This window comes from Xiphophorus maculatus, chromosome 15, assembly GCF_002775205.1.
Source record: "Xiphophorus maculatus strain JP 163 A chromosome 15, X_maculatus-5.0-male, whole genome shotgun sequence".
In the NCBI taxonomy this organism is placed as follows: domain Eukaryota; kingdom Metazoa; phylum Chordata; class Actinopteri; order Cyprinodontiformes; family Poeciliidae; genus Xiphophorus; species Xiphophorus maculatus.
This window is the reverse complement of record NC_036457.1, coordinates 21,581,445-21,706,568: the sequence shown is the minus strand read 5'-3', so window position 1 is coordinate 21,706,568 and position 125,124 is coordinate 21,581,445. Positions and strand designations below refer to the sequence as shown.

Sequence of the window (125,124 nt, the reverse complement as noted above, 5' to 3'; positions counted from 1 at the left end):
CCACCAGGCTTTGTGTGCAGAGATGAGAGGCGCTTCATTACTCTGATCACTGTGAGTTTACAATATTTGCCTAAGCGCAGAGTTACAACCTTTGCACCTAAGTAGCTCTTTCGGTTTTGTTACTTGTAGGCCTTTGACTACACCACAAGACTTGATCAGAGTTTTAAATCACACATATCTCAACCAGGATCACTTTAAGAAACTTCTGTTGCTTTTGACAACATTCTGATTAAAAAGTGGGAGAGACTGGTAATGTGTTAGACTGGATCGGGTCTTGCTTAGTCGACCAGGATGTCATTTAGGAATTAGAAATATTACCACACCTGTCTTTTATAAAAGGTCATGCTAGGAAGTTACATTTCTTTTAAGTCATTTGATGTGTTTTTTTATAACCACGGAAGATAACATAGTTACTTGATTGTGCTATAAAATAAAACAAAGTGCCTGGATAATACATGACACCGCCCCTTTAAGGAGGATTAAACAGGGCTAATGGGCCTATGAAGCTGCTTTAGGATCATTGAGGATAAAAACAAAAGAATGAGTACGTTTCCACCAAAAAAAACTCAGACATTTTCTGAGTTTGAAAAGTCAAAATTGACTAGAAAAACAAAACGAACAAAAAAATGAGAAATGTTTAGCTCAATCTCAGACATTTTAGAGAAAAATCTGGACATTTTCTGAATTTGACAAGTCAAAAAAACTTTAGACTTTTGAAATTCAGAAATTTCCATGTTTTTCGTAGAAAATGTCTAGGCTTGATTACATTTTTTTTTTCTAACAAAATTGTAACTTTTCAAACTCAAATATTTGCTTGCTGTTTCCAGGGAATTTCTTAGAGAGATCTTGACATTTCCGAGGTTTTTCTAGCAAACCTTCAACTTTTCCAACTCAGACATGTCCTTGTTTTTTCTAGAAAGTTTCTAGTTTCTTTATTGTCAGAGATTTACTCTTCCTCTATACCTGTACCTACCATGCCCCTAGTACTCCAGCGTGTAGACGCCCTTTAAATTGCATCAACAAAGTCATATACAGTATGTAAGTAAAATCCATATCAGCCGGTGCAGTGGCAGAGGAACTGGCTGTGCAGCAAAGAATGAGTTGAATGGCTGAGCTGCGGGTGGAAGCGCTGACGGAGGCCTGCAGCGGTGAGCGTCGGCTCAGAGATTCCATCAGAGGGAGGTTTAGCACCGTCCTGCTGATCTGGCACAGCTACAGTCAGTCTCTGTTGCCTGTGTTTGTTTTCACATCATGCCCTGCATGCCTTCAGGTTAAAGCAACTCTTCAAGTCAGAGTCTGTTAGGAAATCACACTGCTGTCAGGAAGGAAGCGTGAGCTAAAAGTCTGCAAATACGAGCCAGATCCTCTGGACTAGATGGTTGTTATCAATGTGTGTGTTTAGTTTTCAAGGTGAAGTTTTGCCACCATTGATTTCAGTTCAGTTCAGTTTTATTTCTGTAGTTTGCTTGCGTTGTATCATTGACTTTACAGCTGCTCCTCATATTGAACATGCATGTAGCAACAGTAGAGAGGAAAACAATCCTCTTTAACAGGAAGAAAAAATAACTGAAAGAAAGCATAATGTTAAAATGATAGCAAATAATGGAAACTGGAGAGTAGGAGACGAAAGTGACCAAACGTGGTCAGTTATTTGTGACCAAAGGGGGCAGCACTGAGACAGACTCAGGCGAAAATAAAGTGGAACTAAACAAACAAACACAAAAATGTCCAAATTTGAATAGAAATATAAAGACAGAACCCTAAATAACTTATTTAGAGTTTATGAAGAAAACAAAACAAAACAACAACAACCAAAGAAAACAACAAAAAAACAAGTTGATTTGGGGATTAGTTACACTTTACACATGCAGCCAGAGCTACATGGTGTCTGTGTCTGGAGTCTAGACCTTAATCCAAGCTACATGTGTCAAGATTTCATATCTGCTGGTTACAAAATCTATCCAAATGATTTCACTTATTAAAAGGGGGGCAAAAATGTCACGTTTAGATCAACAAAGCTGGCGGTTTTACAATGAGCTCCTTAGCAGTGGGAATACACACGCTGGGTTGCATTTGGTCGGTTCATCTGATAAATTCCCAATAAAATATAAGTGAGACAAAATGTAAGTAAAGCTTCAGGGAGAATGAAAACTTTTGCTGAGCTGTTTTAGTATTCTGAGTCTCCTGGAAGCCAATAGGTGCAGGCAGCAGTCAGCAACGTTGTGTATCCTGCACCCCCCCCCCCCCACACACACACACACACACGCACACACACACACACACACACACACACACACACACACACACACACACACACACACACACACACACACACACACACACACACAGTTCGCTACAGCAAACAAGCTCCACAAACACACAGTGTCCCTTCCGTGGCTGCAGCAGCAGCAAACAGCTCACTGACAGATGATTCAGAGAACTCTCCCGATGAGAACAATGCTCCGGTGCCATCCTCACACCACCAGTCTTTCCCACAGTTGCCATGGGAACCCTTGCTCGTGTCATCTTCCAGCAGAAGTGTTTGTGTTGTCTTGCTTCCTACCAAGCTGGGAGTCACGTGTTCGGCTGACAATGCCAGCAGGAAAATCCCTGCTTCAAGGACGGCCGACAGGGAGCACCGCAAAAAAGAAAAAGAAAAAAGAAAAACATATGCAGTGGTGAATTTAACATGCTCTGTCTTAAAAAAGCTTCCTTTTTTTTGGTGGATATTCAGCATCAGTCGGTTCGCTCTTCCCATCGTCACAGAGCAGTTTATATCAGAAATAAAAACCGAAACATGCATCCAGTGACTCCTACCTTTTTGCGCCTGCAGCCGGTTGTTCTCCTGAAGCCGCTGGATGCTGACGGAGGAAACTCATAAGAGGCAATAAACAGAGTAACTCGATCAGAGGGAAGCTGCGGATTTGTTGAATCCAATTTGTGGTGACCGTTTTTTTTTTTTTTTTTTTTTTTAAAGCTGAGCAGCAACCAGAGGGGACCCGGCGCACAGCGTCACCGCTCTGCTTTATGGATAACACTGAGGGAAATGATGGCGAGTGTAAACCAATTCGCAATTAATCATTTCAATCTCACCGCGTCTTCGGCTGACGTCAACTTTAGTTTTGGTCATTGTGATGCAAAAAACCAAAGAAATCCATTTCCTGGTGCAACTTTGCCGATAGGCTGCAGAGGTCAGCAGATCCCTGCATTCGCTCACCTGAAACGTCTTGAAGTTCAACTCTGTCGCAGATGCAATAGAAGCAACGTAAAAATGAATACCGTTAAAAAAAAAGGAAAGAAAAAGAAAAACAAAGCACTTTGTCTCACCTGCAGCCTTCAAAGATCAGTTGTTCTGCACCAACTGAAAACCTGCTCATGCATCGTAAAGCAGTTTGAAAATTAAAATAAAACGATGCTGAGATGAATATTTCACATTCCTTACTGACAAGGTCTCGTTCAGATTAGGATGATCTGAAAACAAGACGACTAACACTTTGTTTCTCAGAAATTCTCAGTTTGCAGGCATCATGTCGTTATGCTGCCTCTTCTTTTTCAGCATTTAGACACTGTAAAAACGAGTGTTGCTAATTGCTCAGTTCTCAGTTGTTGCTAAATGCCATTATTAATGTGGATAATTGGCAATACGACTTTAGTAGAAACAGAGGCTGCGAGAGATGAGAATATCCTCATGGAAGAGCAAAAGGGAGAAAGGTAACATGATAAACATCTTCATAATACAATTTATTCTTGTATGTCTGATATCGTCACTCAGTTGTCAGAGATGCACAAACAGCAATTCTTAAAAGTCCAGCAAGTTTCGCTTCAAAGATCAGGTCAGGTGTGTGTGTGTGTGTGTGTGTGTCTCTGTAGGAGGTTTTTCCTCCAAACACACCCTTATCTCTGCATCCATGGTTGCTATTGCGGCGGATGTGACAAAGTTGACTTGCAGCTCTATGAATGCTGGTAGATGGAGTCTGATTGGTCTGTTGGAGTAAAATGGAAACATTACAGCCACTTGTTGCTTTTTTAATAAAAGAACAGCTAGAAAGACCTAAACGCTGCCAAAACACAACATGTTGAGAGGAAAATGAACAAGAGTTATTATATGATGTTAGCGTTAGCCTCTTATATTAGTGATATTAAAACAGTCCTGTTCCTTTATTTAAAGAGGCAGTATTATGTGTTTTCCAGGCACATAGTGTCATTTTATAGTAGAGTCAAGATGCTATGTTAACTACAGCTGTTAAAAAAAAGCTATATATAATAAATATGACTTAAAAGAATAGGAGTTCCTAATTCAACACCTTTCAAATTGGGCCTCTGTCTCTTTAAAAATGCTCTTTCTGAAACTCTGCCTTCAGGAAGTCATCACAACATGGCTCCTCTATTAACCCTTTGACAAACTTATCAGAGTTTCACTGAGAAGCAGCTCAGCAAACATTCACTTCCACCAGGTGTTTGCTAATTGCTGCTGGATAGTTTGAAGGAGTTGGGTGGAACTGGAGCTAGGCTGTTTTTCACCACTGAAGTGTTACCATGGAGATTAAAGGTGTCATAAAACAGTGTGAGGTGGTGAAGACAGCAGGCGGGAGACACAGGATGTGAAGAAATAAATGTTTTTAATGAAGAATGTCCAAAAGTGACCCAGTCCACCAAATCCAAAAGCCGGGCACCGCCTGGGCTCGACGCCGGTAGCAACCGGTACATGAAGGATGAGACGAGAGACTGGGCACACGGACGACAGGGAACAGGACGCCAAGTGAGACGAGGACCCAACAGCGACACAGAGACACAGGAGACACTAAATACACAGAAGGTAATCGGGGAATGAGACACACATGGGAAACAATCAAGAGGAGGACAGGAGAGCACAGAGACTCAAAGAAAATACACAAAGAACTCAAAATGAACACAGAAAAAACACAGATCATGACAAAAGGATTTCTCAAACATGCATGAAAGAATCAAGGCAAAATTCCAGGTGTGTTTTTGATGAAACAATCACTTTACAAAGCTAAAAAAGGATCAATTTTACATAATACTGCCCCTTTAATTGATTCATTTTCTAAAAAGTCATCACAGTAGTTTCTAACCATCTCTTTATCATTATCATTATTATTATTATTATTGTTATTATTGTTATTATTCTGTTTAACACAGACCACATGATCTTTTGAGAGATGATTTTGAATTTTTGACTGAGCCTTGTGACCCTGTGATCATGTTCCTGAATACTCTGATCTGCATCAACACTGAGAACATTTCCCTTCAGGAGTCGACTTTAATGACTGGAACATTCCAAAAAAAGAAAGAAAGAAAGAAAGAAAGAACGGCAGAGAGAAATGAATGATCTCTAATGAGAATGAAAGCTTCCTGTAGAGACGCATCCTGGCAGAAACAGCAAAGCAACACGCTGTTATTTTCCTCCCCACTCCCTGACAGCACATGTTTTATGGAGCTGATAGAATCTCCCTGACTCTTCAGGGCAGCTCACACTCCTGCCGGCTCCACTGCTTATCTCTGGACTGATCCGCCGCGTCTCGGCACAGAGCTGCTCATCCAGCAGGTCAAAGACTCTCCAGACGAGCTGCAGAGAATACTCCAGGCAGTGAGGCCACAGTACAAGCACAACGCAGTGGTTTTATTGCTTCAAATGTTACATTTATCTGCTCTAGTTTGAGTAAACAGCTATGTGAGCTGCTTTTGTTGACTTTTGTTGAAACAGTTTCATTGTCACAAACCCACAATACAGTTTATGTTTTGTTGTATCTTTGAGCATCTTTACAGTTTTCTCTTGCTATTTTCTTCTAAACTTATAGATCTGTCGTATTCTGCTGACCAGGTTATAAACATACAATATCTTACCTTATAGTTTGCATGTTCTCCCTGTGAATTTCATGGATTCTTTCTGGGTACTCCAGCTTCATTCCCACAGCCCAAAAACATGACTTATATAACTGACTGCATATGTTACATATATAGCTCTGGAAAAAATTAAGAGACCACTGCAAAAATGATCAGTTTCTCTTTACTCTTTACAGGAATATGTTTGAGTAAAATGAACATTGTTCTTTTATTCTATGAACTACTGACAACATGTCTCTGAAATTCCAAGCAAACATTTTTTATTTATATGCAGAAAATGAGAAATGGTCAAAATAATAAAAAGCTGCAGTGCTTTCATACCTCAAATAATGCAAATAAAGTTGATATTCAACAACAACACTAATGTTTGAACTCAGGAAGAGTTCAGAAATCAATATTTGGTGGAGGAACCAGGAGGTTTTCAGTGTAGTGGGCTCTTCATTTTTTCCAGAGCTGTATTTATATTTAAATTTATTTTTTAATTAAAAGTCATTGTTTAAGGTCCAAAGGGACATTTTAGTCCAATCAAAAGTGACTGGTCTAAAACTCTTTAGGGAACAGAATGTGAGACAAGTAAAAACCAAAACAAAAAAGCAAATATCAGAAAAGCTTAGACTGAAATTTAAAGACAACCTCCTATTGATATCAATGTACAACAAAAAAATCTGTTCAATTTGTCACTTGTTCAAGACCAATATATATATATATATATATAAAAAAAGGGAATATATGGTTGTTGTACTGGCGATGAAAAAAGGGACAATTTAATCAAAAGCATAAAAATTTTAAGTTGTATAAAGTATGTAGGCAGAAGCTGCTAGTTTAGTTAGAGTTTTATCGCTTTCATAACTTGTTTGTTGTTGGAGTTTCTCACTAGAACTCCCAGATTCCCAAACAGTGGCAGCATGTCTGCCACTGAGTGACACGGTGGTGACACAATATCTCTGTGGCAGATGAAAAACGTGGTTTTATTGTGGATAATTTGTGTTTGTAAAGAAAAAAAACGGAACTAAAGAGTGTAAGTTTGTTGACCACGTGTTAGTAACAGAGGTCCCACATTTGAGCTCAGCTCCTTCCGGGCTTTTCCTAGCTAATCTAGTTTAAGTTTATGTTTAAACTTTTAATATGTCTTATTTTTTTAATATGTCAAAAATACATAAAAACATATGAAAAAAACAGTCATGACTTTTAAGTGATACCAGTTTTCGCCTCGTGGTCTGAGCCGAACTTAGACGTTGATCAGACATATTTCTAACAGAAACATGCCTACTGGTCTGAGTGGAGCCAGTTCCGCAAAGAATTTCAATCTTTTTTTTTTTAATCAATTTGTTTCTCACAAATTCCATCAGACACTTTTCAAAAGACATTTTAGAAACCCCTGAACAACAAGCACAACTGCGTTAGAAAAAGCAGAAGATCGGAACAAAGCGACGTTCCTGTGGACACCAGACCTTTGTGTTGGTTTGGCTTCGAGATAAATAATTGACTATCTCTGCCCACACGCAGAGGCCTTAAATAATAAATGTGCAGAAAGAAGCTGTTAAATGCAACTTTGTTTTTGTGCATGGGATATGAGAGGCTGCTCCAGTAAGAACGCGCCGCCGCTTCCCAGTGTGAAAAGAATCAGCATGAAAATGAAAGATGACAAGCTGCAGCTGTACTCTGGGGATGCTGGTACGAAGCTGCTTGACATTCTCTGGATGTGGTTCCAGTTCGGAGATTGTTAATGGTTCTGGAGCTCCATAACGCTCTTTAAGTCAATTGGATTTTCTCTAATGAGTTGCATTTTTATTTCCAGCTGAGAAAAGATGTCTTTTTTATTTGAGCATAGTTCCTAATGAAAATGGGAACAAATTCTTACTAGGCGGTCTGTCATGGTAACAAATGTTTGCTGGGCGATAAATTGTCCCAGAATTTATTGCGATAAATGATAATATTGTCCTGAGAGCATCTTCGCTCGGACACATTCAAGACCAATAGACTTCAGATTCTAATGAACATCTAACACTGGAACTGGAAGACATTTTAAATGTCCAAAATATAAATGAACAAAACAACAGAAAGAGCAACTAAAATGAATCATGACGTCTCTGTGTACAGAATTGTCCTTCAATAAAAGGGCTGATTGAGACCAAAGCACCAGACTGAAGACTTTTATCATCCAGTTTTTGGTAGAAAGAGAGAAAAGAAATTGATTGTTTTATTTTAGAATTCTAATTCTTACTTGATTACTACAAAATGCACTCAAGCCATGATGACAAATTAAGACGTTTTGACACTTATAATGATTTGAGTCCAAGTAGGACAATTTCCTCATGTTTTCTACTCATATTCTAAAAATGTAGCAACTTTCACGCTAAGATCCTCCTCCTGGCTCTGATTGGTTGTTTGTGACAAAGCGGCGTATTTCTGCAGTTGATTCTGGGAGACTTCTGTTTTTTTCACAGGCGATGTCCCGTGTTATACAGTCACAACATGCTGACAGTATTAACAAGTATGTAAAAAACTAAAAGACAAAACAGAAACTATAGAGATGAAACCAATTCCAACAACTCAGAGCGATAAGAGGTTTTCATAGAGATTTTGAACTTAAAACACATCGCTTCCTGTTAGTGATCGTTTAAATGTTTTTGTGATAAACCCAGAACAGAATCCGCCTGAAACCTGTTCTTTACTCCTCAGCATGTTGTCTGTTTATCTGAGAAATACAAAAAGAGGAGATAAAAACCCCAACCCTTCTGCATATATTTATATACAAAACACCCCAAACTTGAAACAAACCAAGTAATGAGGTTCCCATGGAAACGTTTGCACATAATAAGTGACCTCTCTGTTCTGTTGTCTGACCACGACGCTGAAGTCGCTGGGCTGTGTGTGTCGCTGGGCTGCAGAGCTGGACGGAGCCAAAACAATGCAGCTCACTGGGTTTGGCCTGGAGAGGTGACGCTGTGCCAGCCTCACAAACAAGACTGTGAGCACAGATAATGAGCCTCTGCAGGCACCAGTGAGGTCTGCTAATGAGAGGACAAAATGAGAGCGAGGTGGATGGCGAGTTAAAGGAGGAGAGTGTTCTGTCTTTAAAGACAGCAGCATCACTCCAGGCTTCAAACGGAGAGCGGAGGCTCTTAGAAAAAGCTTCAGCAAATATAATCCCAGCCTGGATCACCACCTCAAACTACACTGCTGCACCGTATGGTGCTACACACACACACACACACACACACACACACACACACACACACACACACACACACACACACACACACACACACACACACACACCTGCACGCACATGCACGCCTACATACACAGACACACACACACACACACACACACACACACACACACACACACACACACACACACACACACACACACACTATGCCGAGCATCGACTGTCAATTGATAACTTAAAGGAATAGAGATTTTTGAAGTGAGTTTCTGTGAGCAGATTCCAAGCAGATACTATTTTACATACAGCAGATTAACCAACTGAAGGTAACATAGTTACTTGATTGTGCTATGAAATTGTTATGGAAAATACATAATATTTCCCTTTTAAAGGAAATTTGACTTTACAATATAACATCTTGAAATTGCGCCTCTGTCCCTTTAAGAAGCTCCTGCTCGTTCTGACACTTCGACTTCACCAAGCCAACAAAACAATGTTCTTCTATTATCCCAGTGAACTGTTCTCAGGATTGTTTCACTGAGAGGTAGCTCCTACAATGAGCTCAGCTCCACCAGGTATTTTCTAATTGCTCCTGCCGCTAGTCTGTAGGAGCTTAGTGGATAAAGGGTGCTCTGTGAGGCAGAAACTTGGCTGGAGACTGCAGATCCCAGGAGTTGCTTTTCAGATGATAAGTACGTTATACGCCCCCCAAGCCCCCCACCCCACCAAGCCCCACACTTCTAAACCTCTGAACCTGTAGCAGCTTTTGATTCTAACTGAACAGTTTTAGGCGATTTGTTTCACATATTTCACACTAGAACTGTAACCAATCACTAACCAATAGACTCAGTGGACCCCTGGTTCATGAACAGCCTATGCAGTGACCTGATGCTAAGATTCACTGAGGTTAAGTGCGAGGGTGCAGACTCCAAAGAGGCACACACACACGCACACACACTTCTGAGTGAGTGGGCGGGCCTCCTGTTATGAGACTGCAGGATGAATCACGTGTTTTTCTGCAGTCGCTTCGCAGCATCCAACCAGACGTATCTTGAAAAGCGACTGATGTGGATCGAGTCTGTTATGAGCGATTAGATCCAGTTAAATATTCTCGGCTGGGATTCGAGTGGATTCCTGGTGATGGAACGAAGCAGCAGGACTCTGTTTTCAGAGCAACGCTGATAATTATTAGCAGTAATTAGCAAAATGCCTGGAGTGTGGCTGAGTTACTAACTGCTGGTGGCTGTTTAAGTCAGCGTTACATCAGCACCAGCTGCTTCCTGGTCACACACAAACACACGCACATGATCTGTTTTTCTACGCTCACAAGGACTTCCAGTCGTTTCTACAGCAGAACCCCGACACTAACAGGTTTGTCCGGACCCAAACACAGCTCTTCCTCTGATGAGGCCCGGGCCGTGGCTCCCATAAAAAGCGGTGGTCCTCATACTGTTGTATTTGTTGGGGGGAAAAAATGGGCCTTACAAGGTAAGAAATGCTAAACACACACACATTGTATCTTTTCTGCTTGCTCATCTGTTATTAACTAATATTTAATTTAGGAAATGCTCTCATGAAACTGGGACTTTCAGACGAGGGAACTGGAGAAGAATCATAATGAGGCAGGGAGGATTTTGGTCTCAGAGCTAACTATTAACTGGATCGGCCTGCGTCAGCGCTTTGTAGCCTTCATCTTGGACAAAGTTTTCTGGAGCAACGTTGCGGTAATTAAAGACGCCGCAGGTTATCCACACAGGAGCGAAGAACAAAAAGGGAGAAGGAATCATAAGGCGAGGTCACTGCTGTTAGGATACGCTGCTTTAAGATTCAACTGAAGTGCAAATATAAGCAAATGTACCATTTGAGAGCTAACTGAGAGGGTCCACCACCTGACCCCTACAGCTCACCAACAAACACACACACACCGGAAACTACTGGGAATACATTATGTTTATGGTGGAGGTCACTGAACAGCCCGGAGTTCCAATATGGCAGCCATGTTTAAAACACATTTGATGTCTTATATCAAACTAAATCATTGGCACGAAGTGTAAATTAAATCTACTGTTATTTCAGTTTCTTTGAACACATGAAACAGAGAAAAATGTATTTTATATCAGCTTGTCTTGCTAATGGAAGCTAGCGCCAAAACAAACAGCAAACCCCACTTCCTGCTTTCTCCCAGAATGAGGTGTGTGACATCACACCTGACCTGTCACCAAACTCTGAGTTCAGTAACCCTAACCCTGACCCAACCTTCTGTCTGCATGTATTTGCAATTATATAAAACCTAAATTGTTGTTTTGCTTCAAAACAGACACATTTAGCCATGATGCAAATTAGCTACATCAGGCGTAACAGAACACGATTTTCAGTTTTGGTTATGTAGATTTTTCTAGTGATGCTAAACTATGGAACTGAAGAACTACCAAAGTTTCACTACATTACTCTTTGGCTAAGTAAAACACTAAATACTGTGAAGTTAACCAGATTTTGTTCACACTCTCACTGGTAGATGTGTTTCTTAGACAACACTTAAAAAGTTCGACAGTGAATTCACACCTGTAAACTGCAGTTCATTTGTCTAGAAAGCCTGGTTTGTTTGGAGAAGTGTGATTGTGTAATCGAACTCTGAAAAGAAGAGTCAACTCTGGTCCGCTTACTAACCTCGGTCTCGGTTCGGTTGTAGTGGACTCCTGTTCGGTCCGAATGCACATGTCAGGGGTGCTAAGTCCAGTCCTCGAGAGCTACCGTCTTGCAACCTTTAGAAGCATCCGGGCATTCTGGGTAAATACAAAACAAAACAAATGCACGAGTCTAGGACTAGCTGGAAAAATGGCTCATGAAATCCTACAACTAAAATCTGAAACCACTCCATTTTTATTTAGATATTGTGAAGAAGGAAGTCAAACCCAGAGTCTTATTCAGAGGTTTTTGTGCTGTTTCCTTAAGTGGTTTTTGGTGCAGCGCCACCACAGGCGAGGAGGGGAACAGGTTTTTTAATTAGTTTAGATTGACACATTGCAGTGTGAAATCGAACTGCAGCAGCTGAAAATATAGCAAATTTACAATTTTAGTCCCCAATCAAGTTTACCGGACTATCAGTTGTGATAGGACTCTTTCATGTTAGAAGTCATACAATGATGCATGTTTTGGTTTGAGAGTATACCTGCAGGAAACCTATAAACACTTCTGCAACTCCGCTGAGAGGAATTTGTCCGTAACACTGGACAGCTTTCCCAAATTGGATAAACAGATAAGATATAAAATTTAATGTTTTCCAGCTATCCAAATTAAAAGCTTTTGCTGTAAAGAAACATGCTACACATTTCACAATTTCTCACAATGCCTTCCCGTTTTACTTTCACCGCCACAAAGACGCAACTCAACCTCGTGGGTTCAGCCAACTTGATAGTACCCCGATATCTGACAGCAATGCAAATTGAGGAGTGTGTGTACACACACAGAGTGAGTAATGATGATTTTAAACAGGTGTGAAGGACAGCAGAACAGTGGAGCAATCAGCAGGACATGGAACAGGTGTCAGCTTCTGATTTTCCAGTCTCTCTGAAGCTTTGCATCAGCCAGTTAGAAGGACAAGAGCAAAACAAAACTGACAGCAGGTCCAGTCATTTTAGCTTCTCTAGAAAAACAAACTGTTATTTTCCAGTTATATGTTTGCTTGCGATGCTGATGGTGTAGTGATTAATTAGACAGAGTAAATTATTACAAATTTTTATTTTTGCGATTTTAATGATTATGACAGAGAGTTAAAGGAAACCCAAAAGACCAAGTTGCCTCAAAAAGTTGCAGGAAAGCAGCTTTAAAAACAACAACAACGTTTGGAGCTAGGATGATAAAACTGCAATAGAAACACTTTTTTTGCATCACGAGTCACATGATAGACAACCAGATGTTGCCCCTGGTGCAAACTACGAAGAAGACAAAAGGAAGTAGTTGGAGGTTTATGCACAGTGTGTTTTTTATTAAACAAAAAACACATTTAAAATTACACTTGTTTACGCAATGAGTTAATGGAAACAAAACATATGCAAAATTGTGGGTTTTTTTTGGAATTAGCAGAACATTGACAAAGTTCTGTGCTCATTTGTAACGAAAACTCAGCTACTGTCTGACATAAGACAACCTGATCTGCATGGGAGGGCAATCATGATATGAAGGGTGTTACGAAGGAGAACTTATCATGATCATATAAAGAAAATCCATATCATTTCAGATAAGCTGGATTGTGTGAAGACACCTTTTCTTTCTCCAGTCATTGTCATATGGTTGATTTTTGAAAACTCTGCATATGCGGTTAAGTAATTAAGATGTGAACTAATTCTTCTTCTCTGTAGGTAGTTTATTGAAACAATGGAAACTCTGCCAAACCGAGTCACTCGATGACATCAGAGAAAAGGCGATCACTTCACAGAGAGAACTTGTTTCCTTCACCTATTGATCCATGAGGAACATTCAGAGCCTGAGCCCACAGTCTGCAGTGAGTGATTTAAGAAAGGGTTGGTTTGTGGTCAGAACATTGCTGTTATTTCTTTTTGTCTTCCTCTCCTGTCCTGCCTGAATTTATAGAAATCTGCACAGTCTACCAATGTCAAGAAGAGGCTGGGTCAGATATTTTGTAAATCTACCAACTTTGACTTTTTACTAAGACTTGTAGAAGTCCAAAATATTCCCTAGATATTTACCAGGAAGCTGACTAGTTACAATAATTTTGTCCAAAATCTGAACAAATTGTGCCAACAGGGGACCAATATTTTTAGCTGAGAGCTGTGACTGACTGGCTAGAGGAGCTGTTCACTGGTCATTTCAGAAACATGCTAATCAAAATGTTTGCAAAGCAAAGAGAAGTGCTTCTCTGCTGCAACAGGAAGGATAGAGAAACAAAGCAGAAAGCGGAGAAAGTAAAAGAGTATTGATGGGGAAAAATGAGCGGCAAACCGAGGTTAGAGGACCAGGTGGTTTGACACTCATCAACCAGAACCAGAGCAGGAGAGGAGAAATGAGAACAGGTAATTATGTTGGAGATTTTCTCTGCATTTACTGTAACAAAACCAGTGGGAGGTCATTAAAAAAATAAAGTATAGATATTCCTGAAAACCTCCAGAGAAACTGGCAAAAAAAGGCTTTTTTTTACTATCTGCTGCATCAACAAGCTCCCAATATCGCATTTCACTATGAGAGTAGAGAGGCTGCCAGTAATCACTCCAGTAACTAGCAGAATGTATGGAGACTGTCCACATGCACATTCAGGCAGAAGATACAGAGCAACCACAACAAGAACCAACCGTCTCAGAGACAGTTTCTACCCGATAGCAATAACAAAACTAAATGCAATCAAAAACAACCATTAATCATCATAAATGATGTATGTGAGAATGTGGCTGTTATTTATTAGTTGTTTTTTTATCAGTCATTTATTTATTTCTTACATTGTGTGTGAATTGTGAGACAGTTATTTTTTGTTTTTAAGCATATGCACTGACTGATGGCACTTTTTAAATTTCGTTGTTCTTGTGACAATGACAATAAAGACCTATCTATCTATCTATCTATCTATCTATCTATCTATCTATCTATCTATCTATCTATCTATCTATCTATCTATCTATCTATCTATCTATCTATCTATCTATCTATCTATCTATCTATCTATCTATCTATCTATCTATCTATCTATCTATCTATCTATCTATCTATCTATCTATCTATCTATCTATCCTGGTGTAAGAAGAACTTCATCTGTCAAAGTCTTAGGCACCAGACTCCTCACATCCATCCACATTTTTGTTCTCCTCGTTAATACAGTGGTGAGTCTCCTGCCTGTCACGCGGGGAGTGAAGTTTGTTTCAGGTCCCTCTTGAAAATGAGATCTAGATCTCAACGGGGTTTACCTGATTAAATAAAGGAATATCCTGCAGGACTTCCAGGTCCAGACTAAGGATGGCGAACACTTTCATTACATATTATAAGTAATGACAGGTTTAGGTCTGCGTATGAAAATATATGACTTGAGCATCATCAGTGTTCAGCTTAGCAAAGCTGCCGCTTAGTTTCTGAGATTCTGGTCATAAACAACCAATCAGAGCCAGGAGGAAGTTCTCAGCACTGCCAATTATGCTTGTGTACACACTGCTAAATGTGCTAGTGAGTGGCGGAGAAAACTGTCATCGGTGGCAAAGCTAACTAGGATGATCCTTCACAATACACTCTACCATTGGGAAGTAGCTGTACAGCATGATTGACAGTGCTAAGAACTTCATCCTGGCTCTGATTGGTTGTTTCTGACTGAGCGGTCTCATGACCAGTCAAACTGCTTCTTAAGCCACTCCTTATGGGCAAGGACACTAGGTTAAGGTTACATTCATATATATTTGATAAATTAATATTTAATTTCAAGGCAATAAGAAGCTTCTGATCAAACAAGCAATTAATTTTTCTAAGTATAATTTCAAGGACATAAAATCTAAGGGCGGCTGGTGTAGATCTGCCTCTTCATAGCAAAAATGCTATTCAGAGGCAGCATAGCTTTTCTCTACCTACTGAGCCTAAAGGTTTAGCTCTGAAAAAGTTACGTGCAACCTTGGAAAATAATCCAGCAGGTAAACATAAATAATTTAGATGGTGAGAATCTGGGGTGTAAAAGACCTTGAAGCGGGCTGAGAACTCATTCTGCTTCTACTGCTGCGTTTCCTCAGGCCTGGCGCCCAGGATGAGACGAAACTCCGTCTTAACTGTTTAATATTATGATAAATGGAGAGAAGATGTGATACCAGTGTGACTGGAGCAGGGAGTGAGGACGTGGAATGTGAAATTAGATGGTGAATGTGTCGCTGGTGACAAACTCAAAGTGAGATGGAAAATGCATAATGGGATGAGTGATATTCCTCCTGGGGGAGTTTTGCTGATGGATATTACACCACTGCATTTAGCAGATTGTTTCCTGCATAACTTTACTCATGGAAGTGAGTCCCTTCATAGACATGTTACATGTTATAGGCCTGTTTGTTAAAGTAGATTAATGTGTTTGGTTCCAAATAGTCCATGGATTCTATCAGTAAATAGGAGACTTTATTTGTTTTTGCTGATATCATGAGGTAAAACAGCTGATCCTTCTACTAGAGATGGTTCTTTGTATCTGTTCTTTTCAATGAACTGTTAGAAACCCTAGCTCATCTTTAACTTTATTTAGATTGAATCATTTCAAAAACCTCAGTCTGGGTTACAGTTGAATCATTTCAGGGCTGAAACGATTCCTCGAATGATTCAAATACCTCGATTATTAAAATTCCTCGGGAAAAATGTATCTGCCTCGAAGCTTCGTTGAGTTATGTGGCATTATTTAGCTCGCCATGTTCCGGCCGGGTCACGAGTTATTGATGAAAGCTAAGTGCTAGCAGCATAACATCCAATTTTCAACTTCGGTCAGGGAGAATTTTATTGATTGATGTTAATATCCAGGTTTTTATTGTTTTTCGGGGGACCAATAATCATCCTTACATTGACTGGCGGGACGCCTGGAGTACGGCAGCTTTTCTCTTCCCGGAGTTGCTGCCTGGTGGTGCTCTAATATGAAGAATTGAATTGATGTTGCTATCCGATAGAAGCACTGCAGTTATGTTAGATTTACCAATATTTAGTTTTATCAATTTTTTTTAACCCAATTACTCGATTAATCGCAAGAATAACTGATAGAACACTCAATTACTAAAATATTCGTTTACAGCACCCCTAAATAATTTTATTCAGGTAACACTAACTCGGAGGAATGATGCTCACCATACGGATGTTTGGCACAAATCATTTAAATAACTGTGGTTCAGTTGGTTTTTGCTTGTGAAATTTGAAGGTTATTAAAGTATCATTTCTGGAACCTCTTCAATGCAGCCGCTTTCAGAACGACTCGGAACAACTGATGAATCAGCTTGTTGCCGAGTGGCATCGCACTGGAAGGATTTTTGTCAAACTACGGGTGTCATGCGGCTTTGTGCTCAGATGAATGTGTGGGACGGGTTTCATTTGTGTCGTCGCCGGTGAAGCGGAATTTGTCATTCTCGTGATTGGGAGAGGAAAGGATTATGTGGGATTTCCTAAACATCAGATGCTCTATTTTAGTTTTCGGGGAAGTCATTGAGACTTTAGCGCAGAGTTGGCATCAAGAGATGGAAGTGAAGGGATAAAAAAAAAATAGAACAAGAAGATGCATTGAACATTATCGTGACAGCTCCTCTCCACATGATTCACAAGACAATAACATGCCGTAGTTTCACTGCAGTCCCTGGATCACAGTACAAGACAAACAAAAAGACGCAGCAGCTACAGGCGGAGAGCAGAGACAGAGGAACGGAAGATGTGAGGAAAACATGCAAAGACAAAACAAAAGATCAGTTTGATTTCTGTTTGCTGACGGTAGCTTCTTCACATTTTGGTATCAGTGTCATGATGACCAGAGTCCTGACAATCAGTAGCTCTATTGAATTTCTTACTAATTGAAAGATTAACATTTACTGACCTCTGAAAGATTGTAATATGAAAAATACATGAAGTTTGGTTATTAGCAGCTAATTGGCCTTTTTTTAAGTGGTTGGAACTCAAATCTGGGAATTAGCTATTACTGTGCAGGTCAGAAAACAAGTAAGATTTGCTAGCTTTTATTATAACTCTAGAAAGTTATTACATTTATTTTTACACCGGAGTCATTGTAACATGAAGGAAGGCAGAGAAAGTCTATTTGTACGACACATTTTAGCAACAAGGCATTCCGAAATGCTTTACAATACAAAAGCATGAAATTATAAATAACCAAATACTCTGCAATTAAACAACCTGTTCCCCTTCTTAGCTTGTGGGGGCGCTGCACCAAGAACTGCTGAAGGAAACAACATGAAAACCTCAGAAGAAGACACCGAGCACAACTTCCTTCTTCATAAAATAGAGTGGCATCAGATTGTAGAGGTTGTAGGATTTCTCTTTTATCTTTGGAAAATGTGCAGAATAAAAACTCTTCACTCCACTTCTGACTACGAACCATTCATTTCTCCTGCTTCCACTGGATCCTCCCGTTTTATTACTTTTTTTTGAGAAGGACCCAGAATGCCCTGCGCCACAGTCCACTTCCTGCTTTTTGAGCAATCTCCAGAATTGTAAGTGATTTTTAAATTAGATGCCAAAAGTGCCCATATCATATTCAAAAGAGAATAAACCAAAATACAAAGAAGACAAGAAAAAAAGAATGTTTAAGCAGGAAACTAAACTCAGGGGAATTATAATATATGGCAATACGTTACTGGCAACTATTCCGAGACATTTTAAACCCAAATAAATAAGGAAATTTTTTGAACACAAATGAAATTTAAAACCCAACATTCATCCCCGATGAATTCATCCGCAGTCTTAGGAAGTCAGACATTTTTAAATGGATGAAAAGACGAACAAACAAAGATCCTCCACAAATATCGAAACTAAACCAGAGCCAATTACTGTCCCTCAATCAATATGCTGATACATGTTTTGCTGGAGGAACCTCTTTGTCATTAAATCTTTTTCCTTCATTTTTGAGTTATTTTTTAAAATTCCTCACAATTTTATTTATCTATTTTTAACTGACAGAAAAAAAGTAAAGTAAAAAAAAAAGCATAATCAGATCATGTTTTTGATCAATAATATTCATTCTATTTATCTTGCAAATGGATCCTGGCAACATGCCAGTCATTTTCCTGGCTTAATTAAACTACAGGAGCTGATGACGGCCCAGATTGTGAAGTAATTAGTCTTCAACCTCAGAAAACACCAACTCATTCAAATGTTCTGGTTTTCTTCAGGTAGCCTTGAGATACTGTATGTTTTACCCTGATATAGTTACACTGTTCAAACAACATTTAAGACTTAAAAAAATCATTTCGTCTGACTGCCTGGACTTTTTACTTTACTTTCTGATGATTTAATGTTTTAGATGTTGGTATTTGCTACAATGTCTAAGAAAATGATCACATTGAGGGCTGTATGCGACATTAAAGCAATAAAAAGTCTTGTCCTAGACTAGATCATTTTGGCCTCAACCTTTGGTTCCGAACACCATCACACATTGAAGCATATGCAAAGTGCTCCATTTCTCATTTTTTAACAGGAATGGCAGCACACATATGACAGCACTACATTTTTTCCTCCTTTCCCCAAATGGGTGTTTATGATCTAGTAGCAAATCGCAAACAATTGTATCCCGTAAACTGAACACTCATCAGTACTCGCATGCTAACGTCAAAGCGATCTTTCTACCCACTGTCTGCATGATGTTGAATGCAACATGGATGAAATGAATCATCCAATATTCCACAAAGGAGATCTTCTGCTGGAGAAACGAGAGCCTGGAAAAAACCCAAAATCTACTACAACTGGTCTACTTTCTAGTGCAAACATCTTAGTTCACTTGAAATAAGACAAAACTAATTTAGAAGTAACTTTCAGCACCACATAGAAACTTGTTTAAAGTTCGCAACCCCTTAATATTGATGAAAAAGTGATAGTTTCACTTTTAGATTATGTCACTTATAACACGACATTTAGTAAGTGAAATAATCTGCAGGAAGATTTTTCATCAGTATTAACTAGTTATTGTTTATAAACAAGTTTCTATATTTTGCTGAAGAGTTTCTTGTAAGTTAGTCTTGTCTTATTTCAAGTGAACTGAGATATTAGAAGCCAGACCAACAATGCTTGATGAGGTTTTGTGTTTTTTGCAGTGAAAGAAAGATGAATGTATTATTGTGTGTTTGAGTGGATTCTGAATGTGCTGCAGAGACTCAAAGGTGATTCTTGTTCTCTTTAGTAAGTTGACCTCCTGCTGAGCAAAGCAGGACGAACATGGAACTTCAGTCGTCGCTGTTTTTAATTGACGTCGGCTTCTTTGTCTTTGGGTCACTGGCTGTTTGTGTCTACTTCCAGAAACCTGCCTTTCAGTTCTATTTAAGCCATTTCCTGGCAGCATACGTTTTCATTCCCTCTCACTTTCCAACTCTCAGATCCACCCACTCATACCAATTCCTCAACATTTTCTTATTCACACATTTACTCCCACATCTTCTGGTCCAGACACTGCGGGGACTTTTGGAGCAGGAAACACTTGGCGCTGGGCAGATATCCCCTTCAACAAGCCGCCGCGTTTTGCGGCTCAGTTTTGGCTTGTGAAGCATTTTAGACGCTAGAGCTGATAATCACATCTCTCCCAGTAAACATATGCAAACATCTTAATTAAAAATCCTCACAGTTTTTAATGTAACTCTCACAATCAAGTCAGGTAACAAATCCCTTTGGTGAGTAACAGATACTTCAGCTTTGATGGTGTTAACCGACAATTTGGCTTGTTTAATCGTACACACCCTTCTGACTTTCCTCTATGTTTTAGAGGAAAATACTTTTCCTCTTTATGCAATTAATTTAAAGGAATTAATTAAACAGTTTGTCATGAATTGTGTTAATGAGATCAAGTTTTGCCAAAGGTCTTTTATTCAGAACAGGTTACTCTTCCAGTGTCATGTTCCGTGTTTTTCTGTGTGTTTATTTCGAGTTTCTGTGTTTCTGAGTTTCCATGTTGTCCTGTCTTCCCCTTGATTGTCCCCAGGTGTTTCTCATTCCCTGATTAACCTCCCGTGTATTTAGTGTCACCTGTGTGTCTGTGTCTTTGTCGGGTCCTTGTCTAATGTGCGTTCAGTCCATTCGAATGTGTCCATTCGTAAAACCTGTTGCTACCGGCGTTGAGTCTTGGCTTCCGCTCAGTGGTGCTGCCTGTGTTTTTGGACTGTTTTGAACTGTGTTGACTTTATTTTTCATTAAAACCATCATTTCTGATGGCATCCTGGGTCTGCTGCGTCTGCCTCACCACCTCTCACACCGTTACATGACATCCAGGTGAAATCACCTGATCTCATAAAAAAAGAGAGAACATTATGTTATGTTTGGCTTACACGTGAGAGATGATACCCATAAAATCACAAAAAGAGATTTATTATTTTGATGCTTGAGCCTCTAAACTTTGATTTCATTTGTTTTAACTAACACAACATTTTCTGTTCTGACTCATTTCATCTGACACCTTAAAGCAGAGAGCATCTAAAGCTTGAGATGAACCAATGAAATGTGATGACGACTAAAAATGTCTGATTTTCATTTTGCCCTTTAATCTGCTTGTGGGAACATTCTATCCAGTGGAGCCGATGGGTTGCATCAACCAGATATGAAAGCTGCAACAGAAGGAAGAAGACTCAAAGGAAGCCATGTTTTGTTACAGTGAGGTGCTTAAAATGAAGCAGAGGAGAATCTCCTGAATAAGAGACACAACAGCAAAACCCAGGAGGGCTGAATGTGTTTGGTTCTCCTGAGGCGTTCACTTCCATTAGCTCTGAACATTCAACATTTGGAAACGTTGGCAGCCCTGTGTAAATGTGACAAACAAGACTGATGATTTTAGTAATATGCACAAAGAATGCTGCTTACAGGTAGTAAGGCTGACCACATTTATTGTGGTAATTAATTATAGGAAAATGTTATAAAATGTTTATAATGTCAGCTTTGCAGTCCTTGCAGTTTTGAAACGTGTCGTGGTTTTGATGTGTGCATGTGGGACTAAAGATGGGACAAGCAGTCTGAGTTACACTATTTTTAACGCAACATCAGCAGTTCAGTTTATTTTTTAACCTTTAGACTTAGTGTCATATTTAAAGAGTAACTGACATCTATATATATATATATATATATATGTATATATACAGCTCAGAAAAATATAAAGAAACCACTTAAAATGACCAGTTTCTCTGATTTAGCTTTTTATTGGTATATGTTTGAGTAAAATGAACATTGTTCTTTTATTCTCTGAGCAACAACATGTCTCTGAAATTCCAAGCAAAAATATAGTATTTATTTATTTGCAGAAAATGTGAAATGGTCAAAATAACAAAAAGGCTGCTGTGCTTTCAGACCTCAGATAATGCAAAACAAGTTGAAAACAAGTTGATATTCATTTAGAAACAACAACACTAATGTTTGAACTCAGGAAAAGTTCAGAAATCAATATTTGGTGGAAGAACCAGGAGGTTTTCAGTGCAGCAGGCTCTTCATTTTTTCCAGAGCTTTATAAATATCAGAGTAGGAGCTTCTTAAAGAGACAGAAAACAATTTCAAACAATTGAAATCGCAAAGTCAAAGTTTGATATATATATATAGCATTTTTTATAACAACTGGAGGTAAAATAATAAATTGATTGTGCTGTAAAACGGCGCTTTGTGCCTGGAATATATATGAAACTGCCTCTTTAATGATGTGAACATTATGACTATAAATGGTCGCATTATTTGCTTTGCATTGCAATGGTTCAGGCTACATATTAAATTATATGTGAATAAAAATTTAACAGCTGTGTGCACACTTGAACGCCACTCTAAGCCGCACTGTGATCTGTAACGTTACACTGCAAAACGAATTATATTCAGATTAAACGGCACAGCCACTATTTATTGATCGTATCATTTGAAGTGCCACTCTGACCTTTCCTTTATCTGCTGAAGGTCAGAGACAGTGTGGCACCAGAGCGGCTGCTGCCTGCCCATCCCTCTGCCCCACAAACGCCTTCCGCTCCGACTCGTTCGTAAACGACAGTTTTAATCCAGGAAATAAAAATAAAGCCTTCCATATTAAGGGTGGCAGGAGTTCAGTAATGGGCCTGACACAGTGTGGGTTTAGATAAAGCCTGGTGCTTTTCAGGCAGATTTGTTTCACGGAGTCCATGAGCGAACAAGCCTCATTAGATTTGTTCATTAGCCTCTAACTGCGCTTGTCACCATCAAATAGCTGGAGCAGAGATCAGACGCATCCACAGTCATTTGGGAATAGCTCTAAACTCCCCTAGTGTGTTTTCTGAGATAAGCATCCTAGTTCTGTGTGTGATCGGGTTTTTTAAAATTTATTTCTAAATAAATAAGTACTTCTTATCTCTTATTAGAAATTATTTACAACAGCATAAAGTTACGGCACAGACTGATTTGATACATAAACTTTTATTGTTGATTTTAGTCCATTTTGATTCGACCAAATGAAAAGATGTAGCCAGCCTGGGCATGCTGGGTTCTGTCCGGGTTCCTCTCACATTCCAAAAACATGACTGTCAGGTTAATTGGTCTCTCTAAATTCTCCCTAGGTGTGAGTGTGTGTGTGTGTGTGGTTGTTTTGTCCTGTCTGTCTCTGTGTTGCCCTGCGACAGACTGGCGACCTGTCCAGGGTGACTCCGCCTCTTGCCCGGAAAGTTAGCTGGAGATAGACACCAGCACCTTCTGACCCCTCTAACGGACAAGAGTGTTAGAAAATGGATGGAGGGATGGATGTTCCTCAGTTTGCCAGCAGGTGGCAATGTTCCCTCAGAGGGACTCTCCATATGAACTGTGAATCATTCACAATTACAGCTCTGAACAAGCTGACAAAAAGGTGAATTTAATCAAAATATCAACTGTTCCACATTGACGTGCTCAGACATGACTCATTATAAAATATACTCACATTATGTGGCTGATTAGAGCCTCTAAGGCATCACTCCATTTGACAAGACTTACATTAGGAACACCAGGACAGTTACTGATATCAGAAGAGGGATTTTAGATTTATTTTCATTCTTCCACGGGTTACAAATACAATCAATCCCAAGACTTTGAAGTCATGTTCTAAGAATAAAGTATGGAGGCTCAGAATGTCAGTTACCTGAGCGCTGTGGTCAGAGGGTCAATCTAAACGCAGTGTGCTCTGTCAGGTCAAATGGGTCACATTGATCTTCTTCAGAGATTTAAAGGCAAAAACATTAGAGTTGCTTCAGAGATCAGAGGCTTCTGCAAATTCAGCTGAACTAATCTGGATCAATAAGACTATAATTAACTCCATTATTGATGTATAGTTTTGTCCTGTTACACACAACCCAATGTGGTCATTCTGTTGGTCTAGTTCTGCACAAAACACTAGAAAATGGTCAGATTTTTATTTTTCCCATCAATTGTTTTTGTTTCATTTCTGTCTTGGATTCACAAAGCAAATGGCCCTGAATTCTTTACCTTCTTTAGCTGGGAGCAATCAGCTTTTTGCAATAATACAAGAAAACGATCGCAACAAGATTATGAAGGTTGATGCTGTATGTTAGCGGTTCAGCTTTTTGGGACACTGTTCTTCTGGACTATGTGTTGCTCACTCTGTATTTTACGCAGCTGTGTTCATGAAAGTCATTAGAACACTTGAGGTTAATGGTTAGGAGGGGTGAGATATTACTTCTCAGTAATATAGTGCATTAAAATTAATTTAATGAACTGAGACTTTTAGAAACAAACAGAAAAATCTTTTAGAAATAAATACTTTTCTCACCACTGTATCTGCTTTATCTTGCATTAACTTCACATTAAAACATAAAAAAAGAATATTACCAATCCCTGCAGTTAATCTATAGTACGTTTTCTATCTGACAGCTTGTGGATGAATACTGCTGGCCCTTTATACTGATAGTTTTTTCTATACCACCATTTCTGTTTTGTGTTTTTTTTGTCCATCATAGTGCTAGCGTTCATCAGCCAATCAGAGGAGACGTTGTTCAGGGGTTGGAGCTCCTAGCCCCGCCTACTTGGGAGCGGCTCCGTATGCGGTGTTTTGGGGGAATTGTAGTCGGCCATTTTACAGAAGAGTTATGGATTCAATGTGTTCAAATGACACACAACTTTGTATGAACAGCTACAAATTGTCAGAATAAAAACAAACTATCGTCCTTCTGCTACTTCCTAGTTCATGGAAGTAGCAGTCATGGGATCAACAGTCAACAGCCATGATCAACAGTCATGGGATCCAGCTGTTGATCCCATGACTCGTGTGATGGGCAAAGAAAGTGTTTCCATTTCATTTTTGTGAAATACATCTATTTCCATACCGCTGAAAAACCACCTCATCCTGGCACAAAAACCTTTTATCAAAAAATCTGTGTTTTTTTTTGACAATGAACGTGTTTCGATTAAGGTCATTAATTTTCATAATTTCAATTTGTGCAATTTCTGTCATGAAATGGTGGTGTTGGTGGTGAGGCAGACGCTTGTAGACCCAGGTAATGATGAAGTGATGGTAGTTTAATGATGAAAATGCCAAAATCCAAAACACCAGACAGCACGACTGAGCGGAAGCCAGGACTCAACGCCGGTAGCAACTGGTTATACCAATGGACAAAAACGAGACACATACGACAAGGACCCAACGATGAACAAAGGACACAGGTGGGGTTAAGTACACAGAGGGTAATCACGGAAACGAGACACACCTGGGAACAATCAAGGGGAAGACAGGACAACACGGAGACTTGGAAGACACAGGAACTCAAACTAAACACACAGAGAACTCAAATCCTTACAGTTTCATGGTTAATGTAATTGCAGCTACTGGCTACTGACTGGTGAAGTAACTAGGACAGAGCAGCAACGTGCCAGTATCAACTTTCCAGTCCAGGTCAGGTCCATTCTAAGGTCAAGCAGGTCAAATTTTCAAAAAAATCAAATCAAATCCCAAGACGACAGGAGATGCTCCAGTCTGTTTTGGCTGAATAATCTTCTGTGGCAAATTATGTTTCTTGGAAACATATTTTTCTGATTTTGGAGCATCAGACACAGTGGTGGTTCTTGTAGGAATGGCCCCACCTCCTGCCAGGCCCCCAATCAATTAAACTGCAAGCCGTTGTCAGAGGATTTGGTTTTTTTATTTAGGTTTTTTTTTTCCAGGTAAAATAGGATAGGCAACTTCAGAACCAAACAAGAAAAAACCTCATTTCTCCCCATGCATACAAGTATAAACAAACGTGTTCATCCTCTGTCTGATGCCACCCTGGGCGTCTGCCACACATCTCATATCAAACTGATTACAGATAAAGCCTGAACAGTACAGTTGATCTGTTTGGTGGGTGATATGGATCCAAGTAATTCAACTATTTAAAGAAAGCCTGAAGTTCCCCAGCAGAGCGTGACATCCTGAGAAGATCCCAGTAATCATTTCATCTGTCTGTGGTTTTCCTGCTGCAGCTCATCAGGCCTCCATTTGCAGGGACATTTCTACCACTTCTTTTCCACATGGTTCCCTCTCATCCGGCTCTTTGTTTCGCTCCCAGATGGCTGCTGACTCACGTCTATCAAACACTGCTGGGCTCTTGCTGCCCACAAAACTTCTTGTGTGGACTGAAGAATGCCCCCTGCTGACTCTTTCTGCACAAAATCCGTTATCTCCAAAACGCAGACTTGCACTGGAGAGGTTTTTTTTTTCTTCTTCTTCCCCTTTCTCCCCCACATAATCAGTATAAAGCCAAACTGCTTGTTGAACTCTGGCGAGCTAAAATGAAAAACCCCTTCAACTAAAACTTGTGAAGTTTGAAACAGACGTCTGGCTCTCGCAGCTGCTTGAATCGCGCCCCTGGATGCCCTATCAGCTCGGCTAGGCCCGGAAAATTAGGAAGGAAAAAAAAAAAGGCAAAAAGAGAAGAAAAAAAAGAAGCACATTAAGCTCCCGCTCTGCTGCCAGAGGAAATGATAGAATAATTTCGTATGGAAATGAGAAAGCTGTTTTACAAGGAGGAAAATTTGAAAACAGCACCGAGGGGCCTGCAGTAATTGAATGTCACTCACAGGAGGCGGGGTGGTTGTCTACTGTTTGACGCAAGCTGTAATTGCATCATGGAGTACTCACTTCTCCCAGGGAGAAAGGTGAGAGAGCGAGAATCTGGTAACTTTGTGCAGAGTCACGTCCGGTCAGGATGTCGCTGCTCCTGGCTCGTCGCTTAGTCACCACTTGTTGCACGGCGCTGACTGACATGACAGGGAGGGCTTCACACGCTCTGTGTCAGCGTTCCGGCTTATGAGTTACTGCAGGTGCAAAGGCAATCTGTGGATAAATGGAATCAAAAATACTGTCAAAGAGTTGAAACTGGCATGTTTGGCAGCAAGTTTAGAGGTTCTACATAGTATGGAATTTAAAGGGGCAGTTTTATGTGTTTTCCAGGCACAAAGGGCCATTTTATATAACAATATAAAATGTTACCTTTATTTGTTATAAAAACGCTGTATATATCAAATATGACTTAAAAGATATTTAAGACTTTCAAGTCATATTTAAGGGAATTTTTTCATCTAATGCCTTGAAATTGGGCCTTTGTCTCTTTAAGAAGCCCCTGCTCCTACAGAAAGTCCGCCTTCAGGAAGTCATCACAACACAGCTAATCTATTAATGAACCCTTCTAGACTGAACATGTTTGTGGCAACACAGCCACATTTGCAGTTCTGTAATTCTGCAACACTTTGCACTATCTGAAAAGTTCCAACAGCTTCTGAAAAGGGAGACGTTGAGCTTTCCGGACAATATCAGGTTATTACGGTAACTTCGGACATGTATCCGAAGTAATCTTAGTAGATGATAAATTGTGGAAATGACTCCCTAGATATTGAAAGTAACGATTGTTGTGGTTAAATGGGCAAATATATTGACTCACAGGACATTTAAAGAAATCTGTACAATTAAAATAAGCAAAAAAATATCCAGGCAAAGATTTGAAACATAGGGCTCACAGATAAAGACTGGATACTGGAAATCAGTCAAAGTTGAGCCTTTAACAACATTTTTACCAGGTGTTTGCTAATTGATGCTGGCTAGTCTGAAGGAGCTGAGAGATTCAAGTATTTTTGTAAACATGCATGAAGGAGTTAAGGCAACGCTGCAAGTAGATGTTCGAGGGTAAGTGTTTCAACTCAACTAGAGTTTGTCAGCTAAAACTTTAGATTTCGTTAGAATATAGTTTAATGAACTACAGTCAGCCACCTGTGCTGAGACTGTTAGTGATTAAATGTGTTTTTAGTCACTCAGGAGAGGCGTGACTGAAGACGAGACAATGATAAATCTCTCAGCAGACCTCTGAAAGATTCATCCTCCTCACTCCTGAGACGGTGGTTACGCCTCCGTCTGGAGAACACAAATTCTAATGAAATCACTTCAAATGCCTTTCAACCATACATTATAGAGAGCACCTCTGGCCGCAGTGGCCCAAGCACCACCCTCAAACTACAAAACTCATTACCATGACGATAATACCTCCAGATACCACGCTGTGGTTTTGCCTTCATCCGGCCTGATGGTATAGATGTTGGACATGCTATAGTAGTGTAAGCAGGATGTTAACATTGGTCATATAATCACTCAGATGACCTCTACATACATTCTGCGGGGGCTAGCTCTTGGCACAGAGCTGAACTGAAAGAACCAAGATTATTCTACTTCAGTTAGTTCTTTGTCATGTTGTATTAAGTGTGAAAATGTGCTCAATGTGCTCCAATTGAAGTCAAACTAGTCCTAAGCTACATTACAAAAGGTGCTTCGGGGGGAAGAAATGGCTTTCTGTAGTCTGTGGATTAAGGTGTTTATTTCTCATGTCCAAATGGCTGCTTGGTTACACAAACGACAGTCGTAAAACATTAGAATCAGTGATATTATCTATCGCTGGAATTACAACCATATTTAGATAATGAAACTCTAAAGAACAGAAAGTGAGTAAATTTAGCAGGGAAGTAATCTGTAGCGCAGCGGGGGTCCAGACTGTCCTAAATATTTCCTGTAATGTACTCGGCGCTCTGTGTTATGTATGCGTATGCTCCTTCCTCTCCAGCCCCAACGCGGTAATTTGCTCGTCTTCCACCATCCTAGTCGGCCAATAAAACCGTATTGATATTCTCAGCTGCGGTGACATATTCCTCCTGGGCTCCCTGAATCTACAAATCAGAAAACAAGACCTATTAGGCCGGGCAGCGCGACTGACAGGCGGAATAAAACTGGACGAACAACGAGCCATTAAATACCTTCGCAACGGGGGAATGTGGATCAAAAACACAGAGGAAACAGAGCTGAAAGGCAGAACGGTCAGGCAGTTTACCTCTGAACAGCACAAACACAGTAAAGTCTCAGATGATGTGGAATCACAGAATATTGTTTGGACTGATGAAGATTGTTCTGAGAATAAATGTATCCAACCGTCCTCTCCCTCAGCTCTCAGCTGTAATGGCTTCATGGACGTCTCTCTAAATATTAATGAATTCTATTAAAAATCAAATTATTGGGATCGTCTCGAATGTGGCGACTGGGTCTTCAGTAAGTAAGACAGCAGCGAAGGTAACCGTAGAACCGGATCTGTGTTTGGACTGTTTTAAGCTGGTTGGTGTCAAACTGGAACTCACACCGGGACTCTGACTGGGATAAAGACTGGATACTGGAAATCAGTCAAACTGAGGGAAGAGGTGAGAGTGGAAGTGGGAGGAACAGAAACTATGACTCTACCTGTGTTTTAATGAACCATAAATACCACAATAGAACTCCACCTGGTGGTTATTCTGTTACATTGTTACTCTGAGAAAAGACAATAGGGATCCAAGATGGTGGAACATGTTGTTGACATGTTGTGTTTTGGACGAGATTTGTTCATCAGTATTGGTTAATGACGAAAATAGTAATTGTCTCTTTTTTTGTGTAACAGTGGTGTGAATAATTTGTACCTTTAAGTCATCCGAGAAAATGTTTCTTTTTATTACTTTCGCTCGCAGTTAGCATGGCTAATTTGCGATGTTAGTTAGCTAAACTATGCCTCATATGTTTCAGTTTTATGATGGCCAAAGTGACAGCAGTGGTCAGAGGCCACTCTCCAATAAACTAGCAAAAAGAAAGAGAACTTTGGTTATTGGAGCTCCGTTATCTTGAAAAACTGAAAACTCAGGATGAGGACAGCAGATTGGATATTTGGAATAAAAATACAAGTACTGGCTGGGAATCGAGGTGGACCTGAAGTTTCTGATAGAAACCCGTTAGGCCCTTTCTGTGTTTGGATTGGTCCACATTAACCTGAGTGATAGTGATCACTGGAAGCTAATACAAGAGAAGAGGACGCAGGGTCTGGGTTGGTCTGATCATGCTGGAAGCATTTTGGAGTAACTGCATCTGATTTGTTCTTTTTCTCAACTTTTGTTCGACTTATATTTGGGTTGAGGCATTTATTTTTTTAGACAATCATTCCCTCTGGTTTGGGATGCTGTGCAGCAGGAGGGATGTTTTTTCTTTTACTTTCTCACTTTCAGACAGTTGTGATGATGTGGGAGTGAATAGAAGTATTTTTGAATTGAATTTAAATTAAATTAATTGAATAACCAAGATGGCTTATTTTTCTTGGAACACAATAAGCAGGACGCAGCAAACAAAGTCAACGGCACAAGCTGAGATGTGAGCTTCTACCAAAGAGCTGGAAATTATGGTTTTACACTGAAGACTGCAAAACAAACAAACATGAAATAGGAGAAAATATTGGCAAATGAGAACTACACAACATTTGTTAAGAATCTTTTTGAGCTTCAACATGAGCTGGGTTTGCAGTGTGTTGAATGTAAAAGCCAGGTCTGTCCAGATAAATGGCCTCAACTCATGATTATTCAACCATTTTCAGTAATAGATTTTGAAGTCGGCCCAAGCTAATGCACTTTATGACAAATTGGAGCTGAACAACAGGCATATCTTCATAAAATATCAATAACTGTAGCTGGCTGTGTTTTGGTTGCCTCTGTTTATCACAAGTCCAATATAATCTTTTTGCCTTTAAAGCCAAACTGTCAAGATATTTTATTCGATATTTTCACAAATAAAGGCTACAGGCACGGTTTTCATTACCATTGTTTTTCAGACACATATTTTCTTTATTAAATAACGCATTCCTGCACACGGTTAGAATTACAGCCCTGACCTCCTCTGGTCCTTTTTATAACCCTTGGTATTTTACAGTCCTTCTTTTGCTCAGGGGTGTAGTGTAAATGTCAAGCTACCATAAGTGAAGTAGTTTTTTGCTCACTCTGTTTGAGACAGAGAATATAGCCGGCCACTGTAAAAAACACTGTAAGCACCAAACCCTGCTGTTCTCTGATTTGCTGGGTGAGGAGGGAGACGGATGGACGCTAAACATGCAGGTCTCATGTGAAGCCCATGCTGAAGATGTTGAAGTCTGTAGTCAAGTCGAGTCTTGACTTGAAACTCTGAAGTCTCTCTATCACTACAGTTCAACCACTTCATTTTCTGATGCTGAGGTTCTGTTGGACCTCAGCGCAGTGTTGTGGCAGTACCTGAGTTTCTGTCACGAATGAGCGCAAATCTGGGTCTATACTCTGCTAATGTCAAAAGAACACAGTTTCCCAAATGTGGAGTCTCCATTAAATAAGAAATGAAATTAAAATCACACGTGAATAAACTTGTTCATGTTGTCGTGGAAAAAATACAATTTCCTTATTTACCAATAAGGACTTTCACTAGAACCTACAGCCTAGAAACCCGTGGTTCCCTTTTTCCCCCCGGTTGTTGGGGGGACATTCACCCCCCACTTATGTTTTTATTATTTTTGTTTATTTTATATATATTTTTATTTATTTTTATTATTTTCCTGTGGGACTTTAACCCAACTTTAACACCGTCAATCTCTATTCCCCAGGGTCAAAGGTTTATCGGATCCTTTGCTATATTAGATTAAAAAATTTATAATTTGTAAAATTAATTTGTTAGCCTGAGTGAGTATCCCACCTGGTAACAGTGGTTTTCAGTTCGTTGATCCCAGCGCTGGAGCCGTGGAGCCGACCAACAGCCCTGGACGGCCATCATCTTAAACGAGGTTTGAGGCTGGAGTTTAGTCCAGGTCGCGCTCTTAACGCTGTTCGTCGACGTCCTCAGATGTCCAGTCGAGGGATCCGGGTCATGGCACCAAACTGTTGTGGAAAAAATACTATTTCCAAGCACTGTTCAGGTGAAATCACTCAATCAGGTTTATTCATATATTGTGCAAAATACAGAGAGCTTATAAGACAATCAGTAATGAAGCAGGTCTGGATGAAAAGCTGTCAGGCAGAGAAATACATGAGTTTTATACCAAGGATAAAGAATTAACAACAAGGAGTGAGACAGTCTGGTTCTGATGCAGCTGTAGAAAACAACTTCCAACCTTCTACATGTAACCCAAATAGGGTCTTTTGGTGAGAGTTCACAATCATTCATATAACATGACTAGCAGATGTGACCTTATTGTAATTTTTCCATCACAATGTGTTGTCATGGTTTTCGCCAGTAGATGTGAAAACAGTGTTTCCATTGGAGTTTAGCGAAATACATTTAGTTTGATATGGCTGAATAAAACGTGTTTTTTTCCCGAAATTGATGTGTTTCCTTTAAGCAAATTCATTTTGGTGATTGGTCAGTGGAAACACTGCTGCTGTTGACTGAAGCAACTGGAGACCTGGTCAGACTCTCTGGTCCAGAACTCAATTGGTGGGAATCTTATCTAAAGATCAGTGACATTTTTGTGTCAACAGGTAACTTCTCATTGGAACAGACAGAAGTCATGTGGGGTTCCGCAAGGTTCAATCCCAGGACCCTCCTATTTAACATCAACTTGCTCCTCACTAGCTGAGACTATGACTAATATTAGTTACCATAACTATGCAGATGACAAACAGCAACAGTGTCTTCACAAATCTGCCTAAAAAAAGTTGCAGCAGTTGATCCAGAACGCTGCTGCTGGTGTTCTGACTAAAACCAGGAAGAGAGAGCACATCAAGCCCAGTCCTAAATCCTTCCATTGGATCCCTGGAGCTCAGAGAAAAGACTTTAAAAATACTTCTGTTGCAGCATTCAACTTCTATGCACCAAAGATCTGGACAAAATTTCCAGCTGAAACAAGAGTTCCTTTAAATCAAGGCTGCTTAGAGCTGCTTTTGATTAGTAGTAATTGGAACATTGATCAACATATTTGTGTTGCTGTTTTATTGTTTTTGTTTCGTTTCCATACTTGTTGAGTCTATCTAGCTTTCCAATCTGGAATAAACAAGATTTACCTCATAAGTGTCTGGTGTAAATTTAACTCTACTTTCTCAACTCTTAGAACGAAAATGGTGGAACGTGGATGTTGGCGTCAGGTTGGTTCATTTTCATCACTCTGACACTTTCACTGACACGAATACTTCCTTTAGAGGAATGAAACTTTGACACAGTGACATGCTTTTGCAGGCTATTCACTAGGATTGTGACTTTAAAAAATGTAATTCTTAATTTAAAGTTTCAGATTTTGCAGTGTCCCATTGTCACCTGAATTACTTTTGTTTAATAAAAAACCACAACATCAGCTGAGAGTGCAGGTTTAGTTTAAGCCATGCATACATCAATAAGTAGTAATGATGAACAGTTTGTGTGTTGCACTTTTCTTTTATGTTAACTTGATACTTACACTATATTTCTGTGCATACGTCCAAGTGTAAAGCTGATCAGGTCTCTTTCTGAAGAAAGGAAACACTTGATGGTGATGCTGAGCTCAGCAAAGTTAAAGCAGAAAACATCACTTAGAGTGACTGAAAGAGGAGTCAACAGCCAATCGAAAGACTGGAAACAAAGCTGAAAACATCTTGCACATTGGGATCCAAGATGCCACATCATTTCATGTGCAAATGAAGCAGTGGAGAGCTGGTTTTCTCCCATTTCATCTCCTTCGTCATAATTACATCTTCCTTTCTCCCCCGGCTTCCACCTACCACTTCCCTTCCTCCTTCTGGTTTATCATGCACAACTGTTCCAGATAAGTTTCTGCTGCCAGGTTCCCTTTTGTGTGTCCCAGATAAGTAGGGCAGCTTCAATCATTTTTACCAAGGCCCACTTTGAAAGCTAAACTTTCACGTCTTCTGGAAATGTTACTTCCGTCGCTCCTGCAGCTCGCACCATTTAAGATCTGATTCGGCAGAATCTTCGTACTGAACATGGCTATGTTCAGTGAGTCAGCCTTTCAGGTGTGTCTGTGAGGACACACATCAAGACTCTTTCCTGGCCACTGAGGTGGATGATCGCTGGTCTGTCCTGGAAATTCATGGATTTACTCGGCCATTACTGCCACAAATCCTGCCTGAGTCGCGTGATGTGGATCCACAGATGGCTGAGTGAACAGAGCAGAACCGCTGTGTGACTCAGGTGGCATGAAACCCATTTCTGTAATGAGCTCCATACATCAGAGGAAATACATGTTGACAAAAGAGAGAGTTCAATAAGGGTCGATAGGGCTGCATTTCCTTTACACAAAACTCAATCAATCAATCAATCGATATTCTGCTAATGTCAAAAAAACAATTTCGCAATAGTTTGGTTTCCATTAAATAGCAAACAATTAAAATTATTCATGTATAAGTTTGTTCATGTGATAAGTCTTTAAAGAACAAACCTCCAACTGCTTCCTGCCGTCTTCTTCTTCGTGGTTTGCACCAACATCCTGCGGCTGGTCATGTGACTTGTGTGATGAGAAAAAAAGTGTTTCCAGTACAGTTTTGTGAATTCAACCAATTTTGATACGGCCAAAAAAAAAAAAACTCACCCCACCGCCAAAACCTTTTATCGACTAATGAGTTTTGTTTTTTTTAATTGGGAAAGAAATGTATTTTCAAAGTGTCAATGTCACCGTTATATGGTCAATGGAAACACAGCTAGTTTCAGGCCTTCTCCCCAAAGATTGGATTTTATTTTCTGTTTCAAAGATAAAACGCAACTTTGCAATGAAAGAATAGTTTAATTCTTTCGAGAAACTTTTTGAGATGTTATAATTAATGTATGACCAATGCTCCAGGACTGAGTGTGTGTGTGTGTGGGCCTGTGTGTGTTTATAGTTCATCTCTAACAAAGACCTTTCCAATCTGGACCTCTGATCAAAGTCCTTAAGGGGAAACACACACCAGCCTGTCCACGGTTCACAACTGTGGAGAAAGGAAAAGAAAATAAAGAAAAGTAGACAGAATGACATCACAACTTCCCCTCATGGCTCTGTGCTTGTTGGGTTTCTCTTATGTCTTCTGCACTTTGTTGCAATGATCCAACCAGCCATTTCTAAACACAACAGATGGAGCAGGATGTTCAACATGGCTTCCATGTCCTCCACTGTTGCCTGGTGTTGTGTTACAGATCACGTTGTTTGACTTAAACGCCACCCTGCTACTTGACGACCCCAACCAAGCTGGAGCTCAACTGTGATGGTAAAAAAAAAACAAAATACTGTAGAGCAGGACTGATCCGAGTCGAGCCGCGCTGCCAGCTGTTAGTGGAGAAGGTCCATCATCTGTGATCCTGACGTTCCTGAAAGAGGAAAAATGTTCAACAGAGCTTTCATCAGTGGAGAAAAAAGCTGATAAATGAATAATTGGTTTTGACTGTTATTGAAGTGTCTCATATATGAGATTACTGTGTTGGGTTATTTAACCAACAGCTTCACAGAATCTCCTCTATTTTGTCTCATTTCCAGACAAGTTGCTATATTTAACACTCAGCTTCAAAGCATGTGTATGCATTGTTAAAATCTCTCTGCATTTCTTTAAAATTGAACAAGGAAACTTATCTGCACATCTCACTACTGCGCAGTGAACTCAGAAAAGGATCATAAACAATCAAGGAAACTGCATGTTGTCTGTTTCCAGCTTGTAGTGGATCTACAGTCAGTGAGGAACAAACATGATCCATCAGCAGCTCCGGCAGAAACCCAGAGGCTGATTTAATCACTCTGTTAGGGGCCTGCAGCCGTTCCGCCATCGCTTCCAGCTGCTCAGTATCATCATGTGTTGCTCCTTCTATCTCACATCATCAGTGCTTTTTGTTTTGCTGTGCTGTAAAAGAAACAACGGCCGTGGTAAAGAAGAGTAGACGATTTGGATATGTCTTTTTTTTTTTCTCAGTATCAGTCTCCGATAACATCTTCTTTAAAACCTTTTCTTAAAACTTAATGATCAAACAAGTTTAAAATGTTCATTTGAGCAACAGAAACCTGACAGTTTGACAAATAGAGAACAAGCTGACACTCTGCTAGCTCGCACTTTATCTCTCTTTCAAACAATAATGTGAAACTGTCTTTCTGTCCATGCAAATCCAAATCCAGACTTTGGGCTGATTTCCACATCAAAAAGAATGAGAAAGAAATGGCATTTTCTCCTGACATGAAATGTGGATTTTAACAAAAAAAAAACAGAAGCTGAAAACTTTCTAAGACATTCCTGACATTGCCGTTTGGCCAGAGTCATTTTGTTTGAGTGTATTACTTCCAAAACAATTTGAAAACAACATGATGAATATTTTTCTTTTCCTCTCTGTTCTCTATTTGAACTACTAGTGTGTGATACTGGGAATTTGGTAATAATTACTTAAAAATAAATTATTGAGTGATTGGTGATTTGACTTCATTTAGTCAAATGTAGTGTTGATAAAACACGAGACAAAGATTTTAGCAAAAAAAGATTTTTTTTTTTGTTGTTGAGTACAACAGAAAACAATGTAGCAGTACAGAAATAACATAATTCCCTCATAAACTTCAGTTGTTTATTAAGATAACTGAGTCAGTACGCTGAGCTGAAAACTGTTTTCATTCAACATTCAGCTATATTCATATTTCAGGTTTGGTTTGCATTAATATTTTGTGTATATTTTTGAGTCTTGAGATATAAACATTGTTAAAGGGTTAATAGAGGAGCCATGTTGTGATGACTACCTGAAGGCAGAGTTTTAGAAAAAACAGGAGTTTCTTAAAGAGACAGAGGCCCAATTTCATGGTGTTGACTTTCTTTTAAGTTTGGTATATAGGGCATTTTTATAACAACTGAAGGTAACATAGTTACTGGATTGTGATATAAACTGTTACTACGTGCTATGAGGAAAACTCATAATACTGTGACTGTGGCTCTGTGGGTGGAGTAATCATCTTGTGATTGGAAGGTTGTAAGTTCAATTCCAGCTTCCTCCTGCCACATGGTGTGCAAGGCACTTAATGTCAAATTGGTGTATAAATGTCTGGGTGAAGGACTTTGAGTGGTCAAAATGATTGTTCAGCCAGAGTAGTATATTTATTCATCTATTAGTGATCCATCTCTAATTATTTAGATTCGGACACAGGTATTCAGTGTGAATCATCCATTCTTTGCTCCTGGTTGGTATACGTTAGAGACATTCTGTACACCTGAAAGAGTTTTCATGACTAAAGCCAAAGCGTTACACACAACACAGAACGTGTCCACTATGATATATTGCTCCTCTGTCCCTGTGAAGCCACAGATCAAGTTCTGACAGCTCTTACAGAGAACCCATCAATCCCTGTCCTGTCACGGTAACAGGCTGTCGTGTCAGGAGGATCCGCTCCGAAGCAACGGGCTCCAGCAACACATTCATCAAATCCAAGCCGCCCCTGAAAGTGTTCATTCAAATGGCATCCTGTCGGCTCGCGAGGCTCTTTGGGAACATATTGCAGCTAACGAGCTTGTGGCTTATCGTTTTGGAGCATGCTTCAGCTGGCACCTCGGCCTGATTTAAACAGCTTGATTGATGGAACGGATTTGTGCCGCTGCCAACTCGCTGCGAAGCCAATCACCTGGTTGGAGCTGCTTGGAACTGATTTCAGTGCAACTTGGCACAAGTTTCAAACCGATCACATCCATAGAAGATTCATAGTTTCCGAGGTGAAAGGTTTAATGTAGGCTTTATGTGAGGGTAACTTCTTTCCAAATATGAGGTATTTTGTTCAATGTTATTTTAAATTTGGCTGCTTCCCTGACTGAGCAGTCGGCTATCAGAGCCATGAGTCATTAGACAGAGAGAGAGGGACACACGGTGTAATCCTCGCCGAAAAGACGATGCAAAAATAGCATCCTTCATCTTGATTTTCTTTGCGCATGCTGCCTTCTACATATGACAGCTGGAGAGGGAGATGGGCGAGGGGTGGCAGAGATGGTGATCCTGGGACAGAAGGCATGATTGCTTCATTTGTTTCCTGTCCAACTCAATCATGTGTTTTAGCGGTTAGCCACCGACTCATCCTGAGGTCCCTTTGATAATGTTCTACTACTGAGATCTATTTCATCTTCTGTCTGCACAGGCACGGTTCTGTGTGAAAAGCCTCGAACCTTTAAATAACTCCTGCATTTCTGGACTCAGATTCTAAAAGATCCCTAAAGCTTCATTCCAGGAGATCTGCCCAGGAGTGGCCGGCCGTCCTAAAGTAGTTCAAGAGTGCAACCAAATCTCATGAGGCCACTAAGAACCCAGAACAACATCTAAACCAAAGAAAGTCTGTAGGATTTCTAAAGGGGTCGTTTCCCCTCCATTCATTTCTTATGGAAATTGCCTGGCCTCCTGCAGCCAAGCAACCGGCAGAATTTGCACATGTAAGATTTTGAGCTGGTACATCTGGACGTGAGGCAAGAAAGTTGAAAAATGTTCAACTTTTGTCGCTATCGTGTCCCACGTGTTGGGTTCACCCAGAGTAGTGGAGAACTGTGAGTCGCTCACCCGGTGTTGAGTCCATGAGACCGGATAAAATATGTTCTGCACTGACAAAACCAAAGTGAACGTTTGGTTCAGCTTATTATTCAAATAACTAAAAAATAACTAAAAATCCATCCATTCGTCCAGCGAGTCTCTGAGTTTGCGGCATTCACTCCACCTGAACAAAAGCAACCACAACCCAGTAAAGGTAAAGTCGTTTTTATGGACCACCTGCTGCTTTTCACAGACAGGATGATGACGTAGAGTTTGAACATTAAGTAATGTTCAAGCAGGTAGAAATCGTTTAGATGTGCTTATCTTTAACAGACTGGAATCCTTCAAGTAAAGACAGTGAGGAGGGTGTTCGTTCGCCAGAGATTGTTTTCCTGTTTCCAGGGTTTTAAATGAATTCCTGTGAACTGAATACAAGGCAGACATAAAGACAAGGCATGAAAAAGGATCAGAAAGAGTAAAAATGCCTTTGATGTGTAATAAATGCTTTAATGCTCATCCATTTTCTACTAGGAGGTAACTACAGGAGGCTTAACTTTAAGCCCAGGGTTTTATAATAATTGATTTTTTCCCCCCTACCTTTTACTATAAGAAAATATGAGCATGAAAACAGTTAAGGTTTAGTCAGTGATAGACAGCTGAACATGTCAAATCGGGCAAGGCTTGAATGCAGTGCAGAGCATTCTGGGTAAATAAAACCGAAACAAACCTGCGTGTCTCTCGCTAGCAGGAGAAATGACTTGTGGTCAGACGTGACGTAAAGAATTAGTGAAGGTCTAACAAATGAATCCTACAACCGCTGGGATCTGACGCTGCCGCCCTCTTCTTCTTCTTCTTCTTCTTCTTCTAGATTTTTATTTCCGGTTGGCAAGAAATGTCTGGCATGCACTACTGCCACCTACTAGTGTGGAGTCTGGCTCAGAATGTCTATTTTATTTTAGACATGTATTATTTAATCTTTTTTTTTTTTTTAATCAACTTTGTCTTCCTAAAAAAAGAATTCAAATTTGAAAACTTTTACTTTCAGAATCTGATGTTTCTTTATATTTTCCAAATTTCCCCAACACTCCAACATATTAAAATCAACAAATAAACTCATACATGAATAAGCTTGTTCCTTCAGTGGGTCTCGGTGCAGCGCCCCCACAGGCGAGGAGGGGAACAGGCTCCCCTCAATGAATCATTAGAAGCCATGCAGCGCCATCATCCTCTAACCACTTTCTGTCGTCGCCTTCTTCGTCGTTTTGCTAGTAGTATCTTACCATCGCTGATCATGTGATTCATGTGGTGCAAAAAAAAAAAGTGTTCCCATTGCCGTTTTGTGAAATAAAAAACCCACCTCATCCCAGCGCCAAAACGTTTTTATTGAAAAACAAGAGTTTGTTCGAAATTTGAAAACAAATTAATCAAATCTATTTTCAAAATGGTCATTGGGGAGGCAGCTGGTGTGAGCTGAAGCTGCTGATCTGTGGTGATGCAGCTGAACCTTTTCCTTCCTGCAGTCGGTCGTCTTACCTGTTACATGTCCTTCATTCCTGATGGAAGAAGCTCCCTGACAGTGTCAGTCTGTCTGTCTGCCGTCTCCTGCTGATGTTAATATTTACACGCTGGCACCACGCCGAGCCGGTTTAAAGCTCATCTAAAGGTCTTCCTCTGACACCGGAGATGCACACTGGGAGCAAATGGAGGTCCTGCTGGGGAGAGTACAGTACACACTCACACACCGACAAACTAACACACACAAACACACTCCATAATCCCTGTAGATGTGAGGTGAGAGCAGCTAAATGGCAGCCATATTGAGCTGCTGGAGCAGGAGCCTCTTTTATTTCTGCACCTGAGCAGGTTTCAGCTCGGCTGCTTTAATGAGCTCATTTCTGCTGGAGAAGATGGAGGGAAATAAAAATGATTGTATCAAATATTTTGGGGCCGGATTTTTCACACTCATTATGAGGAGCTGCCAGACAAGCCGTTGGGTTTTCTGTAAAAAACATAAAAAAATAAAAAAAATAATGCGTTTTATTTGTTCCAACCTGCCTTTTCTCTGTAAGAAATTTAATTCACTTCAAATTACATACAGGTAGACCTTATTATTTTGGCAGTTGGGTTAACAGGATCTGAATGCAAAAGCATCACACAATAAAGGTAATCGATCCAGAATATCTATTGGATCGATACCAAATCTATATCAGAAACAGAACAATAATAAAGAGATAAGATCAATGCGTTAGTTTCAGATTCCCTCTTGCAATTTCTTGTGTACTGTAGCTTCTGAACTCTACTGTAAAACGTTTTTTGCTTTGATTTGCTCTCAAATGCTAATTTCTTTGCACTTCATTTATGTAGAAAACAATCCATACAAATATCTTTTGTTTTTCTATTGTTTCTGTTCATCATTTGTCAATAAAAAAGAAAGAAAAGTAATTCAGGCGTCTATAAGTTTTATCTAAATCGAAAAAAACCACAAAAATGCCCAAATATCTGAATTTTGATGATACATGGTCCTTCAATAAGTATCGGTATCAATGATATTGACTCTGTTTTTACTTAGTATTGGATCAAAACCAAATATGCAGTATTACACACCTTTGTCACACACTTCTCATGATTTATCACTGAACATCTTTACATCTATTCTCTACTTGTGGGATTCTGTCAGACCTCTGAGCTCTGTGCTGGTAACATGACAAATTCATCAGTGTTCAGTAATATTTTTGCAATGTAAATGTTTCCATGTAGAAACATGACGGTGAGAAGAAACTGCCACATTTTTGAGGTGGAACAACTGTTAGACTTTGTGTCCCAAGGCTTTAGTTTTAGTGGCATCACAGATTAAAAAAAAAAAAAAAGTTTCCGCCAAAAAACTCAGAAGTTTTTCTAGCAAATTTCTAAGATTATTCTCAAAATAGTTTTCCAACTCATACATTTTCTAGAATCACGGACATTTCTGAGCTTGAAAACTTAAGACTCTCAAAATGCTCAACGTTTCAAATTGAGAATTTTTCAAATTTCTTTTCTAGAAAATTTCTGAGAATAATCTCAAAATTTCAAATTTTGGGTGGAAATTCACTCCTTTTCTAGATCTCCAGTGCCCTAATATGCTGTCATGATGATAACATTTTAGTCATTGACCTGATTAAACTTCATACTGGACAGATACATAATGCTTATGGCTCCAAAAGGTTCAGACAGACTGATAGCTGGATGGAAGGATGTTGTTACCCGTTTAAAATTCATTATAATAATTATTATAATTTACGATAAAATACCAGTAGCTGTATAATTTTTTTCTCCATATAATTACTTTATTTATATACATCCAGCAAGTACAGCTGCCAGTATTTTACCAAAAATTAGAGAAATTTTTTCAGTGTGCTTTATTATATATAGCCTTTTGTAAAAGAGCATATTTCTTATTTTGGAATAAAATCCTTTTTGTTTGATGTAACCTAAAGCTTGGCACGCTCAGTGTTTGCAGATTCTTTCTATCCTTGGGTACATTCAGTCTTTTTACTCTCTCTCTCTCATTAATTTGGACTTTCTCTTTGTTTACTTGCCTTCGGGATAACGTAGCACAAACTTTGAATATGTAATCAGATCCCAGCTGCACGGACACACAAACAGGAACTGTGGCCGAGCCCAGAGGGAAGGTCAGGAGGACGAGTTCCACCGGTGATCCAGGAACCGGAGGACGAGTTTCATTATTGTCTCAGTGGATTCTTAATGACTAAATGACTAAACGGAATCAATTACGAATTTAACGATGGCACTTGACTTAATGTCATGTATTGATTGTTGATTCTATGTTGCAAGACTTTGTGTTTTTGTGTTTGTTTTGATGTAAAGCACTTTGGAATGCCTTGCTGCTGAAATGTGCTACACAAATAAAATTTGATTGATAAATATACTTTTATATATATATATATATATATATATATATATATATATATATATTTGCTTTGAGAACATGAGATTTACCTTCTGTTTAAATCTAATCATCACACCTGGTTTGAATCTGACTCCCTCAGGTTACATATTTCTACACCCAGCAGCCACTTCCTGGGCTCCACCGTTTCATTTACTGCCTAAATGAAACGATGTTGTGAAGACATCTTGCTAAAGTTTACACAGAATGGAAAAGAAAGAGAATTTGGTTGAATTTGAACATGGAAGAGCTGCTGGAACCGGAGTTGATAGTTCACGTATCTCACAAGCCGCTGATCTGCCGGGATTTCCAACCAATTCTCACTTTTACAGAGAAAACATCCAGCAAGCAGGAAGATGGAAGATGATGCCGTGTTGATGTGTGAGGTGAAAGGTCAGACTGTTTCCAAATGATGAAGGTAAGAGTGGCTCCAATAAGGACTCGTTGTTACAACCCAGACAGGTGAAACGGGTCTCTGTGAAAAATGTGTTTCCATTTTCCCCTTTAGTGCATCGACTCTTTCATGGAAAAGCCAAAAATGACTTCAAGCGAGAGTTAAAAACTTACTTATTGTAAAACTATATCATATTTCTAATGCTTCATAATGTGCATAAAAAACATTACAGAAAACATGGCTGCTGGGTACTTCTTAACCTTTTAAGGTCGACGCCCGCCCTGTGGCGGGCATGACGTCATGTTTCTGTGTGTGTTTTTTGCTCCAATGTGATAATAAATTTTGTCAAAATGAAACAAACACTGTAAAATCACAAAGTTTAGGATGTTCTGAAAATAATGATACCAAACAAGGTAAGGTAAATAGTTTTTATGGTGAAAATATAAGGGTAAATTCAAAATTAGACCAAAACGGCCATTTAGACCCAAGACTCCAAATTAATGTCCATGTCACCCACTGAAAACAGAAAACAGTTGATCCAACTGAACTGAACAAGTAATGCAATGTAATGTTTTTGCCTGTTGAACAGATTAGCATGCGTTACTCACCAACACTGTCGTCCACCTCATTTCATCCAGTTGTGAAAACATTCGACCTCTTTTGGTGTCAAGAAATTTCTTCAATGATTAATGAAACGTGTTGGAGAAGAAGGAGCGAGAGCGCAGAGATCTGTGTGAAGGCCTGCGCCGCGTGGAGGAAGGCGATCCATAACCCCGACCCAGACCGGGAGCTGGAGAATTGATTGGGCGCTCTCTGAGGAGCCGTTGATGTCGGCTCTGTCATATTGAATGGCAGGAAAAGAAAGAAGAGATGAGAGGAAGGATGAAGAAGATGGAGGAACAGAAGCAGAGGAGTACATGAGGTTAGCAGGACGAAGAATCGTCAGGTAAAATGTAGAATGACTTCCTTCAAAGCTTTCTCTTGAGTTCTGGTTCACATTCAGCTCAGTGGATTTGTTTTCAGTTTCTCATATTCCCTCCCGTCCCCTGCTGTGTGACCATCATGCATCTGGACTGAGCCAGAGCCGGAGCCGGAGCCGTGCTCTGTGTCGGCTCAGGTCAGCTGAGTTTGCAAACTGTCATCATCGTGAAGAGGTCCGACTGACCGGATTCAGCTCTTCAAATTAAAACAGTCACGATCAACAAAATTTGGCTTTTTGATTAAAAAAAAATAATCAGGTAAATGTTTAATGTTAGACTGAAAACTGACTTCTACAAAAATAATGACAATTAAATAAAAATGTAAAACACAAGTCATTGCATAAATATTCTCTCCCTTTGAAGTGCCTGACCTAATTCAACAGAGGTCCAGCCAACTGGTGTCTGTCGTCTTACAGTGAGTGGAAGGAACATCAGCTGAGTGTCTCCAGTGATTGCAGTGTAAAGACTCCTGGTTCTGGAAGGTCCATTCACTGATTAGTCAGGATTCCTGGCAAGATTGCTCCAGCCAATCAGAGAGAATGTTATTGAGAAGTAGAAAATACTCAAAATCTCAAAACTCTGAACATTCCCTGGAGTTAAATCCATCATTAAGAAATGGAGGCAATTTGCTCCATAGGTCAGGTCTGAGTGACCGTGAAGAGGAAGACCAGAGCGAGGACACCAGGTCACCATGACAACGCTGAAGGAGCTACAAGCATGTAAAAGAGGAACATAAAATAAATACTGCAACACCGAGAGAAATCCTGCTGAAACACTGTGACTTCAGAGAACATTTATTTCCCAGTGAGACCTGAAGCGCCCGGCTGACGCTACATGGAGATGGTTGGACAACAACATGGTGGATGTTCTGGAGTGACCTAGTCAAAGCCTAGATGCCTGGGATTGTTTTTTGCAGGACTCGAAAACGACTGCTCACTTACAAGGAAGCTACGGCTTTGGAGAACAGTCATCTAGTAAATACTGAGTTAAAGGGTACATGGAATGGAAGCATTACATTACATCACTTATGTAATGCTTCCATGGTTAGATTTAATTGTCACTATTTTGAAGAAATTGTTTTTTCTTTTCTTTAACAGTTTGTTTTTGTCAAAAAAAGCAAACATTGTTGATCATGATTGATTAGTAACAGTAATAATGAACTTAAACGTCCAGTGCAGTAAATACTTTGTAAATCTTCTTGTCTTGTTTTGAGTCATTTTGTTGCTTGGACTGGTCCGACTCTGGTCCGGCTCTGGTCCGGCTCTGGTCTGACTCTGGTCCAACTCTGGTCCAACTCTGGTCCGACTCTTCAGGCTCTGGTCCGACTCTTCCAGCTCTACAGAACCAGTGAAAACAGGACCTGTTGGCAAAGTGATTACTGCTGGTTTTGTTGTGTCAAGCCAAAAAAAAAAACCACATCATTCTTCTACAGTCAACCTGCCACTGTAGCATGAGCGCCTGGAGATCCGCGCACACATTCTTCCTGTACACACTCCACTCAGAGATACACACACTGCAGAAACTGAGCTTTATTGGTTTTATGAAAAACAAACAGAAGGAAGACATGACAAACGGAGTCGTCCTGCAGCGCCGTTCCACACACGACTGTAACTGAGCTGAAAATGACACTTTGATAAATCGACAGCAGAGCTAAACTCTGAACAAGCAGCTGAGCAGGAAGCAGCAATGATACATTTAACACTTCAGATAATAAATATTGTCCTTGTAGGGATTTGTGATGCTGTTTGTGTCGGCTGCGAATTAAACAGCATGAAAAAAAAAACACTTTAACAGTAATTGGAAGAGGGATTAATCTTTAATTTCAGTGCTCAGCGTCCGTTTATTATTGGCCATTTCATTTGAATCTGCTTCCTTTCCGGGAGATTTTGACGCTTTAGGCTGGACTGGCTCACTAAACCCTCCAGTCGGTTCTTTTCCTTGAGGTCCTGTTCATGTTTTCGGTCACCTCTGCATCAGCACCACTGACCAGCGGTAGAAAACGCACCATTTCATTTTAACTGTAAAAACTGATCAAAAACGTTGCTGTGGAAAAATATTTATTACAAGACAAGAACAGGAAAAGTCTAAACAAAAGTTACAGATAACCTGAATAGTGACAAAAAGTTATTTTCACGTTATTATTTTATTAATGGATGGAACAATGCAAACCAACCTGACACTCAGATTGCTCTAATCCTTGGTAAACTGTGAAAAATTAAGTTTGATAAATCAATTTTTTCTGGCTGAATTTCCATACTCCTGTATTCACAGCAGCCCTGTTTGGTTCAACTTAAACAAAGTCCGTTTGCCTCAACAGTCCAGTTTGTTTGGTGATGTGTGAATAAATAATGGAACTCTGATGCGGACTAAAAAACAAACTGTGTTCTGCCTACAAACCTTGGTCTCGGGTCAGTTAAAGCAAACTAATGCGGTTTGAAGGCCAGGCGAACTGGGGACCGCTCCAAAAGCAGGAAGTTGACTACAGCGCAAGGCATTCTGGGTAAATACAACCAAAGCAAACTCACAAGTCCAACGCAAGCAGGAGAAACAACTCACGATCTTTTGCAAAAGACAAAAGAGAAATCCTGTAACCACTCAAATCTGACGTCGCTCTAAGTTTTGTTGTTGAGCTCAGTGTCTTCTTCACAAGTTTTTGTGTCATTTCCTTCAGTGGTTCTTGGTGCATCGCCTCCACAGGCGAGGAGGGGAACGGGTCTTTCAAAGTGCAGTGTGAAAGTGAACCAGCTGAAAAATGGAACAAATGTTGCTCCGTTGGTTCCCAATAGAAGTGAGTCAATGAAGCGTAAGATCTCATTAAGCATCACGGCCCCATTTAAAGAGATAACCTGCCTTTAACACTCCCTGCATCCATTGCTCTGAAGTGGGCTGAAACTGAATAGATTCCTGAACTTCAGCTGTGGGTAGTTTTATCAGAATCATTGATTTCTGGGCACCACCAGACCCTCCCAGAGTGAAATGATTTATTAGAACTAATGGTTCTGTACTTCAGTTCAGGGCATTTGCTCATTTCATGAGCTGCTTCATCCTCAGTTCAAACTCTCTCAATAAATGTTTATTGCAGCCTGTCGTTTACCAAGTTGAAAGAGCTTTATGAAAACCGTGAATCATAATAATAATTCAGTCATTTAATAGGTGACTGTATTACTTAACCTGCGTGAGGCCAAGCAATAAAAAGTAGCTCTAGACTGAGCTGGAGGAAGAAGGACATTATTTTCACCTGGATTTGAAATACTATGACACATGCAGGTGAAAAACAATCACATCTTGATACTACAGAAGCTCTTGGAAACTAATCTACCAATCAGCAACATGAGAACTGCAGAGTGCACAATTTCATTTCTGCTCTCCAACTGAGTCATAATGATGAAGTGGAAGGAGAACAACTGGGAGAATCCTCCAGACGGTTCCTATTAACAGCTTTAAGATAGTGTTCACTGCAACACGTAGGAGGTTTATGGACTGTTCTATAACACATTTAAATATTGTATAAAATTGTTCCTAAACTTTGAGGTGAAACTTCTTTAAAATACTTGAGAATGAAGAAACGACTCAGATCTGGGATGTTTTTCCTCATAGACACCTGAACAATGTCTCCACATGTTGTAAACTCAGTTGAGCCTTGCTTTATTTAATTAGTCTCTTTAAATTAACAAACATAAAGTAGACATTCGAAGCGCTTGCGTTTTGTCCTTCAGTCCACTGAGTTGGTTCAGTCCAACTCAGCCTCTTGGGTCCAACCTGCTGTGACAAAATGTTTTCTTCCTTCCTGATTTGAACCTTTTTGTACGTTTGTCACTCGTCAGTGTCCCATAACATTAACACAATTTAAATATTAGTCAAAAACAACACAAGTAAACAAAAAGTGCAGTTTTAAATGATGGTGTTCATTATCAAAAGAAGAAGAAAAAAACCCATCCAAACCCACATAGCCCGGTGTGGAAAAAGTGATTGTCCTGTAAACCTAATGACTCGATGGGTTTGCTTGTGTCATCTTTGGCTAATATTTAAATCAGTTTTATCTTCTCAAATACTAAAGTGCAGCTGTGTTTCCATTGACCACATAATTGCACAGTTTGAAATATCAGGTTTCCTGAGCTTAACAGCAATCAAAGCTTAAGAGTAAAGCTCTGATTGCTTTACTCTTAAATTACAGAATACATTGAAGGAGTGCAGTGATAAAAGGCTAATATCTGGCTATTCACACAAATACTAATTTCCATTAAAAACCTTGAGAAATAAACACAAAGGTCAGAGTTCACACGTGAGCCTCCGACGACTTCCCCCACGTTCTGCGGCTGCACGAATCCCCGAGTGTATTCAACACGCTTCAACGCACGGAAACGCTTCAGTGTTTGTGCGGCTGGTTTGCAAACATTTGCATTCGTTCTGCTGTCCTCATCCTGCAGAGGCAGATAAAAGGTTGGCATCCAAGGCAACAGCAATGTTTGTGTTTGGAGAGGCGAGGACAGGAACTGCTGAGGGATGAAGGAGAAGGAACAAAAGCCGTGCGCCCAGTCTGCTGGCGAATGTGGACGGTGTGTGTGTGTGCATATATACTGTAGGCGTGTGTGTGCTTTTCTCCCACAATTCAGTGAACAAAGCAAAATAGTTTAACGCTCCAGATATTCCAACGAGCCAGTGTCTAATCTGTTCAATTCTCACATGCTGGTTATTAATCTGAGCTCAACACTCAGATTCAGACTCTGTTTATTTCTAATCTCCGTTTCCAGGCATTTTATTTTTGGATAAATTGGATAACGTCCCCGAAGTGTTAAAAATGATTTCCCTCATGTCTCCACAAAAAAAAAAAAAAAAGATGTTAAATTCTTAGACATTCAGACCAGAAACATGTTTTATTTCCGTTTTGTGCTTATTGGTATTTTTTCATCTTTGTTGGGTTTTGTTATGTTTCCTGGATGATTTCAGTCTTTAGGAAACAAACAAACAAAAAAATGATGTCGGAGATAAACAGCAGGCATAACATTATAACCACGGCCGTCGCTCACTGCCTCTACATTACGGGCACCTGTGAGACGGTGAGATGAGTTAGACAGGAGGCCAACGATTTGCTGATGTGATGAAATCAGGAAAGGTGGCCGAGGATAAAGCTTTGTGACGGCTGGTCCAACAGAGCAGCTGCAGGTTTCTGCCACAAAGCTGCTCAGTATCAGTGTTGCTCATGAAGAGAGGTCACATTTTTTAAAACTCTAAACTATGTTGTTTTTATGTTGTGAAGGTGAAGGACATACTGCTCACTCTGGAGTCATTTAATGAATGACAGATTTATTTAGTTCTGTCCTAAAACTTTGGATGTTTTGTTTTCCCTCATGGTGTGGGCTGAATGACTGCTGAGTTTTTTTATTTTTTTTTATTTTTTTTTTTACAGTCGGTAGATAAGATGAGCTGAAGACTCTCCGATTAGTTCATCTCAATGAACTAGTTACAAACATTTTAATGTGTTTAAGTTTTTAACTGTTTTCTTATACAAGGGTTAGCCTGGTCATTGCCTTCTTGTGCAACTCCACTCAAAAGAAATCTTGCTTAGAACACAGTCTTGTTTTTCTCCCATTGGCTTGGATTGTCTCCAGTGGACTTATTTATTTTTTGCCGGGCCAATCAGTGAACAGCAGAAGTTGAGAACGATGAAGTTGATTTTCTGCGCTGTTTTAGAGTTATAGTCTGCCTGTAGTTTCAGGACTGGCAAAGTGAAGGAAGCCGTTCAGTCCATGTTGGCCGCGCTTCCAAAGGCTGAACTAACACCAGCAGCCATCTTGTTCAGCTCTGCTCTTCTCTCTTTTGCAGGATGGTTGTTTACAGTGCAGGCAATTTCCGGTAAGCTTTCAAAGTGTCAAACTGACGCTTTTTACCAGGTTACACAATGGTGCACCCTTCTTTTCTTTTCACTCAAATACCACTGGAGACAGGAAAAAGCCTAAAAATCTAATCAAAGGGTTCAAGGAGGGAGTGATTCCAAGTTCCATCTAAGCACAGATAAATATTTAAAATGTAATAAATGTGAGAGGGACAGCATAATGTCTATATTTGTCATTTTGCCTTACAAACCAAACTGGAGTAGACTGTGTGGCTCCTTAGACACCAATAGATTAAAGTGGAAATCATTATGAAAAACAGTTTGGAATCAAAAATGTATTTTGAATCTAATCATGAGACAGTAAATGATTCCCAACCTGCACAAACGTGTGTGTGTGGCTGTGTGCACATACAGTATGTTGTGACTGACCGGCAACCTGTTCAGGATGAAGACAGGTACCAGCTCCCCCACGACCCGGAAGGTCAGAGCAGCTACAGAAAATGCAAGTGATGGTAGAAAAGAGAGAGACGAGGAAAAAAAAAAGACAAAAAGCAAAGAGTCAGCATGGTGGAGTGGAGAGGGAAAGGAGGATGCAAACGTTGCTGCTGACAGATGGAATCAACCTGAGCCGGTTGGGGCTGATGCAGGTTGACAGGACGGCGTCTCTTCAAGGGTATGAGACACTGACAGATTGCCTGTCCAGCTCTTCTGGACGCCGTAATCAGCCGTACATGTCAGAGACCATAAACCTGCGTCTGCTTGTCCCAGCAGCAAACAGGTTTCATAAGAGCAAAGAGTCAGGAGGAGGTGGAGGACAGGAGGGGCTGAGGCTTCTGTCAGAGCGTGACTTTAACCTTTCTGTCATGTAACATATACACACAACATTATGGATGCAATAAGTAATAAAAAAAAAATCAGCAGTTTGTTTCTTAGTCGCTTTAGGTTGAGAAGATGATTGGAAACACTAGCATAAGGGTCTGTGTAATCATATAGAAAACATGTCTCATTGTAATATTCTGTTAACAGAATAATGAACAGAAATGAAGGTATTCAAATATTAATCAATTTTGATGAATATGACAGTACAATATGATAGGTATTTCTCAAACCTACATAAAAAGAGAACCACAGAAAACGTTTGAGTTTTCAACCGAGCTTCTGCAGAAGGAGAAAACACAGCAAACCACAAGGTGTTTACCATGCACTCTGACTCTGCAGCAGAGCCTGTCTTTTTATTAAGCAGGAGAAAAGAAGGGAGTCGAGAGTGAAATGTGGGAGAGTGATAAATCAGAGAAGGGGGCTACATCCTACACACACAGTTTCACAGGACAAGGAGTATTCCAAGATAAGAAAGCTTCAAGGCTTAGGGAAAAAGCAAGTTTTGTCTTTCACACGGTTTAACAAATTCCTCCTCTCTGGGGTGTGAATACTAAACCTTTAAATGAAAAACAAACTAGTAACTACTTATGTAAGAATGATAACAAAACATAATTATTCTAACACAATATGTGTGGCTTTATTTGGACCTGGAACAGTTTAGCGGGGGCTAGCTACATTAGCAGTAGCTCCAAAGCTAAAGCTAAGTTTGCTAGCAAGCAAGGACAAAGGTTCACATGCCCTCTGGCGACGAGAATTGATCAAATAAAAACACTTCTCATTATAGTGAGATATAGAATTAGATTTTTTAAAAAATATTTACAAAACAGAGAGAAAATGAGAAGAAATGAAGTGAGAAGATGGTCATCGTCTTGCTAGCAGTACGGCCATCTTCTCCCTGTTTCTTCTGGACGACTCGCAAACAAACTGCAGTTTTACTGGTCAGTATGAAGAGAATGTTTCTCATTTGAACAAGTTTTATATTTCTTTGTAATGACATCCTGTATTTATAGACTAGCTCTGACAGTTAAATGCTTCCGTAATCAGTGATGTTTTATGTCTTAATCAAAAACCAATAACTGGACATAGTAGATGTTTTTTTCTAAAAGGGAGGTTCAACCAGTGGGACAAACTGATCTCAACTTATTTAGTTTAAATACATTTTAGCAATTGGTTCCAATTTAGTGCCACTTAGCTGTTTATCTCCTTTCTAATGTAATGGCCTAAGTCATCTTTTGGCAAAAAAAAGAGGTGGTCATTATTTGTTTTGGTAAAAAATGACTTATAGGCCATATTTAAGGAAGGTGACAATATTACTAGTTGAAATTTACATATATATACAGTACAGACCAAAAGTTTGGACACACCTTCTCATTGAATTCAATTAGAAAGTGTGTCCAAACTTTTGGTCTGTACTGTATGTGTGTGTGCGAGTGCAGGCGTAGGTGTGTATTGGATAAGTTACTGAGACTCCAGCACAATCTAAGTCTAAATCTCAAAAACCTGGTGTCTGATGATTTTGCTTTGACTGTTTGAAAATCTGTTTCTGAGTTATTGTAAGTCAGCCAGCCTGGTTCTGTTCAGTTCCCAGAAGCATCGTTGGGCTGCAGTCCTCTGCAGGAAAGACTAAATTTTGCCCCTGTCATACCAAAAAGTGACTTTTATAAACAAGCTTGAGGTCTCGGGCCCCTGAGCGCCGCGTCCTAGAGCTGCAGGACACCAACTCAAGGTCACCAACTGCTTTTTTTGGAAAAGAAAAAGGAAACAAGGGCAGATGAGAGAGGAAGCTACAGGACAAGGGAAAATCCAGAACCATCACTGCCAGTTCACTCAAATACACACAAAGCAACACGCACACACACACACACACGATGAGAGGCCAGCAGGTCGGCTGTGTGTGTGCCTGGTTTAATTATGAATCAATTTATGGCAGACATGTAGGCAGCACCCAGGTGCATCCTGGGAGGACAGGCTGTCACCAGTCTGTCATAGCATGTCTGCCACAGTGATGACACACTTTTGGTCACCTGCGTGTGTGTGTGTGTGTGTGTGTGTATGTGTTTTAGTATTTCTCACCTTGTAAGGCCAATGCTTTTTAAGATTTACTATGTTGAGTGGACCCAAAAGCCAGGCCCAATCAGAACATGTGTTGTTTTTGGGTTAGGAGTTAGACTTGAACTAGAGATGAATATCAATATCTACAGTATATCGGTCCTGATATTGAAAACAATTATCGATTGAATATTTGTGACAGTGTCAGAGGAACAGATCTTTTCAGCCTAATTCTATGCTTTGTGTTCTGAGTGACATCATGCTTTATTCATTATTTTACATTATATTTAGAATTCCTAGTTGCACTTTCTGAACTATTTGAAAGGTTCGTTACAGTTTATTTGACCAAAGGTCGTCGACCTCTATTGTTCCTGTCAGTTTCAGTTTTTCTATTGCTTATTTTCCATTGGCTGTTAGTCTCCTGCTTGCACTTAATGAATAAGTTTAAGTTGTTTCTACATGTTTGCACCAGTACAGCACATCTAAATATACCAATATCTTCACAACCTTGGTCACAGCTGTGAAATAAATTATTTATGTCTGTGTTTTAAAAAAAGGAACATTTAAAGTCAATTCAGCTATTTTTATGTATCGGATCGGTATCGGGCGATACTGAAACTCATATCGGTATCACAGGTGAAAAAGTGGATCTGTTCATCTCCAGTTAGGACTGAGGTGGGAATTGAGATCAGATTAGGTTTAGGGTTCATCAGCGTGTGACTGGGTGCATCCTGAGGAGCCCTGTAGAAGACTGGTGTTATTTCATTTCATTTACTGGTAATGCTTAGCTTTAGAAAACAGGTCAGGGTTTTAGGCTGAGATGAATGAAGAATGAATGGAAGTCAATGCAAAGTCCTTGTGAAGACAAAGACATAGGATGTGTGTGTGTGTGTGTGTGTGTGTGTGTACAAACACAGCCATATTACTCTCTTCTATTCCTCAGCTACAGTGTATTCTCCACCATGTTGTCCCTGGTCTGTCAGCTGGGTTCCTCTGACTTCATGGTGCCAATACATCTCTGCAGAACCTCTGAGGACAGAAACAGCTGGAACTGGGTTCTGTTTATCTGTGAGTAAATAGAACCCAGTGTTATATCTACTGAGTCAGATCAGATATGAACCTAGAACAGAAAATCTGCTGTTGGAGCCCAACAAAATGTGTCAATGTATGAAGGAGCTGTGTGAACGTGTCCAAGGTGGTTCTGTAGAGGTTTAAAAATGTATGATTCATGTACAGACAACAGTTTGGGAATGGCGTTAGATTTTAAAATACTTTATTTCATAAACAATATCTAAATTCAACCTTTTTGGTCACATACATACCACACTTAGGATATAAAATGCTCAAGTTAGAAGAAGAGAAACGAAGAAGGGGGCATTCCTTTCTGCTCCGCCACCACACAGAAACACATGGCAGGAAAAGACGGCGGTGAAGGTTTAAAGAGCGGCCTGCTGGCTCGGAGGGCGAGCTACATGTGGAGGTCCAGGTTCAAACACCTGTCCTGCGAAGAGGTCCAGCCGATCTCAGTCATTTGAATGATTATCAGAATAGTTATCCACGGGGTCCTAAAAACCTTCCATATACCCTGAAATAATTTCTAAAGTTGATTTTATTCTTGATACTCTGTACGATACTTTTGGAACAGACTGTTAAAACCGTCAGCATCTCATAAATAGGCATAAATTCATATGATTAAATAATTAAATACAACATTTTGGTCCGAGAGAGCTAGAAAAGATTCACATTGTTTCCCTGCGTTCAGAAGAGGCGGGCTGCTCGGACCGCACACGTTGGAAGACCTTCACCTGTGAAGCCGGAACATGAGAAGCCATCCCTACTGTCCCAGGCAGATATTACCGGTATTTGTGCGAGAGCGAGTTTAGTATTTGTGCAAAGAACGTGTGCTCCTCTACTACAAAAGCTTTCCACGGGTTCTGGTTGTTTTAGTCAAAGTTTTCCCACAACAGAACAACACTATAAGACAACACTAAGGAGGCATTTGCTGAGTAGAATACCTTTTGCCGTTAAGGAAACAGAAACGCCTTTTGATTAAAGAATACACCAAAATGCACAGGTCACAAAAGCCATTGATGGAAAGTCAGAAAGTAGATCCCACGGCCCCCCGGGGACTGTGTGTGTTCTCAGTGGGGTGGGCGCTCCAGCGCGTGGCCCCGCCCCGAGCCCGCTCCTCCTCTCCGAACAGTGTGACCCGTTTGCTCACCCGCCTGTCCTTTGACTCACAAGACGCTACGGCGGGTGAGGACGGGTCTGGACAGTGCTTCATTGTGCTGTGCCTGAGACAAACTGTGCAAACGCTACTGTGCTGTACGTCCTCCAGGCTAGCGTTAGCGCCGCTGTGCTGCTAGCTTGGCAGCACAAGCTAGCTGGATGTACCTTTAAATATACGTGTGTGTGTGTGTGGGCGTGTGTGTGTGTGTGTGTGTGTATGTGTGTGTGTGTATTACAAACGTTGGCCAGGCAGTGTAATAACTCTTGCTATGAGCAAACTGTAAACAGCAGGTTTAGTCCAAGGTTTCTATATACAGTCAGAGACGAAACAGTTCTGGGCTGGGCCAAGCTGAAAAGAGGCTTCGGCTCCAGCTGAGTTCATCGTTTGGCTCCGCAGGAAAGAAGGAAAAAAATAATAAAAAAAAAGGACCCAGAAAGTTTTAAGTCTTCATCATTACGTTCAATTATCGCTTCCACCACAGCGCCACCTGCTGTACTGGATGTCTGGAGCCCGTGGTGCTGGACCCCGGATGCTAACAAAGCAGTTGTTATGAGGTAACCAAGGAATAGATCATACTGCAACAGAAGAAGAAGAAGAAGAGAGCAAACAGGAAATGAGTCAAAAGCAAAATCAGTTGGGCAAAATAAGCAGATATAAATATATAACTATTTATATATAGATACAGTATATGCATATATCTATATATAAGTATATATAAACTGAGTTGATCTGAACTAAATGCCTCCACAGGGAGCGTCTTGTTTTGTTATCGTCCTCTTATAAATGCTGTTTACTCAGAAATAAAACCCCACAGTTGAGAAAATCTAAAAATATTCCAGTAGCCTAAAATTACATTTCATGCCGTTATTATTATTATTATTATTATTATTATTATTATTATTAATATACATCTATTCCTGTATTTTGGCTAAAATCACAGAACAGGCAGAGAGCAGATCAAAGTGTATTAATCATATTTTGGGCACAGATCAACACAATGCCTTTCAGGACAAACATGGACGGCTAGTTTTGGTTTCCTCCACAGGGCTTTCATATGAACATTTGAAAGGATTGAAAACATCTGAATTTTAACAGATTTTTATTTTCTAATGTTTTCCTAGAACTGAAACTGAGGTGTTTGGCCAGAAAGACTATTGTTACATTTGGACGCTGTCCCAACTATGAAGCACGGCGATGGCAGCATCATGTTGTGTTGGTTTCTTTACTGCAGGAGAAACTGGTGCATTTTGTCCATTTGTTCCGAACAGTAAAGTCCTTCCATCTATTTTTTTAGCGACCAAAGTGTTGTGAGGACAACAACATTCTTGTTTTGCAGCGTCCTGATCTCCTGATCAGTCCTGTTGGAAAACATTGGTCAAAATTACAGAAAACTGAAGCTTGTGGAAGAATATTCAAAACATCTGACTGGAGCCTTAGAGACTGCAGGGCAATTCTACTAAATACTACGGAAAGTAAGAAAGGACATTTAAGAAGATCCAAAAAACTGAGCTGATTGTTTTAGCATTTAGCTAATCACAATACTTTTGGTAATCCTGACTTGAACAAAAATGTCTTCTACCCTATATGTGAATTTGGTTTAAACAATGTTATACTATAGTCACATCACTTTGTTAGTGTTGATCATTTTAGCTTAGAATTGATTAAAACTCATAAAAATGGAATATTATAAATAAAATAGCAGAGTTTTAGTTTGCTCATTTTAAAGATTGCCTCCAGAGGCCAGCAGCAGGGGTGTGGGAAGGTTTCAGGTGACAGGAATCTGCTCTGACGCAGCTTCTTTTCTTGAATACTGCAAGCAAGGTCAAACCGCAAACACACACCTTCTGGCCGACTTATCTGCACACACTCTCACACTTGGCACACATACAGAGAGTGTGAGAAACGTGTTGTTCCGAACAGACTCTGGGTGATGGCAGATAATCATAATTGATCATAAAATTCTTCAATAATTATCTAATTGGAAAAACTTGGTTGGAAATTTGCAAACTTTAAATGTCTGAAAAAAGATCAAGTCGTCAAACTGGATACGTTTCTGGAATGTTTTTAATTTCAGGAATAAATGCATATTAACAATAATCTGACTGTGAATAGATAAAACATTAAGAAAGTCATTTTATTGTAATAGCAGCAAACTGAATAACGCTAACAATAGAACTTATCTGATGTTTGAATAATCTACCTGGTTATATGTATATATATATATATATATATATATATATATATATATATATATATATATATATATATATATATATATATACACATATATATATTCATATACTTTTGACCTGAATGAAATGTTCCAAGTTTACATTTTTAGGTTTTTACCATAACCTAAAAATGGAAGTACAACTATCCTTCCTGGCAGGTTTCTCAGAGTATTTTATTTAATTTTTTTTTTAATCGGTGTGATTTCCAGAAAGCTTGTTTCGCAGAAAGCTTGCAAAATAAAAAGCAACAAGCCGATGAGCTTCATGTAATGCAATGAGCATGTGCAAAAACAAGCCGTCAAACAGACATTTGCAGCAAGGTGGCAAAAAATGATTTCACCAGGCCCAGAGTCTGTAAACCACCCAGTGACACCGACGACTCTGACCCAGAGACGGACGTTTGGCGCCCACTGGGTGTCCCCTGGAAGACAGAGCGATGAAAGTCTGCGTGAAAACAGCCACGGCTCAAATCGCACGTGGCGAATCTGACGCTCGTCCTGCCGAGCGGCGACACGACGAGGACGGAGCGGCGCCTCGCTGGCAGGGGCTAAACGCTCGCTGTGTGGCCACTGCCAGCTGCTTACCCCGACTGGCTGATGAACGTCCATAAACAGAGAATAAATTGAACACAATTGAAGAGCGTGATTTTCCCCCAGAGGTCACTGCAACCAGCAAACTTCATCCCCAGTTTTTCACCAGCTCCTTCTCTTTCACAGCCTGATGAGATGTTAGCTGAACATGGAGGAGAGCTCACAGTCTGGAGCCTTTTCCCATATTCAGACAGTAACGTCCGTTCTGTTTATGTTCAACTGCAGCTTGGTTTGGCTCCTGTTCTCACTGTGTATGTCAAATCTTTCTACACACACCACTGTTAAAATGTTGGTTTTTAAAATAAAATAAAAAAGACTTTGATTAATCACTTTGAAACCCTTTCATTCATAAGATGTCTGAGATTTGTCCTTCAAAATTCAACTAAAACCAGATAAATCTGTTAGAAGGACTAACATAAATGTAAGTGTGCTCACTTAAAGGGGCAATATTATGTAACACATTGTGTTACAATGTTTGAGAAATCTTTGCAATCCTTTAATCACCATGGCAACCATTCAGCTATGCAAAATGCCTGGGTGGACCTAGTCCCGCCTTCAAAGACGCAGCTCCTCCTCAGAGCTCCAGTTTCCAAACTTTCATCTCATAGGGCAGCCCTCCTCCACAACTCCCCCACTCAGCTCCTTCAGACTAGCCAGCAGCAATTAGCAAACACCTGGTGGAGCTGCACATCAGCTGAGCTCATCATATGAGCTACTGTCAGTAAAACGATGGTAAAAACGTTGTTAAAGGGCTAATAGAGAAGGTGGAGCTTCAGAAGAGCAAGAGTTTTTAAAGCAACAGAAGCCCAATTTCAGGGAGTTAACTTGCAAAGTCAGATTTCTTTTAAGTCATATAAAAAAAATTTTAACAACTGAAGGTAACATAGTTACTTGATTGAACTATAAAATGAACTATGTGCCTGAAAACACATAATCCTGCCCCTTTAAAACTTTAATGAAGCACATTTTAAAAATATTTCAGCTTTCTGTTTTACTTAGCTGGAGTCTATCAGCATGAGTTTTTTGCGATACGAGGAATATTGGTATTGCCAATACAATACTGATATTAATTCAGATACTTTTAAAAATTGTCACTATCACTGAATAATTTGGTGATTTGACTTCAGTTAGTTGATTATGATAAAAAATAGTGTTAAAGATTTCAAGCCAATAAAAGTGTTTTTTTATGAAGTACAATAGAAAACGATCTAGCACTAAGCAACTGATATCCTGTTGCAGATGTCTCCATTTTGTAGTCAAAAACAGTGAAATGATAAAGAAGCAGCATCCACTAATTCTAGCTCTGCCTGGTAAACAGCATGTCTACATAGAAATAGTTTCTTTTTCAGTAGCTTCTCAATGTTTGTGCTTCTGCTTCATTTATTTCTTGAAAACAAGTCTTTATATGAGTTGACTCTTAAGAACTTCCACACTGAAGAGTGTTGTTATCAGCGTGACCTTTGCTCAGCTTAGTTATGGTGAATTCACAGATGAGAAACAAACACCTTTCTTTTGTTTCCAGGTAACTGGGGAACAATCAGGGGCTTTTTAAGGTGGAAATGATTTATTTCCAAACAAATCTTTACAAAAAGCCTCGTGGGGACAGAGAGGAGAAATCCACAGTAGGTTATGAAGCTTTTGAATTCTTTCTGAAAAACCAGATCTTTTTTTTTCTTTCATTACAGCAGGATTTAGCTCTCTTTTTGTAATTATTTGCTTCTAAGCACCAAGTCCAAAAAAGAAGAAAAGCTTCAACACTAAATGATATCAGACAAATCCTCCCAATTTAGCTTCCTGGCATAAAGGTCAGGTCTGATGTGTGGCATGGTCTGCCTCCACATATCAGCTTAGATCTCTTCCCCTCCACCAATGGCTGATGTGACACATTCAACTTTTCCATTCACCCAGACATTTTCACAGAAGGCCTTTCTTATAGTCTGACACCCATGTTCTTCCAAGCAGCTTCTGGTTAACTTCATTTGTCTGAAGTTTTTTATCTTCTCAGGGTTGGTCCAGAGTCCAAAAAACTGATATGTCTGTAAGTAAGTCTGGAGTAAATGAGTGGGCCCAAGAAGAGAGTTGTCACTGGCAGCTGAGCAAACTGCAGTATACACCATACACAGCCCAGAAGAAGCATTAGGTGCTAGGAGGATAGAAACTGATACTATGTTGGATTCTTGGAGAAATTCTAAAATTGTTGTAATGCGCAGGCAAACAGGATGTATATGGACACTGGATATGTTTAGTTGCATCTGAGTTTGGCTGCTGTTCATGTTTCACATTAGATTTTTGAATTTTCACGCAGTATGACATAGACAGATTTTATTGTCATTTAATTGTATGTTTGAAAATGTACAAATTGAAAGAATGCATGTAGGTAAACTTGGACTTATACAGCTGTGCTAGCATTTAGCCAACGAGGTTTGGTCCTGGTACCTTTCATATGTAACCTACCTAAACAACTACAAGTGTGTTTAGGTAGGATACATATGAAGCAGAGTAAGAAGCTCTGCTAAAATCTGTAACTAATGGGGAAACGTTAGTTACAGTTCTTGTTCTAAGCTTTGCTTCGTCCATAAGGTCTGGACACTAGGCTATGGAGAAACGATCGCTTGCTATAGGTGTTGACTATGTTGAAGTATGGTTAACCCAATTGCTAACGTTTATTCGTGATGTTTGCAATGTGCCACCTGTTACCCTGTAACATCTGTCTGCTGTGGTAAATGAACCCAAGCTATCCTCGTGAATATGTGACATAACCCAGAATACTGTCCTGATAGTTCATGCTGTGGCAGGTTGGAAAGAAAAGAAATGGGTTAGAGGGCCAATGTTCATCCAGCAACATGCTCAGCGACAGAAAACCTGCGCTCATCTCATTGGGAGGGGAAAGTGCTGGTTACTGAAGCATCTCTGTGACAGGAAGGACAGGAGGAGAAAAACAGGGGTACAAGTCAGACTCCATGGGGTGTTCCGTTAGTCAGGCAGGGTTTCATTGTCATCCAGTGTGAGGAGGAGGTGATGACGTAGAGGCTGGGCAGGCAGGAGCAAACCAGCAGGCAGGCTGCATTTATTATCTTCACCTTAAAGTAGTAATATTCTAAAGTCTGTGTTTTGGTCTGGAGAGGACCTGCTATAGTTTGTAACATACAAGCTCTCATGGTATGCAGGTGTGTGTTCAGAGTGTGTTAGTGTGCAGGTAGAAGTCATCGTGAAGGTGGGGAGGAGCTGAGGGGAGCAGGCGAGTTGGACTCTGGTTGCCACGGAGAAAGAAGGGATGAGAAAACAGACACAAGCCCCAACAGCAGATTTCAGGCTGCTTCACTTCCAGTTCAATCACGTTCATCATTGTTTAAACCCGAGAACAGCGGCAGCCATCTTGAACTTACACCTGGGATTTAGGCTTTGGAAGTTTAGAACGATGAACTCTGGTGTGATTTTGTTTTTTTTTGTAGTTTGGATCAGATGAGCTAAAATGCTATTTTATTCTCAGACTTTAAAAAAAAAAAAAATTCTTTACAGTTTTTAGATTGGCTTTGATACATGACGTGAAAAAAGTAAATTAAATTTGAAGTCTCAGTTGACTCAGTAGCACTTTTTTTTTCTCAATTAGTCACCTTATCGCCACAACCTTTAATATAGGACATGATGTTTTACAAATCAAGATTTCAAACATAAACCATGTATTTCTCTTCAGTCCAGTCACACCTGATAGCCCGGTAGACTCGGTTCCATTGAGAACCAAAGGTGTAACATTTGTCCCATTTTAAGCTGTGGTTCACTTTCACACTGTAAAATGTAAAAAACCCTTTGAAAAACCCCCATTCACCTGTGGGGGCGCTGCAACAAGAACAACTGAAGGAAATGACATGAAAACCTCAGAAGAAGACACTGAGCACAACTTCCTCAGTGTCTTCTTCTGAGGTAAATAAAATGGAGTGGCGTCAGATTTTAGTGGTTGTAAGATTTTACTTTTGTCTTTGGCAAAATACCATGAGCCAGACTCGCACATTTGTTTTGGTTTTATGTACCCAAAATGCTCTGTGCTATTGTCTGCTTCCTGTTTTTGGAGTGGTCTCCAGTTCCCTTGGCATTCACATTTGAACCGCACCAGAGTTTACTTCCTCCACCAAACAGAGACCGAGGTTCGAAGGTGAACCAGAGTTTACGGTTTCACAAACGAGTTCAACTAAAGCATACTAAACAGGGCCGGTGTGAATGCACTCTTAGATGTTTTTGGAGTAGTACCTGCAGTGTTCAACACAAACTCTCAGCAACAAAGTAAAAATTTGTTCCTTAGATACCTAAACATGCATTTTTAGAATAACACGAGGTAGTAGTGGAAAAAAGCCTGACTCTAGAAATCTAACTACAGGTTAAAAAAAATCACACCAGGTTCAGAGCACATTTGAAATGTTTAGAAAAGCGCAAGAAAATAAGCAGGGCCAACTATGTTGAACCAGATGGACCTGAAAGTGAACGCACCATCGCCTCGTGCTGCAGAATACCTGACTGGTGCCGCCGCCGCCGCCTTGGTTGATCTCTAAAACAGTCCGACATGAGGCAGAGCCGGGCGGGACGATGGGGTGAGATGGAAGAAGCAAGATGAGTTCAGTTCAAGCTGAGCGCTGCATTCATAGCTGATGACACCCAGTGCCACGACACAAACACCAACCACACTGTGACTTCACTTCACGCTGACGGTGTTGCCTCAGAGTGTTCGCACATTAGCTGCAGAAATATCTAACATACTGCCGCACTCGATCATTTAGCATCCGCTAGCATTATGGGGTGTTGCTATCTTTGTTTCAACAGAAGCTGCTCTATTGACTGATGTCGGCGCTGGTATGGAAATGGATGTGAAACAAATGAGCTCAACATGTAAGCTTATTGAAGTCAGTTTCTCAAATTTCTGCCAGGAGGGAACACTTTAGCTTTCACCTTAACCTTATTTTCATTAACTTAATGAAATTTGATGAATATTAGATTTTAGAAGGGTTGAATTACACAAACCGTAAAGCGGACACATGTTCTGACATTAAACTACAATAAGTGTTTTTTCTGTTTTCAGTCAGTCAGCATTACCAAATGATTTCTATTTAATAAATGCCAGAATAATGAGAAGGAGAATTTTCTTCTTTTTAGCTTTTTTCAAAATTTGAAGCGTCTGTCCTTCATCAAGCTTCACACAAGAAGAAGAAGAAGAATTACTTTATTCATCCCAGCAGGGAAATTATTTCGCAGTTACAGCAAGAATTTTTTATACACAGATTAACACACACACGACAGGGAGCTGCGTCTGCAGGCAGCCAGCTGAGCCGGCGCCATTTTAATGGTCGTTGGGACCGGGAGTCGAACCCGCGACGAGGACCAAGGCCTCCAAACGTGGGGCGCGCCAACCCCCTGCGCCACCACAGCACGACCCCCAATCGCTTTCTGGAAGTTTCCTCCACGCAGAATTGGCATACAGGCCATTTTGGTCGCACACCTCCTCTGGCATTTATTGAATATAAGTCATTTTGGTAATTTGAACTGGATTTCCTGATTCTGTATGGAAAATATTTGGTTTCAACTGTATACTTTTGGTTCTCTGTTGCTTATTTCATCATCAAGAAGAACCGCTTCAGAGCTACAATGTCCAAAATCATATCATCCAAAGAAATTTTACATAAATTTCTAAAAACCACAACCCTGACTTCAAGATAGAGTCAAAATTCCCTTCTGAATATTATTCCTCCCTAAAGCCTAAAATAAGCCCTACAGAATACAGTGTTTAAGAAAAAGTAAGGATTGTACCTTTAAATGTTTCCACTGATAAGACCTAATAGAGGGATATTTCCAGGTTCCACACACTGCAGCACCCACATGACACGTGGGACAGGAATCCGGAGTGATTAATAACAGCATTGTTAGACATAGAGAGGAAAACTGTGCGTGTTATTATCATCACAGAACAACAGACAATTTCAGCAGAAACATTCAGAACAGTCAGCAGAACTAAGACCCTCCGTACACAAAACAGAATCATTCACATTTCAAGTAAGAGTGCTGCTGCTTTAGGTGGTGCTTGTCAATGAAGTAAAGAATCAAATTCTCTTGACATCACATGCATTAGCAATAGCTGGCCTACAAGAAAACATTCCTACCCTGGCTAAACTTCCGTCACACAGAGGAGGCAGCATGTGATCACTAGAGAAATGGTTACTTTATTCAGAGATTTGCACACACTTTGATGTCAGAGCCGGAGAATCCGAGCAAACCTCTTTGTGGAGCGGTAAACCTCTTCTCTTCAGAGACCTACGCTACTCAACGAGGTTTCCAAGCCCCCTCAGATCAGCATCGATAACGTACCTCAACATCTAAGAACCGCTCCGCTGGGTTAAGCCCGGTGCTTACCAGTAGAGATAGTAAAAGAAGGACAGGACGAAGAAGGACAGCTTGCACCACGCCTCCTTCTGGCAGAACTTGAGCGTGTCGCCGTTCATCACAGACGCCGGGTCGTAGATCAGCTCCTTAGTGTCCGTTGGGGAATGGAAGTACCTGCTGCAGAGGGCACAACACCACATCCCGGGTAGTTGACCCGTTCCAGAACACAAGGAATGGTGGTGGTATGGGGGGTTGGATGGGAGAGGTGACAGAAGGGAAATGGGGAGGAAGACGGTGAGGGTGAATCTGGTGGGACGTCATCATGCAGAAGACCTGAGTGAAGCAAGGATGGGTGGAAAGGGAGCTTTAAAAAGGAGAATCCCATGAAAAATAATCATCCAGTTTCAGTGATAGTTAAAGTAAGGATGCATGATTAGTGCTGTGTGATCAATAATGATCACATGTTGTAATAGACATGTGATCAATATTAATAGAAAATTTATCTGATAGAATATATCAGATAAAATATATCTGAATTCTGATTCGGGACCGCATGGCATTCTGGGAAATATAGGCAAAGGAAAGGCTTTTAGCTCATTGAACCTGCTACTGCCTACCTTAGCAAGGTTGGTGGCACCAACTAACTCTTTGGTTAGCTAGCAGCAACATGTTGACTGAGGCTACGTTCACACTGGAGGCCTTAATGCTCAGTTCTGATTTTTGTGAATCAGAGTTTTTTCAGAATTCCTAATATATGTGACTTCTATTTAATCTTCTGTGTGAACTGCAAATAAGGATGTTACTGCGCAGTAACATCCCAGGTGGTCTGTTTGTTTTTTCTCCCCTCCAGGGTTTTTTTTTGTGGGCTCTAGTGTCCCTCATATGAAAGTAGGCTGACAGGAAAGGGGGGAAGACATGCGGCAAATGTCGCCGGGTCTGGGAATTGAACCTCGCGTTATCCCCTACACCACCACAGCACGCCCTCTAACTCAGTGTTTGTGGAAGTAAACATGGATGGTATCGGTAAAGTGGATACCTAAGTTTTACCTTGTGATAAAAATGAGGTGTTTCAATTTTCCTCTGAAATATTGCCACAATCTAGGTTTGTTTCTCTCTTTAGTGCAGTATTGTGTATTATTTCTTGCCTTATTTCTTATTATTACCTAAATGCCACAATGCACATTATAATAGTTATCATCCAAAGTATCAATAAACCCTGCAGCTAGTCGCTGCTTTCTGATGCGACAGCCTCCATTTTATCTTCTTAAAATGAAATGAGATCCGTTTCTTGCAGAACGTTTTAAGACTCACTCAGCATAATGATTGCTAAAGCTAATCTCTCACTGAACTGATTGAGTGCGACAAAGACAAGAGTTAGAAAAAAAGGCCAATTCATTAAATGGAATTTTAAGTTTCCAACAAGATAAACACATTTTGAAACAACACATGAGAAAATATTTTGTCTTTTGTGAGGTTTGAAAGTGTTCAGAGGCTTCTGAATCTACGGGACTTTCAAAAAAAAAAGAATTGTATCTGCGTCTACAGCACAGTGCCTCCCAATCTGTGTTTCTTAATAAAAATCCCCGTATGTAAAAACTAAACACTCTGTATCCCAGTGGGCTAGAATACAAATGCAGAATGCCACCAAAACACAAAACCTGGAGGGCAATATTGGCACAGCGCATGTTGATCAGAGCTTTTACAGTCCAATGAGACCGACTGCAGCCGGGCTGTTTAAATTGTAGTAGAAAATGTGCCATGTGGGAAATTAGAGAAGAAGAGGGAATTGCTACCGTTGCATATTGCTTGGAGTGGGGGGGGACTTCTAATTGCTGACAGACATTTACGACTTTGTTAGATTCAGAGTTATTTCATTTGATAGAACTGATTAAAATGAATAGTGTTACATTAGAATGCATCATTCTGTCGGTGCAGAAAAGCCTCATTTCTTTGGTGGTATAGTCCAAAAAATAAGCTGCCATCGTGATGCATATATTCCATTTATTTACAGCGAAGTACAACTCATTTCTGAGAAGAAATGAGTTGTACTCTGTGGCACACTCGATGTGCCACAGAAATGAAATGTTAGACATTATGCTGAAAGATGCATCATCATTAACATGTCCTGTAATGTCAGTTCCAGGTATTTTCACATAAAAATACATTTTTATGTGAAAATTGAAAAATTTCTTTTTAATGTAGAATGGAGATGCAGAAGAGGTACAGTGGTGAACAACAGTACAGGCTGAAAAATTAGGTAATACAACTATCATTAAAATATGATTTAATGTAGCAAAAAGAAGACAGTGAACCAAATTAGAACAAACTTAAGAATTATAATGAAAAGCTTTTTAGGAATTACAATAACCTTCTCATCAGTGCAAATTCAATTATTTTGAAAATGAAGTCTGGTGACAATTCTTCTTTTAAATTTCTCAATAGTCAGACCGCTTCTTTTCACAAAGGCCTACTGACCTACTAGAAAGTCCTGAATGAAAGGCAAAGTAACCACAGTACACTGTGAGGCATGAAGGAAGATGATTCTTGAGCTATGCTGCGGGGTTTATTTATCACATACAAGGAATCGTGGATCAGTTGAAGCGGTCATGTTGCCTGATCCTGAAGAGCAAGTGATCCTGAAATGGATGTTTTAACAAGACAAAAACCCCAAACATACCAATAAGCAGGAGTGTCTTGGTTCCAGCCCAACAACTGTATCATTATAGAGCAGTCAGGCCTCTCCTTAGGGCAGGCGTCTCCAAACCTGGTCCTTAAGAGCTACCATCTTACAGGTTTAAAATGCAACCCTGCTCCCACACAGCTGAATTAAATGAATGGTTCGCTACCAGGCCTCTGCTAAACTTGACTGCATGCTGATGAGGTAATTCAATCATTTGATTCAGCTGTGTTGGTGCAGGGATGAATCTAAAATCTGCAGGATGGTAGATCTTGAGGACCAGTGTCGGAGGCCCCTATCCAGCCATCCATTCACTTTCTTATGCCTATCTGGGGTTGGGTTGCAGTGGCAGCAGCCCCTCAAGGAATCCTGAGTCGCTCCCAGAATGCCCTGGGTCGTCCTCTGCGTCTCCTCCAAGCAGGATGTGCTTGGAACGCCAGCAGGCATCCTAACCAGATGCCCATCACCCTGTCTCTAAGGGAAAACCCAGACACCCTGTGGAGAAAACTTATTTTGGCCATTTGTATGTGTAATCTCGTTCTTTCGGTCATTACCCAAAGCTTATCACCATAGATGATGATAGGAACGTAGTTTGACAGGTTAATTGAGAGCTCTGCCGTTTGACTCAGCTCTTCCTTCACCCCGGTAGATGGGTTCACTGCAGACGCCGTACCAATCCACATATCAATCTCCTGCTCCATTTCTTCCTCATTTGCGAACGAGACCTCAAGATACTTAGACTCGTCCACTTGTGGCAGGACGTCTTCCTTGACCCGTAAAGGGCACTCTACTCTTTTCCAACTCAAGATCATGGCCTTTAGGGTCCTCTGGACTTCATAAATCGCTACGCCCTTTCTTGCAGCCATGTCCCACAGGGGTTTGTGGAAAGGTCTGCCACCTTTATGCACACTCAGACTACACTGGGAAGTTTCCTTCCAGAACTGTCAAACTGTTCTCTGGAACAAAATCTTCCCAGAAACATTTGTAAAGTGCAGATGAACACAGAGATGGTATGTATGCATATACACACACAGCCTCAATCAGCTACCCTCCCCTTGAGAGTCGCCTTGTCAATGTTCCATCTCACACGCATCACTCACAAGCTTTCTCTTTCCCCGTCTTGCTGCCGTTGCTTGCCTCATATCATTCCCTCCTCTGTCTCTGCCTTCCAGCCTCCTTTTTTTTTTCTTGTCCTCTCATCTCCCAGCTGCGGCATCTGTAGCCAGTGGGCATCTGGCACAGTTTGCATTTAATGAGACAGCAAGATGTTTTCCTCTCCTCCCGTCCTCTCCTCTAGTCTAAGCCTGAGCCAGCAGAGCACATGAGCTTAAATCAACCAGACTGCCAGGAGTCCGGGCCTAACCCGCTGACCGGAGAAGAGGAGAACAGATAAACAGGGAGCAGCAAAATATGAACATCGATGACTGCTGCCTGGCTGTAGGACTCCTAAAGCTGGTAGCTGCGTCGTTTGTTACACTGACACTCTCATTTTAAATGTCAGCCTATTCCAAGTCTTTAATTGTCCTCAAACATATTGTAGAGAGGCAGAAGTGACCTGCTGATAACCCTTGAACATTGCAACCACAAACTTTTTTTATCAGAATGTTATGTGAAAGGCCAACACCAAGTAGGGTTTAATTATGAAGTGGAAGGAAATTGCAACTCTTCTAGGACTTAAACTGGATGGAGACAGTATGTGGATACCAGTTTTTAAGTTTTGTCACAGATTTTATGTTGGACTTTGATTGGGTCATCCTAACAGAAGAGTATTGTTTCATTTAAATCAAACCAAACAATAGCTTCATAGCTGTAGTCGTATCGAGAGGTTAGGAATAGCATACGGAAGCGTATTGCTATCACAGAGAAAAACAGAAATCGTAGTGCTTATCTTGTATAAACGTGATGACATGTTGTATAAATGTGATGGTTATCTTGTTTAATAGTGATAATTTCATGTCCAGGAGGTGGAGGAAGTATGCTTTTCGTGCAGGTGTACTATGGAAGCGTATTCAGCAAATACATCTGAACCTCTGTTTTGATTGAAGAAGCTTTCATTCCATAACAATTGCCTGTAGTCACTTCCCGAATCAGAAGCTGCAATCAGAAGCCAACTTCAGCTTCGCTCCAGACGGTCAGTTAGGATCACCGCCACAGCTAGAGGATGGGACTGCTGTTTCCTTCGGTGCAGTCCAGTTCTGTTTAGGATCCTGCTCAGAGTGCGCATGCTATTAATGGTTTCATCCACAATGCAAAGCAGCATTGGTATCTCTCCATGTTTTAGACCAAGCATGAAGGAAAACTTGGCCAACTCCTGTTAGCCACTGTACTAGCCTTCTCTATGCCTGCACGAAAAGCTTTCTACCGCCACCTCCTGGACATGAAATTATCACATTTAAACAAGATAAGTATCGCATTATAATGTGGTAGCGCTCGAAAAAAAAAATTCTCCATGATAGTAATACACTTCCATAGTAGCATGTTTGGATCTTTACCAAATTTGATAAAAATCTCAAATTCTTTAGAATGATTCTAGCAAAACCAACATGACAGAAGTAAATAAAAGTGAGTGTAAACACAGAACAAACAGATTCCATGGTTACCTCCAGGTGTTGTAGAAGAGGAGGGGGATGTTAAGGCCCACAGTCAGCCACTCCTGGGCACACAGGAACATTATGCAGAACAGCCCATGGATGGAGTACTCTGGCAGCACCAACTGGAAGGCAGGAGCAAAATACAGGAAGTGTTAGATCATTCTGGAGAAAAAAACCAACATTTTATTATTAGTACTCATGTCAGGTGCTTCTTTTTTCTTTTCCTTCTTCACACCAACACCAGCAGCCAGGTCATGATGTAGCAGCCAATGTTCAATTCACAGCTATCTCAGAAAACACTTGGTGTTCACACTAGCAGCCTAGTTTGATTTAAAACCCTGAGAAAAGACAACGACTGGACCTGCTGCTGGACCACAGGCTGCAGGCTTTAACACACCAACTACAGTGAACCCAGCACATCACACTGTTGCAGGAAGTCTTGTGAGGACAACAAAGGAACAAACATGCCAGTAGATTGCAGTAGCAGATTTGAGACCAGCCCCTTGAACTACACTTTGCTTTGTAAAGACGGTCAGGACTATTGGCAGTTGAGAAATGATGCCTTCCTGGAGGCATGGACTCTGTTGATGTTATAAACTCTACCCAATCTGTAATGATTGATGTATGTAATGACCTCGCTTGGTGCTATGAAGCTTACCAGAAATTACCTGCACTGTAAACAACCATCTTCTACTTTAAAGAGAGACATACAGAGCAGAACAAAGGCGGTTGTTCATGTTAATTCAACATTTGGTAGTGTGGCCAACACAAAGTGATCGGCTTCCTTCACTTCCTCCGCTGCCATTGGTAAAACTACAGGCAGACTACAATTCTAAAACAGAGAAGAAAATCGCCATCATTGTTCACAACTTCTTCTTCTTCTGTTCACTGATTGGCCTGGTATGAATTCTAACCGAGGGAATCCAAGTCAATGGGAGAAAGCCCAGACTGTCTATGACGCGAGGTTTTAATCCAGTGGATTTACACAGGAAAGCAATGACCAGGCTATATTTCTGCTAAACGTCCCCATAGAATCAAAAACACATTTGAAATAAATTTTACAAGTAAATATGTTTAGCCTATTTTTGAATGTATTCTTTGATATACCCATGTGAGAGTTTGGAGTATTGATTAATGAGTATGAATTTTTATGTAGCTTTTAAAATGACGTTCAGTGTTGGCTGTAGTATTAATATTTTTCTTTTAAATCTTACTTTTTCTACATGTCCGGTCTCTGCATATTAATCTATGAATCTGTTGAAGCCGGTTGCTTACATGTACAAATTCTGTTGAAAACAGAGACAATCTTTTCTTGAGAAAAGATTGTCTCTCTCTCTCTCTCTCTCTCTCTCTCTCTCTCTCTCTCTATATATATATATATATATATATATATATATATATATATATATATATATATATATATATACTGAACAACTACTAGTGACAAGGTTCAGCTTTAAAGGCGGTCTTGAATCGCACATTAGATTGTGTGGTTTAGGTTCAGCCTTGCAAACCCCTGTGAACATCTTAAATGTCCATTGAATTCTTCCGCAACCTTTTTCACCAAAGCAGTTCATGTGATTCACAAAGAACGCCACTTCAGTGCTCATTTATATTTCACAGCGCACTGGGCAACACATTGTGTTCGCCCGGCCTCGAACAACACAGAGTAAAGAGGCCGGGGTTCAGATGCATTATTCAGACGGCTACATGTTCACTAATAACACAAAACGTGTTTTAAACTGAACGCCTCTTCAAGTGCAGGAGGGCAGAAAACCACAGCCTCGATGAAAACTAAACACGCCTGTCTGCCTTCACACGCACCGCCAGGGCTGTGAAAAAGGATTTTACCCCCCACAGAGTTCTGCTGCTTTTACTTGTTTTGTACTTCAGATCATCAACCCACTGACCACAACCAGGCCGGATTATCTGCAGAACCTGTTGGACAACAGAAAGTAGACTAAGGAGCTGCTATTCCATTAACCATAAAATTGTGCACAATAAAATTACAAAACTAAATGTGCATAATGAAAACAAGGCAATTAAAAAAGAAACTCCTGGTTTCTGTCAAAAGCTAAATGTTGTCAGAAGAGGTGGCTTTTTTTTGACTGTATCGAAACTGGTTTATTGTGCAAAACGGCAATGGAAACTTTTTCCCGTCACACGAGTCACATGATCAACAACCAAATGTTGCTGGTGGCGCAAACCATGAAGAAGACGACAACAGGAAGTAGTTAGATCATGGCATATTTTGAATGACTTATCATGTGAACAAAATTATTCACAGGTGATTTTAATTGCGTTTCTAATTTAATGGAAACACCACAATTGTGAAATTATGTTTTCTTGACATTAACAGAATACTGACAGAGTTTCCATTTTTGAAATGGAAACAATGGTCTGCTACTGGTCCCTTGGAAAACTGTTCTTTGGACGGCAAACACTTTTTTGACCCCCTGACAAAGGCAGGAAAAACCACAGCGTCATACAAGCAGCACTTCCCCAAACTCTCTCTCTCATTTAATTGTTCTAAAAGTACAGGTGATCAGAGTGAGGATAGCAATCTCCCTTTTGTTTAAATCCTTCTTTCATGGTGTGACAGCTACTCTGATGAAGGTAAAAAGCAGGCACAAAGAATGAAAGGAAAGCTCTGAGGGAGGCTGACCTGAGCATGTGGTGGAAATAGCTCTGAGTCTCTGGACAGAAAGAAACATGAACGGAAGAAGTGAGAGACAAATCATACTGGGGAAAACAGTGGTGAGATGTCCTTACAGGGATAGCTTTCATTTAACTAGCATCTATACAGCCACAAGGGGTTTCATGGGGTCCTGGAAGAACCTAAAACATTATCCCAACAGTTATTTTATCTCCCGATGGTCTAGCTGAAGAAGCTAAGGGTGTTTTCACACCTGATAGTAGACTATCAGGTGATATCATCAGCATAGCAGTAAAGGTGTTTCCCATCTTATCTGATTATTTTATCAATTGTAACCATTTATATGTATACTAAACAGAATTTGCCAATGAATTGGTCCAAGCACAGAGCCTGGTGGTACTCCACAAGATTTATCATTCACATGAACAAACTTTAATCTGAGGGACAAATGAGATTCGTTGACCAGTGATGTTTCAGTGCTATGATGACCTCTTACTAAGCTAGTTTAGGTTAAAAAAATGGTGTAAAAAGAAAAGTACGTTATACACCAAAAACTATGATATAAAGGTATTTGTACAATCTTTAAAGAATCAGTCAACATCACAAGGTGCAAGGCTGAAAACCATCTGTCACTGTCAGCGCTGCAATAAAAACAGCAGATATGTGGCTGAAGCTTAGAAACCAGCTGCTCTGAACGCAGTTTGTTAGCAGCTCCACACATTCAGCGTGAAACCCCAGCTCATAAAGAGGAATATATTAACGACCGCAGGCCTTCTCTAATCATATTCAAATGCTTCCCGTTCGGTTTTATTGGGGAAAACGAGATCAAATGTCAGACTTCTCCGAGCCTGCTGTCTTTTGTGATGAAACATTCCTGCAACATATCAATAAACTTGTAGAGGAACTGCATCGCTGAGGATGACAGCTTCCATTAAGCACTTGATCATAGCATCAGCCTGGTCTTATTGGCTGCAGGGTGGGATCGATGGATCGATCCATCCATCGATCCATCGATCCATCCGTCCGTCCGTCCGTCCGTCCATCCAGTTAAATGTGAAATACTATTTTAACTTTTTATTTATTCAGGGGGATAAAAAATACCTAAACCATCCTGGTCCTAGGTGAAAACGGAACTCCCCGACCAAATCTAGTAATGGTGGGGGATGTGTGATACCGATGACCGCAAAAAACACCCTCAAGCATTTATATTGCCATTCCATGGCCTGCACTTAAAATGTTACCTTCTTTACACAGAAAATTCTAAAAATGACAGAATTCCAGTTTTAAAATGACTAAACTTAGAACGCGTTAGCTGGACTGATGGTGACTGAAGGTCTGTACAACCGGCTGGCCAGGAGGTTTAAGGGAAACACAGGGAACTGCATCATCATCACCATTTTTTGCTCTAAACACAAACTTGGACGTGTTGCAGTGCGGCGTGCCAAGACTGAACAGAACATTGGACTTCAGCCAGGGGTAGTTCCTCCAGAAGGACCGAAAATAGAACAACACTATTAATGTGTTTTAATGAAGGATGTCCAGCATACATTTTGTGCAATGCTTTAGATCAACCCCTGCTGAGTTCATTTTTATGCCTTATTTTGTTCCATAACTTGACTTTATATGCACCATGATGAATGATGGTCAGATGGACCTTAGAGAGGAGCCAGGGTTAAAAACTGCTTTATGAAAGCAAAAAAGCTCCAAAACAAATACTACCAATAAAAATTACTGTAGATGAGTAAATGTTGTTGTTTTTATTCACATTGTTCACTAATGTCTTTATGATACATTACAACAGATTAATAATCATGGGTTCATTTACATTCCACTGGGATAGGGAGGCATTAAAACAAAACTGCTTCCCAACTTTACAATGATTGGTTAAAAGTAGAGACAGACTTCCTGTTTCTCTTCTTCCTCCTTGTGGTCCTACTGCCATCTGCAGTGCTAAGACCCGCCTCCTGCCTCTGATTGGTTGTTTCTGACAGAGGGGTGTATTTCTGCAGATGGCAGTAGAACCACAGGGTGAAGGCTGAGGAGCTTCATTTTTTCACAGATTATCTCTCTCATATTATACTGTCAGGACACAGTGACACTTTTACCAAATATGTATAAACCACATTTCTTGAAACATTATCTACTGCAGCTTGTAACCTGTAGTAGTCAGTTTCAAAGGGAATCATAACTCTGGTTCCTCATTTCTCCATCCAGTCAGTCTGGACTTCTGACATCTTTCTCCGTTCAGAGAAAATCCTCTGTGCTTGTTCTCTTCCACCGGCTCTTTCTTATTTTTTCCCTCTCATTACCCCTGCCAGAACCTCTGACTGCATATCACCATCCAACATGGTAAACGAGAGCTCCCACCCACGCTCCTTTCAGAGCCCAAGTAGAACCTGACAGTTCTGCCACCGCTCGCCTCAACCTCTTCAGGTCCAATTAGTGAGGCCACCCACCACGGACCCAGAGAGGGAGAGGAAGATCTGTCCTCTATGCCACTTTTTCAGCCCGCTCCACTCAGAGGGACGCGGTGTTAAGAAGGCGGGGTCACAGAGCAGCGCTCCGTGGCTAACGAGGGTCACGTACCAACAAGGGGATGAAGAGGATGAGGAGAAGACACGGCTGAGCAGACCCACCGCTCTCCGTCCACATCCCTCACACTAATCCCTGCTCCGTCTACAACCAGAAGGTGCAGCAAAAATATTTAATCACTGGCTGCCATGCTTCGATTTGACCAGCAACGCTATTTATTCTATGAATAGAATATATTTATAGATATATAAATATCTATACATTTATATATCTAAATTTAGATATATATTTATATCTAAATATAGCATAGTGCTGTCTATGTATTATGCTAGTGGCAACAATCGTTGCCACGCTTACATTCACTCTTCTTATGATCAAAAGATGAATGAAGGGATACAATTTTATTTATATAATCAGTAGAAGACACTTCAAAGAACATATGTTCAAAATATTGTATTTATACTGTATTTGTTCATTTAAATATTTGTCTGACCTTCTCTTGTACAGGTTTGTGACAGACTTTGACCTCCAGCATTACAGGCAGGAAGTAAAGAGGTCTGATCATGTGACCTTTCACACTAGATACATGAAATTGATGTTGCTTAGAGTAGACACATTATTCTTTTATTTTAAAACTTCAATTAGCTGCCAAAAGTCAAAACTATTATTTTAGAGCTTCCAGAAGTTAGAAAAAAATGTCTGGCAACAATTGTTGCCGGTGGGATTAAATGGGTTAAGTGGACTTAATTGCGAAATGTCAAATTGCGCGTTATATGGTCAATGGATACGCAGCTGGAGATGAAGGATTTCAAATTTGTCATTTTTTGCTGCTTGAGGATAAAGGAAGTTCCATTTTAACTCCTGGCTGGACATCTTGTTCCCTCTGCTGGAATTCAACTTTCATCTGGATGTCACTTTGACAAGCACTGTCAGGGTTTGGGAACGCATACCCGTCTCCATGGCAACAGCATTTCCTCCCACACTGCAAAGAAAAATAAAAACACTGCTCAGTTTACCCTCAGGATTCATAGGATCAGATGGCAGCCAGCGGCCCAGTGAAAGTTTAAGCCATCGGAATAAGGAAGGACGCAGACGAGCGTGGAGCCGCCAGTAAGGCACCAAAGCCTGGCCGACACGGCAGCAGGCATGCAGCTGAAAGGCACAGATGCACAGCAGCTTCCTGGCCAAGCAGGAAACATATGCTGCTCTCCTCCTATCCAGTCTGCCACACTCAGCCACCTCTCATACGCCGCGCTTTCCCCGCCTCATCGTTCAGTTTGGATGAAGCTCTGGCTGCTCATTTCCTTTTCATCAAAAAAAAAAAAAACTACAAAGATGATCGGCTCGACCAATTCAGAACGTTTGTAATTTAACCAATTTGCTCTCCAGATACGACAGCTTTTAAATGATTTATATGTGCCAGAGGTCCAGGGTTCGGTTTGCTGTTTCCACAGATGTCCAGTGAAACGCAGTGTGTTTGTCACTTTGATGTGATTCAATTAAAAGATGACCAAGTGAAAATGAATTCAACTGAAGAGTCGGAACTCAAAGAATCGTTAGAACCACACGAAAGACTTCAGCGCTTGGAAACGGAAAGGAGGGAACTCTTCATCCTGCCCAGTTAAGATCACAGTGCAGAGAAATGCACACGAGCTGCAGCCATAAGAAAAGAACCCATAAAATATTCTTTGTTTTTACATTTTTTCCTCTACATGAGATATGGTGGCCCTGAAGTGCAAACCGCTTCAACAAATCACTAAACACAACTACAAATTAAAAACGCACAACAACATTAACAACACAGAAGAGGAAGATTCCATTGGGAAACCTAAGACATCGTTGATTGGACGATTTTACTTTTATCTTAAGAACCAGAAACTTTTCTGGCATTTGCTCTTTCTTTGTTTGGATAATCAGAAAAACAGCCCCAGCATTTCGTTTGCCCAAAGTGTGAAAAAGAACAAAGCTGGCATTCATAGCCTGTCCCAAGTCAAAGTGTTCTCGGATAGCGGTGGCTACGTTTGCATCACCGCTAACATTCATATTCTGAACAAACGCACTAACGCGGGAATAAATTATGGTTCTAAAGTCAAACATGAATCAGTGATTGGACAATGTTGTTTTTTAAAATTTGTCGCTGAATATGTTTTTGAATATGTTGTATTTTTAAATTTATACTGCCATTTACTGATTTGTTTAAGTGCTTTGTACTTCAGGGCCACCGTACTAAGGAGCCGAATCATAAGACACAAGCAAACCAAAACATGGATAGTGGAAAACAACAGGATGATGCAAAGGGATAAATAATAATAAAGGATGTAACATAAATAGACATAAATGCTAAAGACAATGTCAGACACCCGGATAATAATAAACAATAAATAAAACAGAACTATGAATAAACAGAACATGTTGGAACAAATGAAACATAAAACCACCAAACACCCAGAAATGATGACATAGGTTGAGTGAGTAACTACCAGTTAGTGTTGATTGACTCCAGATAACAAGACCGAGGGTTGAAATAGAATCAGAAGTTGCTTCACTGCTTAAAACTATAATCATTAACTTTATTTACTTGTATTTTACCTATTTTAAATATATATATATATATATAAATAACCTTCTAAGATGTAACTAGATTCATTCAGAAACAAGTTACTATGCTCCAGAGAGCATGTTCCACATTACATTTGACCCATTGTAAGGTTCGGTCAGCTTTCCTATAAGATATTCAGTAGTTCTGAGCAGCTGCACTCACAGCCACAGGGCAGAAATCACAGGCTTGAAACTTGACGAGTCTTTTTTTTTCTCCAAGTTGATGAAATTCATTGAAATCCGTGCAGACAGTTGCAGTAAGCAGTCCTCCACCCAGCCGGAGACAAAGTATGCTCTATGGGAATCAATATGGAGAAAAATAAATAGCCTCTTTATTCCAAATATTCCTGCTCATTTGAAAATTTCACGTTGAAACAGCGGCTTTCTTTGTATCGTTTCTGATTCGACAAATTCAAACTTTTGTCAAATGTTTCTTTTGTAGATGTCTTCAGTGATTTACAGAAGGTGTTTTACATTAATAACCAAAAGAAGAAACCTGTTCAGGAAAATAAATGATTTTTCAAATGGCAAAATTATTTGTTCCAGAACATAAAAGACCAGAAGCGGAGGCTCACTGCCCAGAGTGCTGCTGTGTCAGAGGAGGTATGACGAAATGCTACAAGGAAAAGCTATTCTATAATATACATCACCATGAACACGGTTTTTAAAACATAATGCCGATAAACAATGTTTTCTGATATTTTGTTAAAAGTTTATATTTCAGTAAATACCAACCTCCTCCACTCTCCCTCCAGGCAAAAGAGATACCAATAGTTGATATCGGTACACATTTAATTATCGGACCGATACCGATCTGTTGAAAACTGACTCGGCCAATGCTAATGTGAGAGCTGATGAACATAATTTTTTTTGACCATATTTAGGTCAAAATGAACTTAAGGACAAGTCCATCTGTGAAACAACAATGTCTTTGAAATTCCAAGTTTGATAATAATTGTAAAGCCACATCACGCTTGGTGCCGGATGAAAAGTTCTGTTGCCTTCTCAGGATTTCCTTCTCTCAGCTCAGGACTGCGGCTCTTACACTAAAACATAATGATTACTGGGATCCACTGCTGAAAAGAGTCTGTGAAAACTCTCCTGGGATGTGCAAATTACTGTAATTAAGTGGAGCCCTGAGGAACATCGTGACAAATGACCCAGATATTGTAGCTTGTGATTTTAAACGACTAAGAAGACAATGCTGGTTAATTTTCCTAAGCAACTGCTCCAGGGCTGGAGTGGCTAAACCTCCATCTAAGAATATCTTTGCCCTGAACTAAAACTCCGGCTCTCACTGTGCTATTATCTACTGTGAATAAGGCTTTAATAATCATCATTGAGAGAGAGAATATTCACAATAAATCATAATTTATATGTATAATCATAGTGTTGTTCTCTTGGCTCTTGGTTCTTTTTCTGTGTCTAAGCTTTGGAAGAAGCTCTTGAGCTGAAGAACAAACGATCTAGTTTTGACGTACCGTAATGTAAGCACTCATTTTCTTTCCCCATAATTTGAATTTAAATGTGCAACAAAGAGCAGTTGTGTCTCTGATTCAGAAAACTCCTACTGAGAATTGGAGTTGCTGTGATTTGTGAATTAGCAGTGCAAGTCTATTGCGACGCATTGTACAAATACATATATGCAGTTTATGCTATTAGACAACAGAGGACTGTCTTAACGAATGGATGTTGTACAGACTTTTGTGTATTTAATAATAAGACTATCACCAGATGAGTAGACGAACAGTTTATGACAGATACTTTCTCTGTTATCCAAGCAGCAGCCATGTTGGACTTTGGTTGGGCGATAACGAAAAGCCTCAAACTTTCCAACCATGCTGCATTCCCTGAATGTTCAGCACATTTGCATTATTGCACAAGTTATCTGTGCTCAGAAAGGTAAAAGACAGAGCGCCACCTGGAAACGGATGTGACCTGCGTGCCGGGCACACACTCTGACCGTGAGTCAGCCGGAGACGAAAGGAGAACTGGAGAAGAGGAGGGATGAAGAGGAGCTTTGTACTGAAACTTCAAATAGACTCAGAGCCACAAAAGGAACCTGACATTTGTGCATTTTCACATCAGACTGCGTGGAGCCGGAACACGAAGGAAGCTTCACCTCAACAGTGATGCGAGCAGGAGCGAAAGGAAGGGAGGATGAGGAAACGTGAATGCTGCTTTCACCAACATGACCAGAACAAAATGAGAAAATAATAATAATCTGATAATTAATACAGCTTAATCTTTGTTTTCTTGAAAAATAGCTACACCTCAAGCACATGCTGGAATAGAGATAATTTACTCTTGTACTATTTAATTGGAAAAGTTTAAACCAGGTCAAAGTTCAGAAGCTATGCTGACTTCCAACATGCACTGCTGGGAAAATTTAGCCCACTTTTGTTTATTTAGTCATAACTTCAATTCACTGAGGTTTGGAGATATTTGCTGGCCTATTATTCTCTAAAAGGTCCCACAGGAATTTAGCAATCCTGGCATCTGGGTTTTGACTGGACTATTAAACAAACCTAAAGATTGTTGGAGCATTTTGTCTTTAGCCATTCTGTAGTAGCGTCATTCATATAATCCATCGTTTGAATGGTATTCATGTCATGATTCTTGGGATTCCTGAGCTTTATTTCTGTACATGGTGAGTTTTTTCTCTCCTTAGTCAGGCTCTATTCAGTCATTGTTTCCATGTCTTTCTTTTAGCTTGAACAGCAACCATTCCTCAAAAGTTCACGCCACCCTCTTTACATCAAAGGCAGCAATAGCCTCCACAGACTTAAAGCATTTCTTCAACCTAAAGGTCTTAGGGTGCGATCACACCAGCCCTGTTTAATCCACTTTAATTAATCTTGAGTTTGTTTGCCTAGAAAGTCTGCTTCTTTAATGGGAGATGTGAAGGTGCAATCAAACTCTGCTGCGGACCAAAAACAGCAAACCCCGGTCTTTGTTCGGTTGTAGTAAACTCTGGTGCAGTTTGAATGCATATGTGAATGCCAAGTGGATTGGAAAACACTCCACAAGCAAGAACACTCTACAGCGCAGAGCATTCTGGATAAATACAACCAAAACAAACATATGAGTTTGCACATTTATAGTATAGAAATCATACAACTGCTAAGTTGTCTTCAGAGGTTTTTGTGCCATTTCCTTCAGTGGGTCTTGGTGCAGCGCCACCACAGGCGAGGAGCTGAAAAGGTTTTTCAAAGTGTGAGGTTGGTTCGACAGTTTGAGAGAGACATTTGGCAAAGGTCAAAAATCTGGGACTCGAACCTGTGATGGCTGCCAGGTGTGGAAACATACTTAATATGAGATTCATTTGTGTTTCAACATATATTGCCAGTTAGTTTGGACATATTTTGTTGATAAAAATCAGAATTTGAAAATGTCGTTTTGTATTTACTCTTATATTTGACTATAAAACTTGCAAAAACAGAAGAAATCTTGAAGGGGTAAAATTCAAAGATGTTTGCTGTACGCTTCTGGCTGTTAAATGTTTGGTTAGAAATGCCTTTCCACAGTCACAACATATGGAGTATGGATGAACGCGTAAAAGCAGCATCTGGATGGACAGATGGTTGGATGGAGGCACAGCATCACAGACTAAGATCTTTACTTTTTATTAAAAAACAGCTAACTGACAACTGTGACTGTACTGGAGTTCCTTCATGAAGGATGATGTTGTCAGGAAACATACCCAAGCATAAGCAGCCAGGTACAGACACATGGTGTGTGCTCATCGGGATTCATATCCACTCATGTGCGAGGACACCGTGTGTCCGTGACATGTGCGACGCGCCACGTGTGTTATAGTCAACATACAGTGTCCTCAAACCGTCTCTACATGCTTCCTGATTCAGACCAAGAGACTGACCAAAAGCCAACAACTGTAACTTTCTGGATGGACTCTGGTCATGCATAGACATTAGCTGCTATGGCTCGTTTCAGGAGAGGGCAAGGCAATTGTTGATTAAACAAAAACAAATCATTTACATTTGTCCTAATTTTACCCGAGTACATTGTGATGCAGTGGATGCTTTTTGTCAGAGGGAGCAGGGAAGATGGTCAGCTGCTAGGAGGATGGACTGATATAATACACGATAATCCTGAATTTTCTATTCCAGTAGGAAAATAATCCTAAACATACATTCACAGCTAAAATAAAATGCTTTAGCCAAGTGGTTCTTTCCATTCAGTTTAACTGTGTGTTGTATTGTTATCAAGAATTAAAAAAAACATGTTCCACATTGAAAAACATAAACAAAAAGTTGGATTTCTAAATGGGAGAGACACAGGTTTGTTACGAACCCTATCCTAAGGATCCAATATGGCCGCCGTGTGATTAAAACGTGCTGCTGGCAGAGCAAGCCCTGCCAGCAGCAGAACCTGTTCACTTCCTCTCCTGTGGTGGCGCTGCTCCAAGAACCACTTTTTGGTCTGCACTTTAGAGTTCAATTACACACACCTCAACCACACCTCTCCAAATGAATCGGACTTTCCAGGCAAACGAACTAGAGACGCATTAAAGTAGACTAAACAGGGTCGATGTGAATGAATCCTTAGTCTACTGGCATCAGTTTCCATGATAAGTGTGTTTTACAGCAAAATTATCGCACCGACTCTGACGTAGAACACCTTTAATGCTGTGGAGAAATGCTAAGTGGAGATTTTTAGCATTACTGAACAGACACACTTTTCTACATCTGTCCAGAAGTCACCAGGTCAACCTGAACTCCTCTGTATGCTTAAATCACAGAGGAGTTCAGCTACACAGCATTATGCCTATACAATCTGCTTCAGTTCTCCAAAGATATTTTTAAGAATTGAACATCCCCCAAGAATGTCCAAAACACTCATCGTGCGCATCGTGGCAAAAAAAAGTGTAAAAATTTGAGCTTTTTCTTGTCCTTCCTGCAGAACAACATTAATATTAATTTCCTGCTGAGCAAAACAGTGGTTTCTATTTTCTCTGCAAAGGAGAGGTACCCCTCCCCCCTGTCTCTTGTTCTTTTTCACCGTCCTCCTCTGCTGCCCCTGGTTCTCTCTCTTCTCCTTATCTCTCGCCTCCTCCCCATTCCTTTTCTCCCATGCAGGTCTTCTTCTCCTGGTAGCAGCAAGCTGGATGAAGGCAGCGCTGTGCTTTGCATATAAGCTCATTATAGTGAGTGACGGGAAACTTGCAGTGTTTCTGCATGAAGGATTCGCAGATGAGGACTCATAAACAGTTACACATGGTCGTTTATCAACAACTAACAGTTTCCTTTTGCTTAAAAATCTCATAATTTGCATTAAGATTGGTTTTTAGTCTGAAATGCTTATTTGTGTACATCGGCATTCCTCCGTTCTAAAGGAAGGAATACCTTTAAACGTAATCTGCAAATGTTTAATTCTGGTTTTTCACCGATTGATAGGGAAAAAGCTATATTTTAGTTGGTACATTTCAAATATTATAAGGCTAATAAAATCTATAACTCTCAACAGCGGACTGAAGTTGAAACTAAATTACCAGAGCTGGTCAAAACTGAGCAGTAAATGATTGGGGCCCAACGTTTCATAGCAGTAAGTCAAAACCGAACAAAAATCAGTTTTGCATTTGACTGTAAATATGGTCTGGCCACGACTCGCCAATTGGAAGTTTTAGCTTCGCCTGGTCCAAATTCTGTAAAAAACTAAAATAAAAAATCTTCTTTTCCTGTCCAATTATTAATGAGTTAATGCAAAAAAATGAATCAACAGATCAGTCCTGCACTATGTTGGTGATAAATCCAGCAGAAAGCCCTGAGTTTTTCACATGTTGATGTGAGAAAGACATTTTTAGCTGCAGATGCATCCATCATTACAAATGATCAAACATTCACTATGTTATTGCATCTTAGGCAGTAAAACTATAAATGCACCAGTACAAACTGATATAAATATTGGCAGATACCAGATATTGACTGATATTGCATAAAGTAAATATACCTTACTACTTTTCCGACACCTAGAAAGACTTCGCCACTGCTTTTCTGAGTCACTGTCACATGACCAGTGATAAAGCATGACCTCCTCCCATCCAGAAACAAACGGCAACATCAGAAATAAAAATCAGTTGTTAATATCAACCCAGAGTTTCTTTATCAGACCGATACAGAAATGTTAAAAAAACGACTGATATCAGCCGATAGCGATGTTGATGCCGATATATCCAATTAATTTTTATTCCAAAAAGTAATTGCATTATTTGTTCATTTACTTATTTTAATGCATTTCTAGATCATGTAAAAAGGCTTAAGTGGTTCAATAAATAAAAAAAATCGGCTAAATGTGTCCGATTAATTGGCAGCAGAATTGATAGAATATTCAATTACTAAAATAATTGTTAGTTGCAGTATAGTTATCCTAATAAACTATCTATAATGATAATAATTGGAGAGGAAAGAAATGTCATTTTCAACTTGTAAAAATGCTCTGCTGGTTTTAAAGGTGTGTGAGTACAGGTCCCTGTGGCATCCCATTGGTGCTGACAGTACTACAGTTGGCACCAATGGAAGGAAACTGCATTAGGATATCAAACCACATGATTATCTTGGCTTGTTAGAGTTACATATCTAACATTCATAGTTAATTATGAAGTGCCTCCAAAGCGTGACAATAAGCAGGATGGTGATTTAAGACATTGGCATCAAACACCAACTCTGTGCTATAGATAGAGAGGACAGGAAGGAGGGATAAATACGGAGAACATAGATCCAGAAATAAAGGGAGGAACAAGAAGTTAATTGGTAGACTGAAGTTTGTTCGGTTGCTGTGACAACCCAACCTCATCGCCTCGAGCCGCGGGACTGCACATCTAATGAACATGGGCACACAGGAGAAACTAAAGGCAGGAGAGAATCCCCTCAGGCTGTTATCACTGGCATGCACGGTCCAGCCATTCCCACACAATCCACAGAGAACGCACACGGCTAGTCCATATGCCGCTGTGTCTGTGGCAGGTACGCCAGCACAAAGAGGTGCAGCCAAAGCTTTTAACTGAATCAGTCAGAACCTGCGTGATGCCGCTGTGCCAGCTGGAGGGAAATGAAATGAATGATTCAATGCAAGATGGAGAAGATCGCGAAAAAATGGATGGAGAAACACCTTCAGAATTTCTTCAAAGGGAACGCCAACATCTGCACTCATAGTGCAGAACGGTGGGAAGATGACCTGCATAAGGCATGATCTGGTTTTATTAGTCCTGCAAGTCTTTAGTCCATCTCATGATAGACCATTAAAATCATGAGTACTTATATCCTGTCAGCCCATACAAACCAGCTTTACTGCTCATTCTGTGGCATGTAAAGCTGCTTCTGTTATGAGTTTACTTCAATGAAACGAGGAAAATGATAGCTGCTGTTCCATCTGTCAAAGATAGGCACAATTAGAAAGCTGTCAGGTGAAATTTCAGGATAAATCTAAATTGCACTCTGACCTTTACAGGTGACCTTTATTTGCCCCTTTCTAAACTTTTGGATGAACGTCCATCTGTTCAGTGTTTCAGTTCTTTTTGCACAACTTGATGTTCTCCGACAAGGAACTTAAAGGCAAAGTTCATAACATAGGGCTTTGAGCCATGAGTCGAGCAGTAAACTTACTGGTTCAGATTTAGACGTCATTCAATTCAGTTTATCTGTGTAGCGCAAATTCACAGCAAATATATTGTTGGTCATGAGACGAAGACGACAGCTGGCAGCATCAGTTACTATAGCTAGAAACAAGAGATCAGTCTTGAAATCTGGGTGTAGTGTTGGACTCAGACCTGAACATTCAGAGACACATAAAGACAGTTACAAAGTCAGCCTTCTATCACCTGAATAACATTTACAGGATTAAAGAACTAATGTGTCGGCAAGATCCAGAGAAACTCATCCATGTTTTTATCTTTGGCCTCATTAATTATTGCAACAGTGTCCTCATAGGTCTGCCTGGCACATAACAAAATGTAATGTTTGTTATTAGTTTTCACAACTGTTGACTATATGATGTCTTTCTGAGGTTTTTTATGTTTTCACAAATCGATGTAAAGCACTTTGAACTGCCATGTTGATGAAATATGCTGTACAAATAAACTTGATTGGCTGATTGATTGGTTTTGCCTCCAGATTTGATGTTATCTTTTTTTATTTTTCTTTCAAATCTTATGATTCACTCTCATTTTTCCACAAAAAAAAAAATCTCCCATGGCCTTAATAGATAAATTCTAATCTTGTTGGTATTTTCCTTTAAAGTATACTTGGGGAAGCACATCTACTGTCACCTAAACTGACCCAGGAAGGTCACAGCTGCAAGGACAGTGTGTCTGGGTGCATATGCACGTGTGTGTGTGGGGGCGTGTGCGTGTGTGTATTTGTTATAGCTGAAAACACTGTAGAGAAAACACTCTCCCCAGGGCTTGGCGAATGGCTGGAGGGCTCCGCTTGACAACACTGATAACCAACATCAGCTTCTCTGCCAATAAACCTAAAGCATTACACAGACACACACACACACACACACGCATAGTTGGACGCTCAGATTCAGACACAATGTGTGAATTTCAGCGAGGTGGAGGGAGAAACAGATGTCACAGCGAAACTGGGAGGATCGTCATGCTGAGTCCTCCAGGCTAACACGCACAGAAACAAACAGAGGAGCTCTGCAGAGAACACACACTCTCAGTCTCTGTCTCCTCTTTGATGTCAGGCTAACATGTGGCACAACGACAAAGCAGGAGTCTCAGGGCAAGTCGGCGCTGCGTTCACAAAATCAAGGTAGACCTGCTCAGTGGAATAAACAACAGGAAAAGTGCTGCTGCAGGACGGAAAGCTATGCTATTCAGAAAACATGGCCGACACATACAGCAGGGTGGCCACGCATCAAGTCTTAAAAAGTCTTAAATTCATGTATCTAAAATGATGGCTTTAAAATGTCTGGCCTTTGATATGTTAATCACAAGTCTTAAACTTTGACTTGACTAGGCCTGTGATGTCTTGTCTCAGAAGTTATTGCGATAAATGATCATATTGCTGTTTTGAGACCATTTTCAAGTAATGCAAAGTATATGACATAATGCAAGAACACATTCTCAAAGATCAATAAGCTTTAAATTCTAATGAACATTTAATGTTGGAACTGTAAGACATTTTAAATATACAAAATAAATAAACAACAAATAAAATTAATTGTAAAACAAAATTGTCCTTCAAAAAAAGGGCTGGTTGAGACCAAACTGCCAGATTGAAGACTTTTATCATCCAGTTATTAGTAGAAAGAGAGAAAAGAGAAAACGGATTAATCATGCAAATGAAAATTATCGAGCTCGTTTTAATTTCTCATGAGATTTATTAATTTATTGATAATTGGGACAGGCTTAGTCTTGGCTGGACTATTTAAAGTCATATATTCTACGTAGGTTTTTCTTCTCGTGGGACTTTTGTCAGCTAAATTTCTCAGACGTCTCTATTGTGTAACTCGAGATGGTTGAGGCCAACAGTAACTCATTCCTAACATAGCCTGCTAACATATGTTAGCTATATGCTAAAAGACATATAGCTAGCTATATGTCTTTTAGCATCTGTCATGGGTAAGTCCACATTTATCGCCATTTGTCTGGACAAAGTTCATACATTTCTGTGGAGATATAGATATGAAATTCTATTCATAATATTCTTAAATAGTCTTAAGTCTGAGGTGAGCTGCAGAAATCTTGTATAGGAAGATATTTAACATTGAACATGTTCAGTTTATCATTGAGCCGCAGAGTTGTAGGAAGCTTAATGCCAACGATATGAAGCTTACCTTCCTCAGCAGGTTGCAGATCCTCTCAATGTTTCTGAGTCGCTCCCTCTGTAAAAGAAAACATTAAAACAGAAAAACAGATGTTCATGTTCCTTTAATGAAAATGTTAACGTGCTGCGAAAACAGCAGCGTCACATATACAGACATATTCAATAAATTAAACTCCTGTTCAGAAGAAGCTCATTAGCCAGATTAAAAGTACCTTTAATAGGTAGTCTTTTCATTATGGCTACATTCCTGTATGAAAAGTGCTTTTTATTATTAGTCTGATGCAATATTTGAACTGTAGAAGTCCCGTTTTTATTTACTGTAAGCTGAAAATTATCATAATTAACAGAAATCAAGACTTTCAAACATGATGTGTTTCAGTTTGTTATAAAGGTCCAGAAATAAACTGACTTTTCAATCATGTTGTATTTTATTTAATGGATCTGTAGGTGAAAGTGTCATAATTATGATACATATCTACCTACTGTAGGTCTAAATATGATTACAGATTAAAGAAAAATCCTGTGGATGCTCTGACCCCTCTAAAGACACCAAATCACATAGAAATCACTGTACTGTAATTTTATTTTATTTATTTACAAAATAAGCAAAGCCACAATGCAGAGGGAGCAGGTAGAAAAACTAAGTACACCTCGTTATTTAGAACAGAGGATCTAAAACTCCATGTTCAAAATCTAAATCGGATGCTTCAACAAATAAAAGAGAGTTCAAACTTTACACAATCTGTTATTTTTACCACGTAAACATGAGAATATGGAATAACAGAACATGGTGAAGCAGCATTCAGTTTCTATGCACCACAAATCTGGAACAAACTTCCAGAAAACTGTAAAACAGCTGAAACACTGAGATCCTTTAAAACCAGACTAGAAAACCCAGCTGTTTATAGAGTTGCTCCCGACTCAGAATCACTGGAACATTGACCAACATATCTGATGTGTAATGATGCCGTTGATGATGGCAATGTGTCTGTTACTGGTTTCACAATTGATAACTGCATGATAGTTTTTATCACATTTTTCATGTTTCTATGATGTAAAGCACTTTGAACTACCTCGCTGCTAAAACGTGTAACACAAATAAACTTGACTGACTGATAGAAGCAGTACAAATATCTCTTAAGTAAAAATGATTTAATTTTACTGTATAATCTAGCATGACCTTGTTTTTTCCCCCATCCTGTTAAACATTACATGTACACAGTAAAGTTTACTGGTTTTCTCTCTGGCACTAGAAGCTGCTGCTGCTCTCTGGACAGCAGTTATATTTGAATACTTGAGTGCTCTCTCCTCGTGTGCCGAGGTGTAAAATGCTGAAGTCGTGAACAGGCACCATTTCACAAGAGCTTTCAACCCACTAAAATATTAACTAATTCCTATTGATAATGTAACCTGACTTTTGAGTGGCAGAGCGGCACGTTTCCCATGGCGGCGTGCAAAACTCCATAACCCTGCCACCTTATGAATCATATATTCATTTGAGCGTGGGGCCGTTACAGCTCCTCCTCATCAAACAACAGAGGGTCCAGGGGAAACGTGAAGAAATGGAAGAACATCAAAGAAACGCTTCTCTGCGTCGGAACAACGCAAGAAAATAGGATTAAAATGCAGAAAATGGAACTGCTAATATAATTAGGCAGAGAGCTGTGTATGGATATGAGTTTATGAGTTTTGCTTCTTTGAGATTCTGTCTTTAGAAAGATGCTTCCTGCCAGAGGCGTATATGTACACATCTATTTATAAACCTGCTTACAGAAATATTAGCGAAAAGGATTAAAATAAACAATAAAGACCATTCTATACAATCATTTGTATAGAATGTGAATGTAATAAGTAACTAAGATTAGTTTATGGACACCAAAGTATGTTTTATAGTTTTCTGTGTTCAACATGTCTTAATGTAAATGTAGTTAAAACCCAAGAGAAGGGAGTGCTAATTAAATCTCCACTTTTTATGTAATATGTATGTAAGTTTTATTAAAAGAAACATATTTCTTACATATTTGATAAACTGTCACCATGACATGACAGTAGAAAGTGAGACAGGTAATCTGTGAAAAAATCCAGGTTCCTCTGGCTCCTCCTGGTGGTTCTACTGCCACCTGCAGAAATGCACCGCTCTGCCAGAAACAACCAATCAGAGCCACGAGGTTGATTTTCTAGACATTTTACACTTACATTGATAAACATGAAGCTAAGCTGCAATCAACTTTTCAGAAAAGATAAAAATCTCAGTAGCATCATTGCTGCAGCTCTCAGCATCAAGTGAGGGTAAAACAATAAAGAGGGAAAAGGTTAATGAGAGGTAAGTGGTTAGAAAAGAGGATTAGAGGGAAGATAAGGGAGGTAAAAAATCTCAAAAGCTCGCTATTAGAAGATGGCAGCAAAAAGTGGCATCTTATTGCCACCAGGTCTCCATAGCAACCATTAATTAAAGGTCTTTTAACAAGTCTTTACCAGCTGTGCCAAATACTGGGGAGGATGCTGTGTGGAGAGGCTCAAACATCAAGTCACGTCTCAATACACAGCAGAGCAGCAAATTAAATGTCTAAAAACAAAACAGTGAAATTAATGCTTGACTAACCCGATAGAAATATCAAAAAAGGTTCTGAGCATTAATAAGAGACCATATGATGGTGCTGCCTCGTTAAAGATAACAGATAATGAGGACTAATGAGAGTCGAGGGTCTTTATCCAGAGATAAGTGGCTGATAAGGACATGAGTCTGTTCAGGTTGGGTTTCAGTCTGACTTTAGCTCGGCGGGTGTCGAGCATTTCATCAAGACCTGGAAGTTCTGCGTCAGACAGTTTCCATTGACCACTTAATTTAGCAATTTGACATTTTGAAAATATGTCAAATTTGACATATTAATTTGAAAATGAATTTATTTTCAAATTTATTTTGAAAATAAATTTTTTTAGAGCTCATCACCTCTAGGAAGAGGTGGTTTTTCAGACGCATTGAAATTGGTTTATTTCACAAAACTGCAATGGAAACACATTATTTGCATTGCAGAAGTCACAAGATCAACAACCGGATGTTACTACTGGTGAAAACCACAAAGAAGAAGATGACAGGAAGTAGCGGGAGGATCACGAAGAAGCTCATTCACGTGATTTTAATTGCATTCCTTATTTAATGGAAACAACGCAATTGTGAAATTGTGTTTTTTTTTTTCAATATTAGCGGAATATCTACACAGCTTTGTGCTCATTTATAGTGGAAATGCAGCTACTGTTGATAGAACTGTTCTATTGGCAGAACTTTGTGCCATCAGAAACTGAATTTGAATGAGTTCCATTGGACGTTGCATTACCGAATCTGAATTGTTCAACTTGAATAAATGCTTTTATTAATGGAATCTGAATTAGCATAACTTGAAATTGAGTCTACTGCTTTAGAAATGAGTGTCACTAAATGAAAAGTTTTTCATATTTTGAAACTGAATGTATTTGCTTTGAAGCTGTATTTTATCCGAGTGAAAATTCTAGTCAGCCCAATAGCAACTTTCAGTATCAGTTCTCATCATTCAATTTCAGTTCTGAAATTCAAATTCAGTTCTTAAATTCATTTATTTGGGTCAGACATCTTTGAGATAGTCAGAGTAATAAAGTGCAGATAATAGAACTTTGTTGTACTTTAGCGATACCGGTAGCCGCTGGCCGTGGTACGGATCCTGTCCTAAAAGTATGATGGATCTAGGCTGATCGACCTGAAGTTTCTGTAAAAGATTTTCATGGACATCCAGTTTTTGCATGGGGCCCATTTCTGTTTGTTATGTGGGGGCAGTTAGGCTGAATGACTTTCAAAATGCTGCTCAGTAATTGATCTCCAAACTAGCCTGAAGAGCGTAGACGAGGTGGAGACATTAGATCGACCTTCAATTATCCAGGCAGGACAATTTAAGAGCAAATTTAGCAGAGCTGCCTTATATCAGCTTGGACAATGAAGCCCTGATGACGAAGCGTTGGTGGATGTCCGTCGATGTTAACAGCTGTGAAATCAATTTCCCATAAAAGCCTGGAAGATAAGCTGGGAGGACAGCCATGAGTCCATCAGAGGACACACAGTGAGCAGTTGTGACTGGGTGCTTGCCCTATAAAGATGTCCCAAACTTACCCCAGGAAAAACGTTTGAATGTAAAGAATTTTGCATCTTTATAACTGGAGTTGCACTGATTCCACATTAATATCTGTATTGGTTCTGATATTGAAAAAATATTCTAGATCAGGCATTGGTGACAATGTGCCCAATCCATAAGGGCAAATCTATTAATTCTAATTCTACGCTTTGTGCTCTGAGCGACGTCATGCTTTATTAATTACTTTACATTATATTAAAATTCCTAATTCCACTTTCTGGACCATTTGAAAGAAGGTTTGTTGAAGTTTATTTTTACATGTTTGACCAAAGTTAGTCAACCTTTTGTTTAAATCAGTTTCTTTATGATTTATTTTCCATTGGCTGTTATCCTCCTAATTACACTAACTGAAATAATTTAGGTTGTTTTTACATGTTTGACTAAGCTTGGGAAGATATTGGCGTATTTAGGTGTGCTATACTGGTACAGTTTTATCAGATAATTCTTTTATGTCAGAGTTTTGAAAAATAAATTATTTAAGTCAATCCATCTGTTTTTCTGTATCAGTATCGGCCGATACTAAACCTTAGATATCTGTATCGAAAGTGAACAGATACCGATTTTTACCGATTCAGGTAGGATCGGTCCATCCTTAACTCCAGGTCTGTAGAATCCAGGCATGCAGGCTGCTTCCACCATCAGTGGTGAAACAAAGAAAGTGGCTTTCAAGCACTCACTGAATTCCAGCATGGTTCCAGAATAAATGCCATCTGTGCAGTTTTTTTTCGTAAAATCTCTTTGCTACTGAATATCCCATGGTCAGCTGTTAGCGGAAGCTTTTGGGAACGACAACTGAGCTATAAAGTGGGTAGACCTTGTAAAATTACAGAGTGGGGTCAGTGAATGATGATGTTCATAAGGTACAGAGGTCCCCAAGTTTCTGAAGAGTTAATAGAGTCAAAACTCTTTACGAGTTTTTTGTTTGTGTGTGTGGTTTTGGGAACTGACGGTCTAATGGGACAACCCAACCGCTTCCTCCTCTGTCTGACCGTTACTTCTGCCACCCAAAAGATTAAAAGGCACAAAGTTAAAAATATTATCAATCACAATATGACAACATCGTCCATTAGATTCAGTTGGTGTTCACTAATGGCTGCTAATATTTTCAAAATCCTGTATGTTCACTGATAGAGTTAAGAGCTATTCTTTCTTCCTCTGACATTATTTTCAAAGACTTAAATGATGTTGAACAAGCTAACCTTGAGTCTCCTTCCCACACTAACAACTGAAGAGACATTTCATCGGTACCACAGACAAATAGATAAAACACACAGTACTTATTGAAAGAAATCATTTTTATTGCAATAAATGTTTTTCAACAAAAAGTAATCAAAAGGTGTACCTCATATTTCAACATGCAATAACTTACATGAAGAGTTGTCATAAATGTCTATGTTTTTCAGGTAGGACTGTATCATCCTCATTTGTTTCGTTCATACAGGTTTGGCTGTATAAACATTGGGAAGAAAATAAAACAGAAGTTAAGCTTGAATTACAATTCCAACTAATAGCAACTTCATGAAAACGTCTTTCAGGGCTAGGAAGTTCAGGGCTACATCTTCAACCTACGGCAGCAGTGAGGAACAGGAAAAGGAGGGGTTCGGGAATCTTGAGAGATGGAGGGAAAGAAAAGTTCAAGCAAAGGAAAATTAGATGAAACCTTTTGTACCCGTTTCCCCTGCTGGATTCTTTGATGCGTTCTCTATTGCATAATGATATGCAAATATGACAAAATATGAAAGTGCTTCTGAGTGGGGGGAAATCTGTCTAATGCACTGCTGTCAGACTTTTGAAACACCTTTCCAGCTGACTAATTTAGCTATGCCTCTTCAAAAATCCTTCTTCAGCCAGGTCTTCCTCTGCCTGACTACCTGCTTCCTTCTTCAATTTAATGTTCACCCAAGTTCCCATTTTTTCTGTCAGTTTTACTCCCTCTCTAATGTTTCTGTCCTCCTTTTTCTGCTCATCCCCAAAGACATCTAGAAGTCATTACGCCACAGAAACTGTACTTTGCAGACCTCTTAAGTCAAAGTCACCTTCAGACCAACTGCTGGTGCTTTGTGATGCATTATTGAGTTAGTAAAAGCCCATAAGACTCAAAGGAGAAGAATTTAGATGCGGAATCTTAAACAACTTTATTAGGGGAAGCTTGTCCGAGCAGGCCAGCCTTACTCTACATTCTTAACCATAACCTCTCCGCATTGTTTTAAAGGTGAAAGCAAACTTTTGAAGTGACACAAAAAAGATTTGTAGAACTACTTGCTTGTGTGACGTGCCAGAGGATTTTAATTGATATAAAAAGAAGGAGAAAATAAGATTTTGCTTACAAAACCACGCAGTAATGTCATTTCCAAAGTCAAGAAGTTTAAATCACCCACTACTACTTCACTTCCTGTCATCTCCCTGTACTGTCACTCTACTTTACTGTCATACAAGACAATAATGAGCAAGGAATGCAAAGAACAGTCAATAATCTGCCATCCATAATGTGAATGGCAACTGGTTGTGGCTTTTACAGATATTTGATTACTTCTCTTGGCAGAATTGGTAGACATCATTTAAATTTTTTTATTTCTGTGCACAGATTCAGCTATCAGTCCCAGTCCATGTTTTTTAAGCATTACATAGGAAGCACATTCAAAAAGCTCTATGTTCAGGCAAGACAAAGACTGAGATGTTTCACCACAATAACAAGGAATGTGTTTGGAAGAGTCAAGGTGAAAGAACATTGCACCAACTGTCAATCATGGTAGATTTGTTTGCTTTGCTACCAATAATGTACGATTACCTCAAACCTTGTCTCAAATCAGCAGTTAGATGGTTGGCACTCAGGCACAGTTGGGTTTTCCAAAAGGTCAATGATCTCAAACACACATCAGAACCGGTTTAAGAATAGATAAACCAGGCAAATGGTTAGCTTCTACCAGGTCTCTGACTTCAACTTTAATTCAAACTGTATTGTTAGAGCTGGGCCTGTACTAACCTAGCAACTTAAATGAACTTTGCTAATTCTAATAAGTAGAGTGATTGGATATCCAGCCCCTCCAGAAAATCGAGATGTCACTTATAATTCGCAAATTTTGCGCGGACTTGCAATTTTCACCAGTAATCACAACATTTCCTCAAATCTGACTACTCACCCTAACAATTTTGCTCTGTTCTCTTTTTTCTCCAATTACTGTAACTTGGCTGAAGTTTTACCAATCCTCATAGGCCCCTTCTAACTTAACTTCCCATTTTACGATGTCTCTTGAAAGTCCAACCTGCAAGATGGAAGCATATGTGGTGCTAAATGCTACTATTTGTCCTTCTTTTGGCAAAACCATCTTGAGCTGTTCTCTGGAATTTGCTTAGATTTCATGTAAGCTTGAATGACTAATGTGGAATTCTTTCTTTTCACTTTGACAAATCCTCAGGACAGGATTTTAACCCTAACCCTATCCCTGCCAACAAGCCAATGGATCAAGCGTTCAGAAACTCGTGATGTGGTGCAGCTCACCTCAACTCAAATCCACTGTGATAAAATGTGAATAAAAATGAAAGAATGAACACCTACCGCATGGAGTGGATTGCCTTGATCGATCGGCACCTTAAAGTCGGCCTGGAGCTCGTCAAAAGCCGTTATCTGAGGGAGAAGAAAGGAAGACGTGTTGAGTGATCTAATGGGAGGCGAAATGAGGCAGCAAGGAACGATTCTCAGAGGGAAAGTACGTCATTATCACCAACGGGCTGCAGAGGATTCATTCACCAAGCTGGACCGCATGTGGTCATATCCTTCATTCTGGACTAACAGCCGGGCTAATGAATGTGGCGTGTGCATGCACCTTAAGAGACATTCTTACTCTCAGGCCAGCTAAATAAAACTCGCTTAGAACCGTAAATGTCACACGACTATTTGAAAAAAAGTCAATTTATAATTTTCGATAAATATCTACTATAGGAAATTTTCTGTCATAAAGAGAAAAACAAAAACATACTTTTTTTTCAATATTTTTGGGACTTAAAAATAAAGATAAAAAATTTATCTTGATTTATCTTTTTTTCTGTAGTACAGGAAATCATAAAAAATGAAAGGAAAAGAAAACATATTCCAACCACATTAACAGATGTAAAAGAATATGACTAGTACTTTTAGTGTCATTCTTAGGGGAAATATTGCAGAAATATACTGAAAAAACTGCATCTGTTATTATATCTATATTTAAAACTTGACGTGATTCTTTTTCATTTTTATCTAAAGTTATAAAGAGCCACTGTGGAAAGTCTAAAGAGCCACTTCCTGTTCTGGAGACACAGGTTGCAGACGCCTGGTCAATGCAAAACCTGAACCTGTTTTAAAATATCACCCTGCTCTTTTACGTACAGTTTTTAAAAAATATTAAAATAAAAATAATTTCACTGCAGACATTTCCATCAAGTGGCCATGATGATGGCCAAATGCTGTAGTTGGAGTCATTCTCCAATGAATAGAGCAGTGGATACGTCTGACTGAAGGTAACACCCCATCCCTCTCCCTCTGTGAGAAACTAAGCTTTCTTTATGCAGCTGTGATGTCGGGTCTGAACTCCACGACTTGCTCCATGATAAAACCTTTGGAATAAAAATGCTAAAGCTGTTGCTTTAGAAATTCATCTCACTGTCCCGGCTTATTGAACCCGACTTCATTTTTTTGTAGTGTTCTCAAGTTCGTATATTAAAAATCTATCAAGACTTTAGGGCTTCCACATTTAGTCACTTCACAATCACAAACTTTGATGAATTTTACTGGGATTTTATGTGATGAGCCAGAATACTTTCCCAGATTTTTGTCAAAAAAAAATCTGTAAAGTTTTGCATGCTGACAAGCGGGTGTTGTTTGTAACCTTTTCTGTTTTATCCACGGTTTCCTCTCAGGTTGTTTGTGTCATCATTGGAAATTTGGGTAAATTATCCATTTTCCACATTGCGTGTTCTTTTCGAATAGACTTCAGTTTCCCGACTGATCGCCAATTACCAATCTTTAAAAATCTTTGTTTAATGACATGCTGTTTACGATTTTTGGATGAAACCAATTTTATGTTTACCTGAAATGCTGCTAAATATAGCAAGATATTGGCTAAGTTGGCAACAGTGGGGCAACTATTGCTAACTGCGACCTGATGGAACAGTCTGTCATTTAAACCTCTCTACAGGCAGAGCAGAAGAGGACAGTGGCAGATTTTTAGATCTTTGCTGAGGTAGAGAAGATCGGTGGATAAGATCAGCTTCACATGTAGGTGTCGGCTGATGACTGATCTCCCAAAATGAAGTAAATTAGGGATGATTGATGGGCTGTCTGATTTATCAGTGCGCCATATTTTCAATTATTTACTGGAAATGAAAATAGGCATACAACTTCACTTCCTGTTGCAGGATGGGATTTTCTTTTTTTTACTAAATACATAACTATTGGTTGTGTTTGCAAGGAAATTATCACAACAACCACATATTAAAGAATGTTATCTTAGATAAAAAAGAAAATGTGGGTATTGTGGAGGTGCTGTGACATTTCCAGGGAGCGCTATAGAACCCCATAGTGAAGCACTAGTCAAACAAATACGTAACTTCAGAAGCTGTAGAATTAATTAAAGTTCAAATTGATTAAAACTTGCATATAACAGACTTAGAGAATAAGAACATATTGGATTGGTATCCACCCATCACCGCGCTGAGCTCATGTATCCAGTGACGACAGATCAACAAACGCATCACATCCGTCGGTGTCACCCTGGCAGCAGCAGATGTGATGGTACTGTAAAAGCAGATGTTGAGGCCAGACGAGCAGAGCCTCAGGAGAGGACTGTTTGTGTGCGTCAGAGAGCAAGAAAGACACTGATGGGAATGATATGAGTGTGTCACTCGCCGTGTTTCACACGTACTTCAACTGGGGTGATTGTGTGTGTGTGTGTTAAGGAAAAGAAAACTTAAGATGAGCAGGTGTGTGCCACAGAAAGTTCTCCATGCATTCAGAGGTATACGAGCATTGCGGAAGCAGTGGCATGTGTTCAGGGAGATGACAGTTTCACACCAGCATTGGCTTATTTCCCCGGATTCGCCCCCACACTGCAGGATGGCTCTTTACGTGTTATTTCCCAGCGGATCCTAATAGTGATCCTGGCTCATTGCTTGGCTCGATTACAGTGTGTTAGCTTCCCCCCCAGGCTGCTCCTCATGGGCGACCAATACACCCCCCCCACACACACACACACAGCTTTAAAGTGTTCATCAATCCAAACAGAAAGTGTTTGTGAATGCACAGAAATACACTCTTCTGCAGAGGCAGATGAAAGCAGAGCAGAAACATGTGTTTGCCTAGCGTACACATTCTGCTGCACATAAAGGAAATACACAACATACACTGAATGTTCTGTGTCAAAGCTTCAGTCAGTATGGTATCTTTCAGTCCTTTCTGTAAATCAGTATGTGACTATTATACACCATGACCAAGCTAAGTTTCTAGAAAGTACCTGGAAAGTCCTTCTGATCAGGATGACTTTGGTTTGCTACAGCCTCATGATGGGTATGGAAAGGTTTTAAAGGGGCTGGAGCCACAATAATTGCATTTCCATTAGAAATGCGCACAAATGTTTGTTATTCTGTGGCGGGGTTTTTTTCAACATTAGCTATTCTGCTAATGTCGATAAAAACCCCAACACAATTTCACATTACATTTCTCCAAAAATCACACGTGAATAAGTTTGTTCACGTGATAAATTATTCCTGTGACTGATGTAAACGGTTACATGAGATGTGTTCATATTCCAGGCATGGTGCTAGCCCTCATCATATCTATCAGCCATCAGAAGAGTGGTCGACGGCTTCTTCAGGAGATGGAGCAACAAGCCCCGCCTACTTGGGAGAGGCTACGTATGCAGCATTTTGGGGAAATTGTAGTCGGCCATTTTATAGAAGAGTTATGGATTCAACATTTTAGAATGACACACAACTTTTTATGATCTATGTGATGCTGTGTGAGCTCTGGTGGAACCAGCTACACATTGTCAACCCCCCCCTCCCAAAAATTAACCATGATCTTTTTACTACTTCCTGACGTCTTCTTTGTGGTTTTTGCCAGTAGTAATTGATCATGTGACTCGTGTGATACGAAAAAAGTGTTTCCATTGCAGTTTTGTGAAATACTTCTACTTCCATACGGCAGAAAAACTCCTCATGTTAGCAAATATCTTTTTATTGAAAAATATGAGTTTTTTTTTTTTTTTGGAGCGTTTCCATTAAACAAATGTATAATTAGAACTTCATTGCACAATTCTACGGTTAATGGAAGGCAGATAGCATCATGCTAAGGCAGCAGCGTAACAAGCACTTGCCCAACAGTAAGTCAAAACAGTCAGTAAAGTCCACAAGATACAGAGAACGCATCAAACGTCACATGCTTAGCCGTGTTTCTCAACTAGATAAAACCACTACAGGCACTACTGCTGCTATTAAATGCAGTAACTTATTATTAGTATTATGAAAAGCCACACCTGGAATCAGTTTCTTAAACCTTCAAACAGACTCAACAGATGTGACTCCATGCAGTCATCAGGATTTTTGTGAGATAAAAACTATTTTATCATTTGGCATAATTGGTATGCCAAAGTTGGTAGGGCCATATTAAGAAAAAACAATTAAAAATGAAATTACAAGAATAAAGTCTTAGGAGATCTTTGGTCTTGCTGTGAAAAGCATGTAAATTAAAGGTTTGTTTTGTGAGGAGCAGTTAAGCAAATATGCTTTGTAAATTTTAATAATCTACTGAATAACTGTGATTAATGTGCAGAATTATGTTGAACCTTGAATTTAATCTAAATATTTTCACTGAAACAAATGTGAGATTGATGAGAAACAATTGTTTAATTCATCTACAAATTTACATAAATTAAGCTTCTGGATTCCAGTATTGTCCCTGGCTACACTTTTTTTTTTTTTTTTAAACATACATAAAACACACACACACACACACACACGATGTGAAAGTGACAGCCTGCTAGCAGCCACAGTCTGCACTGAAACGAACTGCTTATGCAGAATTGGTCATGCCAAGAGGAGCCGTGTGCCAGTTTGTTAGTTATTTCTGCAAGCCACTCGCTCCTTCAAAGCAGCCTGTTAGCATCAACATTCCCAGAAAAACAAGACTGGATGGACAAAAACAAAACATAGAAAAATAAAACCACTGTCATTGCCCCTGGATATCCTGCACTTTACAGATTTGAGTCTGTTTATCAAGTAAATGCTGCTCATGATTCTGTCTCGGTTGTATAATAGGGGGGTAAATTATGTTACATCCAATTTTCATTTAGAAAAAGTGTTATTGTTTTGTTTGGGTTTTTTTTTATTTTTTTCAACAAAGTTGAAATATCAATGAACAGGACGAATAAAATGAATACATTTTATTTATATACATTTTTGTGAGGTCAGAGAAAGACATTTATTAGAAAATGTTTCTGTTACAGCCAGATGGTGAATACTCATATTCATAGCATAATACGGAAAACGATGATGCACATGAAAAAGAAAACACTTTGCTTGTGTGAGGTAATGTATGGAGAGGCTGAGATTTTTCTTCTAAATCATCCATCGGACCTGTTTCTTTATGTTTTCCAGACATATTCCTAAACATTTTAAATATTAGTTTATCAGAAACATTAAAGCCGTTGGTCAAAAACAGGCAAATGTTTGACCTTGTCATAATCTTTCCTTTTTCTTGTTCTTTTTCTTTCCAAACCACTCCACATTTTAGTGACTCTGTAAATCTTTTTCCAATGCTTAAAACATTGAAAAGTGGTTAGATAAAAGGTTTACATGGATTATTTTATCATTGATCCGTGGAAACCTTGAAATAAGAGCAGTTACTCTAAAACCTGTCTTCTATTCAAACGACGTCTTCACTCTTTTAGAGGACTGGTTCACGGAAAGGTTTCATTAGCAAACGTCTAATTCAGAAGTATTTTTAAAGTTTCTACTCTTTCTAAATATTTTTTATAGATGGCTTTCAAGTTGGTCTGCATAGTTGACCTTGAAGTGTGTTAGTTTCTCCTAGACCCCCATATTAATATTGTTCTACCACTAGATGGAAGTCATTTCTTCTGAAGGTGAAAGTCGGTTAGTCAGATATGATATTTAGCTTAAAACTGTGGCAAGGCTACACATTGTCAATTGACATTTTTAGAACAAGCCATCTTATCCATAATATAGTCTTATTTTAATTGTTTTTGTGGGTAATGTTAAAATAAAAAACAGAATCATCCGTATCAAGAAAATACCCATGTATTTTAATAAAAGTACTAAATTCCTAAATATAAAAATCCTTGTAGTTTTGATAAGTTTTGTTTGTATTAACATGTTAGTGCTATTTGTAACATTGAAACAAAATAAAGGGAAAATGTAACAAACAGGAAAAAAGTAGACTTGAGCTGATTTGGCAGAACCAAAAATCCTTTTCAGACCATTAAATATAACAATTAAAGCAACGAACTAACAGTGAACAAACTCAACTATGAATGTTAATCAAGGAAGAAGAAACCAAGAAAGAAGAAAGTCCGCCGTCCTGTGTCAGGTTTGCATCCAGGTAGCACACAGAGCCGCCGTGACACATTACAAAAACATCCAGCCCTTTCTTCTTGTGTATTTAAATATATATTTACATCAAATAAAATAATAAGTGCTACTGCAGTGTGTAAGCAATCAAAGTTGTAACAAAAGAAACAACGACTTACTAACTGAGTCCTGTCAGAGGAAAGGGCCTTTCAAAAGAACCGGATGGTGCGTTAACGTCACTTCAGTAGTGTGATCATATCCAGATAAACAATCGGGATAAAGGAGTGAATCTTTCTAAACTGCTCACTTCTCCAGCTGGATGTTAATCCTAATTTAATATTTAAATCTAAGAAGCGGCAGGTGAAAATAGGAGCGAAGAGAGAAAAATGGCAGTGGAGGAAAAGGAGGGAGGACATAATCCTCAGGTGACGGCACTGTGCCGGGAAACAATGGAAACAATGGAAGGGCAGAGCCAGTGATGGATGAGGAGCTGGCAGAGGTTAATTAACATCTGGATCAATGGTTTGCCAAACCAGCCACACTAACAGTAGCCACTGTTATTGCTGCCAGGAAGTCATTTTCACAACCACATTGGTGATACGTTACAAAATCAGAGCTTTTTTCGATTTGTTTATTAAACTAGTCTATGATTTCATACTTTTAAACTATTAGCTTTTTTTCCATTTTGGCCACAGATACAGGATGAATTCGTTCTCAATTTTTCCCCTCTTAACTAGGCACATTAAAAATTAGGGTTCAACCTACAAAATGTACATCACAGGTGAAAAAAGGTTCATCCATTTTCCAAACAACTAGAATTTTTTTTGTGGCTTTAAATAAATTCATTTTGTATGATTGAGTCAGAAAAAGGCTATTCAGATGGTGACCTTTTGATATGGACTGATCTGAAACACTTATAACAACTCTTTGGTAGCCGTCTTGCGATCGGAAGGTTGTAGGTTCAATTCCAGCTTCCACATGTTGATGTGCCTCTGGGCAAAGCACTTAACCCCAAATTGCCTACCGATCTGCGTATCGGTGTATAAATGTGTGTGTGTTTGTGAATGCGACTTGGTGAATGCGACTCTAGTGTAAAGCGCTTTGAGTGGTCAAAATGACTGGAAAAGCACTATATAAGTTCTGTCCATTTACCATTCACAATGTAATGCCTTTTTCAGCCAGATTGCTAAATATATGGCAATATGGTTATTGCCATATCCTAGCCTAGGTATATAGGCTAGTTACTTATTGACATATATTAGGGGGATAACCAGTCTTAAAAATGCTCAAATATGAAAAAAAACAACACTTTTTTAAAAATCTTGTATCTTTCAATATACAATAACATGCAATATGCTATGTTTTACTCCAGATTCTCTCCAATTCTTCTAGTAAACGTTGAGTGTTTAACTGATTTCAGTCAGAGCCAAAGACAGTGGCACCAAGAACACTGAATGGAAGGTTGATGGATTGGGCTGCCACTAAAACAGAAGTAATTCACCTGAGGACTGTGCAAACACTGACTTTCTACCTCAAAACTAAACAATATTTTCCTCATTTGTCATCCAGTGCTGTCAGAGCCTTCCCACAGAACAGACTGATCGATCTACAGACTTTTTACCTTAAGCTGTCAGAAAACATTGATCCTTCTAACACCAGAGCGTCATTTCGGAACCCCACAAAGGCATACATCCTCATACATCTTTTAATTTCTGTCTTTGGAACCATGGTGACATGGAAAACACAATAGATGGATTGAGATGCTTCAGATCAAATGAAAAAACCAGATTCTACAACTAAAGCCTACCTTCAAATGTTACTTCCATTGGGGGAACATAATCCAAATTTCTCTGGTCAGAATGCTCTTTTCTGTCCCTGTAGTCAGTCTCTCCTTTTGTGTCCAGACCAAAACAACCTGTTTCCCTCCATCTTGAGAACACCACAGTCAGTAACAGATCACCGCATGCTGTGGCAGTGTCAGGTTTACCGATTATTCATACCACACCTCTGTTGGATTTGACAAGTACAGAGCTCTGTACTTGTCAAAATCTCACTGTGATGCAAACTCAGGCTAATTTCTGAGGAAAAAAATCCCCACAAGCACCACAAATATTTATATGGTTCCCTTCATATCTGTGCTGACACAAGCACCAAATCACCCTGTGTGGCACTATCGTCATGCCAATCTGCTAACAAATTCAGAAAATACTTGAGTTGTATTCGGCAGTTAAAGCTATTTAAAGCGCTTTGGTGAGGTGAAATATATATTTTTAAAACAAGACAAAAACAACTTGAATGAAATGATAAAAGAAAAGAAAGCCTAAATGGTAATGGCGAGTGTTCAAACATCTCAAATTGAACATTTCACGATGTCCTAGTCATTTTTCTTAGAAGGAATAATTTCAAACTTGAACTTAGTGAAGGGAAGTTTTTCTTTTGCAATATTGTATTGTGATGAATTTCACCATTCTATGAAGGCGCTGTCATTATTACCAAATAACTGCAAAAACATTTTAAAAAAATACTTGGTCCATCATGCATTTCTGTTGTTTTATGTTATGGCTGATAGCAGTATTGAGGGAGTATATAAATAAAATAAGGCATATGCAGCCGGTAAACCTCTCAGCCAACCAGTCACATTATCATAGAACCCAACAGCAGTGTGGATGATGCCAGTCTGTCTGTCTGAGATTCATTGGGGATTGTCTGCTGTGCTTCTAGGGTTTAATGACACTGAAGAGCACAACTACAGGCTGCTTTTTTCATACGGGAAGAAAATCGCTGGAGCCGAGCAAGATTGTCGAAGCTCTCGGCTGCGGCTCTCAGCAGAGGTCGCAGTTCACCTCGCATGTAAATTAAAATGCCTACATAATCTCTAATGTCTGTGCTCTCGTTGGGAGTTGTAGCGTTTCATTTTCCTAGAAGGAACAGATTGATTCCATGCTGGTTCGAAGTGTAACATTCAAAGTGTCACTACATCCCGAGGCGTGCTTTTTATTGATATGACAGTTACTATTCCTAATGGACCAATGCGTCCAGCTGAGCTGCCAAATGAGCTTGCAATAGCTGGGAGATTTAGCTGCCGCCTCCCTCCTTCCCCAACCAGGACAAAAATATAACGGGATTTCAGAGGAGAAAAAAGTTCAGCTTATTTAATTAAATAGTATGTCTCCCAGTTGATTTGAATCTTCCATGCATCTTCCAAGGAGACTTGTACAGACCAACCATGTTGGGAATTTGGCTTGAACTTCCCAGCATTGGCTAGAATTTGCATACCTGATTAGATTACTTTTTTTTGTAAACATATTGCTAGTTAGAGAGGCATAAGCAGTCACACCAAATCTGAGATCAGTGTGCAGTCATGTACTATATGTGCCTGTCATGTATGAGCGCAGTCTGGCTGTGAGCTTGCAACTCAACTTCAGTGGTCAGAGTCATGAATAATGCTCTGCACTGTCACAGCACCAGCTAAGCTTAAATTTAATGAGGTAGAGGGGGAAAGAACCCTTATTAGATAGAGGTAGAAGTAGTGACTGAGCACTGCAGAAATGCCCACCTTTACATTTCAGTTTAATTCAGTGCTGGCTATGTCACAGGAAGGGTTTTCACTGGTATATGGTTATGTCTGTGTTGCTGATTTTAACTAGTGTTTTAGATGTGGGCATTTATTGTATCATTAATTGTTTATTGTGATAAATTTCTTACTATGGCAAGAATTTGATTTACTGTTTTCACGATAAATTCTCATTTTTGATCCTTAAAAACCACCTAAAACCGTCCATGTTGCCAGGATTGTTAGTTTTACTATTTGTGCCACTGTTTGTCCAGTAAGTGTACCAATAGATTTTAAAATATGATTAAATGCAGTTACTGTGTGTGGTTTAGTTATGCAAATCACACTTAATTATGTGACTGGTATCATAAAGAAGCATCTTAAAAATGAGAAGTTTTTCCAAGTGCTGCATTTGTGTTTGAGGGACTACGAATGCTGGGAAATGCAGACACAACCTATAGTTACCTAAAAAAGAAGTAAATATATACATACTTCTTATCGTCACTTTTATCATTATCACAGTAGTAACATAAAATATTGTAAAATACCTTAAGTCCAAATTGCCCACCCCATCTGAGAATTTATAACTATACTGACTCCGTCTGTTTTCACTACCTTTTAAACATGTACTACTGGAATAGTTTGTGTGTAACTCCTCCCTCACAGTATTGGCTTTCTGCGAGACATAGACAAATAAAAAAAAGTATGCATAGGGCATACTAATGCTACTAAGTAGGTCGCCATAAAATATTAAGAACTGGTTGTGACTTGTGGGAACAAAGTAGCAAAGGAGGAAAATAAACAACAGCACTGAAGTGTTGACTGGAAAAGTTACAAAATCCCAAAACGTAGTTAAAACCTCGTTACAAAATACATGAACACAGACCCAAGAAAAAAAGAATCAAGATAACAATTTGGAGACTTAAAAATACAACAAAACAAAAAAACTCATACTGACATAAAAAAGACATGTAAAACAACCGAAGTCCTGAACTGACAACAAAAGCATAAAAGTTATAACTTGATCACTTCACAGCACTTGGGCTTAAAACAATCACAAAAAGACATAAATGATGACAATAAGCACAAAATTACCACAGATACAATGTAGCATGTCATCAAGTCAGATTTAAAAGAACCACTGAAATACCATAAGAACAACCCCCCAAAAATCACCAAATTAGATTAAAAACAAAAATCAATAATCAATGAAATGACATAACATGTATTCCTCAGTTTCGGCAACTTTTATGAGTGGTGAATAATTATAAGTGTGAAAAATATTTGAGTAAAGTGAAAGTGCTGTTTCATTACTTGAAATCACTGTACTACACACTGCCTGTTTCTAAAACAATAGATTCTATTCCATGTATTTGCTTGTGATGTTAGCTAAAACACTTCAGTTTCATAGATCTCACTACAGAAGTTTAACTGTCAGAGCAGGAAATAAATTAAGGAGCTGTTACTCGTTATGACGAGATACAAAACGAGAAACTTTCTAGTTTTATATCACTATAATGAGAAAGCCTGTCATTTTAACAACATATAAAAATGTGTCCATCAGACAAAGAAGACTTCTGGCAACAACTGGGAGGTGTTGCCGTTTAATTCTTATGACCTTTTTCATTTAAATGAGAACAAATTTAGGTTTTAGTGACGTATAAATCTAGTTTTATGCCTCGTTAAAACAAGAAAGTTTCTCATTTTAAAGAGATACTGTATTTATTTCCTAGTTTTGGCATTTAAGCACTTCCGTATGTTAGGAAACTTGAACACAAAAACCTTTCGTTCATTTCATTCATACAAGGATTTCCTGTGGCAGCAAACATCGTCAGAGATCTCTGGCCAAGTATTACAGCGAAGCTCACAAATCACAACGATCCATGCAGTTAATTACAGCTGGCCTGTAGAGCTTGATTTATGTGATCCGTCTGATAGATGCGCATCTCTGTGAAGCCATTTGTCTTCCTCTTCCTCTTTAGAGACTTTCCTCTCATATTAGCCACTGAAAGAACTTCTAATGGGCTTCAGTCAGGACTGTTCATTACTTGTTCCTATTAACTTTTCTTTGCATGTTCTCCTCCATCTTCTGGTTCTTCTAGAACCTCAGTGGTTCTGAGACTGCAGAACCTCTATCTTCTGGTTCTTCTGGAACTGGTTCTTCTAGAACCAGAAGATATGAAGGAGTTAATCTACACTCCCTCGTTATATTTATAGCTTCATTGCGCCTTGTGCACTTTGACTCAGCATACTTGCTCTTTTTAGCAAAGCATTGCTGCCCTAACCTCTCATCCAGGAGGCCAAACGGGAGCAGGAGTCGGTTTGGGTTTTTTCCTTTTCCGTTCCCCTCAGCTCAGGTCTTTGAAACCAGATGAGATCTTGAAGGTTTCCTGCCAAAAGTGACTGATAGGAGTGAAACAGTGGGAATATTTTGGCAGGTGGCTGGTGTTAACATGCTCACTTGGCTTTGCACAGCCTCTTCCTAATTATGTTTCCTCGCAGTACGGAGCCCCAGCTTATGATGCGCTGCGTCTGCACCTATAGGTTTATAGGTCTAAATAAATGTGCAACGTGAATAATGCTTGAAGTTTTAATCTGGTTCAGCTAGAAGTATGTGATACTGCATATTCTGGTATCAATCCGATTTTATTTAAGTGCAGTATATCAAACTTTGTAATTGTTTGTGGTTTTGTAGTAAGACAGAAAGTGGACAAAGTTTATAGGTGTCTATAAAATACTTCAGTAACATATTAACATGACTTGTACTAATTGTACTTAAATAAAAGTGCAAAAAATTATCATTTGAGAGCAAATAGAAACAATCTTTTTTTAAAAAAAACTCCAAGGTAAAAATAAAACTAAATTTCAATAAGGAATCTGAGATTGAAGTATCTAAAATAGAGCTAAAATTCAAAACACTGACAATTATTTCAATTGAGATTTCTGTGACAGATGGAAGAAATGAAAATGAACAAAATTCCTGATTAGGAAGTGAGAACACGAATTAAGTGTTTGCATGTTTTTTTAGGTGACATATTTTGATGTTCAGTGTTCCATCCATCCATCTATCCATCCATTTTCTAACACACTTGTCCCAAGTGGGGTCCAGAGGTGCTGGTGCCCATCTCCAGCTAACGTTCCGGGCGAGAGGCGGGGTCACCCTGAACAAGTCGCCAGTCTGTCGCAGGGAAACAGAGACAGACAGAACACACAACCATGCAAACACAAACACACACACACACACACACACACACACACACACACACACACACACACACACACATCTAGGGAGAATTTAGAGAGACCAATTAACCTGACAATCATGTTTTTGGACTTTGAGAGGAAGCCGGAGTACCCGGAGAGAACCCACCATGTACAGGGAGAACATGCAAACTCCATGCAGAAATACCCCGGGCCGGGAATCGAACCCAGAACCTTCTTGCTGCAAGACAACAGTGCTACCAACTGCGCCACTGTGCAGCCCATGTTCAATGTTCAAAATTTATAAAAGGAAGTTCTCCATCTATATTAACATAAGATTCACAGTTTTGGACATAATGTTTGAGTTATTAAAAAAACTTGAAGGGGAAAATCTTGCAAGTAATGTTCTGTTGAACCACAGCAGTCAGCTGCATTTGTGTATTAAAGTATTTTTATTCACACTTGATAGCTGATTTCAGATGGGGTTTTTTGTTGGCCAAATTTAGTTAACATTTATATTAATTTATTTGTTTTATGTTTTCTTTGACTCACTAAACGTGTTGTCTGATTTTGTATAGATGTATATGTGAATATATATTTTATTCTGATGACTATATATAAACGAACATTAAAAAAAACTGCTTTGAAGTTATACATTTGTTGGGATGAGTTCAATATAAAAAGCTGAAAATGTGGAAAATCATCTGTGATATCACTATTGATATATTAAACAATGTATTGTGATATTTTTTGGCAGTATTGCCCACCTGCACACAGTAGTGTCGATCCAATCCTGATACAAATTTGGTGTTGATATTTTGGATCAATCCGCCCAGCTCTAGCTTCAGCCCTTTTTTAGACATTTGCCGGCAATCTGAAAGGTGTTGTAGACTCTGTCTGGTCTGTTCTGCAGTTTTCTGCATAATCACCTCCAACTGTGCAGTCACGGTCGTCTCCTCCCCGTACTAAATGTTAATTCAGCTCTGTGAGCAGACACATGGAGCCCCGTCTGAACACACACACACACACACACACACACACTCCGACACGCCTACACACACACCAACTATTAGCTGGGACTGCTGGGGGATCGGTCATCCCAAGTGCATCGGGCCTGGTGTTGCTTCCACACAAAAGGCCGACTCTGACCCAAATCTGTCTTTACGTAAGTCTCTGCATGATGGAGATATTGCTCAAAGAATCCCCCCCCCCCCCCCCCCCTTTTTCAAAATAAATAAATAAATATGAGATTATTCAAATATCACAATACCAGTGAGTGATGCTGGAGCTCGGGCATGATTACAGGCAGAAGGGGCAGAGCAGGAGCATGGAGAGATAAAGCTCTACAAGATTTCCTAATTGATCTCGGAGGAAGGCTGTGTAATTGATCTGGCAGACATGGCACAAACCCCGCAGGAACCTCAAACTGGGTCAGAGTACAGTGGCCATATGTGGGGACTACTGTGATGTAATGCTGAATACATATAGAAGGTGAAACAGGTGCGCTGGAACATAAAGACAGTGAACATCTGCCTTTGAAGTGACTAAATGACAGACACCTCCGTAGGCACACCTGCACTTCTCATAACAACAAAGAAAGACAAAAAAATTAATAAATAAAAAGATACTTACGTGCCATATTGCGAAGAAGATAAGGGAAACACAGAGGACCAGAGACAGCATGTAGCAGAAAGCAGCAAAAGTGAACATAATTAACGGGGGAAACCGTGGAGAAATTTCCAAGGAAGCACGAGCCCGCTGATGAACATCTAAAACCGAGGAAAAGAAGGGGAGCGAAGCGACGGGGGGAAAGTTCTCACGGCGCCGTGGACACCATGACTTCGCGGAGAGACTCCAGACGGCCAGCCGCGCGTCCACTCAATCTTCAGCCGCTCTCAGACCAGCGCCCCCCGCCGCATGGCAGTGTCGGCAAGTCCTGGCGAGGCGACCGTGGAATCGCAGCGACGGCCGGCTGACGAGGGGGAACAATCATCAGTGACGTGAAGCGAATGTGCGGGTAATCCATTCATCGAGCGGCGGCTGAAGGCGGCCAGCCGGAGCCTGCTCTGAGCTGAGCTGCGGCAGCGTCATGTGAGGCTGCTCCGCTCGGGCGCTCCGTGCGTATAAGCTCACTCTCTCTCTCTCTCTCTCTTTTTCGCGGCGCGCGGGCAGATAAACAGCAACGTCAAAGAGCGGGAAGCGCGTGCGGAACTGTGAACAGGTGGAAATAAAAGAGCAGCACCTGCTCCGCGTGCGCGTGCTGCAGAGCCTTTCTTTAAATCTGCAATTTAGCGGCTGATTTTGTGTGTTTGTGTGTGAATGCTTATTTCTTCCATGCGTAAAGACGTGCGGTCGCGTGTCTTAGTGTCTTTTGATCTGAGGGATTAAAAACAACTGAGTTAATTCATTTTTTGAAGGAGACCTGACAGATTGCTCCTAAACATCTACGTCCAGGTGTTGGCTTTTCAAAAAAAACTCCATGTTACCGCAGAGTCAAAGACTCATCCAAATAAAACTAAATGTTAGGTGAAAGAAATGATCAATTGCAGCAAAAAAAATTGTAATATGGACTGAAACCAACCTTATGAATTAATTTAACCAATATTTTTAAGGACGTCTGAACCGCATAGGGCTTTAAAGAAACATGTGATATTATTGCCACCATCTGGCTGTCCTGCAAACTGCAACTACATTAAGGATTTTTTTTTAATCCCAAAAGTATTATCAGAATACTGAGTGGGCATAACATTATGACCACAGTGGCCACCCTGACTGCTCTGACTCTGTTTAACCTCATACTCAGAAATCTCTTGTGCACTTTAAATTCTGTCACCTTTTTATCAGAGCCTGAATTCAAGGGCCAGCTCTATGTAAAATTGACTTTCTGAGCTTTGTATCAAATTATGTTATTTCCTCATCACATGTATACCTTTAGTGTTGCTTTGATTCTTTCATGCATTTTTGAGAAATTCTTTCATCTCCCATGCCAACCATTCAGCTATAAAAAACAACTGGGTGGACTTAGCTCCGCCTCCGAGACGCAGCTCCTCCTCTGAGCTGCAGCTTGCAAGCTTCCGCCTCACAGAGCAGCCTTCCCCTGCGATCCCCCCACTCAGCTCCTTCGGAGTAGCTAGCAGCAAGTAGCAAACCCCTCTGCATCTCCTAACCTCATTATAGGAATTACTTCTCAGTGCATTGCTGGTAAAAACGCTAAACAGTTAATAGAGGAGCATAAAAAGCAGGAGTTTCTTAAAGAGACAGATGCCCAATTTCAAGGCGTTAAATTACAAATTAATTTTGAGTCTTATTTGATATAAAGGGCATTTTTATAATAACTGAAGGTAAGTCAACTTGATTGTGCTACAAAACTGCACAATTTGTCTGTAAAATACATACCACACTGCCCTTTATCTTCTTGTCATGGATTCTCTGCTCCTCCCCTTGTTTCATGTTGCACCTGCTCAAAATTTCTCTCATTTCTACTGGCTACTGATTTCTTCCACCTGTGCTCCTCCCTATATAAATTCTTGATCTGTGGTCACTCAGTGTGAGATTGTCCTCATCCTTGTCCGAGCCTTCGACTGTTTCATGCAATTGTTCACAGGAGCCACTTTGTACTTTCTGAGGGGTTCCACATGCAAAAATAAGCCTTGGCCCTTTGGTTTCGTCTTTGAGGTTCAGTTTTGGAAAGTCACTGACCTCATCATCTACCCATTAAATCTGACCCTTTTCAAACTCCTCCAAATCTATTCGGTTGTCCATTTTTCTCCTAGTTCTAACACAGAAAGATTGAAAATAAAATGATTGCTGTCTAATATGAGCTTCCCACTAACATGATGATTAACGAGGTAATCACTGCAACAACCGGCAGCTGGAGCTGCAGGTTGCAGCCCTGGTCACTGAAATTGTTGCAAACCATCCTGCCTTCAAAATATGAAAATATGAATGGCTTCACACATTAAACAATCGTTTTGATTTATATAAAGACAAAAAGCGTTTGTATGGCTGGTTTAAAACTAATGCATTCCAACCGTCTTTAAAAGACATGACAGATTATTAAAACCAGAGTTTTTTATTCTCAGGAAGCTTCAACTCGTCTTAACCTCATGACAAACACACACACAGTCTCCGTGACTGTTAACCACTCCGCTGTCATATTGTTGTTCCTCCCTGATGCATGAGGTGGTATGACAGCTCCCACGGCCACTTTGTGAGGCGTCAAGAAGTCATCGTGTCAGTGTTTGGCAGAGTCAGTCAGTTGGCCTTTTGGGAGAAGAGGCAGACAGAGAAAGGTGAAGACAAGACTCAAGATGAATGTGCTGGATGTCTGCGTCATTGCTCAGCATTTTCTGAAAAAAAAAAAAAGAACCTGGTTTGCCTTCCTGTCAGGTTTAGTTTACCGGAGCCAAAACGTAGCCAGCCACTTGTAAGATAGATTTTAGAGAAGGTTAATAAAAATAAAAATGTAAAAAGAAATTCAGAATAAAGTAGAATTTAATTAATTAACAATAATTAGTAATGAGTAATTAGAAACTACTCATTTCAACCAGGAAAGACTCACACGGAGAATATAGCGATCAAAAAGTTTTATTGACATAAATGAATTAAAGTTCTTTGTCGCTCAGATCCCATCAGAGGATATTGTGCTGTGAATTGCAATAAGGTTGAATGAGCATTTTCGAAGCTGATTTGAGATGTCTTCCCCCTGTGGAGGTCAGAGAAAGGATGGAAACCTGGAGGAGCCAGACTGAAGAAGCCTTCCGCCCCTTGTGACCCGTTCAGTCAGAAGGGGCAGAGATGGATTGGGCACGGCTGTAAAGTGGATGCTGCCATGGATGAAGGTCCTTAGAAATGGATTGGTGATTGGCTATGACAGTGGATGGTCCAACGCTGACAGGCTGGCGGCAGATGAACTTGACACGGCGATTAGATGATGCAGGTGAGGCTGAAGAGCCTAGGCGTCATTTTAATCTGGAGAAACTCAGACAGAGAAAAACAGCAATTAAAAAGTTTTATTTACATAAATTAATAAAAATTCTTTGGCATTATTTGGAGCATGAATGGAAATTTAGAAGGCATAAGATTATGAGATGCTGGCAGATAAAGACCAGCTGTTAGGGAGTCTGGGATAACATGAAATGATGTAATGCTGCAGGTAGGTGAAGGAGGGAGGAGCCCATTCCTGCTGTGGAGGCCTACCTGGGCATTCAAGTGGTCAACGCTTCACATTTCCTTCGTGGGATTGGCCTAGCCCTGAAATGTTTCCTCCGCAGCCTGCTCCACATCGCCTGAAGACACCGTCTTCGTCCTCTTCTGCACAGTGTACTCCTTAAGCATTGCATTTCCTCTGTGAGGGTCGGGAGGAGCCGGTGCCTGCTTCAGAGACCTACTGAAAAGGGTACTAGTGCTAAAGCCCTGCACTCTCTCCGCAAGGGTTGGCCAAGCCACGGAACGCCGCCTCTGGTTCCGTCCACACACCACCTCCGATCCCGTCCCCACGGCTTCCCCGAGTCCACTGCAACCAGTTCCACGGCTTCTACTCGAGTCTCCCAGTAAGTTCCCCGAGCCTCCAGCTAGCATCCCCAATATAATACAATTTAATATTGGACTTTGCAATACAACTTTGCACACTGTTGAGTAAGGTAAACTTAATGACTTTATGTACTGAAATGATCCTTTCTGGATGTCTGATTTGTGATTTTCTGTCCACACAGTAACTGCTTGAAATGGGGCCTCCAACGATCCTAAAGCTTGTCCTGACTGATGGAACATGTCAAAGGCTCACTTTCTCCAGTGGACTACCTGAATCAATTGAGGATCTCGTCTGTGAAGTCAAGAGACAGTGTTGTCTTCAGGGTAATTTCAGGCTTCAGTTTATGGACTCCTTCTTTGTGAAAGAGTTCCTTAACTTTACCTCAATTTCAGAAATAGCAGCCAAAGAGACTCTTAAAGTTATTGATATGTCAAGGCCCACTATTATGAAGCACAAAGATTCTATTGTTCTTGATCTTGTCCAAGACTCCAAAGTCCCCAGCGTTTTGTCTGTTAGCCACTCTTCCTTGGATGGATATGTGGATATAGATGTATTATTATCAACTGAGTCATCCAGCTCATGGTCTTCTTGGCCTGCTGTCTTTTATGAGCCCAAGTTTCCCTATGATTCTGAATCAAAACCTCAGCAGGCAAGTAAGGAATACAATCAGAATAGAACTGTACCTATTCCAGACCCAAAGTTAAAGTCAGTCATTCTGTACGGTTTAATGCAGGAAATTGTGATAAAGAAAAGGATCAAGTTGCTCAGAGTCTGGTCAAGAAGCATCCTTGTCTAACAAAGAGGCTTCCGGACTAGAGATGGAGCATGGACGACCAGTTTGAAATATAAACTCACCAAATATCAAACCCAACCTAGAAAACTGGGGTGCCTAGAGGTGATTGTGAACTCTTTGAGGAACATACCTGTTGGAAGACACTGTGCAGCCTTTGGCTTCAAAGAAGGTAGAAGTAAACATTTGCTCAGCATATGCATCAGAAGAAACTGAGGAAAACTTAGAGGCAATGCAGAGATAAAGAAGAGGAACAATTGAGAGTTGTTGAAACTCACGATGCAAAATACATTCGCATTCAGAAGACATAAAGTTGCTAGTGATCAATGGTGGAGGCTTTCATGGCAAGATGGCCTGGTCTGTTTGACATCCCTGAAATAAGGCCGTCTCATATTAAGGTGTTCTTGGAATTAGTTTTAATCTAAAATGTTTAGGCACAGTTACTTGACAGTCCACTTCTCTAACAGGATTGATTGTGGCCTTTTTCCAAATGTTGAACATTTGAAGCTCATTCCTTTGTGCTCATTTATGTATAATAATGCCTCAACAACAACATTTTGACAACAATTACAACTTATTTATGATTGCCAGTATTACCTCAATAGAAAACCTACTTCTTTTGCTCATATTCAACCCATATCTGACTTTCACTGCAGTCTGAATGGACCAATCCCAATCTTCTCACCACTCCAAAAAAAAAGAGAAAAATTATATTTGTGCCATTTACATATTTGGTAATAAATTGGATATACATCCTAGAGTTTTCAAAGTGTTTATGTGCTTAACAGTCGTGTTGTATTTTGTGCGACTTTTCCATCATTAAAGTGAGACATGTGTCATAATTCTGCACCAGAAAAGACCAGACGTTGTAAATCTGGACGTAAACAACGGCTGAAAATTCTAATTATGAAAACTATGAACTATATAATCCCACCACTCCTGGCTCTGGCTACACATTCAAACAGACTTGTCTACAGAAGTTGCAGTAAATGCTCCACAAAAGGCCGTTCTTATTAATTGTGCTTTGTTTTTATTAGCGTCCTTCATGTTATGATCTACAATCTAGAATACTCTTGTCAGTGTTTTTCTTGACAAGAGTTTTTCAATGAATGTTTTTCTTTCGCTTACCTTTGTGAAGTTGTTCTATTATGACTTGGACAATGACAAATGACTGGCCAAGGCCGGAGATCACTTCAGTGAAATGTATTATGCTTTTCTTCACATGAACAAAGATGGCAGGTGCAGAATATATACAAAGGACGTCCCAGTCAGGTTAAAATCAGACAAACAGCAGTACCTTCAATGTAAGAGTCCAAAACCTAAGCAGTCAGTCTAACCACAGACTGACTGCTTGTGGAGCAGAGCCCTAATTTTAAAGCCACAGGCTCCGCCCACAGAAGTCCAAACAAGCAAAAAAAAACCCCAAAAAACTAAGCAATTACATCTAACTCAAATAAACTCTTACAGTATGCAAACTAATAATAATAATAATAATAATAATAATAATGAGAGAAAAAAATAAAATAAACTTGTAATCAAAAATGCAATACTCAATGTAATAGAAAACACTCAGTACGTTCTGATGACATCACTACGTCATCACGTGACTCCCTCCCTGCGCGCCACAATCCGGAAGCAACCCTGCTTGAAAATAGAACCGGGAAAATGTTTGAAGCTGAAGATGACAGATTAGGATGAATATGTTAACTGAAGCAGGAACACCGCGTGTGCACCCACGATGATCCGCGTCAGTTTAAGCTGAAACAAAAAGTAAGTTAGTGATTGTGTATGTTTGTGTGTATGCGTGTGCGGCCGTGCTCGCATGCTGACACGGACTCATAACTAAGCCCCGGCTCCTCCGTCACACCCTTCCTTTAGGGTGGTAAGCAATTCACACTAAAATCATATTTAATTACTCTGAGCTACCAAGAAAAAAAAAAGTCTGATTTCAGCAAACAAAATCAGAATTGAGGATTAAGACCTCCTGTGTGAACAAAGCCTAATTAAGGAAGGTGGCAGGGAAACTGAGGTAGGAAATATGGAAGCTGAACTGGGACTAAATAAAACAGCAACCAACAAAAAATAAATATAGCAACCAGTTCTAGACAATAACAATGGGGAAAAAAGCAAACCCAAATAGATCTAATGAACCTAATGAGCACGAATAATAAAAAGAAATCCAAGACACAGGAGCAATGTAAAGAGAATAATGAAACAATGCAACAGTCAAACTCAAAAATAAACTATGAAATTAGACATAAAGAAACAAACCGGCATGGCTAGACCTGAAAATAAATTTAAGGGTCTGAATGTCATGTGTCAGCACTAATAAATGAACAAAAATTAAATAATCTAAATAAAAACCCATTGACAGGAATAACCCAAACTATTCAGAAAACAGAAAGAACTGGCAGAAACTACGAAACAAAAACCACCCATAAAAAAAAAAGCCAAAAACCCAACAATCTTGACAGTTACATTAAAACATCCTTGTACTGTTGGATTTAAAAAGAGATGGCATATTTTACTCATGCTGGGGCTTATTACTATCCACCAACATTCTCTTATAAAATTGGAAGCAGACTGTGCTCTTTTTCCTAAAAAGCCCCCGCTTGAGTGCAAATATGCAATGCAAATTTCAAGACTGTATAACTGTCAATTTGAAATCATTTCAAGTAACAGCCAACAGCTAATACGTAAAATTGAACAAACAGGTATTCACATCCAGTTTCTTATCTTGCCATGTTTGCTGGCTTTTGAAAAACACTTATGTGGATGTAAAGGTAAAAAAAAGTACAAGTTTTTATGCTGGAGATCAGAGGGATGGAGTTGTTTTATTGCTTTATTTATATATTTTATACTTATGAAGAATAATCAAATCATCAGAAAATTACATTTCAATGCTCAATGAGTGCCCCCAAGTGGTCAAATAGTTATTAGACAAATTAATCAGACAAAAAGTGATGGCTGAAATCTAAATTTCAATTCTTTCACATCAAAGCTGAGTAAAGTGTCTGCATAACATAAAACAAGATTAAACCAGGTAATTTTTGCATCATCGCTGTTATTTCTCAGTTATCGCATTGTTTCTGATTCCATGGTGCTGATTTTGTGTACACACACACATTCATGAATGGAATTCATATTTTTGCAATTTACTGTGCTGTTTTAAAGTTGAGAAACCTTTGCATGTTTGAGGAATCCTTGAACCTCTCGTGGTGACCTTTTGGGAGTGCCTATGATGAAAAGTCAAATTTACATAACAACTGAAGGTAACATTCCTTGATCGTGCTATAAAATGGCACTTTGTTCCTGAAAAATAGATTAAACTCTCTCCCCTGTAAAATGCAAACATCAGGCTAAACCAGGGATGGGCAGCTCCTCAAGAACTTTTAGACCCGTCTTTGGTCAAACACACCTAAATAAAATGGCTGAGTAATGTCATTTCCTTTGGGACAATCAACGTAAATATTGATTCAACCTCATCAATATTTAAATTGGTCTCATATTAGCTTTTTACAGTTTATGTATATTATCACTATTGCCAGATACTTGGACAAGAACCTGAGTCTGTGAAACCAAGTCTCTAGAGTAATAACAGAGTCAATATTTGCATGCAGATGATTTAATGGTTTGTGCAACCAAGGCCAGCTGATATGTTGTCCTCCAAAAAGTGTAAATCATATTCTCCTTCTCTATGTATTTTTCATGAATTTCGGTGGTAAAGAAAGACATATACTGCTTAAGAATCACCTACCTCTTGATCTGGTACTGATTACCTGCTAAGTTGGACATTGAGACTGGGTAAGAAGGATTTAACATCCACAACTATCATCCACCATCAAATCAAAAGCAATGGACTCTGCCCTGATGCAGTAGAATTGTACCGTATTCATCTCATCCATGCACTAGCCTGAAACAAATTTTCTGTCAAAATGAAGGTTGGGAATTTCTTTGCAGACAGAAAATGAGAAGCTTCACTTAATAAAAAGAAATCCACCAGTTGGATTGGAGGTTTTCGATTTCAGACTAGGTTGGGCGTTTTATTTCTTTGTGAAATAATTAAAGCGGGTGTCTCTAATTATTTTATGGCTCACATAAGCATTCAGTACATAAAGATCCTTAAAAAGACCTTGTTGGCTGCACACTATGAAAGAGAATTCTCAGTTTTTTTCATTTGAGATCAACTTGATAGCGTCATGTCTAAGCTGTGCATTCTTGAAAACAGCTGGTTTCCATCTAATTGGGCAAAACATCACCGGCTGATTCTCCAAAGAGGAGACAACAGTTGCAGTCACTGAACATGGTCTACAAGTGTGACTCTTTATCAGGATCATATTTCTCTATGTTCTCTTTCTCTATATTACCCCCAACTCTTCTGCCACAGCCTCACTCTTCTTCTTCTTCTTTTCCTTCTCATTCTTCTCTGACTTTTGACCTCATCCAAATTCTCATCCTTCCATTGTCAGTGCTTTGACTATACACACCATATACTTGCCAGTTGCTGGTTCATGAGATGCACCAATGAGCTATTTCACAAAGCTGGTTGATCTAACGCATCACTCCCTTAGAGAAACTCAGGATTCCCCTGGGAGCAATTTACAGATTTAGAACGACAGATTTAGAAATGATGAAAATGTATAGGAATATGCTTGACATATTATGACAACCTGTTCAATCATTTAAAGACTTATGTGACAAACTTGTGATTACACACTGTGAAGATTTAAATAATTCAACAGAGACCCATAAAATGCATTTTGATCAACATGACATAAGCAGTTCAGAAATGATGGCTATGTAGAAAACAACAAATAAGCACAGATAGTCACTTGCATTAATGTTCCAAAGCATTGGGAACTTGTGCTAGGAAATTGATTTTTTTTTATGTGCACAATGATTTGAAAATTAAACAAATAATTTTGAGAATTTCAAATCTGACCTGAGAAACGTACCAACGCAAATGAGAAAAAGTATAACAAGCTAAACACATCATCAAACTGCATTGACCTACAGTGCATCAAGAAGGGTTTGAAACCTTCATTTGAGGTATTTGGCCAGAAGATGGAGCCATTTTCTTTATAATAAAGCAGATGCAAACCGGGCTGAGGTCTGTAATTTCTTTCAGTTCGCACTGTTATGAATTCCTTCTTCGTTGTCTTCTTCACTGTAAAGAAACCTTTGTCTTCACAGCGTTTTCTCTTAGCTCAGTTACTGGGAGCTTCGGCCACAAGCTCTGTCAAAGCTGAATTCAGAGGTCAAACCCTCTGTTTAATATTTAACGTGTGTGCTGCACAAATCCATTTGTGTTGACGTTTTGTTTATCCAGTGTGGACAAATCCTGCAATTATTCACAGTGCTGTGCTTGTTTGAACCATTTTCTATCGAATACTGTTATATTGTTAGAAATGCACCAGAATGTTGTACTTGGAAACACATGTCCTTCAAAGTTTGTGGGTGTCATCACTGCTCACTCCACTACGCCGAATGTCAAAAACAACTTGTGTGCGTTAGCTCCTGTAAAACATGTAACAAAACAGACAGTTGTAGCCTATTTTTGCTTTTATTTAGTTGATTTCACTGTGAAATGGTCAAAGGGTGCTGTGTGGTCAGCTGCACAAACAGAAAAGGATGCAAACTAAAATTATTTCATCTTACACCATTGGAGAGGAAAGAAGACAATGACGGATAGCAACGATAAATCATAAAGACTGGCAGTCATCAGTGTAAACAGAGATTTTCAGCAAACACCTTTTATAAGGTAAGAAGATTACAGTTCATTTACTTCATTTAAGATCAGTGACATGAAAGCAAATAGTTTATTATGGAGAATATTTGCATAAATGCCCCCAATCATCATGTAGTCTAGCATGTACACAGAAAACCAGTTAGCATCTAGACTTTTGTATGCTTCTAAGTCTGCTCTGGTGTGAGAGGAAACACAGTTAATGACATAATGGTATAAATCATGGAGTGTGAATTCAGACAAAGACAGTGATTTGACTAAATCACGAAGCACATCAGAAGGACGAAGGTATGGGTCGGTTTTTAAGCTAGCTTCTTCCAACTTTTGTAAATACCACTGTTTGTGACTTGCAACTAAGTGTGCTACTTCCACAGATAAATTAACTTGACCACAACAAGTAGAAGCCATGGCTATACTGGCATAAAGAACTAGGGAAGACAATCACAGTCACTCCGTTAAGTTCCACTGTCCCTTCCTTTCAATGTTTATCATGATGCCTCAATGTGTTTAGGTGATGTAGCTGCAAAAAGTTAATACAGAAGTACAGAAGGTCAGCGATCATTTGCTTTTTCTTCAAGAATGTCCTGGAGCATCATATTCCAGGACATATTTCATCTTCTAGAAAGGAATCTTACCTGTTAAGGTATCAGGGAAACCAGTGCTTTAATGCTGTTTCTTGTTGGATTCAGCCACAGTTGTGACGCAGCCACACTATGAGTGTTGGTTGGTTGTTCAACAGTAATTGAATACATTTCTTGAATTGGTATTTTCTGTCTAGTGTTCATTACCTAATATATAAATAATCACAGTATAATCCTTTGACAGTTTTGAATTATGTACTGTTAAAAAAGAGGTAATTTAATGCTAGCTTTGGACAAAACGTTTGGCTCTTTCCTCTTTAATTTTGCCTGGGATCCTCGACGAGCGACGGCGTCGTGCTAAAACGAAACAACAACAAAGCGTGTTGACGTCACAGATCACAGAGTTTAATCCCACACAGAGCAACGCATGAATCAATTAACAAAGCTGCAGAGGTACAGAGATATGCATTTTTCTCATAAAAATAAAGACACACAAGGGGAAGACAAACAAACATAAAACAAAGACAAAAAAAGGCAAAAAAAAAATAGCGGCCGCTGTCTCTCTCTCTTGGCGTGCTCCGTGTACGTAATTTTATACCAAATAGGTGTTTCCCTATTTAATTTATGCAGCCAAGGCGTTCCGTTCTTTGACCTATTAGAAACTCCGTAGGGACTCAGAGAAACTTGGAAACTCCCCTCATTTACGGCAAAGGTGTCTGGTTTTTGTCTAAGTAAAAGGGCGGACCACTTAGTGCTCATCTCTGTCTGATACGGGCGCCGAAAAGTCTCTTCCCCCATCAGAATGTTACTTTTATTGCCCTGTGTGTGGGGGAGAGGCCCCTGCTTGGCTGAATGCCTGCTATTTCAGCTCCTTCCCAAATGCTCAACAGAAAACTGTTCCAAATAAGAGTACTAAATATAACTTTACACATGTCATAAGATTAACTGTATTAAGCACTAAAATAATCATTTTTCCTTAACAGTACCTTAAAATTAACCAACTTATGCAAAAACTAAAACTAAGAAAATTAAACTAAAACTAAACAATATTTAACTAATAAAAACTTATTGAATTAGACAAACAAAAATTCACAACGAAATATAACTAATCTAATCTTGATCCATAGCTCTTCTCTAAAATGGCCGACTACAATTTCCCCAAAATGCCACATATGAAGGCACTCCCAAGTATAATGAGCTTGTTGCTCCAACACATGAATAAGATACCAGTGTCACTGCCATGATTTTTCATAGCTGATCACGTAAATAAGTTTATTCACATGTGATTGTAATTTAACTTCTTATTTAATGGAAACATAGAAATGGTAAAGTTGTAGCGGCTTGGGGGTGTATGACATTAGCAGAATTTTGACAACGATTTGCACACATTTGTACTGGAAATGCAGTTACAGACTACAACAAAAAACATTCTCCAGCACTCTGTTTTCTTCAATACTGCAGACCAACAACCATAACAGTTGCATTACTGTAAGTGAGAGGTTGGAATTAAACACATATGACACCCACTTATAGGAAAAATATTTAGAAAAATTAAAACATATTTTTAAACTTCTTGCAGAGGGCTCACGAAGATCCTCTGATTGACATTTGCTTTTCTGTCGTGCTAGTGAGGCTCCAGCTGTTACATCAAATCAAGCCTGCTCTCTTTGTGTCTCAGCAGCTCTTAATGAATGTCAGATCTTTGCGTGTTTTTTGGTGAAAATGTCAACATTTTAATTGAGCCGAGAAAGGCACACACCTGCAGGCAGAAATCATGTATTTGAGGAACACACTCAGAAGCACAGCTGTCTAATGAGACTGCGCTGTCCCTACAGGAGACGCCGCAGTCTTGTTCACACTGACCTAAAGGCCAAAGATGTTATTTACCCAAATGGAGGCTGAAAACCTGACCGGGCACTTTGCGTCTCTCCACATCTTGCTCTTAAAGGAAATGAAGAACGTGACATTTGCAGGCAGCCCAAATTGGTTTCTAATTGTCACGTTTCGTTGTTGCACAGCAGAAAATGAGACACAAGACGAATATGACACACACACACACACACCCACATACAAGCACACACACAGTCGTGTTTTCGTATCTTCTGGGGAATTTTCATTGACTTCCATTCATTTTCTACAGCCTTACCCTAACCCTACCCTACCATCACATACTTAACTCTAACCCTAACCAAAAGTCAATTCACACCTTGCTCCTAAACCTAACCTCTAATGGCATTTCCCCTCATGGGGACCAAGAAAATGTCCCCACAAGGAGCAATGGTCCCCACAATGTAGACAGAAATAGGTCCCCACAAGGCTATAAAAACCCGGTTCACACACACACACCAGTATGGTTGTAAACCCCCTGGAAGATTTGCATATAATTAGAGTGGATGTGAGACTTCGGTGGCAATCAAACTGCACAGGGCCTGGGTGTGCTAGATAAGCTCTGATCCAACCACCTTACTGTCTACACACTTCCAGCCCATCAGTACAAACGCTGCAATAAAAGAAAACTGCTGCTGGAGACCCGATGTATCATCTCACTGGATTTTAATATTTTATGTAATATAGAGAGTTAATGAGAGTTTGTGATCAATCATGCAATGCTGCTATGGTATCAAACAGGAGCGTTTTTATCTTTTTATATATAAATGATGCAGAGGATCAGGTTATTTTATGTAGTACTTTATTTAACTAAGTAGACAACAAATAGCACATTGCACTCATCAGAATGGAAGAAACTGTTCATGTAGCTGCTTCTTGTTCTGTTCGATTTTAAACAGGAAAACATATCTAGGTGCAAACACAGAAAACTTCTCAGAATGGAGTACGTTTTGTTAGTTACTAATGAATCCAGTGTTTAAAACAGTAGACGCACATCACTGAAGAATAAAGAACAAAAAAACCCACCTCCATCAACAAAGGCATAAGTATACATTAAGGGTATTCAATGTGACTGAAAAACATTTCACGACATAACCATTTTGTATCAGTCGATATCGATAATCACCGATTAGTTTTTGGTTTTAAATATCCTGCCAAACTAGCAACATGACCTTTCCTCTTTTATCCACAATTTCCTCTTGAGCTGTTGAGCATTTTCTCCTTTCACTCCACCTCCATCTTTATTTACCCATCTTTATTTATTTTTAAGCAGTTATAAACCACAGTGGCGAAACTGCTCCCACCTATTCTGTGGACCACCTACTGTCCAGTCAAGTATACACATCCCCTACATTTCTTGTGACCAATTCCTTCATTTCCCACAATCCAAATGGATACTAGCAAGTTTGATGGGCTAGTTAGGCCTCTAGTTAGTTCCATAACAAAATTGAGTAGGAGGGACATATCAAGAGTATTTTTTTTTTTATGACTGAGCACCAGGCTGTTTCCTGGAATTAGTTTGTCAAAGTTGAGTCAATACTGATCAAACTGTTAAAGGAGCAGCTGAATTACTGAATGAATAGTTCTCTTTTCAGCAGGAGGTGTCCATTACAGTTCATGTATGTATAACTCCAATCAGGTTTCCACTCAGATTTAATTCATGTTTTGGTCAAATTTGGTCAAATTAGCTATACATAGAGTCCACATTTCCACTGTGTAAAATCTGACATAATTCCATCATTAGGAGAGCAGATATTCTGCCTCAGAAACTGATGGAATAAAGCTAAATTATTTTATGTCAGCTGTAAACTTAGCATAGCCTTGTGATCAGAGACCCGTCTCACTCATTTTACTGAGACTACTGCTTTTTCGTACAATGGAGGGGACTCTAAATGCTCTGTATTAAGCCTGTGCTGGCATTCAGGGTTTTTGTCTACGTTTTTGTGTATTTCTAGTTCAAAATGCAAATAAAAATATTTCAACAAAAAAAAAAAAAGGAATTCAGGAGGATTTAACCCAAATGTGGTTTTAAAATTCAAATTATATTTAGTGTTTTTGCATCAAATGTTTAATACATTTGATACAAAATGTATTAAACATAGTGCCTTCGCTGCTGGCTGTCCTATATCCATGGCAAAAAGACATTTATATTGATAATGTCGTCCACTGCTTATAGCGGAAGGTCTTGTATCCTGTTGTTACACTGTTTGTCTGTTGATTAGTTATTTCTTGTGTACATTTTTTCTTGTGTTTCTTTTAATAGAACTATATGTTCTGTGTTCTGTCCTGTCAGTTGAAGATTGAGATGTTTTTTTTTTTATGCTGAGTTCTGTTAGAACAAAGTATGAAAGTTTGTCACTGGTTTCTTAATTCTTGACTGTATTTTATTTCTGGACTTTTTATTCTTGTGTTTTTACGCTGTAAAGCACTTTGAGCTGCTTTGTTGCTCAGATATGCTATGCAAATAATTTTGATTGATCGGTTGATAATATGCACTGTCCTAATCCAATAAATAAAATAAAATTATACAAAACAGAGTCTTGCAGAGTCAGATAATTTTTTTTACTTCTCTGAGATATTTTCCAACATCACCACTTGAGGTCAGTGTTTAATTTCTTTCCTCTCGTACTTCATGGATTTAAAGCGTTTGGTCCTCCTGCTGCTGTCTTTTAGCTGCGCTCTGCCGTCCAGCATGGAGGATGTAGGCACTAGGCAGACTGACTGACACGACGCTGCCCCAGATGCAGCTGCAGAGCAGTGGATGTGAACTCTGCTCCGTTATTGGCAAATACCATAGAAAAGCCCACACAGGATTCCGCACTCTGGCGTGTCTCAAGATGAATCATGAGTGTCTAAAAGCTGCATTTCTTCATCTTTCTTGATCCCTGCATTGGAACCGATGCCAGGCGCTTCGCCGATCTGCTGCAGGCTAGAACGTGTGGAGCTGCAGCCTCTGACAGCGCATACAGGCTTTTATTTTTCAGTTTAGCTCTTCCTTCACTTTGTAAAGAGAGTGACAGGAAGCTGGTTTGAAGCTGCTAAAAAATAGTCATTTTATGAGAAATGACTAGTGGCTGTTGAAAGATAGAAGTTAAGGATCATTAACGTGATGTTTTTTAAAAGGTTATATGCAGTTATTATCTTACCTGCAGGAGGTAAAGCTACAGTATGTAACTTTTATTTTTATGTATTTTCACATATCTGTAAAAACTACGACTATGTTGTTACAGTTTAATATGAGACAGACAATCTGTGAGAGTAAAAAAAAAATAATTGAGCTTCTTAGCCATCTCCCAGTTCTTCCAATACTAACTGCAGAAATACACCACTCACTCAGAAATAACCAAGTAGAATC

General features: G+C 39.6%; 1 protein-coding gene across 2 annotated transcripts; it reads right to left on the bottom strand.

The window, feature by feature from the left end:
- Window positions 1-53,754: 53,754 nt before the first annotated feature.
- cnih3 (cornichon family AMPA receptor auxiliary protein 3) lies at window positions 53,755-109,496 on the bottom strand. Of its 2 annotated transcripts, XM_023347908.1 has the most exons (7): window positions 108,865-109,496; window positions 94,477-94,545; window positions 86,771-86,818; window positions 69,190-69,302; window positions 63,943-64,089; window positions 63,343-63,398; window positions 53,755-55,303 (listed from the first exon to the last, which is right to left on the bottom strand). In XM_023347908.1, exons 1-6 carry the CDS (start codon window positions 108,940-108,942, stop codon window positions 63,368-63,370), a joined length of 486 nt encoding a protein of 161 aa, XP_023203676.1. In that variant the 5' UTR covers window positions 108,943-109,496; the 3' UTR covers window positions 53,755-55,303; window positions 63,343-63,367. The 2 variants fall into 2 exon arrangements, with proteins under 2 accessions (XP_023203676.1, XP_023203677.1); XM_023347909.1 differs by lacking the exon at window positions 63,343-63,398.
- Between the last annotated feature and the right edge of the window lie 15,628 nt (window positions 109,497-125,124).

Excerpts from the sequence above, each read along its gene's own strand:
- cnih3 (XM_023347908.1), bottom strand. The coding sequence starts at position 108,942 with ATGTTCACTTTTGCTGCTTTCTGCTACATGCTGTCTCTGGTCCTCTGT. Across the intron at positions 64,090-69,189 it reads CTCTTCTACAACACCTGGAG|CAGGTACTTCCATTCCCCAA; the intron begins GTAACCATGGAA and ends TGCCCTCTGCAG. Across the intron at positions 63,399-63,942 it reads TTCTTTTACTATCTCTACTG|TGTGTGGAACCTGGAAATAT; the intron begins GTAAGCACCGGG and ends TGGGTGCTGCAG.